This window comes from Anopheles coluzzii, chromosome 2 (assembly GCF_943734685.1).
Source record: "Anopheles coluzzii chromosome 2, AcolN3, whole genome shotgun sequence".
Classification (NCBI taxonomy): Eukaryota; Metazoa; Arthropoda; class Insecta; order Diptera; family Culicidae; genus Anopheles; species Anopheles coluzzii.
In genome coordinates, this window is record NC_064670.1 from 55053184 (window position 1) to 55184223 (window position 131040).

At 43.9% G+C, this 131040-nt stretch overlaps 30 protein-coding genes and 1 long non-coding RNA gene across 45 annotated transcripts in view; 12 read left to right on the forward strand and 19 right to left on the reverse strand.

Moving 5' to 3' along the window:
* Positions 1-3404: 3404 nt before the first annotated feature.
* LOC120961140 (keratin-associated protein 6-2-like) lies at positions 3405-3836 on the forward strand. The gene has a single exon (XM_040384819.1). The coding sequence runs from the start codon at positions 3405-3407 to the stop codon at positions 3834-3836; it is 432 nt and encodes a 143-aa protein (XP_040240753.1).
* A 3225-nt stretch (positions 3837-7061) lies between these two features.
* On the reverse strand, positions 7062-9055 carry LOC120951481 (beta-1,3-glucan-binding protein). The gene is made up of 3 exons (XM_040370241.2): positions 8633-9055; positions 8379-8533; positions 7062-8260 (listed from the first exon to the last, which is right to left on the reverse strand). The coding sequence occupies exons 1-3, from the start codon at positions 8888-8890 to the stop codon at positions 7486-7488; spliced, it is 1188 nt and encodes a 395-aa protein (XP_040226175.2). The 5' UTR covers positions 8891-9055; the 3' UTR covers positions 7062-7485.
* A 1808-nt stretch (positions 9056-10863) lies between these two features.
* On the reverse strand, positions 10864-13283 carry LOC120953309 (beta-1,3-glucan-binding protein-like). Its single transcript, XM_040373116.2, has 4 exons — positions 12165-13283; positions 11979-12073; positions 11737-11891; positions 10864-11669 (listed from the first exon to the last, which is right to left on the reverse strand). Exons 1-4 carry the CDS (start codon positions 12304-12306, stop codon positions 10874-10876), a joined length of 1188 nt encoding a protein of 395 aa, XP_040229050.1. The 5' UTR covers positions 12307-13283; the 3' UTR covers positions 10864-10873.
* Positions 13284-14914: 1631 nt separating this feature from the next.
* On the reverse strand, positions 14915-20712 carry LOC120949536 (facilitated trehalose transporter Tret1-like). 3 transcript variants are annotated; one of them, XM_040366901.2, is made up of 7 exons: positions 20333-20712; positions 19206-19337; positions 18537-18955; positions 18026-18467; positions 17786-17955; positions 17150-17716; positions 14915-17053 (listed from the first exon to the last, which is right to left on the reverse strand). In XM_040366901.2, the coding sequence occupies exons 3-7, from the start codon at positions 18741-18743 to the stop codon at positions 16793-16795; spliced, it is 1647 nt and encodes a 548-aa protein (XP_040222835.1). In that variant the 5' UTR covers positions 18744-18955; positions 19206-19337; positions 20333-20712; the 3' UTR covers positions 14915-16792. The 3 variants fall into 3 exon arrangements, with proteins under 3 accessions (XP_040222835.1, XP_040222834.1, XP_040222833.1); XM_040366900.2 differs by lacking the exon at positions 19206-19337; XM_040366899.2 differs by lacking the exon at positions 19206-19337 and having other exon boundaries at positions 18537-18969.
* A 1168-nt stretch (positions 20713-21880) lies between these two features.
* LOC120948861 (leucine-rich repeat-containing protein 58) lies at positions 21881-29049 on the reverse strand. 4 transcript variants are annotated; one of them, XM_040365653.2, is made up of 6 exons: positions 28873-29049; positions 24809-25495; positions 23757-23973; positions 22728-22917; positions 22534-22627; positions 21881-22439 (listed from the first exon to the last, which is right to left on the reverse strand). In XM_040365653.2, the coding sequence occupies exons 2-6, from the start codon at positions 25297-25299 to the stop codon at positions 22361-22363; spliced, it is 1071 nt and encodes a 356-aa protein (XP_040221587.2). In that variant the 5' UTR covers positions 25300-25495; positions 28873-29049; the 3' UTR covers positions 21881-22360. The 4 variants fall into 4 exon arrangements, with proteins under 4 accessions (XP_040221587.2, XP_040221589.2, XP_040221588.2 ...); XM_040365655.2 differs by lacking the exon at positions 28873-29049 and adding an exon at positions 27362-27491; XM_040365654.2 differs by lacking the exon at positions 28873-29049 and adding an exon at positions 26249-26655.
* A 4715-nt stretch (positions 29050-33764) lies between these two features.
* LOC120950611 (SUMO-activating enzyme subunit 1) lies at positions 33765-35172 on the forward strand. The gene is made up of 2 exons (XM_040368793.2): positions 33765-33973; positions 34051-35172. The coding sequence occupies exons 1-2, from the start codon at positions 33882-33884 to the stop codon at positions 34955-34957; spliced, it is 999 nt and encodes a 332-aa protein (XP_040224727.1). The 5' UTR covers positions 33765-33881; the 3' UTR covers positions 34958-35172.
* Positions 35173-35204: 32 nt separating this feature from the next.
* On the reverse strand, positions 35205-36423 carry LOC120950612 (sialic acid synthase). The gene is made up of 2 exons (XM_040368794.2): positions 36300-36423; positions 35205-36224 (listed from the first exon to the last, which is right to left on the reverse strand). The coding sequence occupies exons 1-2, from the start codon at positions 36408-36410 to the stop codon at positions 35208-35210; spliced, it is 1128 nt and encodes a 375-aa protein (XP_040224728.2). The 5' UTR covers positions 36411-36423; the 3' UTR covers positions 35205-35207.
* A 4-nt stretch (positions 36424-36427) lies between these two features.
* Positions 36428-37250, reverse strand: LOC120950613 (dynein light chain Tctex-type protein 2B). The gene is made up of 2 exons (XM_040368795.2): positions 36963-37250; positions 36428-36895 (listed from the first exon to the last, which is right to left on the reverse strand). The coding sequence occupies exons 1-2, from the start codon at positions 37099-37101 to the stop codon at positions 36639-36641; spliced, it is 396 nt and encodes a 131-aa protein (XP_040224729.2). The 5' UTR covers positions 37102-37250; the 3' UTR covers positions 36428-36638.
* A 385-nt stretch (positions 37251-37635) lies between these two features.
* Positions 37636-40526, reverse strand: LOC120948339 (zinc transporter 7). The gene is made up of 3 exons (XM_040364557.2): positions 40317-40526; positions 39470-39834; positions 37636-39388 (listed from the first exon to the last, which is right to left on the reverse strand). The coding sequence occupies exons 2-3, from the start codon at positions 39648-39650 to the stop codon at positions 38430-38432; spliced, it is 1140 nt and encodes a 379-aa protein (XP_040220491.1). The 5' UTR covers positions 39651-39834; positions 40317-40526; the 3' UTR covers positions 37636-38429.
* Positions 40527-40987: 461 nt separating this feature from the next.
* On the forward strand, positions 40988-41919 carry LOC120948347 (40S ribosomal protein S25). Its single transcript, XM_040364566.2, has 2 exons — positions 40988-41096; positions 41434-41919. The coding sequence occupies exons 1-2, from the start codon at positions 41094-41096 to the stop codon at positions 41788-41790; spliced, it is 360 nt and encodes a 119-aa protein (XP_040220500.1). The 5' UTR covers positions 40988-41093; the 3' UTR covers positions 41791-41919.
* LOC120948340 (nucleolar protein 12) lies at positions 41917-43017 on the reverse strand. Its single transcript, XM_040364558.2, has 2 exons — positions 42837-43017; positions 41917-42749 (listed from the first exon to the last, which is right to left on the reverse strand). Exons 1-2 carry the CDS (start codon positions 42917-42919, stop codon positions 42008-42010), a joined length of 825 nt encoding a protein of 274 aa, XP_040220492.2. The 5' UTR covers positions 42920-43017; the 3' UTR covers positions 41917-42007.
* Positions 43018-43314: 297 nt separating this feature from the next.
* LOC120948334 (protein FAM114A2) lies at positions 43315-45885 on the forward strand. The gene is made up of 2 exons (XM_040364550.2): positions 43315-45532; positions 45618-45885. Exons 1-2 carry the CDS (start codon positions 43412-43414, stop codon positions 45690-45692), a joined length of 2196 nt encoding a protein of 731 aa, XP_040220484.2. The 5' UTR covers positions 43315-43411; the 3' UTR covers positions 45693-45885.
* On the reverse strand, positions 45798-46993 carry LOC120948342 (probable dimethyladenosine transferase). Its single transcript, XM_040364560.2, has 2 exons — positions 46810-46993; positions 45798-46748 (listed from the first exon to the last, which is right to left on the reverse strand). The coding sequence occupies exons 1-2, from the start codon at positions 46865-46867 to the stop codon at positions 45886-45888; spliced, it is 921 nt and encodes a 306-aa protein (XP_040220494.1). The 5' UTR covers positions 46868-46993; the 3' UTR covers positions 45798-45885.
* A 139-nt stretch (positions 46994-47132) lies between these two features.
* LOC120948333 (uncharacterized) lies at positions 47133-50707 on the reverse strand. The gene is made up of 8 exons (XM_040364549.2): positions 50587-50707; positions 50362-50494; positions 50180-50278; positions 49847-50083; positions 49693-49787; positions 47965-49615; positions 47660-47889; positions 47133-47573 (listed from the first exon to the last, which is right to left on the reverse strand). Exons 1-8 carry the CDS (start codon positions 50592-50594, stop codon positions 47405-47407), a joined length of 2622 nt encoding a protein of 873 aa, XP_040220483.2. The 5' UTR covers positions 50595-50707; the 3' UTR covers positions 47133-47404.
* A 264-nt stretch (positions 50708-50971) lies between these two features.
* LOC120948336 (centromere/kinetochore protein zw10) lies at positions 50972-53420 on the forward strand. Its single transcript, XM_040364551.2, has 3 exons — positions 50972-52631; positions 52708-52973; positions 53038-53420. Exons 1-3 carry the CDS (start codon positions 51056-51058, stop codon positions 53251-53253), a joined length of 2058 nt encoding a protein of 685 aa, XP_040220485.2. The 5' UTR covers positions 50972-51055; the 3' UTR covers positions 53254-53420.
* Positions 53421-53425: 5 nt separating this feature from the next.
* On the reverse strand, positions 53426-54717 carry LOC120948343 (phosducin-like protein). Its single transcript, XM_040364561.2, has one exon. The coding sequence runs from the start codon at positions 54310-54312 to the stop codon at positions 53431-53433; it is 882 nt and encodes a 293-aa protein (XP_040220495.1). The 5' UTR covers positions 54313-54717; the 3' UTR covers positions 53426-53430.
* A 189-nt stretch (positions 54718-54906) lies between these two features.
* Positions 54907-55868, forward strand: LOC120948348 (uncharacterized). Of its 3 annotated transcripts, none has more exons than XR_007452073.1 (4): positions 54907-55093; positions 55174-55308; positions 55383-55640; positions 55734-55868. It is a non-coding gene; the product is annotated as an uncharacterized LOC120948348 (long non-coding RNA). The 3 variants fall into 3 exon arrangements; XR_005750951.2 differs by having other exon boundaries at positions 54909-55093; positions 55509-55640; XR_007452072.1 differs by having other exon boundaries at positions 55174-55640.
* LOC120948346 (cytoplasmic phosphatidylinositol transfer protein 1) lies at positions 55689-57612 on the reverse strand. The gene is made up of 7 exons (XM_040364565.2): positions 57325-57612; positions 57097-57245; positions 56944-57032; positions 56867-56874; positions 56735-56806; positions 56415-56669; positions 55689-56337 (listed from the first exon to the last, which is right to left on the reverse strand). Exons 1-7 carry the CDS (start codon positions 57373-57375, stop codon positions 56155-56157), a joined length of 807 nt encoding a protein of 268 aa, XP_040220499.1. The 5' UTR covers positions 57376-57612; the 3' UTR covers positions 55689-56154.
* Positions 57613-58154: 542 nt separating this feature from the next.
* On the forward strand, positions 58155-60436 carry LOC120948338 (CAAX prenyl protease 1 homolog). Its single transcript, XM_040364554.2, has 3 exons — positions 58155-58266; positions 58327-58437; positions 58907-60436. Exons 2-3 carry the CDS (start codon positions 58348-58350, stop codon positions 60179-60181), a joined length of 1365 nt encoding a protein of 454 aa, XP_040220488.2. The 5' UTR covers positions 58155-58266; positions 58327-58347; the 3' UTR covers positions 60182-60436.
* Positions 60437-60484: 48 nt separating this feature from the next.
* LOC120948344 (protein C1orf43 homolog) lies at positions 60485-62126 on the reverse strand. 3 transcript variants are annotated; one of them, XM_040364564.2, is made up of 5 exons: positions 61822-62126; positions 61448-61752; positions 61304-61390; positions 60946-61226; positions 60485-60612 (listed from the first exon to the last, which is right to left on the reverse strand). In XM_040364564.2, the coding sequence occupies exons 1-5, from the start codon at positions 61975-61977 to the stop codon at positions 60587-60589; spliced, it is 855 nt and encodes a 284-aa protein (XP_040220498.1). In that variant the 5' UTR covers positions 61978-62126; the 3' UTR covers positions 60485-60586. The 3 variants fall into 3 exon arrangements, with proteins under 3 accessions (XP_040220498.1, XP_040220496.1, XP_040220497.1); XM_040364562.2 differs by having other exon boundaries at positions 60485-60631; XM_040364563.2 differs by having other exon boundaries at positions 60485-60857.
* Positions 62127-62388: 262 nt separating this feature from the next.
* Positions 62389-68596, forward strand: LOC120948332 (uncharacterized). The gene is made up of 8 exons (XM_040364548.2): positions 62389-62758; positions 62823-62943; positions 62999-63692; positions 63761-63823; positions 63893-65039; positions 65121-65334; positions 65432-65572; positions 66036-68596. Exons 1-8 carry the CDS (start codon positions 62523-62525, stop codon positions 68478-68480), a joined length of 5061 nt encoding a protein of 1686 aa, XP_040220482.2. The 5' UTR covers positions 62389-62522; the 3' UTR covers positions 68481-68596.
* LOC120948341 (dynein regulatory complex protein 9) lies at positions 68579-69768 on the reverse strand. The gene is made up of 2 exons (XM_040364559.2): positions 69262-69768; positions 68579-69200 (listed from the first exon to the last, which is right to left on the reverse strand). The coding sequence occupies exons 1-2, from the start codon at positions 69664-69666 to the stop codon at positions 68661-68663; spliced, it is 945 nt and encodes a 314-aa protein (XP_040220493.1). The 5' UTR covers positions 69667-69768; the 3' UTR covers positions 68579-68660.
* Positions 69746-72963, reverse strand: LOC120948337 (uncharacterized). Of its 2 annotated transcripts, XM_040364553.2 has the most exons (4): positions 71708-72963; positions 70101-70192; positions 69924-70029; positions 69746-69860 (listed from the first exon to the last, which is right to left on the reverse strand). In XM_040364553.2, exons 1-4 carry the CDS (start codon positions 72765-72767, stop codon positions 69766-69768), a joined length of 1353 nt encoding a protein of 450 aa, XP_040220487.2. In that variant the 5' UTR covers positions 72768-72963; the 3' UTR covers positions 69746-69765. The 2 variants fall into 2 exon arrangements, with proteins under 2 accessions (XP_040220487.2, XP_040220486.2); XM_040364552.2 differs by having other exon boundaries at positions 69766-70029.
* A 6397-nt stretch (positions 72964-79360) lies between these two features.
* Positions 79361-82492, forward strand: LOC120953536 (uncharacterized). Its single transcript, XM_049605154.1, has 2 exons — positions 79361-81664; positions 81735-82492. The coding sequence occupies exons 1-2, from the start codon at positions 80939-80941 to the stop codon at positions 82359-82361; spliced, it is 1353 nt and encodes a 450-aa protein (XP_049461111.1). The 5' UTR covers positions 79361-80938; the 3' UTR covers positions 82362-82492.
* Positions 82493-86881: 4389 nt separating this feature from the next.
* On the forward strand, positions 86882-114288 carry LOC120949339 (synaptic vesicular amine transporter). Of its 3 annotated transcripts, none has more exons than XM_040366584.2 (10): positions 86882-86975; positions 87675-88006; positions 97752-97988; positions 107246-107389; positions 107494-107632; positions 107723-107781; positions 107850-108445; positions 108524-108720; positions 108878-108998; positions 109810-114288. In XM_040366584.2, the coding sequence occupies exons 3-10, from the start codon at positions 97775-97777 to the stop codon at positions 109876-109878; spliced, it is 1539 nt and encodes a 512-aa protein (XP_040222518.1). In that variant the 5' UTR covers positions 86882-86975; positions 87675-88006; positions 97752-97774; the 3' UTR covers positions 109879-114288. The 3 variants fall into 3 exon arrangements, with proteins under 3 accessions (XP_040222518.1, XP_040222516.1, XP_040222517.1); XM_040366582.2 differs by lacking the exon at positions 109810-114288 and having other exon boundaries at positions 87675-87764; positions 87874-88006; positions 108878-109514; XM_040366583.2 differs by lacking the exons at positions 86882-86975; positions 87675-88006; positions 109810-114288 and adding an exon at positions 93477-93964 and having other exon boundaries at positions 108878-109514.
* On the reverse strand, positions 114273-117552 carry LOC120949338 (polyphosphoinositide phosphatase). Of its 2 annotated transcripts, XM_040366581.2 has the most exons (5): positions 117440-117552; positions 117067-117150; positions 115394-116987; positions 114718-115318; positions 114273-114633 (listed from the first exon to the last, which is right to left on the reverse strand). In XM_040366581.2, exons 2-5 carry the CDS (start codon positions 117136-117138, stop codon positions 114327-114329), a joined length of 2574 nt encoding a protein of 857 aa, XP_040222515.2. In that variant the 5' UTR covers positions 117139-117150; positions 117440-117552; the 3' UTR covers positions 114273-114326. The 2 variants fall into 2 exon arrangements, with proteins under 2 accessions (XP_040222515.2, XP_040222514.2); XM_040366580.2 differs by lacking the exon at positions 117440-117552 and having other exon boundaries at positions 117067-117241.
* LOC120949337 (KAT8 regulatory NSL complex subunit 3) lies at positions 117466-121823 on the reverse strand. Its single transcript, XM_049610980.1, has 5 exons — positions 121298-121823; positions 120392-121228; positions 118536-120312; positions 118232-118423; positions 117466-118167 (listed from the first exon to the last, which is right to left on the reverse strand). Exons 1-5 carry the CDS (start codon positions 121567-121569, stop codon positions 117571-117573), a joined length of 3675 nt encoding a protein of 1224 aa, XP_049466937.1. The 5' UTR covers positions 121570-121823; the 3' UTR covers positions 117466-117570.
* Positions 121824-122682: 859 nt separating this feature from the next.
* LOC120949340 (DNA-directed RNA polymerase III subunit RPC4) lies at positions 122683-124213 on the forward strand. Its single transcript, XM_040366585.2, has 4 exons — positions 122683-123022; positions 123087-123247; positions 123353-123544; positions 123702-124213. Exons 1-4 carry the CDS (start codon positions 122787-122789, stop codon positions 124184-124186), a joined length of 1074 nt encoding a protein of 357 aa, XP_040222519.1. The 5' UTR covers positions 122683-122786; the 3' UTR covers positions 124187-124213.
* LOC120949341 (probable 28S ribosomal protein S26, mitochondrial) lies at positions 124113-124951 on the reverse strand. The gene has a single exon (XM_040366586.2). It carries the CDS (start codon positions 124856-124858, stop codon positions 124211-124213), a length of 648 nt encoding a protein of 215 aa, XP_040222520.2. The 5' UTR covers positions 124859-124951; the 3' UTR covers positions 124113-124210.
* A 572-nt stretch (positions 124952-125523) lies between these two features.
* LOC120956047 (uncharacterized) lies at positions 125524-130371 on the forward strand. 2 transcript variants are annotated; one of them, XM_040377427.2, is made up of 5 exons: positions 125524-125894; positions 125967-126385; positions 126736-126964; positions 127027-127118; positions 129597-130371. In XM_040377427.2, the coding sequence occupies exons 2-5, from the start codon at positions 125990-125992 to the stop codon at positions 130182-130184; spliced, it is 1305 nt and encodes a 434-aa protein (XP_040233361.2). In that variant the 5' UTR covers positions 125524-125894; positions 125967-125989; the 3' UTR covers positions 130185-130371. The 2 variants fall into 2 exon arrangements, with proteins under 2 accessions (XP_040233361.2, XP_049461985.1); XM_049606028.1 differs by having other exon boundaries at positions 125525-125894; positions 125964-126385; positions 129597-130370.
* The window catches only part of LOC120959799 (uncharacterized), a 3228-nt gene continuing 211 nt past the window's right edge, over positions 128024-131040 (reverse strand). The window contains exons 1-3 of the mRNA XM_040383445.2: positions 130634-131040; positions 130502-130579; positions 128024-129326 (exon numbers count right to left, since the gene is read on the reverse strand). The exon at positions 130634-131040 is cut by the window's right edge and continues 211 nt beyond it. Of these exons, the coding sequence (XP_040239379.2) occupies positions 128535-129326; positions 130502-130579; positions 130634-131008 (1245 nt within the window). The 5' untranslated portion in view covers positions 131009-131040 and the 3' untranslated portion in view covers positions 128024-128534. The remainder of the gene's footprint in view (positions 129327-130501; positions 130580-130633) is intronic.

Below are 131040 nucleotides of genomic sequence, written 5' to 3' on the forward strand. Positions count from 1 at the left end.
TCCATTACGGTTGATCACCTGAAAAATCCGTTTGGCATACTTTCGGTAAAATTTAGCAAAGACTGAACAGACGAGGTTCGCCAGGCATACCAAATCGCTACTTCCAGATGCTGTACGGTCTCATAATGTTTTCCATTTTCATATACTTTTCGAACTATTATGCTCCAGACGTTCTCAACGGTATTTAGATCTGAGGAAATGGCTGGTCAAGTAATAGTATTGATTTTCATTTTCTCCAGGATATCCTTTGTTTTCTTGTTGACATGTACGGAAGCGTTATCTTGTTGGAATATCAACTGGTTATTGTTGTATATGTTCAAGTGAGAATTCAAATGATTGCTTTATGATATGTGACTGATCACCGTCCATTTGTGTTGGAACAATCGCCAAATCATACTTTCCATGGCTGCTAAATGCACCCCATATCATTATAGAACCGCCTTCAAAATTGCGTATTACAAATTACCGTGGTTTGTATCGCGAATCTGGCCAACAGTGACCTACAATCAATTTATAGTTTAAAATATGTTCAATACCACATCACGAAAACTTACGTCATTCCATTCACGTGTCCACGTCATGTGTTCGGTAGCAAATTCTATTCTGGCGGATTTATGATGCTGTTTTAGATAGGGAGCCTTCTTCACTTTTTCTTTTGCAATATCAGGGGATTGATCGTGTGTCCACCATACTGTTGTTTTGCTTACATTGAGTCCAAGTGTTCGTTTGATTCTCAGACATCCTTTTGTTGAGTTCGAAGCTGCTTTAATTATTCTTCGTTCATCTCTCACGGATAGTTTTTATGGACGCCCCGTAGACATCCTTTGGCCTCAAGCACTTAGATAATTGAGGTAATTGTTCATAACTTTCGTATATCTTTGAATAAGTTCACTGATTTCGCGATTTGATTTGCCAAATGCATGACAAGCATCAATTTGGCCTATTTCGTACTCAGAGAGCTTGTAATGAGTTCGATTTTTGAATAGGGTCGTCATGTAATGAGTTCGGAAGATAGTCACGGTCGCTATGTAATGCGATGATCGGAAAAAAAGTACCTGGAGTAACGTCGCGGTAGGTCAGTTTTACTGATATGAGCCGAGGTAGGATAAAACTTGGGGACGAAGTGGGATAAAAGTGTTGGAGTGGACTTTTCAACACTTGATCGTCCAGGCGATCATAGAAACCTTTAGGAGGTTTCCCTTACTGGAAACGTAGGAGTTTAGAGGCTTTACCTTGGGAAGGGGGCATAACTAAACTCTTTAAATGAGAAGTCGATAGATGTTGGATGGGCATAGTCTTATCCTGACAGTCCGAACGAATCTGAGTTGCCACGGTCGGAATTGGTTTTATTTATACTCAAATGAAGTTAAGGGTTTCGCACATTTGGTTCCGGGTTTTATGTTGGAACGTTATTATTTTCACTCAGCTAGTTACGTATGTCTTTTGTTAACAAGAACGATGGTTCTTGTCACTAAGTTCCTGTTTTGGGTTTAATGCATATACTGTTCCTGCTTTGGGTTACATACTGTTCGTGCTTATGTTGTGCGTTTCGGTTGTTTTTGATAAGTATGTCCCATCTGTTATTTGTTTGAATGAACGGCCTGAACTCCTCCGGGTGTGTTGCTATGGTATGATCTGATTTACTGAATGTGTTATAATGAATGTATTACAAAGGTGTGATTTGCCTTTCCAAAGTGTGTTACAAAGTGTATATAGCTGATACTGTGTATTATAATAAGTTTTGTATAGCAGATATGCTACAAGCAGTTTTCCCCGACCGATACCTAAACTGGATGGAAAATTTAATGTAGGACAGTGGCAAATTCCAATGGCTGCCAGATTAAATTTGTATGCTCTTGGTTTAATGCAAGATAGTTGCACTATTAAAGGTGGGGCTATCATTTTTAAACGTCCCTTTTTCAAGTTTTTTTTTATTATCAAAAATATTTTCAACATTTTTTTAAATTTTTTCAGGCAAAAATTTGTTCAAAGGCATTGAAAAAAGTGACGATTTTTTCAAAACTATCCGATAATTTTTAATGGCCTTAAATCAACAAAAACTAGGTGAGGCCATCATTATGAAACGCAGTGTAGTACTGATAATGATTATATAAAACATAACATATAAATGTAAACTTTACTTACGTATGGTACAATAGCTTTAAAACAGATAATTTGCTGTAAATCATTTGCCACTCTATATGTTTCTATATTACTATCGAAATGCTGTACCGTAGCACATATATCACTTCGTATTGTTTCACAACGGTTATGATACTGTGAAGATACACTTGAAACAAATTATAAATTTGCCAGCCAAATTTAGAAGTAGAATTAGAAGTAAACCTTGTTGAGTGAGTGCGTTCGTGTACTATGTAATGGTAATTGGACGAGCTGTAAAACTAGTCACAGGCTATTAAATTCATCCTATTTGCTTGAAATAATGACACAAACTGTTTTGATGGACAAAAATATCAATTCTCTATCAGTTTTTAATTAACTATTAGGGATATTTGGAAAAGCATTCCTATAATCGCAGTTTTCTACAATTAGTGTTCGATTTTATTAAGGTTAGTTAAATTTCACATCATTTATTTATTTTTTTAGTTTAGAATACATCTTTCCCCACCTTCCTTAGGCCCCACAACACTCACATACTCGGTTGTATGCTCACTAGGACGTTGTTTACGCAAATAACTGCTCGAAATTCATTAGCGCCAATCATGAATATTCCATAGCAAACAACTCCGTTTGACCGAGACCGAGACTGGGGATTCCAACGGCATCTTCAATGCCACACACCAAACGGTTCCACCATCTGACGTTTTGAAGCATTGTTATCGTTCTCTCTATTCAAAACCGGTTCGAACGTTGAACAGTCGTTTGTGCTGGTACCGTACTCCTAAACCAGCTGGTGCTGTTAGCTTGAATCATCCACAGACGTATAGAAACCGGAACAGAATCCTTCCGCAAAACGCCTACGTTCGTTTGATATTGACCCTAGCAGTCAATGAACTCCCATCGGCTTTGCAAACCGGGAAGATGATCACACCGCAGATTCACGCTATAGATCGCACCACCACACCAAGGTTAACTAGTCCGGCACGGAACGGCACACCGTTTGGCGATTGTCACATCGTAAGTGGTTGGTGTGCAAAGAATGGAAGAAGTTCGCGAAAGAATCAAACCTCGCGAAACCAATATCAACAACACACTCGCCAAGGCTTTTAGCCTGAATGTTTGCCGTCTCAGCCCAAATTTCAAACGTATAAATAAGAGGTGACCGATCGCTAATTCGCGGAGATTCGCTAGACGCGAGCTGTGTTACAGTGCATAACGAAACGCAACGAAGCAATTGTACAGCAGTGATGTTGCGAGCGTTTGTGATAGTGATGATGGTCGGAATGGCCCTAACAGTGCCAATCCAAAACACGCGATCCACTGGTGTTTCGGTGCCAACAGCAAGCCTGGAATCTGTAGACAGCAAAGCAAATCAACAACCGGCGACTCGTCAGTTGGCGAATGATCCTGAAGCGGACCGCAACAAACGGCACCTCGGCTTCGGAGGCATCGGTATCGGTGTGGGTCTGATCGGTGGAGGATTCAGCCCGTACGACAACTATGGCTACGGTGGCTATTATGGAGGGCATGAAGGCTACTACGGCGGCTATGGCAACCAGTTCGGTGGCGGTTTTGGAGGACCGTATGGCTATGGAGCGCCACCTGGCTTTGGAAGTCCTTACGGCTTTGGTGGCTTCCCCGGGCCATACGGAGGATACGCTAGCGGGTACCAGTACGGCTACGGGTCCGGATACAGCAGTGGATTCTTCGGCTAGTAAACACCAAACTATCATCAGCTCTCGGTAGATCGTAAATCACTTCAGTCAGTATTAATTTATTCACAGCAAATAAATTATTTTACCTTCACGATGTACGCTGCATTGCACTGGTTCGCCTTATAGCAATCACAAAAATCGGTCACACTTTATCATTTACGGTGGTGGTGCTTTTCAACTTGAATTTCGTTTTCCACTGTAAACATGGACTGATGCTCTTAAGGGGTTTACTGCTCGAGCGAACGACCGGGCCGACCCGATCCTCGCACGAGCCTGTTCCTGGCGCGGTGCGGAATACACAATTAGCCGCAAAGCCTCCATAGCCCATCGCGTTAATTACGCGAAAGATTTATTGCTGTGCTTAACTGCTTTGCGATCTGATAAAAATCTCGAACACAAACCCAATCCCCCGCTTGTTTTGGACACATCAACAGAGTGGAGGGATTAGTTGGCAAGACGGAACATTGAAAGTGCCGTGATCGTCTCTCCTGTTACTGTGTCATCTTTCAAATTCTTTTTCTGAGGTTGATCTGCTCCCGTCCAATTAATTGGAACCATTTAAATCTTGCAAAACGCTATACTTTCCATTTTAAAGCGCAATTCTTGAGCTACAAACCAACGTCATTTATATTGTGGCTATGTGTCGTAACTCTAAAACGGCTTTTTCTTCATCGAAACCGTTCGCTCAAACTCTACGGGTACGGCAGAGTGTGGTTTGAAATGAAAATTTTATTTCACTACACTTAATGTTTGGCGCCATCTAACTGGTTTAGTCCAAAAGAATTCTTACACTCCCGAAACCCAATCAGTTCCCCAACCTGGGACGAAGCTGTTCAGATACTTTTTAGGGGTGTTTTAAAATTTTACGTCCCCCGTTAGGCGTGGCCACAAAAATCAAACCAAGATTTGATCAGAAAGTAATTCACCAACACACACACACTCTGTTTGCCTCCCGCACAAAACGGAAACCGTTAACTTTCACAAACAATTTCCTTCTGCCTAATTGAAACTTAAGCACTTCGCCCCCTTCCTTCCGGCCAAAATGCTCCACAACGCCCCCACCCAAAATCGGTGCCTGGTGCGTGGGAGGACACGCAGAATTTAGCTCTCGTCTCGCAACAGAAAAATCACAACAATTCCACTCTGCTGCCAGTTTGGTTGGTGGTCGAAGATGGTAAAACGTTGCCGCCACACCCCAACGGCCCGTCGTCGCGTACAAAGGGCACTGATGGTGGTGCTGCTTTTTCAAACATTTCCGCCTTCATTTCATGATGGCAATGAAAGGTAGAAAATTAAATAAATTTGTAATAAATAACACATTTCTATCTCTGACTTTGTGCTACAGTTCTTGCGCCGCACAAAGGCCCTCCAGCCCTACAGAAGCGCGGCGATTGATAGGGCTGCGGCTTGCGTTTGCGGAACATTGTGTGATTCGCTAAACCACCGCCACATTGTTCGGAAATGTTCTGCCTTCTTCCGAACGAGTTATTTATCTAAATTGCCCACAACAACCTTGGCCAGCACGTTGTTTGAAAGTTACTCCCTAACCACTCCACTGCTCTCCCCTCCCCAGTACAAATCGAATCGGTAACAAATTTTAGCGCAATAGAATTTTCGCAAAACTTTCCGCATCTGTGCGTGCCTTGACCGGGAGACGGGAGGGAGGGAAACTTCCACTTATTTTCCTCAAAAGAAGAAAATAAAAAAAAAACGCTCACACTATGCAACGAAATGGTCGATTTTTCTCGCGAGTGTCCCCGAAAACGAGCAGGCAAAACGCAGGCATCGCAACCAATTCATAAATCAAACCACAGCAGCGCGAGCGTTCCCAGTCCGTCGACTGGGAAAAACCAGGAAGCGACAGTGCACGTTGCTGCCCTTCCAGTCGCCCGTTCCCCTGAAACTGGAATCCACCACTCCGCCAAGTAAAGAGTTATACGCCACGGCAACACATTTTATTGCGTTGGAGTTCAGAGAGCAATCGGGGCGCTGGGCAACGATCGGGCACACCCGGAAGTATCGTTTAGCCTGGTGGTGCTGCGTCGAATCTCGATCCCTGGGACAGGAACGGCGAACGAGAGATTGCGATTTTTATTTGCAAAACTCACAGCCAAGAAACGAGAAAGAAAGTCAATACTTCGACAACAGCAACAACGGACAACCTCAAAGGTTCGCAAATCCTTCGGACGAACAGAGACAGCGACAAGGATAAAAAATACATTCGAAAAGCTGAAAAGTTTATGAGAAAACTTTTTCAATATAAGCGTATGGGGGGACACATTACGGAACGATTTCCATCAATTCGTGCCGCCGCTGCCTACGCCGTCTGATGGATGGCGCAATGTCACACACAGTAAGCACATTCCTTTTAACCCAAGAGAGACTCTGTGCACCGTTATGTGCCCTTCTGGGTGTAGGTGCGTGCAGCTTCACGCAAGGAATTGTGCATCAAAAACTTTGGCAGGTCAGAGACATGGCTTATTCGCGTATTCGGAAGCTCCCAAACACCGAACCACTCTTTCCGGCGTTTAATGCCGGTTCAATGGCACGGTCTGTGACGGTCTGGCTGTCTGTCTGTCTGTCTGGCGGGTCGGGACGTCCGAACTTCAATCGGTTTGGATCGGATATTGATGATGTGATTTCTTTTCTGCGGTAGATCAAACAATCATTTAGCGGTAATCCGGCACGCCCGCTTTTGCACTTTCGCTCGTCGTTCTGATCTGATGTGCTCGCTTCTTTTAACGCTGACGCACACAAGACAACGGACAAGAAAATATACTTTCAACATTCTACACACCAGCAGACACAACTGTTCAATTAAAATTGCGCTCTAATTAATACGTTTGCCTGCGGTGTGAATAATTTAGGAACAAACCCCCGTTTGTACTGTCATCCTAAACGGGAAGTAAACTGTTATTCCCTTGTGTCTATTGACTTCCTGCTGGAAGCAGCGATTGTGCAAAACGGGTTTAAGGGATTAATTATTAACGTTAGGCCGTCACAGCACACCTTTCCTACCCCTTTCGATCGTACCTGGCGTATCGATGACTTTGAATGACATTTTTCAAATGGATCAACGCAAGCGGCAGCATTGCCATTCATGTTCATTTATGCTTTGCAAATCAACACCGGCGGCTATTTAATTGCTATGCACATTCGCGATTGTTCGTTTGTTCGAGGATTGGTGGTGAGAGAGCAAACAAAAAAAGGCGACTTCAAAGCAACTCCCTCAACAGTTGCTGACGTGTTTCATAATTGGATATTTAATAGTCTTTCTAATTGATTGCTCTCTGGTATGAAAGCTTCACTTGCAAAACTGGAGCTTCTGTCTGAACTAATTTACAACTTAAAACAAAAACGAAAATATAATAAACGAAGCATACAGCGTGGCTAATTTGAATGTTGGCATGCCATTTAATGTTCATTTAGCGTTGCTTTTTTGTTTTTGCGACTCAACCACTATACGCAGTAGAGATGGAAACATCATGCAGAAGTTTCAGAACAATTTGTGGGATAATGGGATTGTTTACCTTTTTTTTTATTTATTAAAAAAAATCAAACTTCAGATTAATGCGCTTTCAGTGGTTTGTTTACTGCGTAGCTGGCCACCACACGAGTTAAAAGCGGGGGAAAAATGCCACAGCAACTTTTACAGCGCCCAAACTTTCACATAATCCACCAGCAACGAGGCAGACTTGCCCCCATCCCGCTCCAGGTTCCACGTCGGCAGCCACTGGGCGCGTCCGTTCCAAAAGTCTGTCGCCGCTTGGGGTGAGTTGTTTTTCCACGGCTTACCGCCCGGGTTTGTGGCCGCGTCTGGGAAAAAGGCAACTCCGCCGACCGCAAGATTAATGATGAAATGGAACTCCTGATCGAACGGTGCCATGCGCGTGCCGTGACGCCACGGGTTTTCCAGATTGTGCTTGTCGAAACCACCGCGCGTCCAGAAGTCGCCCCCGATCGTGGCCAGATCCTCCCCGTTGATGCTTACCGTGATGTTGTCCGGCGTCCACACGAACCCGAACGTGCTAAAGCTCTTGCTAAACTCCTGCTCCGGCAGGGCATTCTTCGTTAGCGTTGCCGTCGGGTACCCGTTGTACGAGGGATTTGGCCCAAAGTGTAGCGTTTGGCCGACTTGGCGCGTGCCGATCTGAACGCCGTCCAGGTACAGATTCTCGTTGCCGCGCGATTCCATCAGATCCATCTCGCCCGAAGCCGGCCAGGTGCCGTACGCGTTACGCTTCGGCAGCAACCAGATGGCGGGCCACAGCCAATCGCCCGTCGGCAGCTTGGCGCGCACCTCCGCCCGGCCGTACTTGAAATTGAACGAGCTGATCGTACGGATGCGGGCACTCTTCACCGGATTAACGATGTGCTGCCGATTGCCGACGCGGACGCAACCGTAAAAAGCATCGTTTGTGCAGCTGCAAAGAACACGAAACGGAAGTGCGATAAGAAAGTGTTCTATTTGGTCGGTCGATTAGGTGCACAATTCCCGATTCGAAGGTTATCATCATCAGCAACAACAACAAAAATACGTACTGGTCCGTGGGATAACTGCCCTGCAGGCTCAGCGTGCCGGATGTCATGAAATCTAGCCCAAACTGGTCCGCCGTCAGTGTTGGGCGTATGTTGAGTGCACCATCCTCGACGAATGAGTTCGACCGATTGTTGGTGTACCACTGGAACTCCCAGTTCTGTTTTTGGGGGTTTGAATGGGCATTACAAAGTTTAAAAAAAGCAAATTAAATTGCATCTAAATAAGCTTCAAATTAGACAAGATTTGTCGAACTTACACCACCGCCCGCTAGCGTATTCTCGTGTTCCCACTTTTCAAAGTCGAAGAAATCGAAAGTATCTTCAAAAATAAGCTCGCCACTGCAGAACGTGCGTCCCCGGTCGATCAAACTTCCGCTGGCCGTCGTAACGGACCGTACACACTCACTTTGCGCTGTACTAGCCGTGCTTGTTGATTCATCGACAGCTTCCACCCAGTCACCCACGGTTGCTAGTAGCAACGACCCGATCAACAATCGCACACGCACAAGCTGCATAATGAAAAGCCCCTTTTTTCTTCCCTCAACTTGATCACACACAGCCTCACACAGTGCTCAATAGCCGGTACCCGTTTTGGATGCTGCCCCGGTAATGAGCCGTAATCATTCGTCCCCTACCAAACACTGGGACGACTGCAGCGATACTGAGCTCATCATCGGCGGGAGAATTAAGTTTTATAACAACAACCCGGCTACAGCCGCAGCAGCAACAGCAGTCAATGTACCGAACCGGCGTCATCAAACTGGTTGCCTGATCGTGATCCCGCTTGGTCACACACCCCCGGCCACCATATGCGTGGTGCACACGTGCGTCCTACCGCGTGGCCATAGTTCTAAACGTTTTGACGAAACTTGAATCAGCCAGTGTGTTGTTTGGCTTATGTGTTTGGTGTTGAGTGAATGAGGAAGTTTTGTTTTCGTTCAAATTTAAATTTCGAAACAATTAATCTGTAAAAACATAGTATCAGTAGTTAGTCTATTGCATCACTTAAATCGTCTTTAATGTTATTTGAGGTAAGTAAGTTATCTTAGCTGGTAGTTGTAGTGGTAGATTAAATTTATTGGTTTTTTACATAAAAGTTTGATTACATTGTACATTTTTAAGCTAGTTCCGTATTGAAACTCTCCTGATAATTTTTTTTTTCTAATTCCTCGATTGGGCTAGCCAACTTGTATTTTTGAATATTTCCTTACCTTTTCTATTATCTAGAGCAGGGGTCTCCAAACTACGACATGCAGCCCCTTTGTCAAACTCGATCGTTGAGGGGCGGTAGTGGCAGTCTTCTATAAAAAAAAACTATTGCTTTAATTTATTTCAAGACTGTGCTGGTCAATAAACCATATACAATGCTCAAAATGTTTTAAAACCATCCAAGGAAACCACCATTTTATGTCATTTTTTGACAACCGCACCAAAATTTTAAAAGAAATACACAATAAAGCTTAATTAGTATAAACTTGATGCACAATTATTAAACTTTTTTGCTCGGTAAAATTAATTAAATGCAAAACATGATACACTCATTATAATTTTAATACCTTTATTGTCTTATTAAAATGAAACAAAAAAGGTCTTAAAATTAAAACCAAACACTTTCAAGACAACCCGAACCGGCCGAACTGGGAATCACTGATCGGTATCATCATCGTCATGCCACGACACGATTTCTACCCTCCCTCCAGGCTGGTGCTAGTACTGTCCCAATCCACTGTTTTATTTTTTTTTTATTTCTATTCTACGCCCATTCCATCCCCCATTACTCCGGCGTATAACGCGATTTTACGCTTTTGCATCCCACCAAATTCGATCCGCTGCCGTGCCGCTGCGCGCAAACTGTATTTGTTGTGTATGATGGATGGAAAATCACAACAATTGGTTAAAAATTCGGAATTCCCTGTGGGGAAAGAACAAAAGCCACACTGCATCGCTTTATGCAAAACAAGTATTTTTACGGTTCGTAAAAAGGTTCGTGGGTTCTATGCTACGGATGCGTATTGCATTGGGGCACACACACACACGCTTGAAACGGGTTGGTTGATGGCTTCTTTTAGTGGGGCGAAAACCAGTCGTTGTAAAGATTGTGTTCTCGAACCTGTCTCGAACCTCCTGCACACAATTCCTGTTTCGGCCTGCGTATGTGCACGATTGTTCGAACTGTCGTGACTGATCAGTGCAGTATTGACTGGCGGGGCAGATTAATGCGACTCACGAACAATTTGTTCACATCATTAATGGTAATAATGGGTCTCGGTTTGGGGGTTTTTACCATTTATTTTATTCACTTTGGTCAACTAGATCAACTCGATCAACTAGAGTTCGTTTTGCATAGGTCTAAGTAACAATCTGTCTGTATAATCTAAGTAACAATCCAATCACGCGGGGCTTCTATCACTGTTTTACCATGATAGGTAGGTCACTGGACATTGCTGCAATTCCCCCCCCCCTCTCCCCCCCCCCCTTATCTCTCCCTCCAACCTCCATCACAGAGCCCAAACACGCACGTAATCCACCTGCATCGATGCATCCTTCGAGTCGGCATCGTCCAGCTTCCACGTTGGCAACCAATCATTTTTGCCATTCCAGAACTCGGTCATCGCGTTCGGTGCCCCATTGTGCCAGGGTTTGTGCGTCGGATTAATGTCATCGTCGGAGAAGTACTCCGACCCGCCGACGGCCACCGATATCTTGAAGTAGAACTCCTGATCGAACGGGGCCATAATGCTGCCGTACCGCCACGGATTATCGATGCCGGGCGTACTGATGTTGAAGTTGCCCTTCTGCCAAAAGCCAGTACCGACCTTCACCGTGCCCGTCTCGATGTCGTTAATGCTGAACGTTACATGATCGGGCGTCCATTCCATCTGGTACCGATTGAACCCGGTATGGTACCCCTTGCCCGATTCCGAGTTGCGCGTGAAGGAAGTGCCGGGAGCACCGTACCCGCTACCGTACGCCGCGTTCGGACCGAACTTAAGCGTGGACGTGACCTGCTCGATGCCGACATTGATGCCATTCTTAATCAGATCCCGATTGCCCTTCGATTCGAGCAGATCGATCTCGCCGGACGCAGGCCAGCGGCCGTACGCGTTTACCTTCGGCAGGAACCAAATCGCCGGCCAAAGCCAATCACCGGCCGGCAGCTTGGCACTTACCTCTACCTTCCCGTACTTGAATGCGAACGAGTCGACCGTCCGAATGCTGGCGCTCTTCACCGGATTCAGCACCTGCCCGTGGGACCCAGTACGTTCGCAACCGTCCGGCGAATGTTTGGTGCATCTGCGCTGACGAAACGACTAATTAATAAACGTTTTCCCTCCAATTCCCCCCCCCCCTTCCCCCTTACTGTTCTGCCGGTGAGCCGCCGTGGACGTTCAGCACTCCAGAGCGCAAAAACGGCTCCCCGAACTCATCCACCGTCAGCGTCGGTCGAATGAAGAGGTTCCCTTCGCGAACGAACGAATTCGTACGGTTGTTGGTAAACCACTGGAACTCGGAATCCTGCAAGAAAGATACAACCACACACACACACGATTGCTTAATCTGACCGCATCTCCATCCGCATCCTTCCTCCTGACTCTTCCTTACCGTATTGCCAGCGAGCGTGTTCTCGTGCTGCCAGGTATCCAGATCGAATCCATCGAACGTGTCCTCGAAAATTAGATCCCCCGGACAGAACGGACCTACGGGAAGGGCATTGTTGTTGTAATCTCCCCCTCTAATCGAATGCGAATGCGTGCACCGTGTTGTCAAGCACAATTACAAATAACCTACCGGATGGTGCCTTCAGTCCGCTGGCCGTCGTTAGGGACTTTTCCTGACATTTGGAGCTGGAGCTGGTCTTTCCGCCCAGGACGGCACCGGCCATTGCGAGACCCACCAGCAGTGTGCTCAATTTACCCATCGATAAGTGCATCGGAGCGCAGCGAACTAATCTTGTCAGCTCCAAGAAATGTTACTCTCAACTTCCACCAACTCGGTCTGTCCTTCTGGGCCCCTGTCCACATCGGGCTTATATAGTAAGTTCACATCGAAGCTGCAAACGAACGCGTGGGAGCTGGCAGCATCAGTTAGATTTACAGCATAATTATGCTCGCCGGGCATTGATTTACCACCACCCGAACCCACCACGCGGGCCAGTCACCATCGATCATTCGCGGAAGGTCTCACGGCGCGCGAACACTAGGTACTGTGTCGGAAGTAGCGTGCCTCAAACGTGTGAAAGTTGGAGCATCCAGCATTACCAGCATTGCGACAATGCCCAACCGGCACCTGTAACCAGATTACTATCGAAAGTGTCATGTTGGACACGCCGCACCTAGGCTGACGCTGACGATGGGGAAGGAGGTGATGAGTCGCCGCACCTGTCACGAGTGCATCATTCGGAATGGAGTTGTCAGTTGCATACACACATCATTAGCATCGAACTGGAACGGGCGGAACGGGCGGAGCGGGCCGTTGCAGTGAGGGGGAAGGGGCGCTTGGATACGCGATAAGAATCGGAGCGGAGAATGAAATGCAACCAGCCGGCTTTTCGTCAGATGTGGTGTCAGTTTAATGGCATTGTTTGCAACACCACCGCCGCCAGAACAGCTGGACAAACGACTGTACAATCGAACATGCGCCCGACAACGAACAATCATTCGGTAAAATTATTACGAACAAGTTACGGAATTTGCAAACAGTCGCGTAATATGTTAAACAGTGTGGCAGATTCAAGAAACGGTATCTACCAGCTGAGACCACTCAAAAAACCACCCTAAACTTAATTGTTACCGAAACGCTCCAACTATAAAAATCCAATAAAACATTTACCAACGTTCGAGTCAGGCCACACAAGTGTCATCACTATTCGAAAATTGGTTATAAATAAAGCTTATTCGATCACTCGTGTTCTAGTGTTTCTCCCCATTAGCAGATTCCGCCGAACGAAGGCTCTAGTGGTGGGAGCTCGGAATCGGACCCACCCGATTCTGATTCCGTGTTCAGAATCAATTCCGGAGGCGATTCCGATGCTGGAATCGATTCCGATTCCGGAGCCGATTCCGGAGTCGATTCCGGTGCCGGTTCCGGAGCCGATTCCGGAGTTAAATCCAGAATCGATTCCAGAGTCGATTCCGGGATCGGCTCGGGAATCGATTCCAGAATCGGAATCGGCTCCGAAATCAGAATCATCTCGGGAATCGGAATCGACCTGGGAATCGCAATTTGCTCCGGTTACGGAATCAGGATTGACTTCAGAAATGGAATGGTTTGAATTGAATTAAGAAGTGTGGGAAGCGAAATAAGTCCGGGAATCTCCATGTGAATAGATCATTTACAAGTAAATTTTGATTCTTTGCCGCTATCAACACGTAGCATCGTTGGATCCAAACGCCTATTCCGATGCAGATGCCGAAACCGACTCCGTTTCGAAACCAATTCTGATTACGCAGTCAATTCCGATGTCGGAGCCGATTTTGATTTCTGAGCCAATTCCGAAACCGATTCTGATTCCGGAGCCAAATCCGATTCCGGAGCAGATTCTGATTCCGGAGCCGATTCCGATTCCGGAGCCAATTGCAATTCTGGAGCCGATTCCGGAACCAAATCCGCAGCCGATTCCGGAACCAAATCCGCAGCCGATTCCGAAATCGATTCCGCAAACTGATTCCGGACCTACTATCCGGAATCGATTCCAGAAAACTTCGGAGCTAGCCGGAATCGATTCCGATAAAATATTCATTTTTCCCATCACTAGAAGGCTCTGCCCTACTTGGTAACCACGTTTGGTTATCAAGCTATTCAATCGATTGACCGATCAGCAATAGCCCTTCTTCAACATAAGTGCAAGTTTGCACCTTTAACGGCTAATACTCCCGCGATGTTTTAGAGCCGTCTGGAATCGTACCCGTCGCGTAAAGTAAAGTTCCGTTGCTCTACTCGTCCGTTGCATAAGTGTAACTCGACTTTCTTTCTAACGTAGTGAGCGAATTATATGATTCGTGCGCAATTGACCTAACCTGCGATACGTTCTCGCCTCGATACTCCGCTTCGTTCTGTGGGGCTGGAGATGGGCGGGTCGACCCGAACCTATCGGGTTGGAGCCATCCATAAGCGACCCGAAGTTGTTCGGGTCGGCCCCAAAGGTACAAGTAGGTTCAGTAGGTGCAACGACTCCGACCCGTTGGTGCAACGAGTTCGAGTCGGGTCGGTAGGATTCATACCCGACCCGAACTCGCTGCACCTACGGGTCAGAGTCGCTTATGCTTTCTCACACCTATTCATCATTCGGGTCGGCTCGAACTCGCTACACCTGCGGGTCGGATTTGATTCCGACTTTGACCTAGCGCACCCGCTGCACCCACGGGTCGGAATCGATTCCAACTGGCTCGCACTCGACTCCGGGTCTAGTCGTGAAATGAATCTTATGTCCCACCACTATTCTGCACTCTTCAATAGTACCATTATTATAGGTTCCTTCTATCCGAAGCTAACCAATTGGTTGTTAACAAATGTAATACAATAAAAAAAAACAAACACAGTTAAGAGTTGTACAGGGTTTATTGTCCAAATCGATTGATCCCAGCCGGTTTCTTTTATTCTAAAAACAATATTCATACAACTCACATCTACCGTTAAACACTATACTTTTGCCGCCTTCTACCACACACACACACACACACAATCACACAAATCAATAAAGTAGATAAATTGCAGTTTTCTAAAACGCGTACTCAATCATAGCAGAAACATTGGAATATTTTTTCCACCTCATACTTTTATCTAGTAGATTCCGTCAAACGCTGCTCTGGATAGCTGAACACTTTCCACGCCGGGGGAGAGAAATTCAATGGCCATCAATCAATTCAATTAAACTATCAGCGCGCTGAAATTGTTCCCCATTCGAAGTTGCATACTTAGACGACATACACATACACCCGTAAAAGATAAACCATTTTATCAAGCAAGGACAGGTACAACGGTGGGTAAAAAAAATAAAGTTTTCCGGCTCTCGCTAAATCAAACAATCCCAGTTCATCTCCCGTGGAGGGAATTGATCACGGGAAAATGAAATCAACGTGAATTATTTCGCTCCAATCGAGCGGTATCGTATTTGCACGGCACACAAAAAGGCAGATAGAGAGAGAGAGAGAGAGAGAGAGAGAGAGAGAAACAGAAGAAAAACGCACGCAATTTCCCGTGCACTTTTGCAACCCCGGGGGGGTGGCAGCTGCGCAAGTACGCGGTTGCATAAAATATGCAAACGTTCCAAAGCGATGTCATTTGATAATGCAGAACGATTGATCAACTTTCCACAGAAGAGGTGGAGGATTTTGCTATTAGTTTTATCGCTACACCACATTCACCGTGTGCTTTTCATTCTTCATCTATCAACTTTACGCTTCGCCGCACTCGACAACACACGGCACTATGCAACGGAATGAAAATTGCAGCATCAACCAAATCTAACCGTGTGCTGATTATTATTATTAGTATTATTATTGTTTGCTCCACTATGTATGTGCAACAGCACAATAAACAATAGACAATCACAATCAGACTTTCCCCCATAAGCTTAGGTTCTTTCTTTCTTTTTCTAATTGCTTGATGAAATGCTTTGCGCACAAATCAGCTCCAATGGAAAACATATTCAAACAATAAAAGCTTTTAGTGATATGCAACATTTTGTACATTGTTGAATTGTCTCGCTCTCGGGGTACTCCCACGCAGTGCCGTACGGGACTGACTGATAAGATACGCTCAATCAAACACGGCTCGCTAAATAAACAGAACCAGCACCGGTTCAACCTACATCAAACGACGCGGTAAACAGTGTTGCTGGTATACAATATTTGTTCTACTTTTTTAATGTCTTCATTGTAAATATAGATATATTTTAGATAAAACGTTAAATTGGTGGTATGCTTGCATATATCAAAGTATGTATATCAAAATCAAACCCATCTTTTTTGGTTTAGTTTGTTCTTTAGCAATATTGCTCGTCCGGTTGTTTGCTAATCTAGACCACTTATTCCATATCATTAACCTTACAATCTTGCTGTATTACTTCAGCACTCACTTTTGGCTTCGACTCAAGGTACTTAAGTTCAGTATTGTATCGTGTTAATTTAAGCAAATTTGGAAGACTATCGTATTTGTGCCATCGCCACCTCCGGGCCCTATTCTCCCGGTGTGTGCGATGCCAAATGTTTGCCTTCATCACAATCACCGATGGGGTTCTATATGTTGTACGTAAGATTAATGTTCAGTTTAAATGTATTCCTGCCCTCTTCTGCTATTTTATATTGCCCAAACGTCCAAAACAGATGGACAACACGAGCTATCTTAATTGTAAGGCCAAACTAACACAAACCAAAACAAAAAAACACACACACACACACACTCGCTATTGTATAAGCTTAAGGACCAGCCGTTTGTGCGACCCCTCTTCGCCGATGGTGCTTGTCGGTAAAGAAACGTTCAATCTCGGCAAAGCTCTTGCCATACGTTTCCGGTACGTAGCAATAGATGTATGCCACTCCAGCAAAGCATGTGGCAGCGTACAGGTAGAAAATGCCGCGTATTGCCACCTGCTCGAGCAGATAAGGAAAGATCTTGACCACACCAAACATCAGCACGTACGCAATCGATACAGTCAGCCCTCCTAGCTTCCCTTTAACCTAGAATGGGGAGGAAAAATCATATGCAAATAAGTAAATAATTTTTCAAATCACTTAACGGCAGGGTAACACCACATTCGCGCGCTATCTACTTACATCGGTGGGCAACAGTTCCCCAATCATCGTCCAGGGTAGTACGAGATAACCGAGAGCGCTGAAACACACGTATCCGAGAACGCACGCAAGCAACAGGTAGCTGCCAACAACTGCACTGCCCAAACGGTCGTGCAATAAATCCAGATACAGTGCACCGATCGTCATGCAAGCGCCCATCGCCAGGCCCGAGATGCAGAGCAATGGCCGGCGGCCATACCTTCTCGAGCAGCCCGACGTGATGATCGACATGATGAAGCGAATCGCGCCCAACACAACCAGCGCAGTGTACTGATTGAAGCTGGCGCCCTGTTCGCCCTGTGCTAGCGTTGCTTCGTTGATCTGCTGGAATACGTTCAGGGCGTAAAAGATGAGCACGTACGCACCGGATAGCTGCTGAAACAGGAACACTAGCAGCAGAATCGTCATCGGCCGGTAAACGCGCGGCTGCAGGAACACTTTCAACGATAGCGAGTTTATGGCACACTTTGCTTTCCCGTTCGTAACGTGTGGCGGCTGACGGGTCGGCGTACTGTTGGCAGCAATTTGCTGAAACTGTTCCTCGGCCAGCTAAAACGAGTCGACGAAAAACCATTAAACAACCGTACAATTGCCACCTAATTCTTGACTTCCTCTTACCTTCTTGTTGCGATACAGCCAGCACAGAACAGCCCGAGCTTTGGTGGGATCTTTCTTGGTAAACGTCACCAGCCAGTGGGGAGACTCGGGAATAAGCAGGATGAGCAAAAATGTTACCACTGAGAATCCAGCGAAAATGTACGCTATTGCTCGCCAATCGAAGAACACCGCTGGGTGGAAAACAAGCATCAAGATTAGTTCATCCAAACACCACACAGCGTGAATAATTCACACGCGTACCTAGAACGCAGGTTAGCAAAATCCCGAACGAAACAAACACACTGTTGGCACACAGCAGCATCGGACGCAGGGATACGTGCGAGATTTCGCTCACGTACACCAGGGCCACCGTGGTGAGACCGCCGGACGTTCCCAGGATGATGCGAGCGATGTAGATCATGCCAACGTTCGACGCACCGGCAATCAAAATCCAGCCCACAGCAAACGGAACACACGTTGCGAGTGAGATCTTTTTCCGTCCGAACTGATCCATCAGCTGACCGACGACGAGCGATCCAAGTGGAAGAGCAATCGTCACCACGGACGCTATCCAGGACGCTTCGTTGCGCCCAATCAGTATTGGGCTGTCTGGCTCGGAGAGCTGAGGCAGCAGAATGGCCGAGTAGGTCATGTTGATACCTGCCTGGACAACTATCAAATTCACCAAACAGGTCGCTAGTATCTGCAAAAACAAAGCACACACTAATTATTACCACAATCGCTCAACTTAAAGACCTAGCTTTACACCTACCTGCTGATAGCCATCCTTCCAGCCAATGGACGTGGTTGTTGCTTTGTTCGTCTCGTTTGAGGCTGTCAGCTTTTCGCATCCATCGCCCCTCGAGAGCGGCTGAGCTTCGTTGTCATGGTGATCCTTTCGTTCTTCGTCCTCAACGCCCAACGCGGGCGTTCCGATTGCCTGCTCAACATCGGTCGTCCCGTTTTCGGTCGGTGCCATTCTGCAGTCCGTCACACACTGTGCGGATGTGCTAGCATTGGGACAGCTCGTCCCCGCCAGCAATCGGGAAAAGGAGGATGCGACGCTCGTTGAAGATAGCGATTCGCAATACTTCAACGGTGCGGTGCAATCAGAAGATAAATAACCCTCTCCCAGGGCTCATGAAGATAAGACTAGCTGTAGTCGTTAAGCTATTTGTTCACCGTCTACCACTGAAACGAGAACTCTACTCTATATTAGAACTCGAACCGTTTTGGCTCTGGTGTATGGGTATTTATATGGCTGGTCTGTCTATTAAAGGATCAACGAAAGCTGTCAGTTAGGAACACAAAGATAAGACGTGACAGATGACACTGAAATGTTACGTCTTATTATTTAAATACTTTTCGAGATGTATAACTTTTTTTTACTGCTGCTGACAATCACAAATGATATTACATACTAAAAATAAGTAAAATTCACCTAAGCGTTTATGTTACGGCAAACCCCTTCGCAATATTAATAATGGTGATTCTCATTGGTCAGATATCGAATGCCATTCCATTATACATTCGCCGGCCTAATAGATTTGTCCTCCAGTCTGTTGTTTGTCTTCTGCAATTTGTGTCCATATTTTAATTTACTTTTTTTTATTATCCCGTTTGATTACTTGAAAAAAATGCAACACTCTCAATTGTTTCAAACACTTTCAAGAAAATAAGATAGCTTTAAAGCGATTCGGTTTAATGTGGCTTGTCCTATCTGTTAGCCGCCAAACCCTTCAATGCGTTCCAAGTTCCTGCCGTGAGCGGTTTGAGCACGTGCTGCACGAATGATTTTGATAGCATTAATTATTTTCATAATAGTAGCGTCCGCATTGTAGATTTCTTCAACCTAACAAAAACACTCATACATTCACGTATGGACGGCTCCAACATACGGGCTAGCGTATGCTGACTGTTGGAACGGGAATGAAAGTGAAACGTAAACAAAACACCCTTCTTTTTTGTTTTATTCGAAGGCTACGCACATCGTTGGCGACGTAGCTAGAATTGGTCCAATACGTGAACAGCTGATTTCGTGCATGCGGCCAATCGAGAGAGTGAGAGAGAGAGTCCGCTGCTTCGATTCGCAGAGCGTGAGAGTGTAACGAGTGCGAGAGCGAGAGCGCGAGCGCGTTTTCGTGAAGATTGACAAGTCAATACTACAACAGGGTAGGAAAAGAAGCCTGGAGCTACATAGCAACCAAGGACAAAGAGCAACCGAACCTGAATGTGGAGGGTGCGTATTGAACGGCGTTTATCGCTTCAGCTGCTGGTACGCGTCTGCGGTATAGCATCACAACAAACCACACTGTTCTATTCCATTACTGTTCACCACACAACTACGCCCAAAGACGAATTCCCCTTCGTACGGCGCGAGGTCAACAAACTTTCGAATTCGATTAGATGGAGGGTGAATACGCAACTAGTACAACACGCCTACGAATGTTGACAAATAACTAGTTCACTCGCGCTCGTTGCATTGCCCGAACATACACGCATTACCCATACACGAACGTCCAGCCAAAAAGCAAAATCACACCGCAGCGTTGTAATTCATTGGCTTACCTGCTCAATAAAATCACACTAGCCGCGAGTCGGCGAGTCAATACGCGATGTAAAAAGTGCCTATCTAAACACTCGCACACTACCACAGCACATGTGTTATCGTCCAACTATCATGCGTCTCCATCGGAATCCGTCGCACGTACACTTCTACCCTTTCTCTCCAAGGTATGCACACACTTTGCCAACTATATTGTGCCGGTGGAGGTTCTTCAACGTATAGCCCGTACAGTTCGCGACTAGTGCCCGATTTTCGATCTTGTGGTGCATCAGCGAAAAATGACACCCCCTCCGGGCGGGTAGCAAACTAGAACGTAAACACACGGCGCGACGACGAGCTACACGAACAATGACAGTACGCGCGACGAGGCCTTGCGTTGTATTGAACTTACGCAGTCTATCTACCAAGCGCAGTAGTAGCCGGCGACACGCGCGTAGACTTTATTGCAATGCCTGTACCCAAGCAGCATTCGGTTGAACTGTTAGATAATTGTGTTTTTCGTTTCATTTCAATTACATTATTAGTTCAGTAAATAATTATGAAAATTTTGGTTATTTGAAAACAGAACAAATCATTAGCGCATATCATGTTTTGCTTATCAAAGCGTTGTTTAAATTCAGAAAATTGCATAAAAAAATATTGTAATTTTTTTTTCCTTCATGGGATGCACAAACTATTTGCAAAATTTTATAATTTTTTTTCTTATCACCTTCAGAACTATTTTACGGGTAAATTTTATTTGAATTCTCTTCACAAACTCTAATTTTAGGAGTTTTGTGAAAAAAATGATGCGAGTGCATGTCCGTCCCTGAATTATTTCAAACAACTCACCACACACCCTGTGTAGTGAAATACAGTGAAATATTTCAACCACAAAAGGGCCCCATCCGTTCAGACACAGGCGAAGAGCAGTGCGATTAAAATTTTAAAAAATAACTTCTCAATTTTGTTTTTACCCAAGGGGAAATGACAATAAAATCAACATTTTACAGCAGTAAAGAACATGAACAAAAAAATAAGATCATGAATGAAAAATCTTTAAAAGGCGACGTTTTCATCATTACTGGTATGTACTGGTTCATGTATCTACCCAACGATGGGGTTAAGACGACAAAAGTCACGAAAATGATAGACCACACATCGCATCATCGGCAAACATTCGCGGCTTCACAACTTCGCTACGAAAATAATGGCATTATGCAGTTTGTAAAACCCAGCGCCCCTCATTTGCCTGTCGAGAATGAGATAAACGTGAGTTTTCAATGTCCGTATTATCTTATCGCAGACACCTATCTGCCGACTAATGGTCAGGCATCGAATGGATGATTGCAGGCGTGAATTCACGAATACCGGAAGTAATTTCCCGACACGGCATTTGCACGAATTCGAAAATTCAATTTCAGTACTAACCAGTTATTTTATCACTGTTCGATTCGTGTCGTTCTATCCCTTCCAGACGAATCTCCGCCTCGCTTGATAAAGTTACGCTCATTGTCTTAACTAGCAGCTGTGATATTGACTATCAATATTCTCATCATGAACAGTGGCCATTCTTTTGTGTATATGATGTATATATTGTAAATATTAGTGCTTCCCATCTAGCTGCTCTTGGAGCAAATCACATAATCCTTCCAAGAGGTGTCGCGGTCGTCTGCTTTGCGATAAGAGAATGCTGTTACAGCTGCTACTATTGCGGTGACCCATCCTGTCCTTTCTTGCCACACACACACTCTAACGTTTGACGATATCCATCCACCTCTTTTGTATCGCAATGTGCACATTCTGTCATGCAATTTACAATCATAACCTTGCTTTGATATTCTCTTCTAGAAAGTGTAGCCAGTTGAACTAGAGTAGCACTTTAGGTATAGGGAAGGGGGCAACAATCGAACCGTTCCTTTTCTGGCGTGGGGATGTGAAACGCAGCTTCAAGGATGGATGTTGTACTATGACTGTCAACCCGTTTTATGGCGCGTTTTGGCGATAAGCTCTAACAATTTGTACCATTAACAAAGAAACACATCCTCCAACTAACCGAGTAGCACCTTACGCATCATGCTACTGTTTGGCTCGCTGCCCGGATCCGACGAGCTGGTATCTGCAACGCATCTGTCGTGGAGAAATGTGAGAAAAGAGAGATAGTGCATGAGATTAGCATGTACAATGCATGAAAATGCTCCCATTTTGCGCGTTGCTTTCTTACTTTGAGGAGCATAAATACTGCAACAAAGGAATACGGTATTTGCCACAGAAATCTACAAACTTGATATGCTCTACACGATTGTCGAAAAATACTCCTGAAACGAAGCAGAAAATAAGATCACCGTAAACAAAAATATTCTTTTTTTTTTTTTGAGCGATGCATGTATTACATCTGACGCGTGAATTGCTGCTCACCTTTGCAATTGGGGTTCACACAGCAGTTGGCCGTCTGAAGGTACTCGATCAAGGTCCGAGGTAGATCTTCCGCTGCGTAGCGAATGGCACAGGTTTTCACAGTTCGTCCGGCGAGCTCTAGCAAACTTGGTGGATTCAAGGTCATATCCTTAACGAAGCGCACAACCAATGGGTTATCACGCAAACTCAACTACAAAACAAAAACAAAACAAAAAAGCAAAAGAAGGTAAACATTGGTGCTGCTAAAAAGACACTGGAAAAATACATTTGCTTTCTTCACGTGACCCGGTAGTGTCGCCTTTCTTACAAACTCACTAATTGAGATGTTGTTTTCCCCCTCTACTAAAAAGTGCATGTCATGTGCGAACTACACTAGCTAATCGTACTGCATCATCGACGATCAGTGTTATCAGCCGTGCTGCTCTTTGTCAACTAGAGCCTTCTCTTAAAATCACCTCTTACTTTTAATCAAGATCAAATAGACTAAATTGTACAACCAATGACGTAGATCGCCGAACAAGAAGCTTAGCATTTTTTATGGTACATTTCCTTTGTTCTAATCATGTTTTGTATTGCGCGGAACAAATAAAGGTAGGGAACAATAAGCGCTAGCTAAGAAATGTTTGCTAGGTAATAAACAGACCACATTTTCCAGGTTAAAAACTGGCTTCTGGTTCCCATACTACAATTCATAGAACATTGATCCAATACTAGTATTACGTGCTGGATTATAGGTTTGAGATAGTGCAAACAACACTACATACACCGTTCTTAGTGCAGCGTTTTACAACCATCCCAAGTGCCCGTCGTGTGACAACGGAGCTACACAATTTATAATCACATTTCAAACAAAACCGCCCATTCAGGGAAGGGGCGGAGAAAATCTATATCGGATTTACTATATCTACATCGACCAATTTACTAAATGCTATTCGAGCGGTTGAAATGAGGTCAAGACGCCATAAGGGCCTCGGGCTCTCCCCCGGGCACTACTACCGTCACGCTCAGCATCATGGAACAGTACCGTACCTCAGTTAGGTTTCGCAACGTTATAATCTCCCGTGGCAGATGTCTTAGACGATTTTTGTGCAGCAACAGCGACTTCAGATTGACCAAACGGGCTATGGACGCAGGAAGCGCCTCGAGCAGATTATCACAGAGGACGAGCGCGTGCAGGTGGTTGAGCAGCCCGACGGTCTCCGGAATCTCGGTAATGAGGTTTCCACCCAGTGACAGGAGCTGTAGGCTATGTAAAGAAAAGAATATGTTCTGTATTATATGATTCATTATCGCAGAAAACAATTGGAAACATGGACGCTTTGGGGATCTCAGATACAGAGAGATGTCTCCTATTTTTTATGCCATCTTAAAATGTTCAAATAATTTGTGTTTTGATTTAGCCCCGGATGCCACAGTACAATGGCCAATGCATAGCATCTATATCGCTTTCATATTGCATTGATTTTGCGCTTATCAGTCGATTGATGTGCTGATGGGCTGCCTGAAGTGAAACATTAAAGAACAGAGCATTAAATATTCAGGTGCCACAGTAAATGGCCCCCGAGCTAAACAGCATTCGTTGGCCAAGATTTGCGCACGCACGCAAACACCTCACCACATACAAGGCAACAGGCACAAAAGGCTTTCAAGATAATGGCACTATCTCGTAGCTCCGAAGCAATATTGCTATCTCCGAACGAAGATAGTGCGCGAACGATAAACGAACTTTTGTGCGGCTTCGCAACTGCTTCTAATACTGTGCGAAACGCAACTAGGGAAGCGGAATGCGTTATCGCGGCTGGAAGCGGCCCGAGAAAGCCAGGTCAGCTGTTTCTAGAAGCTAAAAGAGTATCAGCGAATTGATTAGACTCAAACAATCCCCGATGCGAACTACGTACACTGTTCGTTCGCTTACTGAATTCTTCTAACTCTCACCACAGATTGCACTTGACGTGCTTTGTTTACAGCTCGTTTAAAACTGCAAATCATCTCATTCGCATGCGTTCGTGCTGATTCAATCTCACTTTTGTTCGTTTTCTTCACATGTGCACCTTCTGCATCCCCATCCTTGCTTTACTTACTTCTGCAGCTTCCAGATGTCCTTCGAAACGTTGGTGATCTGATTGCCGCCCAGGTAGAGATACTTGAGCGATCGCAGCTCGATCACCTGTTCGGGAAAGTGCGCGAAACGGTTGCCGCTCAGATTGAGCTCCTTCAGACCATGCCCGGCAGCGCCGAGCAATGATTTGGGCAGCGATTTATCCGTCAACAGGTTGTTCTTTACGATCAGCGTCGTCAGCTGGCATTGCGTGATCACCTCCGGCAGCTCCTCGAGGCGATTGTTGCTCAGATCCAGCACCTTCAGATTGGTAAAGTCGTTCAGGGACAGCGGCACCCTTATCAGCTTGTTGTGGTTCAGCAGCACCGTTTCAATATCCTCCGCCAGCTTCTTCGATTTCGAGACACGCAACAGATCGTCATCGAGATGCCGCTTGTTCGAGTGGCCCAAATCGACGGTTTTCTGCTCGCGCGAATCGCTATCGCAGCTGTCCGACGTGTAGACGACATCCATTTTGTGTGCTAGCTTCTCGTCGTTATCGAAGCGATGTGTGCCCTCGGTATTATCTATCGCCGGCGTGAACTAACCACCCGCACGAAAAACTGCTGCTCTGCCACACTGCGCTGCCACTGGAACACGTTCCACCGCTGATCGTGGCACATCGAAAGATAACCGACCAGGCGGATGATGTAGCCCCTATGGCCTCGCTCTGCAAGAGAGTTTTTGAAAGACGCAAAACATATAAATAAGCCGGTTGGGTCGGGGCGACGAAAAAAAAGAAAAAGCGGAAGCGCAAACGGTACGAGCACTACTCTTCCGCCACTAATAGACACTAACAGATCAAGCAAAAGTAAAAAAAAAAACAACTAAGATGAAAATAGAACAACCGATAAATAAAAATCACACACGTTCACACATTCACATTCGAGCACACACAACATATGCGGATGGGGTAAACGATCAACCATCATATAACAGCACTTTGCGAAAACAAAAATCCCATACACAGTGGGAACCAACACAGGGGAGAGATTCCAAAAGAAAGCAAGAAAAAACCCTAAATATAGATTTGTTTTCCTTGCGATTTTGTGTTCGTTCCCTGCACGCTAGTTTTTAACTTACTGGTTCACCCGCAAGGAATGGTCAATGCAGCGTCTCAAGCAACAACACTTAACCGAACGAATGGGCGTTCGCACGCATGCGACTCACTTCGCGCAATAGCGTAAAATGCTGTTTGCGCGATAACAGTGCCAGCAGCAACAACTGTCCACCCGCGGTCCGGCTGTGCTGTGCCGTCGAGAGACCAAATCAATGGCTTCGGATCGACCGACGAATGCTTCGTTTTATATAGGCTACAGAAGGTTGCGACTCGCGGACGGTGGGCGGGGGTTGATTTTGCGATGATAAAAATGAGCAAATCTGTCCAATGCCAGCACCGCGAACATCGCATCATCGTTATTACCTTTTTTTCGTTCTCTTTTCGAGAGGACACTTGTACAGATTTCCGCACACCGGGCAATTCACTACGGTCAAATCTCGCACGTATTAGCACGATCTTTTTGTAGGTGTGCGTGTATTCGTGGTCGGGCCGTCGTCGTCGTCGTCGTCGTCTGTTATCAGCTAGCACAAGTTGCCCGTTGCCCTCTTTTGTCCGTGGCGTTGAACGGCACTTGTACTGCTTTTGGTCGTTCGGCACTTGCCTGCGACACAACACGCTGGTGGCGCGCGCGCCAGACGAGCTAAGCCACTCTAACAACTCTACGTTCGAGAGCGAAAAAGCCTCCAGCAGCCAAATTGCCACAGCGCGAACGTCGCTTATTCCGGCGCACCGAAACCACGACCGTCTAACAGTTCGGACGACTTTCAACTGATAGGAACATCGTGCCAATGTATTTTATTAACCCGCCACAGTAAACTACGCGCACAAACGCATTTAACGAACTGGCGATGGGACGGGGCCCAATCACTCCACAGGGGCAGTTTGGCGCACTTCCCTTCCCTCGCTTACTCTATTTGCATGCCCCTCTCAGAATGGTTTCGACGGGAAAAAAAGAAAAAAAAAGTGAGATAACCGCTAGCAGCAACACAAGGGCTACGAGCATCACGAACACATCCCTATCGGGCAGAGTAAACTAGACATGCCGCTCGCAGTATTGTACAAATTTTGCCATTCGTTCAGCATAAGATGGTACATGGCAAAGCGTACATTTTAAGTGCTTGAATACCATAATTCTTCTTCTCGTCGACGCGCGCGACTTGCCGACTGACATCAATTGACTTAATCGGAATAAATTAACGGTCCCTCGGAATACGTGACCATGGAGCTGGAAGGCAACACAACATCGTGAATATTATCTGGAATCGAATATAGATTAGTGGACCGATATTATGGACATTATAAATAAATATAAAGGTATAAAGTGTGAAATAAAATACAAAAATTACTTTTAAAATGCAATCATTAAAGGCAACAAAAATAATAAACTAATGTGCAGGATGTAAGCAAATCAGAATCATACAACAATAGATAGTGAAAGAATGTAAAAGATTTCAAAACTACCACGCCTTCTCTCACCTCAAGTTGTTTCTATATGCCGACCATTGCATTCCGTACGCTGCATCGTGTGGCACCGTATACCTTACTAAAATATTCTTAATTATTATCGCAGAATTTTCCCATACCAAACTGTTCGATACGGGAGCTCACAGGCAAACCAATCACAGACAGAAACAATTTTCCGAAAACAAATCCAAATCTTTCACACATATGCGCAGACCATTCCGCGCCAACACTGATCGGATCGGCGCGTTGATCTCCTACAACGCACAGTACGAGCTTGACGATTCGGCGTCCTCACCACACAGCTGCTTCAGTGACTTTCCCTTCAGGCGAATGTACTCCTGGTACCATTTGTTAATTTTGGACGCCTGCCGCTCCTCGAAGTAAGTAATAGCGTCGTGTACGAAAATGTCGTTCTCCAGGCGCTCTGTACCGCTGGCAAGCGCAGCACGTGACAGCTCATCCGCGATTCGGTTTCCGCTCACCTCCACGTGCCCCGGTATCCATTGTATTGTTACTTGGTATGTGCGCGCCAATTCAAGTATCTCATGCGCCACCGCATTACGATAGCGCGAGTTGCGATTCTTCTTCAAGAACGTGCATGCCGCTTGGCTGTCGGTAAGCAACACCGCACGCTGTATGCCACGCTGGGCAATGTGCTGCATGGCTACCTTGATGGCAAGCGTTTCTGCCGTCATGATGCTGGTGTCCAGCTTCAGCTGAACGGCGATCCGTGCGTCGTTCGTTTCGTCGTACACACCTATGCCACACTGGCCGTCCGGGGATTTTGAGGCATCCGTGTAGATGTGTACGTAGCCACAGTACTCGCTCTCCAGCACATACTCGGTCAGCTGTCGCAGTGTTTCCGGTCGCAAGTTACCTTTTCCGACGTTTAGATGTTCCAGAACCGGATTGACCCGCACGTCCGTTAGCAGATCGGCGGTTCGAATGTGTTTCGCAATGGCCTCAAAGATGTAGCGATGTTCGAGAAATATGCGCTGCACGAACGACAGGGGCCGTCCGATGTCGGGCTCCAGCTGCCGTAGCTCGCTGTACATGCGATTATTGCTGCGACAGTGCTGAGCGATTTCACGGGCAGCAATCATTTCACGGACCAACTCTATCTGCTCCCGTTTGGCAAGGCGCTGGCGATGTCTGCGGTACTCCAGCAGTAGAGCATTGCGACACATATTCCAACCGTCGGCACCACTGTGCAATCCGCGTACCACCGATGGCGCCGAATGGGAGGACGGGCCGCTGCAACATTCTTTCAGCTGATGTAGGAAGCTCCTGCACAACCTAACCCACAATTCATAGCGACTGTACATTTTGAATAACTGACAAATTTGAATCAATCGTAATTTTTTTTTCTCTCTGTTGTCCACTTATTGCACCGAAATAAACAATCCCGTTGACGCCACCAGCGGCCTACTACGCATCAGCACAATTGTTTACGGCACTAAGTCAATCGTTCGAGGTACACCTTGCACACCAACTGCACCAACGATACACGAAGCTGAAATTACCTTTTCTTGCGTTCGAAACGAACAGCACGGAGCGCACTGCGAAGTCGATCAGATCGGTTGAGCGATGTGAATGTAGTACAGCATCCCGTTTCGATTACTATCGTGCCGCTTTTGCGCCGAGAGTCGCGAGAAAAATCGTCCGATTTCCTGCGTCTTTCGGCACCTGACACACGATCAAAACAACAACATCATTTGTCATCACGTTGCTCATTCCCGCTGAACAATGATGACAGGCTTCCGCCGTATGGATGTGTCAATTGAGCCACTTTGTGCGCATTTGTCATTTCGCTGACAAACCCGAAATTTCATTCAAGAATATCCTTTTCTACGTCTCCACTGGGATATTTTGCAGCACAATTTTATCCGCTAAATCTAAATTGGTTCCTAAATAAGTTCTCAGCATATTAATATGTTGTAATCTAGCAATCGTTGTAGATTGAACACAGTTCACAGTAGTCTATGAACGTAGTTAAGGATTAGTTAGTTGCAATAAAACCTTCAATCAGAACAGACGTCTTTAGGTTATGGGCGACAAGCACAAAGAAGTGGCGGTTCACGGAATACCGCAGTTTTCCGGAACAGGCTACGACACCTGGAAATTTCGAGTCGAAGTGTTTTTGAAAGCGTCGAAAGTATGGGACGCAGTGGTAAAGGACGTTCCATCAGTGGCCAGTGAAGTGACCAAGTTTGAGGAAATGGACGCGAAAGCAATGTCTCTACTGGTGAGCTTTATTTCTGACGAATACTTGGGATGTATTCGAGAAAAATCCACTACGAAGGAAATGTGGGAAGCACTAGAGAATACATTCGCCAAGAAATCCTCGGGAAGGCAAATGGTCTTAAGGAACCAGATCGCTCGTCTGAAGTTGAAGGAAGGGACATCGTTGCGCGCCCACCTTCAACAATTTGAGGATCTGGTTCGGCAGCTTCGGGTGGCCGGATCAAAACTTGAAGAAAGTGACGTCTGTTCGGCTTTGAGTTTAACGCTTCCGGAGTCCTATGATCCCCTGATGACGGCATTAGAAAACCTTCCTGAATCACAATTAACGTATGAATTAATGAAGACCCGGTTGCTAGGCGACGCATGCAAGCGCTTGGATAGAATCGAAAATTCTGAGGAGAAGCCTACTGCATTTGCTGGAAAAAATCGAAATAGGAACGGTTTTGAAAAATTCAACGGAAAATGTCACAACTGTGGAAAGAAAGGGCATATGAAAAAGGACTGTCGAATTAAAACGAAAGCCAACGTTGCCAGTGAATCAAGACAAGTTGTGTTCATGGCGGATGGAATCGGACGTAGGGTACAAACCGGTGATCAGCTTCAATTCCTGCTGGATTCAGGAGCTAGTGACCACATGGTAAATTCAAAAAAGTTTTTTACAACCGTGGAAAACTTGAAACAGCCAGTTTTCATCGATGTAGCGAAGAATGGGGAATCTCTCGTGGCCAAAGAAAGCGGCGTTATTAACGGAATGAGCAACCATGGCGTTCTGATGATCGCTGAAAACGTTCTGTATGTGCCGACTTTAAGAGAAAACCTCATGTCTGTGAAAAAGCTAACGAAGGCTGGTGTGGAGGTCATATTTCAAGAAACGCAAGTGATAATGAAAATCAATGGAAAAATAATTGCAACTGGAAAACAGCGAGGAAATCTGTACGCTATCGAAATGAAAATTGAACGGGCTAATGCAAGTATAGCAGAAGTGGAGTATGCTGATCTTTGGCACCGTCGTCTCGGTCACATCAGTGAAGGTGCCATGTCTACTATGATACGTGAAGACCTTGCTCTGGGTGTGCGCTTCAAACCAGAAAAGCTCAAGTTTTGTGACGTGTGTGTCTTGGGTAGACACTGTCGGGAGCCGTTCAATGGTGCCAGAGACAGGGCAACCCGACCGTTGGAACGTATCCACTCTGACGTATGTGGACCGATCGACACGCCATCGTGGGAAGGTCATCGCTACTTCGTCTCGTTCATAGACGATCAGTCCCATTTTGCTGTGGTGTATTTGCTTCGAAAGAAATCGGAGGTCTTTGAAAAATTCAAAGAATTTTCAGCAATGGCGACTGCGATGTTTGGTACGAAAATTTCAAAACTCACTGTAGACCAGGGACGTGAATATTTTTCGAATAATCAACAAAAGTACTACAAGGCGATGGGAATTCAGGTGGAGCCAACAGTAGCCTACTCACCGCAACAGAACGGGGTCGCGGAACGGTTCAACCGAACTCTTATCGAAAAGGTACGTACTATGTTAATTGGATCGAATGCGCCCAAGTCATTGTGGAGTGAAGCTGTGCTAGCAGCTGTGTTCATCTTAAATCGAAGTCCAACGTCTGCGATATCAAAGAACGTTACGCCTGCTGAACTATGGTATGGAAGAAAGCCAAGTCTGGAAAAGGCTCGTGTCTTTGGATGTCAAGCATTTGCATGGGTGCCGAATCAACAAAGAAAGAAGCTTGATGCAAAAAGTCGACAGTTATTCATGGTCGGATATGCACCAAACGGCTATCGGCTATGGGACAAGGATTCTAAACAAATCGTTATTGCTCGTGATGTGAAGTTTAACGAAACATATTTTCCATGGACGAATGATACACAAAATAACGGAAAATTAATTGTACCGCTAACCTACGAGCAAGAGGGGGAAGAAGTAATCGAGGAAGAAGTGATCGAGGATGCCGTTAATGTACATCCGGAAGAAGAAGATCCAGACGAGCAATATGGGGAAAACTCTTCAACTGAATCACTTGACTGCGATGGTGTCCAATCGTGTAATGATGATGAAGATGCAGCGGAAGCAGACGATACCGCGCTCCCTTCGCATCTAGATCTGGACTTGTCTTCCGGCCCTAGTGGCGAACAGTCTAGGAGGCGCAGCGAACGGGAGCGCCGATTTCCCGGTAAGTTCCTTGACTATATTACCGGATTCAGTGCTTGTGCTGTTGGCCCTCCGTTTTCTTCAGACGTTCCAGAAATGTATAACGACATTAATGCTCGTGAGGATCGTGTCCGATGGTACCAAGCGGTACAAGATGAACTAAACTCCATGAAGGTCAACGATGTGTGGAAGCTGACGGTGTGTCCAGCCGGTGTGAAACCGCTAAAAACAAAGTGGGTGTTCCGGCTGAAGGAGGATGAAACCGGACAACAGGTCCGGTACAAGGCACGACTTGTAGTCAAAGGGTTTCTACAACGGCCCGGGATTGACTTTGAAGACACATTTGCACCCGTTGCTAGGCTGTCGACAGTTAGAGTAGTACTAGCTGTTGCCGTCCATCATGGCTTACACGTACACCAAATGGACGTCAAAACGGCTTTCTTACACGGAGTGTTAAAGGAGGACCTGTACATGGAAGTGCCCCAAGGCGTGAGGGCTAGACCAGGCATCGTGTGCAAACTTAGAAAATCGCTTTATGGTCTAAAACAAGCTCCACGATGCTGGAATGACCGCTTCAACTCGTCATTATTGAAGTTTGGGTTCCGTAGATCAAACCGGGACTACTGTCTGTACGTTTCAACTGAAAAAGATGATGAAATTTATCTGGTGCTTTATGTCGACGATCTTCTGATTGTTGGACGAAATATTCGAACGATGGAGAGAATGAAACGGCGGCTCACAGATGAATTTGAAATGACCGATTGTGGGCAAACGAAGTTTTTCCTGGGAATGCGAATGGAGTACAACCGTAATCGTGGCGAACTGAAGCTGTCACAGGAGGCAGCTGCAAACAAAATTTTAGAAAAATTTGGAATGTCGGAATGTAATCCAGCGAAGACCCCGATGGAGAAAGGACTTCAGTTGAGTCGAAAAGGAAATCATACTGCACAGCCATATCGAGAGTCGCTAGGCAGTTTGATGTATCAAATGCTATGTGTGCGACCTGATTTGTGCTATCCCGTAGCTTACATGGGACGATTTCAACAATCACCAACGGAAGATCATTGGCAAACTCTTAAGCGTATCATGAGATACCTTAAAGGAACCGCTACTATGGGACTTCACTATAAGAAAAATCCAGGAAGTAGATCACTCGAAGGATATGTCGATGCTGACTGGGCGTCCGATGCAGAAGATCGCAAATCCGTAACTGGTTTCTTGTTTAAGGTATATGGTTCAACAGTATCTTGGGCAAGCCGGAAGCAGTCAACAGTCTCCTTGTCATCAAGTGAGTCTGAATATGTAGCGCTAAGTGCTGCTGTTTCCGAAGGAATCTGGTTGGCTGGTATTTTGGAAGATTTGCAATGCAAGACACCATCGGATCCAGTTATTATATACGAAGACAACCGTGGCTGTATTGGTCTGGCTAAGAATGCTGAATCCAAAAGGATAAAGCACTTGGATATTAAACATCATTTCATTAAAGACCATGTTGCTGCTGGTAATGTTAAGATTGAACCGATAAGTACTACTGAACAGCAAGCGGATATATTAACGAAAGCTTTGGATGCAAACCTATTTGAATATCTCAGAAGCAAAATTGGAGTCAGCGATTGAGAGGGGGTGTTGTAATCTAGCAATCGTTGTAGATTGAACACAGTTCACAGTAGTCTATGAACGTGGTTAAGGATTAGTTAGTTGCAATAAAACCTTCAATCAGAACAGACGTCTTTATAATATAACTATTTAATTCGATGAAAACTCAACTGTATGTGTAAAATATGTTTACCTACTTTATGTTTTTGCGTTGCTAATAATTGTGGTGGATTTTTTGTTGTTGCTTTTTGTAAAAAAAAGAGCCTCATAACTAAATTTAAATAAATTTACTAGCAATGAATCTTGCCACGAAAAATCACTTTTTTTATATCTTTTCGTCAAAATAAGACACATTGAATGTCAATCGACATAACAATATGGCTCCTAGCTATACAGCAACACGCACTACCCAACCTGGTAAAAGTCAATTTTCACCGGAATTCAGACGCCGCCAGCCATTCTATCCGGCATTCGCGAAAACTTGCAGCTTTTTGTATTGAGCTTGTTGAATTTCAACCCAAGAACAGGAACGAAATGGTTGAGTCCAACGGTGCCGAACTTACTGAACATGAGGCCGAACTGTATGATCGGCAAATTCGTTTGTGGGGTTTGGATTCGCAGAAACGGTAAGTATTCGTCGCGTCACATTCATCAATTGCGATTGTTCATGGGATTTTTTTCTTCCTCCCTACCTCATTTACAGTGTCCGTTTGGCACGGATTCTCATCGCTGGTATTAATGGACTGGGGGCAGAAATAGCGAAAAACGTCATACTAGCCGGAGTCAAATCCGTCACCCTGTTGGACGACCGGAAGGTTACGGAGGAAGACTTCTGCTCCCAATTTTTGGCCCCACAATCGTCTGTCGGCACCAACCGAGCGGAAGCATCCCTAACCCGTGCCCAGCATCTGAATCCAATGGTCGAACTGAAAGCCGACACCGAACCGATTGAATCGAAATCGGACGACTACTTTAAAGACTTTGATGTCGTCTGTCTGATTGGTGCGTCCACGGCACAGCATCTGCGCGTGAACAACGTTTGCCGCGAGGCCAACGTAAAGTTTTTCGCTACGGACGTTTGGGGTATGCACGGCTTCTGTTTCACCGATCTGCAGAAGCACGAGTTCGCCGAGGATGTAGCAAAGTATGTGGTGGTATCGAAACCCCACGAAAAACCCAAATCCGAAACAGTGTACAGTACGGTCAAATGTACGCTGGAATTCCCACCCTATCAGTCGTTGGTAGATTTCGACTGTAAAAGCACATCGTACGCCCGTCAGCTGAAGCGAAACGGACCAGCGCTGCCCGTACAGCGGGTGCTACAGAAATTCCGCGACGAAGAACAACGCGATCCGGCATACGGAAAGCGCGAGGAGGATTTGAAGAAGCTGCTCCAGCTGCGCGACTCTCTGGTTCCGGAGCTAATACCGGACAAGTCTTTCGATCACGTATTTGCCCAGATTTCGCCCGTCACTGCGATTGTTGGAGGCGTTGTAGCTCACGAAATCATCAAGGTCGTATCACAGAAGGAAAGGCCACACCGTAACGTGTTCCTGTTTAATCCGGACACTTGTTGCGGATTCGTTGATCTTATTGGGGCGGACAAATGAAGGAGTTTGGCGAATGGCCTGTAGCCTTCATGTTGCAACGAGTTGTGCGTGAGGCGCGAAAGGATTCCAGCGTGTGTGTGCACGAAAGTGAAAACATTATTCTTTAAGCAGGCAGTTTAAATTTATTTCTCTTATACTCTGTACGAAAGCGAACCCAGCAGACAGACTTTTTGAAATTTGTGGAAAAAAATAAACTCAGATTATTCTCTAACACACTCCTTCGTTCGATGCATGGCTTTTCTAAATGTGTTTAAAAATGTTGCATTAGAATGGGATCGTCCTTGAAGACAGCGCATTTTACTGTTGTTCCCACAACGGAATCGTACAATCGCGGAGAGAGGCCTTTTGGTTCGCTGACCTTCACCTGAACATTGGACTCGGTCAGAACCGTTCCACAGTTCAAATCACTAGCATACACCAACGATTTCCCCAGCTTATTGTAACACGGTCGTTCACATTCTAGCAGCTGTCGGTGATGTGGATCAATCTCCTTTAAAGCGGCCAGTAACTCCGGTTCATCCAGATCCTCCCCTTGCAGCACTTCTCGCAATCGATCAATCAATGCGCTTGCATCAATCGGAACATCGTTTTCTATCGCTCTAATACACCGTACCATGCGACCAAATTCGGCCGGATTCAATGACGCCTGATGATCGGTCCCTTTCCACGCCTTGTCTAGCGTAAAGTGTCGTTCGACTATTTTCGCACCTAAAGCCACACTCGCTACGGAGTGCTGTATACCAAGCTCATGTCCCGAATAACCTATCGTCAGTTCAGGAAAGTGGGCTCGAAGTAACGGAATCATACGCAACATTATGTCCCCTGGCGGGGTCGGATAGGAGGAAACACAATGAAGCAGGGCAACGTCTTTACGATGACGGAAATGGGTGTAAATGCTGCAAACTTGATCCCAATCTAGCATGCCCGTGGATATGATCAGTGGAATGGTGCGATTTGCGGCATACCGCAGCAGAGGCACGTTATCAGCATCCCCAGACCCTATTTTGATGAACGGGACTCGTAGCTGCTCCTCCAACTCTCGAAAGGATGCGGCATCCATTGCTGATGCGGTAAACACAATGTTGTGGTCAGTGGCAAAGCGCTGCAACTCCCGGTACTCGCCGCTGGAAAATTCAAGCCATGCTTTGTGCTCTCCGTACGTACGACCCCACGAGTTTGGTCCGGTGTAAGGGCGTGCCAAGGCGGAGACCGTGAACTTTTCCGCCAAATTTGATCGCTGGAACTTTACACAATCGGCTCCACATTCCTATAACGGGATCCATGGTTTCGCTTTACTGCGCTGCTGGATGCAGTTGAACATGCAGCCGATGTTGAATAATACCTTTGCAGCTTTTATCATCTGCTTTGCGGTGCTTAACGATCCCTGGTGGTTTTGTCCAATTTCAGCCACGACGAACGTTCGGCTGGACTCACTGCTCCAAAACGATGACATATCGAACTACAATTGACTTCAGTAGGTGTTACAACTATTGAACACACACGGGAGATTTATGTACATTTAAGCAACTTCACTCAACACAAGAAAGTGTAATATCACTACGAGCATCATCATCACCATCATCGCCAATCAGATGAAGTAGCCATTCGCGCTGATGACACAATGTTCCACCATCCTCCCTTGCTCGTGCAGCCCGTGTTCCAGCGCATTGCCAGTTTCCCGTCAATACAGATAGAGACCATAAACTGTCACCACGCAGAACATGGTTGAGTTCTTAAATTCGGCCGTTGCGTAGTTATCACACTCCGTGTCCCAACGGCAGCGGGCCACACATTTGCATCCGGCGCCGAGCTGTTGCCCCAGCCACACCTGAACCACATGCTTGTAATGGTGCATTTGCAGATCCTTCACTTGTAAGCTTATTTCGTCCGCCATCGATTTCGTCCAGCGAGATGCATCTGCCGCCGAGTATGTTTGCCCTAAAACCGTTCAAGGATAGTAAGATTTTTTTTCTACAGTTTCCATCGCTCCATCAGTTTCACCTACCAGTAAGAGTGTCGGTCAATACAGTGTTGATGATTTCACGTATCTTTTCCGATTTGAATGTTTCACTTAACTCGGGACGCATCTGATAACCGGCTGGCGATGGAGGCACATTCCCAGTTTGCGTTTCGTTTAGCGTCATTCTTAAAGCTTCTATTAACTTGTATGAATGTGTAAAAAGAAACTGTTTTCCAAACAGCGAAGCAGCTGCTGCAGCGAATTAGAAATACAATCCTGTCGCTTGGTTTGTTTTTGTTTCCTAGGCAACCGAATTGTAGTTCGCAGACGCCGGCTGCAGCTGAGCACAGGTAGGTTTCAACTATCGCTACGAGCAGTGTAAAATTAAAGAAAAAAAGTTATTACTCTATTGTTGATTGAGACCTTGAGTTAATCTCTAATTGACATTACTTTAAAATTTCTTTTCATAGTTTCTGCTAAATACTATAATTAGCTATATTCTATTTATAATTTTTTAAATTCAGCCTAACGCCATAACGTTTCTAAATCTTAGCAAAACCAAAGTTGGGTATCAACTGTACATGTGTGAGCATTCAATATGTCATCCACCCATATAAATGCACGCGTAACGTCGCGTGGAGGACACTAACTCTTTTTGAATTTCTACCGCATGTGATATTATCAATCAAAAAGTAAAAAAGTACTAACACTTTGATCATCATTCTTTTAACATTAACAGAAATGTGTTTTCTTCCAGCAGCGTTCCCGCCTTTCTACAAAGGTAGACAATGTAAAATGAAATGCAATACCATGCCATGCTTTACCATTTTCTGCTAGCTTCTGTTACATTCTATTTTTGCAAGTATGTCCCACTTAACTACGTATAGTCTATTATAGCATGAACTTTGCATTCACGATTCATTGGAAATAAATCTTACGATATCGATGCCCGCTGCCAGTCCTTCGGTTCTACCTTGAGCAAAGGGCGCGCATAATGGTACCCTGACGGCGTGTGTGTGTTAACAGTTTAAAGTTAATTTGCAGAACGGCCACGACAGATTCGCACAAGAGTAACATGTGGCAGTGACGCGAGAACCGAGCCACTGTTTGTAGATTTGGCTTCTTTAGATCCTGTCTCAACACCAAGTGTGCACACTATTTATCGCTTAGAAGAGGAAGAAACAATGCCCAACGAAGCAGTAAGTAGTTATTGTTTTGTAAAACAAGACTTAAGTTATATTCTACCTCGTACGAACGTCTGAAATGTTTGTTTGCAATACTTCTCCCACTAGGTGGCGGCCCTATGAAATAAAATCTAAACGAAAAACGTGGAAACTCCAGCCTACAGGGTAGTGGCGTAGAGGAAGAAAACAGTACCAAAACAGCACAGCGAATGCGGTGGTGTCCGGACAGGAATACAGGCTGGAACCGAACATTACAGACAACCGGAGATTTGCAGCGTCACGCATCTTGCAGCATTCAGTCCGATACGCGTTCTACACCGCGGGATTATCACATTGCAGTGTAGTCCAGCTGTATGTTTATCTGCCGCACGCCGATCGCTTCGAAGATCATGCGCGTATGCTGTACCACGTACTTGGGATCAACGTTTTTCGATACCTCCAGCTTGATCACACCGACGTACACGTCGGTGCAGAGGGTCCAAAAATGTGGCTCCTGTACGCTGTACACGCCTGCCAGCCCGGTCACCTTCTGATAGCAGGACGGCAGTAATCGATCAAGCGCCACCGGCTGGCGCTGCATCAGCACCATGACCGATTCTTTGATCAGCGAAAGCGTACTGAGACCGATCGTGAGCGCAATGAACATGCTGCAGATGGGATCGGCTCTCATCCATCCAAACACCTGCATCAGCACAGCCGATATAATAACGCCAACCGAACCGAGCGTATCGGCTAGAATGTGCAGGAAGACGCCGCGCATGATCTGCGAATTGGTGGACACGATCTCTCCCCCTCCGTGGCTGTGATGGTGATCACTGCCACCGTGCGAATGCCCATGGTGATCGTTGTGGTTGGACAGCAGGCTGTGAGTATCGTGACTGTGATGATTCATACCACCACCATGGGAATGTCCATGACTTCCACCACCTCCGCCGCCGTGCGAATGCCCGTGGCCACCACCGCCGCCATGCGAATGTCCGTGTGCTCCACCGTGCTGGAATGCATAGATACCGACCAAGTTTACCAACAGTCCGAGCACCGATACGACAAACAATCGTTCGTGTTTCACTTCCGGTGGCTCTATAGCGCGCTCTACTGCCTCGGACATAATGAAGAAGGCGATAAACAGCAAAAAGAGACTGTTGACAAACCCGGCGAGCACTTCAGCACGAACGTACCCGTAGGAATACTTTTCGTTTGCACGCCATTTGGTAATAACGGACGCAGCCAAACCGGCCAACAGCCCGGTACAGTCGAAGAACATGTGGAACGAATCGGAGATCAAACCTGGAAAGCAGGAAAACGGATTGATTTTATTTATTCAAACTGTTCTGCTCTCGATACGATCAATGAACACCAACAACTTACCTAAACTGTTCGTCCATATGCCATACATTAGTTCGACGAAGGCAAAGCTTAAATTAAGCAGCAGAAATAGAAATAAATTACGCGAATTGCGATCCGACAGAATGAGCCGGCTCCAACTGTTGAACTTTTCCCGTATCCGGTAGCCGCATCCACGTGAATCTTTATGCGTTAATGGTAGCATTGTAGTAAGCTTCTTTTTTTTTTCTTTTTACGAACCACACAACTGATAAGCCCGGTAGGGAAAACTTTTAAGGTACTGACGTAGACAATAGGGCGGGAATGAATTGGTCGATATCACCGCGATCCAGCAGCGCAAGGGCGATTGCGTATGGTACCTTCAACAGAAGTCTATGGGAAAATCAGTGCTGTAAAGATAAAAAAAAGATCATTAGCGATAACATCAGGAAACATGATCCGTCGACAAGTTGCTGTACAACGACTAAAGTTTTAAGAAAAGTAGGGAAATAAAATGTAGCAACCATGTTGCTCATTTTTCAATTAAGGTGTCTGACGCATAACGTATTATCCCGACCCTGACCAGGATTGTAAACAATGCTTTTCACCGACTGAGGAGCAAACCACCTTGTTTTGCTTACGTATGCACAATTGACTAAATAAAAGTTTATTTAAAGCTACTTCCGTGTTTTGTTTGAGGGCAAGCTATCGGGCTGCAAGTAAACGGTCTACAAAAAAGGCTTACATTCCTCATTTTATTTTTTCTATTTCCTCAAAATGTTGTGCATGTACGTAGTGGACGGTAGCCCGAACATAGCGGTATTACAGACCGACATCACGACACTGACCCAGTAAGGGCACTCAAACAAAACAGTAAAAAAAAACTACATACCCTATGTGGCGATTAAACGGTTCGATCCGTAGTGCGCACGGCTGTGGTGATATACTTCCACGATCAACATCGTTTGGAACACATTTCAGCTATTTATTTCACTCCTGCGAGTCTGTTGGACGGCTGGCCAAGAATCCGTAATTGCTGTCTGAGCGGTGTAGTTTTTTTTCATTCTTTCATTTGTACACGGTGTTGACACGACATCGGCGGTGATATGACAGTTGGTATTGGCCGTCTACAAACCGTTGCTGGATAACAAATCATTATTTCGCAATCATTTCTTCAAAGATCATAATTTTACACAGCTTGTCACATGGAAAGTTTACATGAGAAACTCAAGATATAATCCCGACACCATGTGATGGTATCGTTTGTGTTTAATGCTTCTAGGCAGAATAAAGTCAACCAAAATTTCAATTGATTTAATCAAGACTGTGTGTACATCCCCATTGACAGCTGGGTTCGACAGCTATCGAGAATGCGTTTCTCGGAACACCTTTCATTTACGACCAGAGAATTTAATAATCCATTTTTACGGTACATTAGCTTTATATTATTTTCATTTATTTTCCCTGCACTTTATGCGTATATTATAAAACGTTTATAACGTACATTTGCCCATTCGGAATAAATATTCAAAAAGGAAAAACGCATTTAGCGTGACATTTCATGCTTGACAGCTGCAGTACGCGTTTTCTAATTGAATGCGTTTCGGTACTTCCTTCTTTCTATCAATCGCCGCCGACGTTCTCTTTCTTTTCGAGTCCATACTTCAAAATGGTAGGTTGGATTCCGCGTAGTTTTGGCTGAAATTACTGCACTGTTTGCGTGAAATGGTTTGCTTTGTGGGCCCCAACACTCACCAAAGTGTTTAGTGAGCTGATGGTGTAAAAATTGCGTGTAAGCCGGCTGCGGCAAACCCTGAAGCCGGTGCCAAACGTGCAGTGCAAGTGGCTGAGGCCTAGTGTTGGGTTGTGTATAAACACTTCCCGTACTGCGATGTGCAACGCTCACGGGGCCGGCCTTACCGCAAAGCGACATTTCATGCAAACCAAACTGTGTTCCGGACGTGCAGCAGTGTGAACTAACGATATCTATGTATTGCGTTTCGTTGTAGCCTCCGAAGAAGGATACCAAGGGATCGGCGAAACAGCCGCAAAAGACCCAGAAGAAGAAGGAGGGAGGATCCGGAGGAAAGGCCAAGAAGAAGAAGTGGTCGAAGGGAAAGGTCCGCGACAAGCTCAACAACCAGGTCCTGTTCGACAAGGCCACGTACGACAAACTGTACAAGGAGGTCCCTGCCTACAAGCTGATCACCCCATCGGTTGTGTCGGAAAGGCTGAAGATTCGTGGATCGCTGGCCAAGCGAGGCCTGCGTGAGCTCTGCCAGAAGGGGCTGATCAAGCTGGTCGTGCAACACCATGCCCAGGTCATCTACACCCGCACCACGAAGGGAGACGATCCAGTGGCGTAAGCTGGAGATTCCGTTGTTTGTTTTGTGATTGCAGCACATCCCGCTAAAGCCAGCAGCAGCAGATTCCTTTGTGTGAATCCACATCATTAAACGCTTCGGAATGGAAGAAATATACTTCTTGTAAACTAAGTGAACAATAGCGATCGATCATTTATTAATCCTGATTCTTCATAGATCCCCCCTCCCCCCCTTCTCACTGCCCTGGACGCAGATGTTCTTAGTCGTCCTTTCGTTTTCGCTTAGTTTCGCCGCGATCGTTTCCGTTACGGTGTTTGTTGAAGCCTTTCTTTTGTTTCAGGTGTTTCTCCTTCTGGTGACGGATGCGTCGGGATTGTTTTAGCTGCTTTTGCTGTTGAAGGCGCGTCTTCTGTCGGAAGGCTTGACTTGTCTTCATGGATTTCAGCGCGTAGCGTTTTATCTTATGATTCAGATCCTTCTTTGACCGTATACCGTCCAAGTTGAGAACTGGTCCTTTCTTCGGTTTCGTCTTTTCCTTCACGGCGCTCTCCCCGTTTTCCGCCTCGTTCGATGAGCCTTCTTCGGCGGACAGTTTATGCTTGCGCTTGACCTTCTTCTCTCCCTCCAGCTCCATGCCGGGCACAACTCCCAGTTGCTGCTCATCATTTCCATCGTCGCTCGAGTTTTCCGCATCCGATTCATCGTCCTTCACCATGCCACGATTTTCGCCGATCCAATTGTTTTCCTTTGCCAGATCGCGAGTAGAGAGTTCCACCACTTTCACAGTAACATTCTCTGTATCGTACTCGTCTTCCTGCTCCTCCGCTTTATCCTCCTCCGTGAGCTCTGGGATAGGTTTGTACGAATGGTAGAGATTACGCATCTTTTCTTTCGCCTCTGCGCGTATCCGCTTCGTCTCCTCCTTAAGTTTACGTTGCATTTCCCCCTGCGCAATTTTTTTACGATGCTGCTTACGTTTGTGGAATCCAGTCAGAAACTCTCTGAAATCAGACGACAATGCATCAGTTAGTACCACTCCCCGGTGGAGGCAAGGCTGAGCAGCATGGTCGCGAATGGTAGCTACTTACACCCTTTTCTGTGGATCAAATACCAGCTCCGTCTTTTTCCGCTGGAAAGGTTGTTTATTGCCTCCTTCTGATTTCCGCTTCATTTTGCCAAATATATTAGAAATACGCCGGCGGACTGGAACAATGCACGAGCGACGGTCCCACAAGCCGTTGCAGAATGGAAGAATGTAAACAAATAACGCATGTAAGCACACTTTCGACGAAAACAAATCGATGAAAGTCATGACAGTCAGGGCTGCTTCTATGTTTGCTCAAAAAGACAATCGTTGCCACAGTTGATAAACATCGCTTATTTCTAGAAAAACTTCTCATCATATGTCGTTAGCAAATGGTTAAAAATTTGAGAAACAATATTTCTTACTTTTAGTACAGCAGACGATCAACAAACGATCGGTGGATTAAACTTTAATCATTTGCTAACGATCGCGAAGCTGTTTGTCAAATTTCCACCAAAGTTACATTTCCTCGAAACGTCATTCTTTGTTGTCTAGCAATTCGTGATTTTTTTTTTATCGCCAACAAGTTCGTCGTAGTAATAATATTACCTTGTACTCGTAGCAACTTACTTATCGACAATGTGTGACTCGGATAGTGAAGAATTTGCTAGTGCTGATGAAGATTTCGAGGAAATTGAGCCAGATGAGTTGGAAGAGGTGCTTCAAAGCACCAAACCGTCGGATGTCGGATCTTCCAAGAAAAAGGGAGCGCACCCACCCTCTACACAATCTGACGTGGAGCCTGTGGACACGACCAAAGCTGAACAGGTGGACAGCACAAAACCCGATGGAAGCAGTAGGCTCGATCCCTCATCACAATCCACCACAGTCGATTCGAGGGTTAACACTGACGAAAAGGCTTCGGATAAGACAAACATTGAAGGGGCCGTGCAGGATCAGCCAGCTTCTGACACCCAGGTCACTAAGCTAGACGAAGGCAGAAGCGATGAAGTTTCCAAAACTGGAAAAACAGTAGCGACAAATGAAGTTCGAAGCGAAAGTAATATACAAACATCCGTGCAGTCAAACCTGGGGCCTGAGGATTCCGATCAGCATGTTGTGCAAAATAACCCATTACCTCCACCGCAAATTTCATCCGAAACCAGGACCTCCCAAGCGAATGATCCCACGGAAACTTCAACAACGTCGAAGAAGCTTGTGTTAAAACCTGCTAAACCACAGTTGCTGGATGAAATGGTGAAAAGGGTAGAGGAGAAGGAAGGAGAACAAGTACAAGAGCCTAGCAGAACCGGCACTGATGAAGGATGGGATGACTTCGACGATGATTGGGGCGATTTTACTGTTGAAGGAGGTGCCAGTAATACAACGGCCAAACCCGACCCGGCAAAACAAATGAAAAGTTCGAACACTTCGACTGTCTCAGCCGGAAAGCCAACGACGGCGGTGCCTAGCACTGCTAAAGCAAGCTTCCGCGATGTCGACATCGATGAGGTCGAAGATAAGCTTAAAGATTTTATGAAACATAAAGACGACCCTCCGCTAACATCCGTACTCGACCGACTTTCGATGGCAGAGGATAGCAAGTCAGCTGACGGTGCCGGCCAGTCGTGGGGCAGTTGGAAACCATCCTGGGGTGGAGCAGCGGTTTCCTTCCTTTCAAGCGCATCGAAATCCGTTGCATCCATTACGACCAACATCACGCAGGTGATTGAGTCGGGCATCGGTGTGCCCAATCCGGAGGAATTGGCCCGCCGTCAGGCGGAAGAAGAAGCTAAGCTAAAAGCGGAAGGCTACATTCGAGAAGAAAGCGAACCAAACCAAGGCCCGCAGTCGAGCGAACGGCCGCTGGATGATAGATTTGGATTCGATCAGCTCGTTTCCGGTGTGACACAGATTAGCAGCAAGGTGATCAGCGGTGGGTTGGACACGCTCGAGGGCATCGGAAAGAAAACGATGACCATTTTGCAGGAGAACGATCCCGGATTGTTGAACAAGCGCAAATTGCTCGGTTTGCAGCCGAACGACGGCGTGGTGTTAAGCCAGGTACTGCGCGAGGCCAAAGCCAAGACCGAGGAGCGCGAACGGAACCTGAAGCAAATCCAGAAACATCAGTATAAAAAGAAACTTCACTTTGAAACGCTGTTCGACGATTACCACGGTTTAGTGCATCTGGAGGCACTGGAAATGCTGTCGAAGCAAGCGTCACTCAAGCTGGAATCACTGATGGCCCCGTTGACGGGGAAGGCTCTCGAGGAGCTGCAGGAAACGATGAGCGAGGTGAAGGAGCTGTGCGAACTGCCCGAAACGGACAACGACGATGCGGACGGGTTACATTCTGCGGACGAGCTGGAAGAAAGGCTGAAGGAAGCCATCGCTGACCTCAATCCGAACGTGAAGGTCGACTTCAGCGAAATCGTTAAGAGTTGGGTCGAGTATACCGGCTGGCTAGAGGACCGGAACGGCGAACGCACTGGCCAGGACGTGTTCGAAAAGGCCATGCATGCGTTAGCTCAAACGACAGCTCTGTGCGTGCTGCGAATGCATAAGCTAGCGGAGATTCTGCTCATCAGCGAGCACCACAGCACGGCCACGGAGGCCGACGTGGTGGTGCAGCTGACGACGGTTTTTGGCTGGCATCTGAGCGGCGTTGCGACCAGATTCTGCTCCGAGCTGACCAAGATGAAGGATGAGTCCGGCGACGATAGCGACAGTGCGCTTATAACCAACATTTTCTTAGAGGTAACTCTTGGCCCACACGTCTACGCCAAGTCGGTTTGTAGTGTATTGTTCATGTTGGATGTTTTTTTTTTCTCATTTTTTCCAGGGCTCGAACAGCACATCCTATGTTCAGAATGCGTTTCATCTCTTCGTGCCCATCTTGCAACTTGGCGCGGCTTAAAGCAAACAATGGCGTCATCTCGTGCGAGTTATTCTTCCTCCATCCAGTATCACTGGGCTATATGGATGGTGTATTTCCTTACTAATGACTGCTTCAAAGCCTCACTGTTATTTTAGTGTAATCAATTTTTATTGGATAAATATATATATGCAAAAAGAACAAATAATATAATGCTCATCTCGTTTCAACGCGACTAGCTGAAATGAAATCCTTCGGCGTTGAATGCCTGCAGCACTGCCATAAAGTCATCAATATCCATCGAGCGGGCACGTTTGTCACTAGCGTCGGCCTTTTCCAATATTTTCTCCACCATCTCCTTCACGTTCAGATCCGCCGGAACGTCGATGTTCTTGAGGGAACAGTGCAACTTAAAGTTGTCCTCCAGTGTAGTCAGTACGGTGGTTTGCTTGAATGCCGCGGCAAGCGTTTTGTTCTTGCGCAGAAAGGCAATCCGCGTCAAGCCGTCCCATTCGGTGTAGTTGATCGGTGGTGGCGGGTTTCGCGGCTCTATTCTTACCACGCTCGACTCCACCTTCGGCGGGGGTTTGAAGTTGTTCTTCCCTACCTTCATCAGCATATCGACGCGGGCGAGCAGCTGGGTGTTGATGCTTAGCCGACAGTACAGCTTATCGCCCGGTTTGGCCACCAAACGTTGGGCGAACTCACGCTGGAACATCAGCACAGCGCAGCGGAAAAAGGGCCGATGAAGCAGCAGCTTAAAGACGAACGGTGAACTGATCTGGTACGGCATGTTAGCGACGCAGATGTCAAAAAACGGTAGATCCGTTTTCAGCACATCACCAATCAGGATTTGCAGCTTCGGCTGCATATGCGTACCCTGCACGCGCTTCTGCAGCTCGGCCACGAGACGTGTATCAATTTCGCAGGCAACCACTTTCTTTACCTTTTCCAGTATCTTCACGGTCATGTTACCGGTACCGGGACCAATTTCGAGCACAACATCCGTGGGCCGCAATGCCGCCTTTTCCAGCATCGAGGTGATGACGAGTGGGTTTTTGAGGATGTGTTGACCGAAATCTTTGTTGAACACGATGCCTGCAGGAAGGAAGCTATGTGAGACATCTCGCATCTACTACCATCTGCACACCGATCTTACCCTGTTTTGCAACTCCATCATGTACACGGGATTTCTTTTCTGCACGCACTTTCGGCATTTTGTAGCAATGATACTTGGTTTGGCTGTGTGTAACTCGATGCACTGCAAATTACCCGCACCCAAGTAAAGCTAACCGACGACAATAAACAATACCATGTGCGAAAGGAAAACACAGCTTCAGAAATGTCATCCGCGCGATCACCTGTCAAATTTCATACCGTCCAGCACGGATGCTGCATTTAGACGGTTGGAGAAATTATGCCTTTCCTCATAATGTTGCGTAGTTTTAAAACAAATTGGACAATAACACAGCTTTGTTTCAGTGTACGCTTTGGCTTCCTACTTCAGAACATTTATTTACGCTTTCAAACGAACAACACAGAAGAAATGGAATGCTATGGAATAGGTTGTCTTGAAATGCGACGATTCGTGAGAGTAGTATTTTAGACGATTATTAAAATTTGGCCCCGTACGGAGAAGACCACACGTTTCGATCGACGAAACATGATCGTGATGTGATTGCGCAAGGGATACTATTCTCAGTACGCTAAACGGCGAAGATCGGAACATATTGACTGTGCACGCCGCGGTCCGTTTACAGCAGCAGCGCAAAATGGTCACGTTCGATGCGGCGCTTGGCACAGAGCGGCACTGACCCCATTACATCTTGGGGTGGAGGTAGACCCCCTTGGGCGTTTGCAGCTTGGGTATAGAAAAGTTCGCGCATGCCACACTGATACCCATACAGAACCGTTTCCTGCGATCTGAAATGCAGAAGAATGAAGAGAGTGTGTCACACATCATCGCGTGCCGTTAATTAGTTGTCGACCAGATGGTCCGGTGATCTTACTTTAGGGTGACTTCGGTTACAATGTTGCTCTTCTTGAAGTGTGTATGCAGAGATTCTGCAGTCTGCATCTCTAAAGCATTCCAAGGTCCATTCTTTTTCGCCACATCCCAATCCGAATCTAGTGCAATCAAGCTGTAGCCATCGGTCTTGTCGAACCCGTCCACGTTGATATTCATTGCAAGCTGAATATCGTTTTCAATCCTCAGAAACTTTGATACGCAAGATTCAAACTGCATAGATAGTGTAAAAAATAGAAAGAGAATTTGATAAAATACGGAACTGTTCTGAAATGTCTGAAATCTTACCAGAGTTTGCACAAGGCGTTGATTTTTACAGTTTTTCTCCTGCATGACTAGTATCAACGTCATGTTCTGTTGCACGCAAACGAACAAATCTACCTTGACTAGAGCATTTTCGTCCCCTGCTAGCACACCTAGCGGCGGTGCTACAGACAGTGATATGTCCTGCGATTTCCTACGTTGCGGAATATAATCCTGCGGCGAGATGGCCATATTGTAACTGCATCCCGGCGTTGTGTCCCAGCTGGATACACCGCTCGATTCGGTGTCATTCAGAGCCAGTACGGTTAGCTTAGTCATCAGCGGCGTCAATTCCAGTGTACTTTTGCGACGCGTAAACAGTTCCTGGCCACTGCTTGTGCCACCATTCGTGCCACCTGCTCGTGCGGTGGATGGGGCATCATCATTGAGATTAAACGATTTGATTGGCAAGCTGAGTGCACGCCGATCCTTCGGTGTTGTAGCGCCCTTGACTAGCTCGGGATTTTCCGATAGCGGTAGCTCAACTTTTCGAACTGTAGTAGAAACCGTACTAACAGTCGGCACTCGATCGTCTATCGCAGACGACTGCTGCTGTGTGACCTGATTGCACTTATCGTTGGCTTTCGGTTCTTGCTTCGCTTCCTGTTCGACTAGTTCGGCGATGCGCTCGTTGCGAGATCGCTCGAAATCTTGGAACAAACTATAGGACATTGCTCTTTTCCGCTGGTCGACGAGAGGGTAAAGCGGATCGCTGATAGTTTTTGCCGGGTCATAGTTGTTGGAAAACTTAAATTGACGCATATTCTTAATGTGTCTCTCAACACCACCAGTTCCTTCTGCTGGGGAGTTTTCTTCCGATTCGTTACTTTCTTGTTCGGTCAAGTTCGACATTGACGAACAACGAATGTGTTTCGGCATCATGAAGGGATTGTTAAGGATACTGTACTTTCGCGCGTTGAAATATTTTAAACCACTGCGACCATTCGCTTCCACGGCTATTGGCGGCTTTTCTTCTTCAACGCCGATATTGTCATTTTCATCCGCTGGAGGCGCAGAAGGCTGGTCCTGGGTAACGCATATCGACATCATGTTCCTGTTTGGCACAATCTTGTTCTCAGTCAGCGGCGTTGAACATACACTGGTTTTACCTATAAAGTTCGGAAAGCTATCCGATTCGTCGAAATTTATGGAATTCACTCCAGAGTCGATTATGTCTCTAGACGTTAGATTTTTAAACTTCAGCGGGAGAAATGTTGGCCGAGATACGGTGCTGAACGATTTTTTGCTTTGCGTTTGCTCACAGAGTCCGCCATCCGCACCGACCGTCTCTTCCTCGGGAATGTTTGAAAAGATGATCGATTTGTCCGACTTAAGCATCGGAAAGCCAGATACGGTGCCGCCGAGCTCTTTCGATGGAATGAGCTTCTTCTTGATGGCAAACGGTACCGGCCCGGTGGGTGGAGCCGCAGTGGCACAATTATTGAAATAAATCGGAATGTTTTTGGTAGCATCGATGAGTTGCGTGTAGTCACGTTTAGTTATGTACGCACTGATGAGGCTAACGCCGTTTGGCACGTGGAACGTTACGGCTATCATTTCAGCGAGTTTCATCCGATAAGGGTCGGAATACACGAACATTTTCGTCAAATTCGTCGGCAACTGTGAAGCCAATACTCTGTGGAGCATTTTTTGTTTAAATGACAAAACGTTATCGGTTCATTTGGTTTACTACAGATAAGAGAAATTACTTACTTGTTGTGGTAAAAGATGGACCCTCCCAGCACTCCCTTGTTTTGCAGGAAACTTTGAAGTATTTGGTTGGACTCCAGATACACATTACTCGCACACTATAAAATGGATCAAATTATCAGCAATCGTAGTATTTCACCTTGTGAACGTTGTATACCTTTGGTAGCCGGAGGAGAGGCATATTCTGCAAAATATTACCATTGAATTGCAGCAATGGCAAAGTGGACTCCATCAAACAAAACACTTTCTCGTTGAATCCGTTCTTCTGCTCCTTCTCCACGTAAACATTGTAGAGGGTATTTAAATCACCATGATAAAGCTCTATCAGTGAAGACAGCAGACTGGCTCTGTATTCTAAAATCGACTCCGCTATGTTACGATCAGATCCCACCGCCTAAAACCATACCAGGAATATATGAAATAGTAACATCTTCCGTGAACTTAGTAGTAGAGTGATGTACTAACAAAAAAAACATTAAAACAAGCTTACCAGCATGAAACGTCCATGCGACCGTAACGCAAATTTGCCATTCTGTAGTGAAATAAATCGAACTGTCGATAAGGTTTCACCAAGAAAATATGTTGATCCCTGTACAAATAAAAAGACACACAAAATTAACTAAGATTTCCTGTCGGTGGTGTTCTTTCTAGGAAGGAATTAAACTTTCATACCATCAGCTGGCCACAGAGCGACTTTTTCTGCAGTTCCGATACCCACATCGGGTGGAAGTAAATAATGGAGCCCGTCGGGTCGTCATTCTCCACCTTCTTAGTAAGGTCGTAAACAAAGATTATCATCGTTTCCCTGTGCAGCAAAAGTGGAATTATAACATAAACTGAGCGTTTGCACCAAAGTACTATAATTACACGATTGTTTGTAAAATAAATGTTTCTTACTTCGACATTTCGGCCAGTTGTTTTAATACACTTCATTTGCGACAACGTACAGCGAAAAAAATCGTGCCTACATCAATTGCCCGTACATTCTGAAGGATCAAGTTACATCTAGTGTGACGTCATTCAAAGGTAATGAAATAAAGGTGTCCGTATTTTTTTTTACATGTAACAGCATTTAATAAACAGAGTGAAGTACATAGCAGGAGTCAGAATCTTCTTATTTTCTCTTCTCACAAAAATTCTTGTTTTATCACATAAATAGAGCGAAAACAACGGTTTACAGAGTTAACAAAACAAAAAACTTACCTTTTGGAGATACCTTATGAAGGCTGGAGATACCTTGGCATGCCATCCCGCTATTTTTTGACAATCGCAACCGCTTCCCTGGCATTTGACAAGATTTACGTTAAATCAAAACAACAAGCCACAACGCATTCGTAGCAACAAATTTGTAAAGTGAATCAAGAAAATGGAAAAAATGGAACAAATTCAGCTAGAAAATGTAACCTTCAACGTGCCGGAAGTGTTGTCTTGCATTAGCAAATACCAGGAGCATGTGCGAGACATTGTAAATTCCAACTACGTAGACTTCCTGTCGATCAATCGCGATATGTTGGATGACCTGAAGTCGCTAGAGACGGATATAAAGGAACTCATCGCTTCGACCAGCCAACTAACGGTGGACAAGTCCAATGTAGCCTGGAACGATCTGCGAAACTACCAACGCGATCTCGAAGAGGGTATACGGGGCTACAAGATTGCCCGCAAGTTGCTTTCAATTCACGACCTGTTTGAGAGCTTGAATCTTTCTGGAAACGGATACGAGAAGACAGCCCACATCCTGACCAAGATCAAAACAATGCTGGATGAGCTGGACGATACTGTGTTGGAAGAGCTACATTTCTTCCAGGGTCTGATTCTACGTCATGAAACGGAATACGATAAGCTCCTTAACGATCTGGATGTCACTTTCAACAAGCTGGTTCAGTTGCAGCAACGTTCTTTCCAAAATACCAAATCGGTGACGATACGCATTCATAAGGATGAAAACTTACTGTATCAGGTGGTAGTAACGCAGCTGAAAACTGAACACAATTTCGAGTCGGTCTGTCAATTCCTATTGGAAAACGTTTTTGCTCCGGTTATTGTGAAACCTGTTTCACTGATTTGTGATGAAAAATCGAATGAGCAAAGCGTATTAATTCAACTCTCCTACCAGCTGTCGGTGGGAGAAGATCTACGCCCCGGCTACAAGACCGTTCTGTCGAATGTAATGCAAATCTTCTACAATCTTAGCAACATGAACATCGTAGTGTCGGACGACGAATGTTTGTTCAAGGTGCTCGCCCGGCAGATGAAAAAGAGGCTGTGTTCCTTGCTGATGGAGCAATGTCTGGATTGCGACATCCCCGACACTATTGAAGGAATGAAGGAATCTTCCATGGTGAAGGACGTATGCGAGTTCAATGCGTTCCTAAAAACGACCAACTTTGTAGACGGCGAAAATGACGATTTACTGGAGGAATATGCCAATTCGATCGAAACAATTCACCAGAAAAAGCTTTGCGACAATGTGCTGGACACGGCTGTACAAATAATGAAACATGAGAGCCATGAAATGGTGCTAATCGAGGATCACGAGTACCAGTTCGTCGGCAGTACTTCGGCCCGCCTCTCAAGCTGCATGGTAACGCGTACGGTGGTGGATCTGAAGAAATTTTTAGACAAGGTGCTTGCGGAAGCATTTGCTAACGGTGGAGCGGCGGACCGGTTCATTCAAACGATAGCCACCATTCTGGAACGCTATATGGTAGACGTACCAATGGCAAATGAAAAGTTGCTCTTCAAGATTCCTCAACAGTCGGCCCTGTTCCGAAATGATTGTACGTACTTGAATTATTGGCTCCAGAAAAATGACGACAAACTGAAGGATCACTCCTCATTTGCAACCATTTCGGAGGCTTTGAAGGCCTGCGGAGAAGATATATTCCAGCATCAGCTAAATACCCAACGCACACAAATGATGCAAGCATTGAACGGATTTAGTAAGTGAAGCATTGCAATGCTACGAACGAAGTTGGTACTGTAATACTAATGTTTCCCATTTCTTTCGTTACACAGAACTTTCCATACATTTGGTAGAGCTTGGCACCGAACAGCAACGAGCCGTCCGGCAGTGTGTTCGTCAATTCGAGCTGCTGAAAAATGTGTGGCAAACTGTGTTGCCCGAATCCGTGTACAAACAGAGCTTGTCGGGATTGGTGGACCAGTTCTTAAGAGAAATCATGAAAAGAATTCAAAACCTCGAAGACATTACAACCGCTATCGGTAATGGATTGGTGCTGCTTATCGACATCATAACAGAGACGTTACCGAACCTGTTTAAGGTAAGAGACGGAGTCAAACGGTGACAGTGGTCATGTTCACATTTTATTGTTCTTCTATTTTCAGGAACCTAGCGAGATTCACCAGCTCGTCAAACAGTGGACAAAGTTGCTGCAACTGCGACAAATATTGTGTGGCTCACTGGTAGAAATCACGGAGTTGTGGGCGGAAGGCAAAGGTCCCCTTACAATGTGTTTCAGCGCGGAAGAAATCAAACATATGGTTCGAGCCCTGTTTCAGAATACTAAACAGCGTCAGGCTTGCATTGCTTCCATCGTTTAGCCTAGCCATTAGCGTAAAAAGTACTAAGTTTTATAAAGCTTAACACTATTGTATCAGCTATCCGATTATGATTTACGACGGGTGAATAATGTGTGAATGCGTGGCGCAAAATCATTTCTTTTCATTTTTTTTCATAAAATATAGTTTGTTCTTGTAAGTAAAAATGAGATCCTTGTTCTACTTTTGCTCAAAGATGGTCGGTTTGCAGGATTTGTCATTGATGATTCCATTCTCCACCAGAAAGCTCTCAACGTCGGCAAAATCAAACTCATCGCTCAGATCGTCGACCAGCTTTACAAAATTACCGATCATCTGTCCTCCTTTGTAAATCAGCAGTGCAGGAACGCCGGATGTTTTGAACAAATTGCTCAACCCAGCATCGCTGCTAATGAATTTACAGAACTTTACGTTCGTGTACTCCTTCGCTAGTTTGCTCAGGGCTTCATTCATCTTGATGCATGGATCATACTTTTCACGGTAGATATGTATGACAACGGTCGCGTTTTTATCTTCCTTATCGACGGCCTGTAAGAATTCGCCACCATCCTTCAGGTGGATCAGTTCCCCGAAGCAACCCTTTTTGTCCATCATCGCAAGCATCTCGGCCATCCGCTTCCGCTGATACTCAAGCAGAAAATCCTCATCCATTAGCTCCTGGAACTCAGCGTCCAGCTCGTTCATCGCTTCGGCCGCCTTGTCCTCTTCCTTGGTGCGTGCGGTAATGCTGAGTTTCTTAAGCAAGCGCACCTTTTCCATTTCATCCTGCTCTCGCCGTTCGGCCTCTAATTGTTTGAACCTCTGCCAATCTTGTATCACACCCTTCGGACCAGTATTGCCCGCCGTACCTGTCCAGTGAGTCTTGTTCTGCGACAACGAGCTGGGCTCAATATCGGCTTCCCGACGAAATCCGGATTTCGATGATGTGCCCTGCTTACCGGAGCCCTTCCCCGTACCGGAAGCCTCGCTCGAATCACATTCATCGTCTCCGGCCTCATCTTCGCTGCTGCTGCAATAGTTGTGTATCTTTTCACCCAACAGCTTGTCGTCTAGCGTTGCCATGTTTTGAATCGAATTGTGGGTGTGTCTTGGCAATGAGTAGCCGTGAGTTTAATCTAATTACTACGGGCAATTAGCAATTAACACTCGCTGATTCGGAAACGTGCCTAAAACATCAGCTTTCGCACGCGTTGTTGCAATAATACTTGCGCTTATTCACTTGTTGCGTATTGCGATGGATAAATATCTGATGCAGTGTATTATTGGTTTACAGCGCAGGTACTTTCATTCAACATAAACAACGAAATATAATGTACACTTTTTACCGAAGCCCGAAGCGATGCTTGAGTGGCAGCAATTAAACAAACAAACAACATGCCACAAATTGACGCACAAGGTTGTTACATGCCGCATAGTCCGTACGGTAGATATGTGGAATTTACAGCTCCGTTGGCTCAATTTACACACAATCAGCCGTAAATAATTGTTCCTCAATGCTAACGATACATGTGGAATAAAACTAATCGTATAAGTTATTTGAGATATGGTTCGTTTTTCTTGTAAATGGTTTAAAATATTATTTTTAATAATAATGTTCGCCGAACTCGATATTATAAACGCATGCATTTGAAATCGCGTACCTCGTCAGTAGCGGTGTGCATCAATTCTATTTTCATTTTTCACGTATCGGCCGACCGAGTTGAACTACATTTCAACACCCTTCGAGGCTGATTTCTGTATCATCGGCTGATTTACCACACTGCATATCTGAGAATTGGCGCGTTGGCAAGTATTGTTGTGCAAATTAGCAATCTAATGGTTATATAAAGCATTATCTATGAATGTAAGTTATTTGTGGTGTAATTTACTTAGCATTAGAAAGTATTAGATCATCATTTACTTTTGGTGTCGTCTTCGTTTTAGATGAGACGTTCAGCACTGACGTAAACAGGCCAAGAATGGTGGCCAAGAATCGATGCTGTATGACAAACCGGTTCTATATCATATTTGATTGCCCAACGAGGACCACCACAGCACAGTTTTAGTCACAACAAACAGGTAATGTAGCATATTAAATGATAATCATGTTTCAGGTACCATTCTGTTATGTGTGTTTCAATATTATATGAAAGCGTACATTGGTGAGGTTCCGTGTAACGTCGTATGTGATGGCAAACAATATTTGAAGCAATCGACTTTTTGCATCGCTATTTATATTTACCATTATTTATCGCTGCTGTCCACCGAATGCTGAACAGGAGTTGCAAAACCAAGTTGACTTTCTGAGATCCGCACATCCTTCCGGATTGCTTACATTGGATCCATCACAACAAGAAAGCATTGACACGAAGCTTCCCTTTGCCGAGGAAGACTGCAAGAGCCCGGAACAGGTGTTTATTCTCATTCAGCTAGACTATGCAACAGATAGATTGAACGCGTTCTTTACTAACCATTTACTACCAACTGCTTTTATTCTCTTCTAGATGATGATTGACGAAACCCAGTCCGTATTTAAAGTATTTGACTACTGAGAAAGCTATTTCGTTTGCAACCTTAGTGCACGTATAGGACATCGATGATTTTAGGGCAATAAAATCTAGTGACATTATTCGAGAATAGATATAATTTGTACCACTTTGTCCCGGAGATTCTATCGTAGGACGTTTACGATCTTAGCTGAACTAGTTATTTGGTCGTCTCCTGATTAGTCGGCTGAGCGAGGATTGTTGAGCTATCGAAGGAAAATATCGATCCAAGATATATCATTCAACTACCAACCGCAGACACTAGTTCCGTTTTTTGTTTTCTAAGTTACTTTGCCTAGACTGGGCGAGAAACGGCAATGGACGAAGAGTCCATGCACCATCTAAAAGAATCTACGTTAGCTTAATTCGTGGTGATGAGCTAAGTGGTCTCCTGGGCCTTATCAGTTGCCAGTGCAGGAGGTAACGATTGTCGCAGCTTATCATTCGCTTCCGTCTGTTTATCTTTCTCATACATGCGTACGTCGTCAATGCTCATTCCATGCCACTCATCGATCCAAGCGAACGCTTGTCTGTGCCCCAGTAGAAGTACGTCCCGGATACACTTGATGGAAAATGTGTATATGATGAAAATGTTAATTGCACTCATATTAAGGAAAACATCGTGACAACTTTAAATACCTTTTGAATGAAGTCCTCAACCCTTGTCTGGAGTCCCCAAACTTCGAAGGAAGCTTCCACCAATTTGTAGGAACACATCATGGGCTCATCAGTTTGACGCCAGCCCTCTACGAGCGGTCCGCGTCCGGTGATGCGGGATTTGAAGAATTTGGGATCCTCCTCTTTTTTGTAGTGCTTTTCAGATGGCTCTTCAAACGCAATGTCTACATGATCAACTATCCGATTTGCCAAAGTTTCTTCTGGCAGATTCAAGCACTAGAAGTAGGTGGAAAAATATTAATCGAATGGAACAGAGAGAGCTTTGGCTATGTTTAACATACGTTTTCCGAAGTGCCAGCATTGTCTTCAAACCGCGTCAGGATACGAATATGTAATTTTGGTATAAACGAGCACTAATGAAACAAATGAGTTAGATTCACAATGCATATTTGTGGAATTCAAGAGTTACTTACTGTATATTCTAGAAAAAGAAAGAAAAAAAGAAAAAAACAATTATTATTGATTATTGCTGAATTCAAACTCTTCTTACCTGTCACCGTGTACGGATAGTAGTTCCAGCCCTTCTCAATAACATAAAATACCTTAGGGCAAACAGCCTGCAGCCAGTATGGGAGACGGCTAGTTTAAAACATACATAAACGAATAAACATGTTGCATACAATCGGAACCGGCGGTACCGTACCTGGACAAGTGTATCCGTTTCTCGGTGTACTGCCCTTTGCCGTGTTCGGGATCAAAACATTCCTTATTTTCAATCACCTCCACTCCTTCTCCATCATCCGATTGCTCGAGGCTGTGGCGCGCTATCATATAGAGCTGACCAATTTTATACTTAAATGAAGAAAGCCCCGTAGTAATTATGTTATTCATACACAACATTGAGTTAATAATGCAAGATAGTTCTACTCACTTCCTCCACGGTCAGTGGCATGCATATTCGATATTCTTTAATGAGCACCATGCTTTCCTACCCTTGATTACTTAATAAACCGATCTATTCTAATTAACTTTAGCAGGATATATTACACTAATTGTACTTCAATTACAATCTTCGGTGGGTATCAAAACAACGAATGTATTTCCAGCGATTCGTTTGATGTACAGGTAAGATGCGGCTTATATTTTGTAAAAGATTATTTCTTCACTTTTGATGGGGTTTTGAGGGGTTTGACATGGTTCAGATGTTCGCTATCGATTTCTCTGCATTCCCAAGGTGCGTACATCGAGATGACACAGAAATGAATGTCCGTATTTAGGCCCGTGTCTGTGCTCCATCGCATGCGATTTTATCGCACGTGCTGTCAAACGCCTTTTCGTATGATATTGCGATTATTTGGATGATATTAATAATATAACGATTATGAAAAATTAAGTTGAGATTGTTCCTACAAAACACCACACATTTAGTTTGACAGATAAAATCGGATGCGGCGTCCGACGAAATCAAAAAATTTTGATTCCGTCGTACGACGAAATCGCACGTCCGACGTTATCTGTCAAATCTCATATAAAATTTTGACAGGCCTTCCGATAAAATCGCATCCGATGGAGCACAGACACGGGCCTTATGCTTAATTAAGATGAATACCATAGTGAATGCAACTGCTTACGTATGAATAAAATTAATAAATTAAAAACAAAAACAAACATTCGTACATTCGTATCGTAAAAAACTGGAAAGTGTAGGTTTTGTTAAAAAAAATGATTCTCTTATATATGAACCTTGGTTTTCCTAGAATGACAACTACTGTCAAGTGGTGTTAGGGTGACAAAACGTTGATTTTTCATCAGAACAATCCGGCGTTTTTACAATTTACGCCAGGGCCTGGAAACGCTTTCTGTGTATAAAAAGGTATAAAAACTACTGTAAAAAAGGTAAAATTGCATGTTTTAAAATGTGTTTGCATTGCAGTTTGATACATCGAACTTCAACATGTGGGATCCTTCGGAGACTACCTTGTATTCCATGATGATGTTCTTGTTTATGGAAACGATCCTGGAGATGTATTTGACGAGGCGCCAGGTAGGATACAGTGATAACCACGTTCAGCACTACGTTGATATCGTTGACCATTATTGCCCTTTACCATCTTCCCGGTGTCGATTTGGTCGAACAGAATCAAGGATTATTGTTTAGGAAACTTTCATTCCGAATCAGCCTTCGGTCGACAGATGCTTAATCGTGTTCCCGGAAATATCCCAAGTCAGCTGAGTTGCATATTTTAGCCTTATTTTGGTCAAAATTATTTAATCCCCTCGGTGAATCTTCTTTAAAGCGTAGCAACTTTGTCCAACTTCTGAGACGTAAATATTGGCTAGTAAATTAAAGGAACCGTTATAGTTGCTACATATAATATCTAGATAAGCTAGACAAAAGGTCAAACGTGTCAGCTAAACGAAAAACAAAACGAAATCAGCGTAGCGCGCAACGTGTTCGGTAGTTAAATATGGCCTTGCATTTAAATTTATTATGATGATGCATTTCGTTTCAGATAAGTGTTTATAAACAATGTAAGACCGTCCCGAGAGAGCTTCAACATGTGATGAATAGCGATACATTCGAAAAGGCTCGTGTCTACGGATTGGATAAGGCTCACTACGGAATGTTCAAAATGATTGTATGCGATATCGTTATACTACAGCTAGAGCTGTACTTTGGTTTCATGGCCATGGTGTGGGCTCGATCAGTTGAAATAGCCGAAAATATAGGGCTAAATCCAAAAAGCGAGATTCAGGTGGGATGCCTTTTTGCTCTGATACTTAACATTATTGGCATATTTAAGGAAATGCCGTTCAAAATTTATGGTACCTTCGTGCTTGAGGAAAAGCACGGCTTCAACAAACAAACAGCCGGATTCTTCGTGAAAGATCAAATTAAAGCTTTCGTTGTTGCCCAAGCACTGACCATTCCCGTGGCCGCTGCTTTCATATACATTGTTCAAATCGGAGGACAGTACTTCTTCATTTGGTTATGGGCGTTTGTGGCGGTCGTATCGCTAGTACTCATTACCATCTATCCGGTGTACATTGCCCCAATATTTGACAAGTTCCGTCCCCTGGAAGACGGAGAGCTTAAAAAGAGCATTCACGATCTGGCAAGCAGTGTGAAATTTCCTTTGGGCCAACTTTTTGTCGTCGAAGGTTCAAAGCGTTCTGCGCATAGTAACGCTTACTTTACCGGATTGTTTGGAGTGAAACGTATCGTACTCTTTGATACGCTCCTGGTCAACAAAGGATTGCCTGCAGACGACCCTTCGCTTTCCGAGAGCGATAAGGGCAAGGGTTGCAAGAATGAGGAAGTATTAGCTGTACTGGCACATGAACTGGGCCACTGGAAGCTGGGACACGTTGCCAAAAATATTGTGATTATGCAGCTGCAGATGTTCCTGATTTTCCTCGCGTTTTCAAAACTGTTCACTTATGGTCCGCTGTATGAAGCAGTCGGATTACCTGCCGGCGAAAAACCCATACTGATAGGATTCATGGTAATTGTGATGTATGTCCTAGCCCCCTATAATACAATGATCTCGCTCGCCATGACCATCATGTCCAGAAGATTCGAATATCAAGCAGATGGTTTCGCCCAAGAGCTTGGATATGCTGATGAATTGGGCAATGCGCTTATCAAACTGCAACTGGACAACCTTGGGTTTCCGGTGTACGATTGGATGTACTCGGCATGGAATCATTCCCATCCAACTGTGCTTCAGCGCCTTGAACGGTTGAAAAGCTTGAACAAAGAAGGACACAAATCTAAAATCCAATAAGATGGCTGAAAGATCTTATTACCAAACACTTGGATATTGTAATTCCAAGATTTTTCAGTTAATCTTCGAGACGAACGTAAATTACACCATAATTCCGTACAAAATATTTTACCGCGTTTAATCATATAACTTTTGTACATCAACTTTCTGGACTAAAATATGCAGCTTAAATGTGTGTCAGTTTGCATTACATCGCAACCGTTTAGATACTTTGCGGAAAAATGTGAAATAAAATAAATAATAAATAGACGCCGACGTTTCTCAATCTTTTCCTTTGTCGATAAAATATGTTCATCATCATCATCATCATCAATAGCCACACATTTCTCGTGCGATTTTATTTAAACTAGCTTTGGAGAGCCCATCTCCTTGTACTTTCTTGTCGAGCACAAGACTATACGATGTTTATACCATTTCAATTTTTGAAAGACCTGCGTATAGTAAACGTTTCTTTAGAGAAATCATCACACATAAAGGGCAAATTGAAAGAGAAAGAAGAAAAGCGCAGAGGCAGTAAGAGAAGAAGAAAGCAGAAAGTTAGAGATAATTGTGTAAATGTGTCTGGTCAGTGCTTACGAACAAAATTAAAAGGTTGCTTTAAAGCCTTACATGGTTACACGATTAATCAACGCGAAAATGGAAACTTAACGGTCTGACAAAGAAAAAGAATGACGGCCTGAAGGAAAAGTAGATACACACATGTAAACAATAAAATCGACAACTACTGTTTGATACTACGATATGTAAACTAATTTCTTGCTAACCTGTTTCGCCGTGATACTGGGAAATGCTGAGAATTTCGTTTTCCTCAAGATCGGGCTGCTGGAATTGTTGCTCTTGCTGTTGTTGTAGTTGCACCGCCAGTGATAGGTTCATGCGGGTGTTTGAAATTATCGTGTCACCTGCGTTTCCAGGTGTCAGTGCTACTGGCGGAGGACGTAATCTGGCAGGATCGAGCAGTGATTGCATTTTGGAGTGTTTTTTCACCGGCGTTCGATTTGGTGAAGATTTTCGACTGCTTGAGTAAGATTTCAACATTTTTGTACTGAGAAAAAACAAAACAAATAAAAACGACATTGGAAAAATGTTCAGTGAAACATTACATTATTATGCATATCTTACGCTTCGGACAGTTTCTTGAGCAAGCGTTGGTATGATTGATACTCCTCCTCGCCAAATTCGTTTGGATCATGCCGAGCATGGTCATACCTGCAACGACATTAGGCTAGTTAGTGTCGACACTTGAGTTAGCCTAGCGTAACTCACATATCACAGAACTGATGAATCAGTCGTTGACCGGATCCATTCAGAGGAGCCGCAAGTGTAGTCAGAAGAAACGCCCTCATGCTATCTCTAGGATGCCTGGTAGCCCCGTCCTGTTTGGCGATTTCCCTTTCCAGCTCTTTCACATCATCCACTGCCTTCATGCGCCAGTAGTACGGCGGTAATGTGGTATCAGGTTTCAAAATGTATTTTTCATCGTCTTGCTGCTTATCATCCCAAATGAGTTTTGGTTCGTAGTAAATTTTTTGTATACAGTCGATTCTACGCTCAATTTCCTTTTTGATGGACTGCAACAACAAATGGAAACATAGTTACAGTCTGAATGCGCTCCATAGCCTTCGGTTTACTAAACTTACCTTTTTAGTATCATGTCCAACAGCGACGTGGGGCCCACGTCTTTGTCTGAGCGTAAATCGGACGATCTGGCGCTTTGCAAAAATGAAACACATTGTAACTCCTAAAACGCCACCACCTATAATCAACACGATCATAACTCCCGACAACTCCTCCATTTCGTTTTGTATATTTTGCGACGCTTGGCTTGAATTCTAGAGCATAATGCACAATGCAACTTATTTCACTGCGCCGATGAAAAATCGATAGGCAGTCTGTGTGAGGTAAACATTTTTTGCATTGTTTACTTCGACGGAGTACGATATGATACGATTGACAGTTGGCCAATGTACGTGAACGAACGGATAATATTGAAAAGTTATTGGAAAGCTAATTACAACTTTGTTTTTGAAAAATAATTTACTTTCATTTAAATTTAATGATAAATTACTTTACTTATTAAGGAAACTCGATAAATTTCAATAGTTTTCGTGATTTTAATGTGATCACGGTGACTACAGAAAAGCTACGATAAACGTCAATGTGCTTTGGTCCAGCCTGGTCATTTTGGCTGTCACGAGATTTGTCACAAAATCCATACAAACAACAAGCGGTGTAAACAAAGCGGGCTTATCCGTATGCCTGAACAAACTGTGCAATGCTAGAACAGAATCAAAAATACGTTGATTGCAATCGGTCTTGAAGCTGTGGTGTGCCTTAAAAAATGACGCCGGAAAAAAATCTTAGACGACCTAAATCTAAAACATGTGAAAAGCTTAAAAACAGTAAAACTATGGAAAATGAAAGTTCCAGTGCGGCATCTACCTCATCTCCTGAAAATGCATCAAGCAGGCACTTGGCTGATTTCGTGGACGGCATCAATTCTGCCAAACAATCCACACCCTTGGCACCGGCCTCGTTACAAGGCACTGCAAACAAACGACAGCTACGAAGAAAAAGGTAAATGTGTTTAATTCATTGTAGATGTAGTGGCATTTACAAAACAAATGTAAACCCATTTCAGGCGAAGAATTTCGTTATCCGAAGAGGATAAAGAACTGTTTGACAAAAACTTTGAAGAATCAATACAAACTGCAGCAGTTAAAAATAATCTTACTTCGATGTGTGTCAAAAAGCTGTTAAAGGTAAGGTTTTGTGACTAAGGCTAGCGACAGAAAATGAACACTTTAAATTTTGCAGAACATTGTTGCTAACGATCATGTGTTCGCTATGGTTTTGCTGAAGGAGGAAGAGGATACTCAGAAATTAAAAGAAGATGTCAGTAAAGCATCAAAATCGGTGAGTCATGAAGATGACGATGATGATGATGATGATGATGATGATGATGATGATGATGAGAAAGTGCAACCTGAGCCCAAACTGACACGCTTAAAGGCAAAGCAGCTGAAGCAAATACCTTTGCCGATTGCTTCGCTCAACGAACCAATCCCTGATGATGAGGTGGCGGCTTTGATCCGCGAAGAGTTAAATTCAGACGATGACGATGAGGAGTATAAGCCAACAGAGGACGAAATTGTCTCCGATGATGATCCAAATACCACTGTGTCGGATGTCGATTCGCAACCCAGAACGCCAGCATCAGTGGCTTCTGTTGTTGATCCGGATAATGAACCGTACGTTCGGTATACTAAAGATGGTCTGTTTAAGATTCCAAAACCTCGAAACGATAGCCAATGCTCGCAATCTGAGCAGGAGCAGGAGCAAGAAAATATTGCATTACGAACTCGGTCCAAGTTATGCTTAACAACGACTACAATTGAAACACTGGAATCTACATTTATACCACCGGATATTACGAAGGATATGTATGAATATGACGGGGAAATGGATCAAGCTTGGAAGGATTTTTTGGAGGAGTTCACCAAGCCATTACGTGAGTTAATTGAAGCAATGTTTGTAGATCCTTTTCCTAATATTTTTTTCCTGTCATTGACACTGCAGCGAATAATTTGGAAGATGATGATGATAACGATCCAGAGTATGTTGCGGCCGAAGGAATACCATGTATGCATTGCAAATACTAAAAAATTACTCTGAGTGTGGATAACTTTTTTAATTTAATTTTGTTTGTAGTGGATCCCGAGGAAATGAAAACATTGAAAGTTTCCAAAAAGGAACTGAATGAGTTGGTTCAAGAGTTAATGGAAATGGGTGCGACGGACGATCAATCTCTGTTAGAAGAAACTTTGACTAAAACTATCAACGAATCTTTAAATTCTCAAATGAATGATCGAGATGCTTTGTTAAGTACGCCTGTTCCAGCAGAAGATAGTAATTGTATCGATGATACGATACAGTCAACCATTGCTGAAAGTAATGTTTCAACCATGCCAGAACAGTTGTCGTCGACGGCTGTGTTACCACCGAAACCATCGGTCAATGAGTTTGTTCAAACTACGGAACAGTTGGATACTCCTGGCTCTGGTTCTGGATATAACCCAACTATGTACGCTACTGAATGCGTACAATTTCCAACTCATAACGATATGCCATCGATATCCAGTAGTGCGGATGATAGTGACATCAACGGAGCAGCTTCTTTACAGTCGACGGCAATATTTTCAACGATCTCAAATGAAACAAATAGTCAAAACGATTCCTATAATTACACCGTTCTGCAGAACTGTACGACACAACCGAAGTTTCTATTGAAATATAATAGCCTAGAGGAAACTCCGGGGGATGAGTTGTCGCCAAAGAGGTATCGCCTTAGCTCTACAACCGTGCCAGTCGAAGTGAACGTATCGGAAACGGCACCAGGAATGAATGATTATCAATTTAAATTACTGCACCAGCAGCTACGAATGCACGTTCAGCTGACCGCGCAGCATTTTCTGCAAACATATGGTCATCCCACGATGTGGCAGATGGCACCCAAGTTTAAAACGATGCTTACAGAACTAGTGCAGATTGGAAGAGCGAAGCCAAACATTGTTCCGTGGAATTTGCCATTGGCATTAGATTGTTGTCAAAGTTGGGAGAATCAGTTAGCCGTGGACGATGACAACACAAAGTCGCTGCTGAAATTCTGGAAAGATGAATTAGATAGAGAGGAAAAGGAGCGAAAGATACGTCGAATTTATCACAGTGATTTTCATTGGATGGTTAGAGAAAAGATCATAAATTGCAGGGCCTTCATATATCCGTCCCTGATACCGTACAAAGCTTTCCGCACTTGCCTTTCCTTGCAAGCAAGCGGCGCATACAACTGTGAAAAACAGTACGTTGAATTCTTCCTTTGCTAGTGGTTCGTGGTATTGTCACAAGCATTAATTAATTTTAATAACTACTCTCATTTCAGCTTGATTGCAACATGGTTAGAGCGAGCACAAGAAGCGCTTGAGAAAAATAGTAAATATTTAAAATCGAAAAATGCACTGCAGAAGGTCCCACTAGGAACAGTTTGTGAATATGTTGCTAAACACTATGTTCAGGGTATGTTCAGCACGGCTCGTTTGAAAAACTTAGTATATAAACGAAAATCAGATCCGGGTAAACCGTCCAATCCTATATCGGTAAGTTATTTGCTTTCTTTGCCATTTATCATTTGTTCGATGCGGTGCAATATTGCAAGATGTTATCTTCGTTTTGCTTTATTTTCTACTTCAACAGTTTTTCCTTCTCAACGGTTATGCGCCTCCGTATCAGCATGAGCTGGAGGTGTTTGACGCAAATAATGTTATTCCACTTTCACAGTACCACAAGGACACGCTCCATTATAATTGGGAACGGTATATACATGTTCAGAGAAAGGTAAGTGAAAGTGTGCAAAAATCTCGTAGGTACTTATTGAACATGTAATTCAAAAAACTAAACCGAAATAATATTTCTACCCCAAGCTTGGAAATTTGTCCGCAAGGTGGCATCGTGTAAATTGTTTGACAATTTCGGTTTATGTCAATACATTTTTGGTGTTTTGTGTCGTTGTGTTATTAAGTTTGCTAGCATCTTTTGTTTGGTAATTATTTGCCATAGATTGGCTTTTTTTTACTTTTTGTCTCCAATTGATCACACGCAAGCATGATGTGCGGAAAGTTGCGGCGGTAAATTCCCTCGCCTAATCCCAGTAATTTCGACCTTGTCGAAACGTCACAACAAAGCAAAAATGCCGTAAACTAGTTGGCTTGTGCTTTGTGCCTGTCCTTTTAAAGTACTACATTTTGTATGTTTTGTCGTTCGATTGGCTTACATTTTTGCTTGAATCTTTCATCCAAAGGCTTTCCTTGATATACTGCCGTGTAATAAGAGCGGGCCGCAACCAATCGTGTACAATGGAGCTCCTCAAATACCACCGCCGGGAGGCGCATCGAACGGACCGGATAGTGCATTCAGCGTAGGTGTGCTGCTTCCGGAAGGAGAATCGGAAACAACAATTCAAACGCAGAATCAGTGCATTCCGTTACAAAACAGTGACACGGAAAGAAGTCAGCCAGTGAACAATGATGCGGCGGATGCGCAAGTTGGTGCGGTTGTCCGTGTTGCTTACGATAAGTTTGTGGTGAGCTTTTTGGATAGCGTCCGAGAAAATGATGTGCCTGTGATTGTGGAGGGTCCAAGTGATGGCGAAAATACCGACATAAGCACCGCTGTGTCCAGTATCAGTGATGAGTCTGTTTTCCCTGCGAAACATTGTGTGTCTTTGTTGGGGGATGAAAATGCTAAGAATGGTAGTGGCCAACATGGTAATCTTTCACGCTCGGCAGCAGTCGCGACACTGTACGCTGCCATGAAAAAATATCTGCGGGTGCTGAAGAACGAAGTAAAACAGGAGCTGACAGGTTCATTGCTTGCGGATGCAACTCACCCGCTGTACCGTGTGTATGCTCACTTCAAAACTTTAGAAGTGTATTGTCGATTTCTAGATGAACTACGAAAAATGTGTGAAAACCTTGATGCATATCAATACAAACCTCTGCCACATTGTTCTTACCGGCAGGTACAGCAAGGTTTATTGCGACTATCATGCAGCCATCGTACTGATGGCAGTCTCGTCATAAACGCCGAATACATTACACACCAATTTGAGGATTACCGTAGCATGGAAGACAAGGATGCTACGTATGCGTTTAACTACTACGAAAAGGTGGAGGAAACGTTGCTTGCATCCGGTCGTGGTGATCTGCTGCAGCGCTTTGAGCAGATTTTGAGGAACTATGATGAGTCGGAGAACCGGGTGTCTGTGTTGTACTATCAAATCGAAGACTTGCTGGGAGAAAGCTTTCCACAGCTGGTGGACATGTTTCTTACCTTCCTGCTGCCGGGCCAGGCGGCCGAGGTGGGGAAATTTTTCGAGCACTTTATTCTGACAAACATGGGAGATTTTCTAGAGAAGCTAAATGTGTTCTTTGCCAAACAGCCATCCCAGATCAAAAAGATACATGCTTGCCTAAACGAACTGTCCAACGAACCGGACGTTACGATGGAACAAGTGAAAACGAAAGTATTACCACTGCTCAAGAGCAGTACGCTTCTTACCGAATGGTTCCTGCAACTATTTCCCGGCGAACGTCCTCCCGAATCGCCCGTATGTGACTACGAACACATTGGGCTGAAAAAACACGCCCTAAATGATAGCTTCGATGCTGGATCGGTTTACGAACATGTGTCCTACATTGAAACGCTTCCGGAAGTGTCAGAAGTACCTGGTTCTTCCAATGCAATTCGTTACATACAGGGAAGAATATTCCAAGGGGCTCAACCAGCACGATTGACATTTCTTGCGAATAATTTTCTCACGAAGGTGGCTGTCCCCGACCAGCCTTCATCTGAAGAGACAGTAACGAATGGCGAGAATCTCTGTGATGATGCGACGCTGATGGCACATGCCATTCGTCTGAACCCGTTGGTACACTGCCCGAAAGGTATCACGTATGCGGATGTTGCTCATCTGTTGGTAGAGAATAGTAAAGAAATGGACGTCCGACCCTTACCCGAAACTTCCGTTGCAAATGCTCATGCAAATGAGGAGGACAATAAACCAGGAACCACTTCCAAAAAGCTAACACCAAAGCTACCGTTGAAAAAACGATTCAATTCGCCGAGTCCACGTAAGACAGGAAACTCGCCGGGCGATGAGAAATCATCGCCAGTGAGTAATAAGGAATCAGCGACGTCAAAGAAGGCGGCTGCTGCTTCTACAGTGGCGATAACGATACCGCCAGAGTCCAAGGCTTTGGCAACGGCGCGGAAATTAAAATCGCTTGTTGACTCACCACAAACAAGCTCTCAGGAAGAGCGACAGTTAGACGGAACTAGCCCAGCTGATCCAGCATGCAGTGTGAAGAAAAAGCCAGAAACAACAGTACAACCAGCAAAACAATCCGCGCCTGTAATATCCAACAGCAGCAGTAGTAGTGGTAGTAGTAGTAGTAGTGGCGGAAATACTAGTGCTGGTGGTTGTAGTGTTAAAGTCAGTAATAATAGTACTAATGTTGAAACGCGCCAGGAACCAGAAGGACAGAAGCAAGCCAACAGTATAGATGCGCCAAGTTGGACGCGAGAGGAAGACAAAATAATTCTGCAGGATATAATAAAAGGATACTCATCGGTAGATACGTTCATTCAGCAGATCGAACAGAAAATACCATCTAGGACTAGTGAGCAGATACGAAATAGGTTTGAATTTTTGCTGCGAATGTTACGCCAGGTTAAACAGAAATGAACCGAGCTGGAATCAATCCGGTCATGGGTTGAAAGCCACTTTGTAAATAACATTTGTAGTATTGTGTTGTACAGCGATGTAAATATAAGACTTACGCGTTAACTTATGACATTTAATTTCCAAAGCGTTTAATTTGGTTTGTGTGCATCATATAGTGGCTCTGGACCCAGCCGTACAATTCTATTTCCTTGTCTTTTTAGCTTTTTTGTCTTTGCCCTTGCCTTTCTTTCCCCTGTTTCTTCCAGCTGTGCCAAACCTGCCAAAGCCTTTTCTGACCATCACGCCTCGCCACCAGGCTTGCAATTTAGTGGCCATTCTGTGACAAAACACTTTGAACTTTGCATCCTCCTCCCAACGCTCCAAGTCGACTTCTAAAAGGCCTATATCCCGCACTTGTTGTTCATGAATTTGCAACAACTCGTTCCAGTACTTTTCCGTAGCGCGCGCTTTCTGAAATCGGGCATCTTGCTCCTCCTTTTCGCGATCGAACCGGTTCATCCAATTTTCAATCTCACTTTCAATGCTGGCCAGCTTCCAATCGTAGTACTGGTCGATGATACCGGCAGCTTGTAGTGCATTGGTCCGTTCTCCCTCGATAAACGTTTGTTTCTTGCGTAGATTTTGTACGTCTAGCAAAATGGACTGCTTCAGTTGCTCTTTACGTGCTGATTCCCAAAACCCCACGAACCGCTGTTTCGCTATTTCGATTTGCGATGCTACCTAGGGAGGATAGCGGAGAGGAATTGTCTCACGAACAAACTTGGTTCTGCTTGATTCTTACGTGAAGCTGATGGTTTAGCTCGTGGCACTGAAATTTCAGAGCGTCGTGTTTTTTCGCTAAACTGAGCACTTTTTTACAGCGGTCCATGTATTCAAAACGATCGTAGTAGATTCGATCTTCTCCCGAAGCACTATCATCGCGGGGTATCACACTGCCAAGGGAGGTAGTAGCGTATGAGCTACAAGATTCGGATGCTAGATGTTTCGGATTTTCGGACAGCTCAATCACTATCGAATGCAATCCTTTGTTTCTGTGCTGTAGCAATTTAGCAATGGAATACGTGCGAGTAGAGTCATACAAGTGTGCATTCTTCTCACACCAGCTGAGAATTTCAAGCTTTCGTAAACATTCCGCTACAATTGCTCTTATGATGAGGATACTTTCTTCGAATCTTGCATCGGCCATCTTACCTTCTCTATAGAGATTGTGCTCTGGTTGCTACGATTGTTCAAATGTATGATGTACCACTCGGGGCGCACAGCATTAACTAACAGCACGTGGAGATTATTTAAATAGTCTCCAGGTGAGAAAGAACACGAACTCTGCAAATGTGATCAAACTGCACCCGAGAAAGAACCCTCCCAATCCACCAATGTACACTGAAAATGAATCGAATCGAAGAACAGATTGAAATGTATTGTGAAATTGTTGCAGCATCTTACCGAATACATCCGACAACCCGAATATAATGTCCCTGTTCAACTGCATTTTGGGATAATCCGTCAAACCCCACTGAAGATTGGCGCCAAGAAACCACTCACGCGATCGCTGCAACGAGAACAACACGAACAACAAGTGATGGAACGATCGCGCAAAACTGAAACCCTACAAATACGAACGTATGCTTGTATGAAGAAGTTGGAATCATCACAATTCGGTAGACAGTTACAATCGATTGGGTTCTTTTTAGAGCGCAGCGTTATCATCTCATCTGCAATGATTATCATCATCACCTTTGTTAATATATTGTTTGTCTATTTGTGGAATAAACTTTCGCTTAAGGCTAAAAATTTAATTTGCGAAAACAACGTTTACAATTTAGGTTTACGAGGATAAAAACAAATCTATTCTAAAATGGTAAGGGAATGATGCGTGTGAGGAATAGGAATGGTATAGATTTCTGTGATAACACATAAGGTAGTCTTTAATATTACTGTTCTTATAAAATGAGTCACCCCTTTACCTATCGGTGATAATTAAGAGATTAGTTTGGTCGTATGAGCATAAAGGGACATGGCAGTGATCTACACGATCGCGTTGTGCGCTTGGAAACAACATTCGAAATATAGTATTAATAGCATGCTTGCCTGCACAATTGAATATACAATCCTTGATATGAAAATACGTCGGTCCGGAGAGGATTCGAACTAAGTATGGCAGGCTAGGAATTCTTTAATAAATCTACTACTAACCCAGTACTACGCTCCATCGTATCGTACAGTATTTGGGGAGAGTGTTTTTCCTGTCTTCATGGTTTTATATTTATTTTATATCCCATATCCTTTCAAAATTTTAAACTTTTTGAAAAAAAAAAAAAACATATTTCGGGATGACTTCTGATAGTAACGTTTAAAATCCTAGTAAGAAATTATGTAGGACCAAAGTAAAAGTAGTTAACTATAAAAAAACAACAAGAAGTAATCATTGTTTGAGTTTTTTTTAAATCTATTTAATATAGTAGAGGAAACATTTATTTTCTCTACTGTTTATGTTCATGTACTGTTATGATACTTTCGGAAATTTTACCAAAAGTTTATTTCCAAATTTTTTTTTTACTACTCAAGAATTGAAAATAGCATGTTCATAATTTCTTCAACTTCTCTACAATCATTTTTGACAGTTTTAGAAACAGGAATTAACAACTTTTACGAAATTTCTATTCCTAAGCTTAATTTCTTTGGTGTATTTCTCCCTGATTTAGTGAAATCACTGCGGTACTTGGACCGGTATAAGATCGGTAGCAGTAGCAATGAGTAAATTACTTACTTTTTACTAAGTTAGATCGATCCGATTCCAAACTGATTTGAAGTGGAATATAAAAAAAATCGGATCCGTACACGATCGGACTTGCCCAAACTCGACCGAACTCTCCCGGACTCACCAGACTTGACGGACGGACTCGTTCGGTATTGAGGAGTCAAAACTGATCCAGAGTCAGAATCAGTTTTTTAGTGCCAAAGTCGGAATGGATACACTCTGGGTTACTCATCACTTCAGTTACCAGTCGATAAAGATTCGCAAAAATGATTATTTATACGAATATTAAGATTCGCGATGTAATACAGCACTGCTGCAGCTTGAGGAACTGGTATTGGCAACAAATTCGTTTCAGAATCGATATAAAGCAGAGATTTGTAGCCAGGACAGTTCGTTGAAACCTTACTTTAATTAAAGAATGAACAACTCATAAACCGAAGGTGTAAATAATCACCACGTGTGCCCTTACCTGCCCGCTGTCCTAGGCATCGTAAACCTTCAAAGTCACAGATACGGTAACGGAAGTTGCCCTTACCGACCGGTCGATAGAAATGGGGCACACAGCCGCACAGTTTGAAAGCGAACTTCATCCGGCACTCGATGCGGCACAAATTGTAGCTGTAAACCGGACTGAACAGGAGCATTTCGTCCTCGTGCGTAAACCGACACTGCCGCTGGGAGATGGATAGTTCGCGGGCGTTGCTGGAGGTAAGTATTTCTAGCGCCAGCAGCTCCACCGTCGTATAGTAAGACTCCTGGAAAGAGTACTGCCGTTTGGAGATTTCGGCCACCTCCATCGATCCGTGGAAGAACACTTCGTAGGAACTTTCGAGCTTGATCAGCTGCCCGTATACCTCCCCGTCCAGTGGATGCACCACCAGCGGGGCCGGCTCGTGGACGCGCTCCCAGCGCCGAGATTGCCAATACTCGTACGAATTGTACACGGCAATGCGCGAGTTCACTGCCAAACACAGCCCCAGCTCGGTAATGGTGGGCTGCACGGACAGCACACTAGCCGTGCCGCTGTTGACCTGGGGCTGAAAGCTCCAGGACAAGTTGTACAGCAGCTCCATGTACTCGTAGCCCGCAATGCCGAACGTTTTGTACATCGGGAGATCGAGAAACGTGGTGTACGTTACGTTGGCAAGCAGCACGATAAACTCCCGGAACTGCTCTGCATCGTCCTCGTCGAAGCCCCGCATCCGGATGTAATCGGCCAGCTTATCCTCATCGATGCGCCGGTGCGAACAGATGGTCAAACTCGGAAAGCTCGTGTTCCAGAAGTACATATTGCGATCCATCGATATGACGGTCGGCGAAGTTTGGAATCGGTTCCAGATGCGCTGCGACAGTGCCACCATACCGTAGACACCGATGAATATGCAGGAAAGCCATATTATACGCTCGATGAAGTGCAGCCCTTCCTGCACAATGTGTCCGATACCGTGGGCCGAGGTGGTGGTCAGTAGATTCACGACAAAGCGCTTCGAACGCTTCACCAAGCGTCGGAACAAGCTGTCCCGAATCATTGCTACCACTGGAATGGCTTGGTGTGGCGCTCTGTCCTGGGGTTTAACGTTGCTCCGGATTGCATTTTCATGGTCGTTAATTGTTGTTTAGTACTATCAAGCTCGGTCTACGGGAAGCATTTCTGTTGCTGTTATCCGATTGTTGCTTATCACGCCGATTTAATTCAATTAACGCATGACGAAATGTTCGAGCTCCCCGAAATCCCCCCGGAAACGAGCCGCTCCCTCGGCAGGCCGCTCTGATTAATCGACCACTTGTGGTAATGGTAAGAATTAATGATCCTTCTCGGGTGACGATAGCCTTCCAAAAACGGATCTCGGGTATCGGTTACAATCGTATCGCCGATTACGCTCCCGCAGACCGTTAAATAATTCATGTCATTAGGATCGATGTACGATTCTTCACAAGCTATTGATTTTTGTGTTTGATTGCTGTTTGTACGTGTTTGTGGTAGAACAATAGAACCGCGTGTGGAGTTGTCGCAAGCCATTTTAAAGAGATCTTTTTTAGGCGCCTCGGAGCTTGCTGGAGACGTACAAACGTACACACTTCAGCGTTATGTGCGAAGGGTAAGGGCCCTTTTAGCGCCCTTCCAGCGTGGGACAGAAATGAATTATCTCCTTGGGCATCGCAAGGGTGAATCGTATGAAGATGTCGTTAAAGCTCACCATCCAAAGCTCATACGTGCTGTTTTGAATTGAAAAGCAGTCTTTATTCCACTTGAAAGTGGTATGCGGTACTATCACGGCCTTGCTTGGCTGGTGTCTCGGTGAGTGGTCAGAAATGACGGAGCTGTTAAAATATTGTCACGTCAGCCGATTACTTTGCAATAAGGCAAATGTTAATGTTCCGTAACACGTGGACTGGAAGGAAATGGATGAGACCAAACCCCTGCGCCAACCATGTTGGGTTTGTTGTTTTATCTGTTGATTTCGTTTAGCTGAAGTTTTTTAACGTGTACTATGGTAAGACGTCCCGAATCCTACAGAGATGAGAATAGTTCTATTCCTATTCCTGGAACGATACTTTTGGACGCAGCTTGGTCGGGGCTGAGTGAGCATAAGTGACCGAATGATAGAAGGAGAAACTTCAGTTCTGAAAGGAGTTAGATAAGCAGTAAAACAGCATGTTATGAGAATGATGAAAACACGAAAATACATTTAGCGCCGTTTATCCGGGTACCTTTTATCCGGCTATCCGTTAATCCGTGCTGTTGAGAAATGACAGTTCAATACAAAGGTGACATTGCGTTATGAGGAGGATATTTGAAAAAAGCGGTTATAAGAACACATTTTCGTCACAAAAAACGCTTTAACTCATGGCAAATTTCAACTATTCTCATTGGAAAAACATAAAGGTATTAAGAACTGAGTTATTTTTATCAAAATTTTTCCAAACATTAATCAGGAATTGGTGATAAAATATATCATTTGACTCATTATCCGTGTTATTCGCATACCCGGGCGAGGTCAAGTCCCGAGAAGCCTGGATAAACGGCGCTGCACTGTAATACAATTCTCTACTGGCGCACACTTATGAAAGGGTTTACAAAGTAATATGGGGTACTGGGTGCTATTGGCAAGTTAGTATTTTCTACTATAGAAATACATGGCCCTACTACATGCCCTTACGATATATTATGTGCATATAAATCGTACCACATGCTATGTCCAACAAAGCTCCGTGCTTTCTACGTGCCCCTGCCGGAAAGAACAAATCGCTCAGGAAGGATGCGCTTAGCCCCTCCTGCTCGAAAGGGTGTCATTATTTTATTATTGAATTCCTTTGCTGATTATTAGAGGAATTCCTCACCGACGGAAGAAGTTCGTGAGAAAATTAAATATCTTAACTTCATCAGTACCGGCAGCAGCACCCAGCACCACCTCGTTCGTCTGTTCTATGCCCTTTTTCCTGTGCGGGTTGGCGACGCACAGATACGAGACGTAGAGACGAGACCGGCAGCAGTAGCAGAACGTTTTCGTGGTGGGTCAATGAGATTCAGGCTGCTCTGGCGGGGTTATAGTGCGTCAGGCAGGCAGGCAGGCAGGCAGGCAAGCAATGGGGTGAAAATGTAGGCTGAATAGAGATGAGATAAGATCCTGCTCAGCCCTTCATCCACATTCACTAGATCCCGTACGGACGGACTTTTAGCTTTTGTTAGTGATCGTATGACAAACAGAATTTTCCACTCTCTACCCTCTGGCTTTTCTTCCTTGGGGAACACGGAGCGGGGTACACGATACGGAGGTAAACTTAATCGTGGAAGCCCTATTTGCCTATTCCAGTTTCGCATTCGCTCGCATTTGCGAAAACGAACCGATGATTACACTTTCGGCCAAGGGGAGGGTTTGGTATTTTGAACTTATCGGCCCGTCCGCTATCACGGAATCGAAATCATCAGTTAAAAATAGCTTTCCATACGGAATGAATAAAACGACATTGGTATTCCATTTCATTCGGCTTTGTATCGGGAAAGCGGCCCTGGTTCGGATAAAGAGGTGCAATTGTCAATCACTCTTTTGAAATTTAGCATATCACTTAGAGAAAATAATGGTTCACTTTCTAGCGCGAATACTAACCATTAACCAGAACACTTGAAATATATCATGTTTATTATTATTTTTTGTTATTTTTACTTCATTTATTCATGTTAGGAGAAGAGATTTGATCACTTTATACTGTTTTCAATACAACACAATTAGTTCAGAATTCATTAAAGAAGTGTTTTATTATTATAAGTATTACAAACTGTAACGATCGAATTGGCCTTATCGGTGGTTATGCCTCTTAATCGTCATTAATTTGGTATCTAATTATTCACTACAGATAAGGCATTAAATAATAAAGAAATAAATCGTCTGTCTGAGCTATATCTGTGAACCGGACACGCGACAGCAACGAAGGACGTGTGTTCGTTGACTGAGCCGCAGTAATAGTGGGATAAGATGAGGAAAAAATGAGGTAAACGGTGTAGTTAAGGGTGGAAGGAGCCAGCCAGCACACGGCCAAAGGCCTTCAGATTTCATGGAAACAAAAATATTAGGAAACACGATTGCCCCTCTCTCATGTTGCGAATATTTCAGATATGTCGTTTGTCAGATTTTTGTTTTCATTCCTTTCTGTTATATAGTGCATGTGTTTTAATAATTGAGTAAGTCTCCTTATATTTTCACCCTTTTTCTGACTTTGAGGCTTTCTGGGCAGTTTGCAAATTAAATATACCTTCACTTGATTGATGAGGGCACTCTTTAGCTATGCTTCTACTAAAAATCAGGCCAGTATATTTAAAAATATCTAAAAAAAAAGAACTTCAAAAATGATGTGAATTTACCGTTGTTAAATGGCTGCATTTGCACTTGATTTGAAGACACAAATGATATAATTTTAGAAAATATATCGAATGATTATTTTTCGTTTTCCATGAGTTTGTTTTTTTTATGCTGGTCTTTTTTTGCATTCGCATGGCCAAGTAGTATCCTCATCGATGTGCGAAGATGGTATTTTGATACGTGGTTTTAAAGAACTGTTCGGGAAACCTTAAAATTGGCACATATCTTGTAAACGAAGTAGCCGCGTGTAATCGAAGTAGTCTTTAATAGATTTAGGAACGATCGTTTCATTACAAGTTAGTCGCAAATCAACCATTGACGAGAACGGTCGCATAAAAGAGAAACTTGTTAAAATAAAAAAAAAACTTCCAAAGTATTTCAAAGAACAGAGTTCCTTTAGGTTATGGGCTCCTCTGTAAAGGAAGGTGTTGGCATTCCCCAGCTGAATGGAACGAACTACGGAAAATGGCGTTTTCGAGTTCGTTTGTTCTTGGAAGCTTCGGAAGTTTGGGAGGCGCTCGAAGAAGACGTGCCTGAGGCGGTCGGAGAACCGCGGAACAAGTTTTTGCGAATGGACCGGAAGGCAAAATCCTTGCTGGTTGGATTTGTTGGAGACGATTGTCTAGCCATAGTCGAAGAAAAGGGAACAGCCAAGGAAATGTGGAAAGCCCTTGAAGACACTTTTGCGAAGAAGTCGGGGGCAAGCCAGACGATCTTGCGCAAACGACTGGCCACGTTACGCATGAAGGAAGGGTGTTCTATGCGAAGTCATTTTGCCGAATTCGACGAGCTAGTGCGACAGTTGAAAAATGCAGGTGCGAAAATGGAAGAGAACGATTTGGTATCGCAACTTTTTTTAACGTTGCCGGATAGCTACGATCCTCTTGTGACAGCCCTTGAAAATATCCAAGATAAAGACCTCTCATTAGAAATGGTGAAACATCGGTTACTAGGAGAAGAGTCTAAGCGAGTCGACAGGGTGGACTACTATGTCGAAGAAAATTCAACCGCTTTTATCGGTGGAAGTAATCAGATGAAGAAATTCAAAGGAAGATGTTACCGGTGTGGAAAATTAGGCCACATGCAAAAGGATTGCCGATCCAAGATGGAAAACAGAAATGCTAACTCTGTTGTGGCAGGCAAAACTGTGAGTTTCATGGTGAAACCTCAGTGTGAAGTGGAAGAAAAAGAGCAAGCAATACATTCATTTGTAATCGATTCCGGATGCAGTGACCACTTCATCAACAACATCAAATACCTTCAAAACATTCGAAAATTGAAAGAACCGTTTATCGTTGATGTTGCCAAAGACGGTGTAACTTTAGTCGGAGAATACGAAGGTACCGTGCGTGGAAAAACGAAAGAAGGCGTTATTTTAGAAATGAAGAATGTTATTTATTTACCTGAGTTGAGAAGTAACTTAGTTTCAGTAAAGAAAATGTCGCATGCTGGAATCGATGTGCTTTTCACTCGTGAAGATGGCTTTGAAAAAGCCCTAATGAAGCTAGAGAAGGATGTAATTGGCGTTGCTCACATGAAACAAAATCTTTATGAGCTAGAGTTGCAGTTAGAAACGAGACGATCTGCAAATATGTGTATGACAGCGGTGAGTACACTAAAGCCTCGTAATGAATATTTTCGATTTCAAGCTACAGGCATGGTGATGCAAAACTGTATGGTAGACGGTCGCGATCGAAAATCAACACATTTTTGCGACGCATGCCGAGAACCATATAAAAAAAATCAAGAATTGGCCTTTATCTCATTGGATAACGACACTTGTGGTTCTGAAAATCGAGATGTAAAATTCCCTTTTCATGAACAGCGGGACAATGACCGTTTTCAGCAAGAGGGGGAAATGGTCGGAAAAGATAATGCTGCCAACGGTTTGCAAGTGCATCAAAAGTTAGTCGATATTGAAGAGAATAATGAGGAATATTTTGAAATATTAAGCGATAAAGGAATACGTGAAAAAGAAAATGGCGAAAGGGAAGAACCGATAACTTCAAAACTCAGCGCAAACGTAAGTCATTATAATTGTGAAATTAGGAAGAAAGCTATCAAAGGTGAATCGTTAACATCAAGGCCTGATTTTAAAGTAGCATTTCTTCATGGAAAACTGCCTGAAGCTCCTCCTGGTTTGTTGAGGCAATTCTTGGGCTTGTTACAGGATGTTGAATTGAAAGTAATGACATTGATTCGAACCCTTCCGAAGCTACATACCAATAAGGCATTAGAAGCTGGCTGATTGAAAGTCTTGAGGAAGAAACTTGGGATGAACGATCGAGAGGGGGTGTAAACGAAGTAGCCGCGTGTAATCGAAGTAGTCTTTAATAGATTTAGGAACGATCGTTTCATTACAAGTTAGTCGCAAATCAACCATTGACGAGAACGGTCGCATAAAACAGAAACTTGTTAAAAATAAAAAAAACTTCCAAAGTATTTCAAAGAACAGAGTTCCTTTATATCTGGAGTAATGCATTCGAATTATTAAATTTCCGAGCTAGCGCGACGGCCACTATGAAGGTATGAGTAATTATCATAAACTGCTTTTTCCATCTTCTTTTATTTCTACATAATCATGAGCTGAGACTTTATGCAACAGGTGATCATACGCAACAGAGGTTTCAATCCATAGGCGATTTTATGCTTCCAACCTTCCTTCTCTAAACACAGACGCAGACGTAGCGATATCTCTTATATCGCTATTATCTATTCTTATATATTAAATTTATCTTATATTATCAGTTTTTTATTGCTCTTTCTCACTTTATTTCCTTTGTTTTGTTAGTGCCCTATCTGTTCGGTTGTGACCTGGTAAATAAGTTATTTTTTTCTCTGTATTTTTCTGAGTAACAACGTCAGTCTTTCAAGTAGTTCGGTCCCTGCAAGGTCCGTTTGAGTTCATGAAGGACATGTTGTTACGATGGTCGATACGTTTTGACGATTGCGCCAAGAGCCTTTTATATTACATTAACAAATAGAAAATACAATATGAAAAAGTAATAGCCTAACTGTACAAAAAATTGAATGTAAAACACGTTTTAAATGCACTAAAATCAAAATTCGCCTTAAAAACGTAATTTTAAATAATTTTTAATTCTCAGACATTAAACTGTAAATGGAGCTCTAAAGTAGCTACTAAAAGTAATATATTTTACTTATGTATGTATTTATGAAGTTTATTATTATGACCCTGCCGTATTGTCATACTTTTTCGTCGAATGTACATTATTTCAAATGAGTGGCATGTGGTCCGCCAGTGGTAAAAAATAGTCAAACTCTTATAAAAATACTGAGATAGTCATTATTTAAAAGGGGAAAATATATTTGATTCTTCAAAACGCATTTCTATATCTTAATTTATGTATTTTACTGATGATAAAACTGTTTTTCCTCTTGCCTAGGACCAAAAACCTCAGTCGAGTTGGGCCTGTCTTAGCCTTTTGTTGAGTGTCTAGCTATCTGCAGCTGATTAGGAATCTTCAATGACATAAGTCACTTCCGCGTATGAGGTGATTCGGGCATAACGGTGCTTGAACTTATAACGAGCATGTTGATAAGACATACTTAAATATCACGACTGTTGCACCTAACCGTTTACTGGCTATAAAAATGAATACCCTTTGCGATCGTTTTCATGGTACGTAACAAACAAAGTTATATACAGTAGGATAAAAAACAGTGTCCTTATTGTGCTGTGCCGAAAATCATACCTAGGGGCTTTGGCTACACTATGCAATCGACACACGAAGCACTTCAGCAATATTCCTAATCACGCATAATTCATGGATTATTTATTCTACACCTAATGAGAAACAATCAGTCCACGTCCACTTTGGAACAACCGCAGTAACAACAGCACGCTCGGCATAACCATTCATCAATGCGCGGTCCTGGAGGGAACTGAAAATGCGTGTCAATCAAAAGGAATCAGTTCATTTGATGTTGGGTTAGCGTACGGTTTTGTCTGTCCTTCGATACCGTAAACAAGCGTGCACTACGCTACCTTCAAAGGATGTTTACTAAAGGCTTCATTGTTGCGATAACGCTAGTACACATGTGGTTAGGCACGTCGTGCAGTTTGGAGCGTATGCTCCCCGAGGATACACTCATAGGACCGTTGGTTGAACAAGTGATGCGTTCGCTGCTGTTGCGCTACTTTCGAAGTGCACGTTTGCTTCTGCTTGGTTGCTATAGTGAGCTTGGTGAACCATCTGACGAATGTACAAGAAGACGATCGACCTGGGCCTGGTTCGCATTTCTAAGCCTACTTTGTAACACTTGCAGGGTTCTCCCTTCTTGAAATTCCCCTACTGACATTCACACACGAACTGGCGGATGACGGATTCATGGATTGGATTCAACCGACGGTAGAAGATAATGATCAGCCCATCCAACGCATGAACAGTACTGGTTTCCTAAGTGCTCGAGACAATCTGTTTGTAATGCCGGACCATGCCGAAGTAGGAGTGGTGCTCTTGTTCACTACAGTGCGCCACTTTGCACGTTACTGTCAAGATCGCCACCCATTGCATGAGCGTGAGCGTTATGTGCATTCAAACTATTTGGTGTTCATACAGCAGTCAAGCTATTCGCTAGAGGAACTACGCCCAACCGTTTACTGACTATGGCGCTACAGCTCTATTCTAAATCTCGCCATATCTATTGGGCCACTTACCGACCCAACGGCAGATGGTATAGTATGTTTGGGGACCGGGACGGGCAACTAATTTCAAATTCTAACTCCTTCTTTCGTTTAGAAGCTACACTTCTTCAATCCCTTTCATGCAGAGGAAACGGAACAGCTGTTGACGTTCTATGTTGGGGAGGACTTTGCGATGAGTCCTACCGCTGACAATAAGCTAAACATCTTTAATGGCATACCGATACGCTGTACGGTATTTCCACGGAATCCAACACTCTTACCATGGGACAGTCTGCCCGCGTCATTCCGTGAGGTGCATTACGTACAGCAGTCCGTCCGAGCCTCCAATGGGTCGGGTGGGCTGGACGGGATGTTGTTGGGCAATTTGGCAGTGGCGCTGAATTTTACTGCCGAAACGATGGACGCCTCGGATGGGCAGGAATATGGCTATCGGTTGAAGAATCATACCTTTGTTGGATCATTAGGCGATCTGCTGCAGTACCGGACGGATGTATCATTTAACGTTCGCTTCATGAAGTACTACGATACTCACGGAATCGAGTTTTTGCACCCAATATACTCTGACCAGCTGTGCATCCTGTCTCCAAAATCGTTGGAAATTCCGCAATGGTTGGCCATTTTTCTCTGTTTTCATCCGTACGTTTGGACGTCGTTTGTAGTGGTTGGATTTGCCGGCGGTTACTGTTGGTACCTGCTGAAGCGCTGGACCTTGCGCAAAGTGAGTCGCTATAGACAGCATTTGCTGAAAGGGGATCGGGCCCAATACACTGTACTATCGATCGAGATGTGGCTGGTACTGCTCGGTGCAAGCTCTACCTATTTGCCAGTGCGGATGATCGAAAGGACACTTCTAGTCGCATTCCTGATAGCCAACGTTATTATCTCCGGAACATTCCAGGTACGTTTGTTGCGCCGATAATGAATGCCTGCCAATGGTTATATGTCCGTTGCGTCGTATCGCTTCACAGGGCACCTTAACTACAGCGTTCAGCACGAAATCGTACTACAAAGATCTGAACACGCTGGCAGCACTGGACAAGTCGGAATTGCCAATCGCCACCTCCTCCCGCTCGCTGCTCGACATATTCGGTAACGATTCGCTCAGCCCATTGTACCAGTCGCTGAAGGGGAAGCTTCAAATCTTGAACGAATCCGCCCGACATCGGGCTGCGTTTCAGCGGGATGTGTGCTGCATCGAGCGTCATTCGGACGTGCATCTGATCATTAACACGGAATACATTCGACCAAACGGACAGCCGATGCTGCACGTCGTTGATGAATGTCCACGAGTGTACTCGCTGGCGTACATTGTTCGAAAAGGGTGGCCATTCGCACCACTGTTCAATGCCGCCATATATCGGTTCGTGGAGTCGGGTCTGTGCATGAAATGGTACGAAGACACCGAGACGGCACTGATCCTGCAGAAGCGCATCAGACAGCTGAGGGAGCAGGAGGAAGAACCGGCACTTCGAAAGCTCACCATGATCGATATGCAAACATCCTTCTACATCATGGGTCTGGGAATGTTGCTCAGCTTTAGCGTATTTATCGTGGAAACGTTTGTCGGAAGAGGCCTTAATTGTAGCCAACTCTAGAATGGAAAGAAGCTTATCATACGTTCCTTTGTGTTTAGGGCAAATTGTTTTCTAGTGTATGCATTGAAAAGCAATTTTTGTAAATAAAGCACTTAAGGCACAATACAGGGATTTCAGGGGTTCTCATGTTAACAGATCACGGAAAGTGAACTTAGTATGATGGGAAGTGGACTTTCCCGGCCAAGCTACACGTACTGGACGACATCGGACGATGCCATAAAACGTAGGACCGCAGACAAGAGATTCGCGTCGGGCCGGGCCGTGTCGGATCACAGCGGGCCGATTTTGTATGGGATTTGACAGTTGGCATTAACGGATTTATGGCATCGTCCGATGTCGTCCGGTACGTGTAGCTTGGCCGTCCGATATTCTTGTTAGACAGGCTCATTTTGAATCCAGTAGGCTTCTCCAATTCCAATGGCCCTGTCTAAGTAGGCTTCCGTTGAGTCCAATTCCCAACACATAAAGTTCACTTCTTGTACAAAAAAAGAGTCAAGAAAGTGTTCTTAAATTATGAAAAATCCTGTATCGGCATGGTGTTAAGGTATTCTGCTGCACTTCCTGTTCGAAGCATAAAATAACAGAGAAAAGTTAAACACCCCGTAAAATCGTATTTTACTAAATTTCCATATTGTCAGCACTGGATGGACTGAATTCCTTTTTTTTAATTTGAAAATCCACCACTGTTGATGACGTTTGAATAGGCGTCTAATTCGCTTGAGGATGTGAAGAACACGACGGGATTAACGGTGCTTTTGAATCACTTGCAAAAATATTATCATTTTTGCTATCGATCGATAGGGGAACCTTCGTCGGATCCCAATGTCAATGAATGGATGTGTCGGGAACACATTTTTCAAGGTGATTAGGAAGCAGAATGATTGTAAAAAGCAGGAAGTGATCAATGAACTGAAAGGATCGGTTAAATTAAATTATATGCTCACATTCGTTGAAGAATTTAGGGATAATACAAACACACACAACGCAAGGGAGGAACAGGCTGATGCAGTTGAGAACGTTGTGCGTCATTCGTACCAACATCCGGAGAGGGATGCTTTGGCCACCATATTGTCAATTCGCGCGTCTTCATTTGACGGTTTTTTTTGCAACATTTTCAGCTAACAGGGCACTATCCCTTGCAGAGGAAAAGAACTGCTTACGTTCCGTTTTTCCACGTCCTAAATATCAGAAGAAATTCCGCACAGAGTGTCTGTTGGTCAGGCAATGTTCTTCAGGTGCGGTGAAGGAAAAGAAGATGAAGAAGGAAAAAAAGGACATCCTCATGTTGCCTGTGGTGTCAAAACACTGCTGACAAAATGATGGGTCTCACGGTCCTTTGATTGCCCTGATTGATGGTACATCACGCGGTGTAAACGTGCGCAAGATGATGAGGCCCGCCACGGATCGGACGTGACGTGGTGCGGAAACGTTGCGATGGAAGGCATGGAAAGTTGAACTCGTTTCTCTTCGACATTTGGCAGGTCCGCTTGTGCAGGTAGCTAAAGTTTAGAGCGTTTTTTTTTTTGTTACACGGTAAAGTAATTCCTTGAATATAATATACCGGAGGGTTGCTGAGAAAGGATACCGAGGAAAAAAAGAAAATTCATTACTTCGGTTCAAGAAAGTTGGTGAATGCAAGCGAATTTTTCTAAATGCTCCCAAATGCCATGGTCAGAGGCTTTGGAGGTTTGCCACAGCTCGTTTTAATGCGCACAAAGTTATAAAATGTGCACAGTATCGGTATTTAACAGCCATGGATAGCTTGCCCAGACAATTTGCTAGTACAAATAGTGAAAATTTAATTAATTAAATCATTACTTTGCTTCTGGTTAGCAAATGATAGAAGCGTTTAATTACACTTTCTGTTACGATACACGTGCAATACTTTCCGGGCAGTGGGCCCGCTCCCTCGCAGCGTCTTAACTAATGGATAAATCTGTTAACCTGCTAATCAATTGAGCAAAACCACAACAACACATCCGATAATTTCAGCAGGGGCAGCGGTGGCGCAAATCATCCGGAACTGATAAATCTTCCCAGTGCGTGCTTCGGTTCCACCATTGGGCAAATGGAGGCCAATCGGAGGTGGGGCGCACGGCAATAATTGCTCGGTACCGTATTGCCAAGAGTCAATTAAAATGGTATTGATTGAATTTGCACCACACCCCGTCTGCCCGAAAACCCCACGGCCATGTGTTTGGTGTTGGCTGTGACGTAGTAAGCTTCCTCCCGGGGCTGCTTTAGCAGAGTGGCTGCCATAAGAATGCTTCTGACAGCTCCAAGTGGGACTTGTGAGTGGCGCCAGGATCTGAATTCAAATATCCCGTCCACGGGCATTCTACTGCCGCTGTCCTTCCGCCCTTTTCCTCCCTCGTGAAGCTTCGCGTTATCATCGATCTCTGTATGGTTGAGTGAAACGTTTTCTGGTTGAGCTACTGCTGGCAGTTGTGTGCGGAATGTGGGATATGTGGGATGTGGGTGAGTGTCTTTTTTTACATCTTTGGGACATATTTAGAGCTAAAATAGTCTACGAACACAATCAGCACATGTTCGGCACATATACAAGTTAATATTCCGTACAGATGATGTCATGACGTTCGAAATCAACTATTCATAGTGTATGCAGAAACATGCCATTAAATGGAGCGTTGTATAACTTTTATTTAACGTACGACAGGAAAGAGCTTTATAACAAAATATTTTCCAATTATTTTCTTATTAAATCTTTTTAAAAATTATTCAATCAATTCAACGGTTCGCAAAATTTCTTTTAATTTAGTTAAATTTGATTTTTGCACAGACTCACGCATTTTGCAAAAAATGTACATTTTTAACCGTACTTTTGCACATTTTTCTTTACATTTTATTTAACGCAAAAGGAGCTGCAATGCACTTGTGCTTTAATATTATTATAACCCACGGGCAGCAACATTCTCGCACTTGTTGATTAACAAACAGTGTAGCAGTGGAGTAAAAGACCCAGCCCCAGCTTAACCGAAAGCCATCGCCAAGTAAGTGTCACGAACGGAACGATAAATCTGTTATGCAAATTGCGGTAAGTGAGTAACTGATATCATATTGTTGTAATTTGAATTTCATGGGCACTAGCTCGCCCGCATGTCCGGGCATGCAACAGTTGCCCATACGAGGCCCCTTGAGTGGGAGGGGGGGGGGGGGGGGCAGGCGGTCGGTTTTGCTACCGAATCTTCCTAAAAGGATCGACCTCCTCTCCTCTAAGCCCCTTTTGCGCGCCCTATCAATGCCATTGGTGATGTATAGCGCAGCTTTTGTTGATGCCGAATGGTGCTGGATGGTGGATAAGCAACCGACAGCACCACAACACAATATGTGGGTCCAGTGGGTTCCTGTATTCTTTTTTTTGTTTTATCCCCGTTAAACACCCCGACGATAGATTCCGGTGCAAATGTACGCACATAAATTTTCATCGCATTTCTCCAATTTCGGATAAACGGTCCGGAAGACGATAACGACGACGACGACAACACGGGTGCCAGTCGGAATTGGTCAGCATCGACGGAATCTGCCTCAGACAATCCTTAGTTCCAATGGAACTGCTCTGATGGCGATGATGTCCTTGCAGTTTTATAGTCGAAAGAGCTCGAAGCTCGATAAAAAAAAAAACTGGTGCTGGTGCTATGGTTTGGGGAGGGGGGGGGGGTGCTGGGCTGGGTAAGTATGAGGAAACCGTACGGAGCTGCCACTTGTTGAAATTGTTCTGCAACGATGTTTTTTTGTCTTCCTTTTCAGTTTCCTAGTGTATGTTTGGCTCTATCGCACAGATGTACTATTTACCCTGTTGCGCTCATCTCAAACTGGTTCGCAGGGACCCGTTTCTGTGGGGTTGGCTTCTGATGCAGATTGAAGTGAAAATGGGGAAATCGACGAGGGGAACTTTCAAAGGATAAGCTCAAGAAGCAGTAAAAAAGGAAGATACTGTTGGAACGCTAAACCGTTCCTGTGTGCGTCTATCTAGCTCGGGAAATACGACCGTCAAATCCGAAGACATTCTAACGAAACCCTGCCGCCAGAAGAAGCTAGAATGATGATGATGCTGATGATGATGATGATGGCTGCGTATATCGTACTTTTTTGTTTTACACCCATTTAATTGAGCTCGTGCGAATCAACCAAGGACCGAGAACCGAGCGAAGCAAAGTGACGAAGTGAACGAGAACCTTCCTCCGGTGTGAGGAAAGGATGATGGGGACCGATAGGAGCAGCCGGGAGATTTGGCTTTGGAAGTGCAATAAAAAGTGTGAAAGAATAGTATCCTGCCACCGAAGAAGGTGGACGCCGAAGCGCACGATTGGGAAAACTGTTGCTATTGCTATAGCTTTTCCGGGCGCAGCTTTCCGGTGAAGGTGAAAACGGGACAACTAGTGACAACGCACCGAGCGCACAACCGTTTCGGAACGGTTCGTAACGGTTCGGATAAGGAGGGGGGGGGGGGGCGGAAGAGGGGACTTCTTGCCAGCATCCATTGCCAGCTAGCCTAACGTTCGGAAAGAAAACGACCATTCGTTGGACAGCTGCAAGCGTGTCGCTCAGTACGAGACTGGATCTCGTCACAGCAGGCCGCGGTTCTCTTTTCCGGTAAGATATCAGCCAAGGGTTATGTGTTTCGAAAACGGACGACATTCAAGTGACACTTGATATAGGGTTTTTCATGTTGCATCTGGCAATCACTTGGCAATCTTAGCTTTTTCCTATACTTTGCGTCATAACTTCTGCAATACAGTGCTGCCGTGCGTTCGTGCCAATATTGGTACAAAAGTGTTAAAAGTGATAAGTCTTAACCCGCCGTTTTTAGTGGCAAAAGCGATGGAAAGAACGGATTGTGCGCTGGTTTCTAATGAATTACACTGATTAATGTTCGCTTGACAAACAAAAACTGTGTACTGTGTAGTGTAATATAGACTAGCCGGGTTTACTAAACAGCATAACCATTCAATATACTCATACTGGTCGATAATATCTCGGAAAGACTAAAGTGATTACATACCCGCAGCTCAGCAGCGCAGTTTTACGTTTGATTTCAATATTGTTTTTCTTCAATTTACCGCTTGAACCCACTCGCCATGGTTGTTTTTCGCAATATTTTCGCATTACTCCCCGGTACAGAACCTAATCGAACGTTAATGCAAACGAACCGAATCGAATGCTCGAGCCGCTTCCCAGACCAGTCCGTCGGAAAATGGGAATCCAAACAGAAGCCGGAAAAATATTTGGTTCTGTTTCGATTCGAGTCCATTTGGAAAAGTGTTGTTTTTTACCCGTTTATACATCCTGCAGGTTGCGGTCGCCTTGTATAAGTTTACAGGATAGCAGAAACACTCGTGAGAACACGTGGTTTAGCTGGTGTCCAGTGAGGCAGGCTCCTGGGTGAGTGCCGTTTCCGGTAGTGACGAATTTGCTGACTTCCATTTCAAGGAAGTAAACCACATACAGGCGACCTAATAAAACAGCGAACATTCGACGAAAAATTCCACAGAACCGCAGCCGTCGGGTATTCGAGCGGTACGGTACTGTCGCTAAGCTTCCGTTGCAAGATGAAGTGACATTGCTCCGCAGACTTCCGGTTCATTTGCGATCCCTCCCGTAGACCCACAACGCAACCGAATCATGTAAGTAACCAGCACTATGGGGTTGAGGAGGGGTTGTTACGCAGTAGAAGAGCTTACTTTGCGGCACGTTGTCGTGATGGTTCTAATCCTGCTGTGAAATAAACTTCTCTTAATGTTATTTTTGTGATTTTGTTTTGGAAAGATGTGAATCTTCCACAAATTAAAGTCAATCCAACCATTTAAATCCAATTAACAACGCCGAAAACTCAATTCTGTACGGTTGCCTGGCAACCAAAGGTGACGCTCTTTTCCGTTCGGCAAGCTTTCGCCGTACTAAAGCCAAAAAAATGTTGTGTATCATCCACTGCACACGATGCGAAACATCGTGGAGTATCTATTTATATTTCAGCTGAACTTGAAATGCTGGGATGAAAAGAGAGTGAACCATATACCAAACCCGTGCCAACATTCGCGGCAGCATGAGCAAGCGTCTCGGCCGGGACTGCCGTGCCACGTGCGAAAAATGCCATAGCTGTGGCACAATATTTCCCTATATCCTGGCACAACCATGCGGCTGTGGCCCATCCATTTCGCCCAAACCACCCGTCGTGCACAACCGTTGCTTTGAAAATGGCTTCCTGTAGTGTTTCATGTTTGTCGTTTTGCTTTTCGTGCTACACTTTTCTTGCTGCCTTTCCCTTATCCTGTTCGCACCTGGCAACGCGTGCACAAAAAGAACGGAATGAAGACTAGCTTTAAAAAAAATCGAGCTCTTTTACAGTCGGTTAGCAGCCGGGACCCGTTTACAGGTCGTTATCATCGCTGATTGTTGCTATAAAAGCGGTCGTACCAGAAAGCGGTCGTTCCGGATGAAACAAGACGAGACGAATGCGGAGGAACTACCGGAAGGAAGCAAGGACTTGAGGGCGATAGAAGCAGCAAATCACGCCGACAATTGGGAAAGCGTGGCTGCCATCGCATAAAAGAAGCAAAACTCTATATGTTGATTCGCAAAGCCTCCCCAATCGCGGTACTTTCCAACTACCGGCGGTTATTGGGTTCAGGGTGTAGCTTAACAGTTTTCCTTTATTGAACCTGATCGTTCTATTGGATGCCCGATTTCCGTTCCGTTCCATTCAGTGAAAACAGGGTGAAATAATTATGCCCAAACGCACAAAAGTTGACAGATGTGGTACAAGGGTCGAGCTGATGTCAGAATTGGTCCGTGCGGCCCACAACCAGGAAACGGTAGAGCAACTTTTTACATTAAAATTTCATCATATTTTCACGGTCTAGCGCACGGCCGGCAAAAGTTTACTTGTATCTCAATTAATCCGTGAAGAAGCAAAAAGGTGCAAAACCATCGGCACACAGTCGTGATTTTACTACAGAAAACAACGACACGAAAACTAGTCGGATAGATTCTCAGAACCGCTTCAAACCCACCTGTTCACAGTGGTGTTTATCTTTTAGAGTGCTTTTCAAACCTTTTCCGTCGCTGCAGCGAACCATACCTGTGAAACACTATAGAAAGGTGAAATTGCTAATATTTACTTAAAATACTAAATATAGCTAATGGACCTCTCGGAAAAGATGTAGGACTGTTTAACTGCCTCGATATAGGCTTCTTTTCTCTTGATAATCACATTGAAGCATGTAAGATGAATGTGTGTTAAATAATCTAAAAATGATCAAAGCTAAATGAATTAAGAACCAAACCTTGTGTTAAAAATGATTTTGTCGATGAAAAATCTATTCGTTTGATGTTTCGGGTTAATTAATAATATATCTAATTATATCAGTGCGGGAGGATAAAAATTGGCTCATATTTGAGAACGATTTTCCCTTAATCGAGTGCGATAATCCACTTTTTTATTCATATTTAACAATAAATACTCCTTTGGACATTTTTTTATTTTTTTTTAAATTGATTTTCTTTATAAAACTTCATTACATTCGTTCGGGTTCGCTAGCACCGTTCAACTATCACACCTTAATGGAATGCGTGTTTAAAATGTTCTTGTATTATGCCGTGTTACACCAAATAATGTGAGTTTATTATGGAAGCCAATCAAAGCGAAAGCTAGAAGAATGCACAACTTTCCAGGAACTAGTTTACAAAACTTCAAAATGTTTATTTGCGTCACACATCATACCATTGTATAAACTCGCAACTCCTTTTTTTCTCTCTTGTTTTTTTATCTATTTTGTGTATTTAACAATTTGGTTTAATCAGTTGTGTTAATTATTACTACATAACTATGCGCATTAAAAAACTGGTCCAGGTACAGGTATATACTACAGTAAAATATTTTCGCGAATATTGATCAACATCAACATCATTAGAGTTGTTAAAATTAGAGAAGACAATGTTTTTTTTGTTGTAACTAATAGGTAAAAATAACTAATTTCTGTGTTAGTGCCTTATTACACCGCGGTACTGTGGATTAGTACCTAGTTACTTCGCGCTCTGACACCAATCGAACAAACGTATAAGAAACTTATAAAGAAGTGCACTGTCAGACATCTCAAGCAAACAAGACAAACATCGTCTCAAACCTGGTCAAATTCCCTACATTTTTCATGTCTGATGTCTTGTTTGATTGGTGTCAGTTTTAGTTTTTACTCTTGTCACTTATTTTAGCTAACAAATCTTCATTACAACGTCCTAGTTACTTGATACTATTTTTTAAGGAGTTTCTTTCAACAATTTCAGCCATTCCATTCAGACAACTAATGCACTTAACGTATAATTATTAAGTCTTTAGTAGTTATTTGTTCTAGTTACTTTTACACTACCAATTTATTTAAACTAAACGATACACTATTTGTAACTAGTAACTATTACTATGTATTCTTGTCAGATAGTGAAAATTCGATATTTTTGTTACTTACTTATCCGGCGCTACAACCGCTTTGAGGTCTTGACCTTCTTCAGGAGTGGCCATAACCGCCACGGTATCTCGCCTTCGTCTGCCAGACAGTTATCCGTTTTCGATATTTTTGCTAGTTACATTTAATCTTGTAGCTCATTCCACTCAGATCATGAGTTAGTGCTTACTCAGATCAACTAGTTGCTCTTGCCAGTTAGTGCTTACTAGTTATTTTGCTAAGTTATTTCAATAATTCACTTTTGTTTTAATCTGACGACCAGTTACTAGTAACTATTCACTTTAACTAGTTACTCATGGAAAAGTAACTGGTAAGCTTTTATTACTTATATTGTTTTAATTCCCATCTTTAATTGAAATGTGTATTCCCTTTTTCTGGACTGATTTATATGTTGTTGAGCTTTCTTGGCCGACGGTTCGAATAAAAATCCAACCCCGCATTTGTTTGTAGTATTTGATATAATTTGACTACGTGTCTAGTGATATTATTCTTTAACATTGCGTGGAACAAATTTCTAGCAATATACTAACTAACGTTGTAAGCAAAAAAAATCATAGATTAGTATAGATAACTTAAGTTTTGTTTTCAATTTAATTGCTTCTTCTTCTTCTTCTTTGGCTCTACAACCATTGTCGGTCAAGGCCTGCCTGTACCACTTGTGGGCTTGGCTTTCAGTGACTAATTGATTTCCCCCCATAGCAGGATAGTCAGTCCTACGTATGGCGGCACGGTCCATTTGGGGATTGAACCCATGACGGGCATGTTGTTAAGTCGTACGAGTTGACGACTGTACTACGAGACCGTGTTAACAATTGTAATTTGACAATTTAATTGCTACATTTGTAAAATATGTACCATTTATAACCATTGGTTATAAATGCTGGTAAAACACGTCTGATTTGTGAGGCGATCGAGATAATTCGGTCTTTTCATCTCTGGTATCGCTATACAATGCAATAGCTGAGTAAAACGAACATGTTCTTTCCTTGACATTATGCACGAGCAACGATTTGCTACTTGTTGCATACACCGGAGAACGTTTATCGTATGTGACTGTATAGAACATATTTAACTAACACAGTCATGAATTTGGGATGATAAGGCAAATGACTATTGGTATACAATAGTATTGTTTATTACGTTCCATTGTAAATAAAACGGCATCAATAAAAAAACGAATTAAACGCAAGTTACTTTTTATATAAACACTCCCTAATGCGGCGATAGAATGGAATAAAATTATAGAAAACAAGCTTAATGTCTTGTAATCCTAGCAATATCAAAAACACACAAAACCTGTTCCGGATACACATGTGTTCCACGTGCTTTTTTTTCGTTTTGGCAAGCACAAAAACATCCACCAGTCCAAGCTTTTTTCGGTCGATAAATGCTACCGTTCTAAACGCATTAGGATACCCCAAAAACAATCTAAAGATTTGCTTTCTTTACTGTTTACGGCCCTAACATAAGACCGTCGCGTGGTTCTCCGTGCTCATATCCGGGGAAGATGGAAGAAGTTAGCCTTGCCAAATATTTTAAACTTAAAAATAAAAAAAAAATACACACATCCAGGAAGATGGCAAAACACATCACAAAGCATCGCATCAAGACAAACAGAGAAAAAAATGAAGTAAAAGATCTTCCAAAAACAGGTTCTCTGTCCTGTCGGCGTTTGGGAGCTCGTTATCTTTCCAAGCTTCGCTTTGGTTTATTCGGCACTAGGAGAGCAAGTTCTGGGGCGCGATAGAGTTTGCAGTTTGTTGGTAGTTTGAAAGAATGTTTGGAAAATATTTTAAACAGTAGTGGACAGCTCGTTAACAAATAGGACCGCTAACAATGAGCCGAATTTTGTTCGCTTTTTTATAAGTGTAATAAAAGGTATTACATTAAAAAAGGAAAACTAATGAGCACAAAAAAGAACTGCGCTTTATGACCAACTTTTCCGTTTTATTATTATAACTGTATAGCGAAATCATCTTACAAATTGTCAATGTCATCAATAGGCAACTCATTTGTATCACACTGTAGCAGTTCTCGTGCTAGCGATGCTGCTGTTCATCTGGATCGTTCAATAAACGCAAGAGATGAAAGTCATTCCATGCGGGGAATGGAGCTGTGGCAAGTTGTGTATAGAAGCGCGTGTGAAGCGTTTGAAGACGCGCCCACTGATACCTGTGGAGCCGCGCCGGTCGTGTGTTGTCCAACGTGGATTATAACCGTCAAATGTGTGTGAAGCTAAGGAGGTTTGACCGGTCGTGCCTCATTCGAGGATGGCTTGACCGAAGCTCCAAAAACTGTGGCTTTTAAACCGCACGATGATGAGGAGGAAGATGTATTCCCCAATACAAATGAGGATGGGTCGAGATAAGTGTAGCTTTCCGATGCTGGACAACAGCTCGTTCTGTGCGTACATATACCTAAGCTTTATCACGCCTGAGTGTGAGTGTGTTTATGATCGACATCAGAAAAATGAAAAGAAGAAAGAGAGTAAGAGTACAGAACGACCCACACAAGGAGAGAGAGAAAGAGAAAGAGAGAGAGAGAAAGAGAGAGAGAGAGAGAGAGAGAGAGAGAGAGAGAGAGAGAAAGAAATGAAAGAGAAGGGCACACAGCGAAACTCATCTTAGAAGGGGTAACGCAGGTAATCGCTCAAAGGAGGTAGCGACTAAGATAACAGCGACGCATCGAGGGAGAAATGTTTTGTTAGTTTTTCTTAGCGATCCGCGCGGCTAGCATCGTGGCAGACGAGTGCCGATCAGACTGATCGATTTCGCGATACGTTTCTGTTGGGTTTGAAATTTTCAAATCCCAAGGAACGCTTTTAAGAACCCATACTCGTGGCTGCTATAACGCGACCTCGCTACCTCGTTTGCTTAAGTGTAGAATAAAATAGTGCTGTACGTTTCGTTGCCAAACGCGTGTTGCGGTGTACCATCTAGGGAAAGTTTACGATCATCTTCCGTCGCTGTTGCAGATACAAGGCATTTAATTTGTGTTTTACGTGATTGATATGGTTAGACGCTATTTTGCAGTCGTATGTTAGTACGGTCGTGGCAGTAGTTGGTGGTGTGCAAGGTTTTCACAACCTGGTGTGTCTCGCGTTCGTTCTTTCTATAGTTCAAAAAGGTAATTTAATGAGAGATGGAAATGTAATCTGTTTACGTGCTGGCGTGTGTGATGACATTTCATTCATAACGATCTTGAAGCTCACTGAACCATGAACGACCTTTCACAGCATAAATTCACACCGGTGTGCTAAAAATTGTGATGCAGCTGATCTCTTGAACAGGAGTTCGCATTTTTTGTTGTACCGTCATTTGTTTCTAGTGCTTGGTAAAGAACATGACAACAATTTTTACTCGTTCATAATCAAACAGGTTAAAATTTGTTGTCCAAACAAAGTATCTAATAAGAACATGCATCTAGCGACTGTTTGATTGATTGTCCACGTGTTTTCTCCTGTTTTGCCTTTGGCTGATGTGCGCGTTGGGCAATTAATGCCTTGTTGTTTACTGACAGCTAAACCATAATCCCTATTTAAACTTGAACGTGACGAATTAAGAATGTTGCTTGTTGTGCTGTTATTTGAATTACCTTTTATTAACTTTTTTTTTTAAAGTGAGCGATTGTTTATGAGCGCCGTCGTTTGGTTAAACACATTTGGGTCGTAGATGAAGGGCCCTTGCTAGGCCCTTAATACGCCGAGATGCATCGTCACACGCCTTGCTTAATTGTCAGAAATAAGGAAGTTGGCAAAATAGAATCAAGCATCACACACACACCGAGGACATGCGCTGTGAAACAATTCGCGCACACATTTAGCAACTCATAAGCGTCCAGCAATCTAATAGCTGCATTTCACCTCACTGTACCATACAAGCCGGTGACATTCATTGACCACGGTCGAGTGATTAGCACGTGACGACCCGTTAGCTCCATTTTGGCTACCGCTACCGGGTACGGCGGCCGCCCAGCAAGACCCACTATGGCGCAGTTACCTTTTGTCTTCTCTTGGCAGCGGCGGAGAACCACAACCAGCGCAACGAGTCGTTCATGTGCTCAATCATCTCTTACCACGCATAGTTCACATTAGATAGGAATCTCTCCATTCCGCCCCATTCTGGTCGGGCCACGTTTAGTGCACGGGTTACAATCCACATAGCTTCACATACCGGCACCTGTCACGAATGCTACCAATCATCCATTCATCTCGCAAAGGTGGTCAAACGTGGATGAGTTGCAAGCGGAGCTAATTCATCGGCACCGTAGTAGCAGGAGTACGGGGATGGGGGCAAACCGAGTCATTTGGCACTGCGTTGTTTGAGGCGCTAATCGGTACATCGCCTTGCATCCGGACTGGTAGTGAAAAACTTGCTGCACTATGAACATTGCAACCCACGCAGTGGTTTGCACGAATTGAAGAGCGCGTGATAGTGAACTTGAACGTGGACCCGACGCATTGTTGCCGATGGCATTGGATGTTCTAATTTGGAACGTGTGTACTTTTCTACCATTACAGTGCGGCACTGCAACGGCTGCTGGTGGTAGCACGTATAAATGGATATTGTTGTTAATGAGAACACTGCGCTGATGCCGGGGATTTTGGGGAAACATTTCAATGATAACACGGCATAATTCCAACGTACAGCAAAGTCGGTCGAGGTGGTTACGTTTCGATAGTAGCATTATTTTGATTGCATATATCACTTCCCACACTCCGCTCAAACTAAACATGCATGCAAGTGAAATTTATATATAAAAAACAAGATACCTTTTTGCGCTTTTTAGGAAGTTATTTTCGGGTAGTGGGAGTTCAAATTATCGTAAATAAAATTAACTAATGATAATCAGAAAAGTTTCAGATACTAAAAAAATAGTTTTTTTTCGCTATTTTTTGTAAAAAGAGCGTAGCTTTATAAAAAAACATACTTTGAGATTGCCAAAGTATTCATCAAATTATCTTATTATCCTTAATAGTAATAGTAATAGTAAATAGTAAATCTACACTTCTAATATTAATATTCAGATTGCTTCATTACCTTCCTACGATCAAAATAACCTTAACACCTGAATGCTTTTTACCAATTTCCATTTTGCCTGTGTGTAATTTATTTACACATGCTGTTTATGTTCTGAATGTCTTATTTATACAGATGATTATAAATAACAATCATCGTGTTCGAGGCTTAGGATGTAAACTTATGAGTTTTGTAGACAGTGTTATTTTATTGTGTCATTAATATTTCTGAATCCCTAAAGGAAGCTTTTGTTCTAACAATTTCTAATACCTTGTTTAGTAACTGATTGTATACCGCCAATGGTCGATTGAATTAGTTTTTATTATATATAACATATACTCTAATAGTCGAGTGTTCTCGTGTTATTAAAGTATAATACGTCTTTTTTGTGTAAATTTAACGCGATTACTGCATGCTTAAGCAAGTTTGATCGTTAACAGTTGAAATGCTCTCCAATTTTGTGTTAAAACATATTTCAACTTCCTTTCAACACAAGATCTACAATCTGCACGGTTATTCAAAAGTTCAACATTAAAAAAACGAAAAATGAACAGTTCAACATGTAAACTGAACATCCTGAAAGAAGAATAGTGACATTACCTATGACAAAAGATGGCAAACAGAAAGGAGTTGCGAGCTTAATTCACTTGTTAATTAAGTTAAATTATGTATCGTTTTCTGTTTTCATACAATTCAGAAAACTTATTAAAAACAGCATGAGAAATCTGTGTTTGGAATTATCATTTTAGAAGATTAGTCAATACGATTGTGAATCGTTTTGAGTCAATGTTGACCGTCAATGAACCGTTTTCGTTAATGTTGTATATTTATTCGTACATCTTTACATGTGTTACTAATTTTCGCATTAGTAGCAATGGAAGCTAAGCGACCGAAACAACTTGTTTGTAGGACGAAACTAACAAAGCAATCGATTAGGTACAATAAAGCATTTAAAATAATGCACAAAGAACAAATAGTCTTAGTAAAATTGATTTTACGTGTCACTTCGTCTACAAGCGGGTCAGATGATAAAGTGTCCAAACTCCTATCGTCCCAACATTAGCCCATAACTTATCGTATCATTTCATGTCGGTTGAGTTCGACCAGCATCCCCAGGAAGGACAGATATAATGCAGTGCGACATAACTGATTCGTGGTAGCGGAAATAAAAACGTCACCTTGGGAAATCATGAAATATGATACGGACTACTTTTCAATTGTCGTAAGACAGTACGGTCGGCTGTCGTTCGCAACCGTGCTACAACCATCCTAATCACCATTAGATCCTTCCGCAATCGTTGCGTGCAGAGTGTGGGTCCCCGCAGAAATCGTCCCTTCCTCTACCCCAACCTTCTCCCTCGCCTCCTACGACAATACAATCGTTTTCCATTGCTTCTACGTTTCCTGTATCTCATCCTATCCCGCGTTCCTCCAGCAGGAACCCACGCATTGCCACCCAGACGTCTACCGAGCGTCTTGGGCGGTATTTTACTTTAATCTCGCCAGCAATGCTTCCGCAGGAACCGACCCATGCCAGAACCAGTCGGTCTTTGATCCCACCTCTGTGTCCCTTCCCGTGCGGACCCAACCACCACATCGTGTACCTTCCGTTACCTCCCCCATTGCATCGGCACGTTCGCAATGGCGAAAGAAAATAATCCGCTTTTCATTTCAATCTCTACTTTCCTGTTCCGCTTTTTGGCGATGGACGCCCAACCACCCACCAACCAACCAACCAACCAACCTGGACCATCGATGTAAATGCGGGCCCGACAACTGACGACACCTCCACCGACCACCGCGTCCCAACACCAACCGTGTGCAAAAATGTCTGGAATGGGTTGTTTTGGGTCGCTCCCTTGCTCACACTTCCACCTCCCCTGCCGCCCCGGCAGCCGCTGGTGTCGAGTAAGCTGAAATGCAAGCAACGGTCTCGGAGGGAAACGGTCAGGGACCCAACAGCAGTAGCAGCAGCACCGGCCACAATCACAGCTCTTCTCCGAAACTGCCGCCACCCGGCTCGTGGGCATCGCTGAAGGCAAACGTGATAAGATGGCGCGGCTCACGGAAACTGGTACTCGTCATCGTCGCCATCGCACTCCTGCTCGACAATATGCTGCTGACCGTCGTTGGTAAGTTTGGGTGATTGGCAATTGTGGCGAAGAACAAGGCATATCCAGTTTAATTATCCACTGCACTAAAATTATCTTTAGCTTAAATCACCCATGCACTTTAGCATCTTTTGCCAAATCTATCAAAAGAGTCCTTTGTCAAAATAATCAACACTTCGACTCATTCGTGCAGTCATATTTGCAGCTTAATTTAAAATAGCTCACCGAAGCTATAGTCAGTTGCGGTGTAATATGGTGCAAAAAATTCCTATTTGCATAATATCTCTGAGCTCTCAGAGCCGCTCTAAGTGCTCATTTTGAGTTCAACTGTTAAATCAAATGGAGTTATGGTCACAATAAAGAGCCGAGCTATACTGCCGTTCGAAACGCTGCGTTTCTTTTCGAGAAAAGCTTTTCGTTAATTACACAACAGCTGCACGACACAGCAGGATAAATGTATTGAATATAACGCAAAGCAGTGTGGTTCCGACGTTGTAAAATGGTTTTCACTCCATCATCGACGAATAAACTTCACACCACCCTTACACTTTCTTTGCTTCCCTTGTACACGTACAAGGAGCTAACAGGGAAAAAAACACCATCGTTGTCTAATAGACTAATAAGGGTAGTCCCGACCACGCCAATGAAGGACGATGAATCACTTACCCTTCCCAAACCCTACCGACAGCTACCGGCAGCCTCCGCTTTTACTTCCAGTGATGGAAAATTACAATCTTCCCGATGCACGCCACTGCTGATGAATGCTATTTTTACCAACACTCACTGCCACAAGTGCTAAGTAAGTCGGAGATAGGTTGAAGGTTCGCCACTTTCTTCGCCATCGCTTACTTGCCAGTGGCAGCATCTTTCCACACCGCGATCAAAACAAGAAATCGTTTTCCCAATGGCAGCGAAGTAAAATCATTTCCTTCGCACAGGATTACGGATCACTGTGGAGCGGGATTCGTACGATTGCGAACAGAGCCGTCTTCCTCCCTCCAACAAAGGATGGCCGCTTACTGCCCTGGTCCAAAAAGCGCGTCAACAGGCAGCATAATAGAATGAAAATTGTTTCTTTAAAGCCACTTATTCGGCAGCAGATCCTAATCAGCTAGCGGGAACGTAGCTGATACTGAGGCAATTGCCGCTTTTGCCTCACTCCCAGTGCTGCGGAAATGGAACGGAAAATGGTCGCACCGGAACTCTTGGTAGTGCCGGAAAAGGCGCACACAATCCGGAGACGATGGTGGAAATCGCTTCCTCGTCTTTGGTCTTTTGCTCATTTCGCTTACTTTGTGGCATGTGGCTTTGTTATATTTTCCCACTCAACTGTTGCATGCGGTTGAGTTCGTTTGGAATGGATTCTACTGGATTGTGGAAAGCCACCAAGCATCCCGCAACGTTTAAAATATACTGTTGAAATTTCTGATTGAGCAAACACTGTTCTTGTGAAGCTGTAAAGCATATATTAACATATAACATATTCCAAATAACAATTCGATCCACAAAAAAGTGGTGTATATTTCGAAAACCGCCTGTTACAACATGTTTAAGAACTTACGACATTCCAATCGCTTTCCGGCCATGCCTTTGAACATCGCGTATGAAACAATGAAAACGGTGGAATATAAGACCGTTGCTAAATAAAGTGCACTACATTATGACCCCTGAAGTGCTTCAACACGTTCTGCACAGGCATTCCGCTCGTCTGAGTCGAAAAGGCTAAAACATGGTCCTTTGAATTTATGCCAAACGGAGAATCTATTTCAGCTTCACCGGCAACGTTGAGTGTCTTGCACAAAAAATAGACTATTTCATTGAAGGAATGGTAAACGGTTGAAGGACCAAGCCTTGTTCACAAGTACCAGTGAAAGAGAGAGCGAGAGCTAGAAAGAGGGAGAGAAAGCGAGAAAACAAGAAAACGGCATAAAAGCCGTTCGTACCCTTACATACCTCCCAGTCCATTATTCTGCATGCAACTTGTTGCATTTTCCGGCATACGGTGCGCCAATAGAACAACGAAAAAAGAAAACACACAATGTGAATAGTAAACGGTGTCGAATGAAAGTGGTGCATTAAAATGTCGCTGCGATTAGGTGCATTCTTTCATTTGTAAGAAATTGCTGAGAAAAAAAGGTACAATGCAAAGAGATGCAGTCCAATAATTAAGTTTCGTAATAACTGGCTTTAAATGCATATAATTTCCGTTTACTGCTTTGTATTATGTTATAATTATTCACATTGTCTTAATTAACTGCGTGCTTAGCTAAAAGTTTATAGTAACATTTGAAGATTGTTTGAGGTTGAGTAGTAGTTTTACTAAGTTGCAAGAGTCATGGTCTGTTCACTAACACGCAAAATAGTAACAATAGTTTGCTATTTTGTTGTACAATAAACATCGAAGAAGACTTTTTTAAATATTGTTTACACTTCTAACTTAAAGAAATGTTTGAATTAATAAGTTATCTGTTGAAGTTCTTACAACCACTCAAAGTTGAAACTATCTAAAAAATGATTAAATTAAATAATCCCCGCATGGGTTTGAAACCATTAAAACGATATTACAAGACATCAATTTGGTTGGCTAGTCATTCGTTTAAGGAGCATTCTTTAATGGATACTGATACGATTCTAGCGCACTGTACACTGCCATTCTGCTCAGCACAATTATTCATCCAGCTGGGGATAATGAAAAATGGTCCCGTTGGCGATTTATCCCCGGCCGTAATGGTAAGAAGTATGCAGTGTAAATGTAACGTAGAAGTGTTTCTCACATTCATGATAAACGGAACGCTATATGGGTTAGAGGCGCTATATGGGCACAGCATCATAACAACCCTTTTGATTACACTCATACACACACACACACAAACACTTACCACGGTTTACGATTCGCATTGCGGCCATCGATCGATCCGTGCTAGATCGGCTCTAGAGAGTCGTATTTCAGGTGTCCAGTAGTGGTTTCAGCTCTGCACAGGCAAAAAGTAATTCGTGGGAAGTGCGTCCTTTTTCACGTGAATGGCCTGGCATTCCGGCACCTACCTCAATGTTGGCGTGAATGGGTAACTTTGTGTGTGTGTGTGTGTGTTGATTTTTCAAACCCCACTTTGTACCGAAACCAAAACGGAGAACCGAAGTGGGAGTATATGCGAGGATTAAATTAAAAAGGGCATTATTTGTCGATATTATGCGGAAACGTTTAAGTGACGCAAGTGGGTATCGGTTGACGGTGCTGTAAAACTCGCAAACGGGTGTAATACATGTTTACCCTTCGAACGGGCTGTGGTTGTCGTTGGTGAGCGGTGACCTCTGGGAACTCGATTTTGACGCATTCAAAATTCGGTTGGCAGTCTTCGTTTTTTTATGCAATGGTGAAACAGAGATGAAAAGCCTGCTTCCTGCTTTTGACAAACGAACCACATAGATGTCTCGTGATCGATGAAAATGTGAACGGCTTCGAAATACGATAAATCATTCACGGACTCGGTCACACTTGTGTTCGCTGAACTTTAAGCTGTCAATGGCAGCGATGGTCTAAGTGGTTTAATCCGTGATGTAGTATCGCGTAACTGACAAACGTACAGTAATATGTAGCTGTAAGTGATACTTTTTCATGGTTGATCCACACGCATATTGGTAAAACAATGGTAGCGAATCTGACAGCCAGAAGGCAAGTGCGTCAACGCAACGTATTTTCTCTCTTATTATTAATATAACTGCTTATTTGGTTAATATTCTGAAAAAAAATCAATAGCACTAAAACATTTCAAGCAAATTATTATAGGAAGCGAACAAAATTTCAGTTTTCAAGCGGTCACGTTGAAATTGTAATGATTGAATTCTGTGGTTAGCCAGTAAACACGTAGCATACAAACACACACTCACACGCAGAACATATATTTGGTATTATTCACAGCCGCACGTCCTTACACTTTCATTGTGTACCGTTGACGTCCAGCAGCAGGACCAGACGAAAAGAACATAATTTTCCGATTAGCAGCCATTACGAATCGGTTCGCAAGAAAAAAAAATGACAATGAATTACACACACGCCGTCCATACTCTTCCTGTACTGCTCTCGTACCTTACTGCTTACGAACATTCATATTCAACACGTTGGAGCTTAAGGGGATTGCTTGGTCCATGCTCGCTGCGATGGACTGCGGAAATGGACTGTGGCCGAGGGAACAAAGTCAACGAGCTGGAAATTCGGTTTACTTTAGGTGGCCGTCCTTTCCGAGGTATGTGGAGAATGTGAATGCCCAATGCTTCCTGAGTGTCCATTGGGGGGTTTTTTTCGCTCTTCCTTCTTTGTCTGTCAAGCGCGTTCTCACGGATGGAGGCGCCTGGTAGGATAACGACGGACACCGAAACGGAAGCTTCAAACGGCAGTGTGAGGCGTGAAAAATCGTTCGACTAGTGGATTAGGAATCTGTTAATGAGGGTAGCCATCCACCCTTTCCGTTTGCCTATGATCTCACATTGGAATTGGAGATGAGAACTGATCCTACCATCAACACTAGACACTAGCACTTTGAGGCATATGTGACAGCGTACCGCTTTCAAAAGGTTGACAACGTTGCACGCGTTCTCAGGGGCAAAAGAAAAATAAAGTCTTACACGAAAGGAGCCAAATAAACCACAAACTCCCAGCACCAATACGTCCGTACGAGCGTTGTCTTTTCGCGCCAGATTTGCTACGTGCCTTGCTGGAGTAACCCATACGCTATAGTTTAGTGACACTTTCTTACTCCCCTTCTGGTCGACGAAGTAAGCGAAAGCAACAGACAACACCATTAGTCGTAAGCCGCACCAAATGGCACAAAGCAGAAGACGGGCAGCAGCGAATATGCTTCCAGTGCTTGGGGCGAATGGAAAAGCTATGTCCTATGGATGGTTTATAATGTCTTAATCACCATATAACTCGTAGGAATGTGATAATATTTCCCATTGTACTTTTATCGTCTTGAAAGCATACGTATGTTTGCTGGCTGCCTGCACGCTATGCGCGGCTATGCGAGACAATGGTGGGCGAAGATACGACCGACGGTCCCATGACTAATCGTAGTGTATCTGTCAAAGTCGGGCCAGGGTGCCGGATTTAGTTCTGCTGAGTAGGGTATGAAATGATCGTACGGTGTAATGCGGGTATTATCATCTATTTTTCACTCTCGTATTTGCGAGTAATTCAGTAATGAAAGAATTTCATAAATACATTTCTAGGGCCGTTTGATGTGGCCCCAGTAATTTTAGTTTTCCATTCTTTTGGTGATGTATGGCATGGGGCTGGCTTTTAATTAACGTGTCATTCAAGCCTTTTTTATCTTTACATTACGATCAATAGACTGATTGAAACAGATGAATGTTTCGTTTCGATTGTTTATCGCTTGACAAAATCACCACAAGAATTGGGCAGACAGGGAGTTTTGATTTAACTGAATCGTTAAAAAACAAATTTTCCTTTGCTTGATTCGTGGTTATGAACGAACAACTTTTACCACAACCACCGATACCGCCCAGTTTACCGCCCATAAAGTGACAAATGAAACGGTACCCTTTCTTGTCGCTTTCTGTGGTTATGGCGGTTCTAGCTTGCATGCCATCATTCTCACCACGATTCATTTGTGCTTTGCTTCTGTCACTAAGTATCTAGCATTGAACTAGAAGAGCTATACTATCGAATGCACTGTACACAGTGGAGCACTCTCTGCACCAAAGACCACAGTTGAGGCGGGTTTGTTTGTCCATGCGTCAAAGAATTTGTGGCGATAATGAGCAAGTCAGTCATCAGACGCACTCACCGTGTGCTAAAATAAAAGGGTAAAGCTCATAAGAAGCCAAACAGAAGGTCGCCCCATACCTCGTCGGGGGAAAAATGAGCTACCGTCAGATGTGGTAAACGACAATTCGCGGTTCCGGGGGCCATGGTTCTATAGTTGATGGGGGCAAAGGGAAGAAAATCATTTATAATTTACCGCACAGTCGTTAGCCAACATCATTGGTTCAATTTGGCATTGTTGGGAGAACACTTCCTGCTGCTGTTAAACTACCACCCATGGCCGTCGTCGTCTGTCGTCGGTATGCAGGGTTGCGATCGTTTAGCAATGTGGGTGTTCGTACGAGGAAGCATTCTCTACCTCATACCATTGTCCACATTCCGGACGCTCCGATGTCGATTTCAATGTACCCGTAGCCCGGCTGCACAGGACGAGATAATGGTCCAATTGATAAAGTATTTTCCACAGCATTCCGATGCTCACTTTTCCGACGGTTGCAATGCCAATGGGATCGGTTAGACGCTTGCTATAACGGCGACGATGATGAAGTAAGACACACTTGTTGGGGATATATATTTGAACAATGTGAAAGTAAAGGTGTGAACCATTGAACGCTGTAGTGAGCGGTAGCGGTAAAAAGCGGTATGGAAGCTACATTATATTGCCTATTAAATTATTAAACTATTTTTCACTACTGAAACACAAATTTAAAAAATAAGAAGAGAAAAGTTTGAGATTTTTTTATTTTAAGTTAAATTTTATGGTAAAATTTTCTTAAATCTTTTTAAAAGATTTTAAAATTCCCAAAAATATTTTCTTTGTACTACAAATCCACATAAAACCCGTGTTGTGTTTCGTATAAAAATAGACTACATAATATTGTAAGAACTTAAGTTGCACTATCCAATTGCTACACTGCAGTAAATTGCTCTCACCTAACTTAAGTGTCTTTTCCACTTTTATTCTATTAGAAAAGTATATAATTAATGAACACCGAAGCACTCAAACTCTCGCTGCCAGCCGAGCGAAATTACAGATTTACTAGCATTTTAAAACAAATAACAATAACAAAAAAAAACAAACTCAAACGCCATTGCCTGAGATCACCATCAAACCTGAGAGGATGAGGACGATGGCGTGAAACAAGCTGTTAATTTCTTGTTTATTAACGGCTAAACGAGTTAAAGGGTAATTTAATTGGCGGACTGTAAGCTTTTCCAAGCAGCAGTGCCCGCTGGCAGTGATGATAACGATAATAACACGGCAAGCGACGTCAGGTGGTGTAGGGGAGGGGAAAATTATTCTACGAAACAAACTGTAACTAATCCCTTTCTCCTCCGGGCGGTAGCGCATTCGATGGGACCAGAATCGTACCTACCGCTTCCACAGAGTTTGTACTGCCACTTTCCAAACGCTGATAGATGAAGTTACGCTTCCTGACTAATTACCGTACAGGCAGCTTCGATTGACTTCGATCGGTATGGAAAACCGGACGCACCACTCGTTCCAAAACCTCCAAATGTGTTGTGGAAGTTCGTTCCTTTGCCGGATGAGTCAAAGTGTTGCAAACGTACACACTGGTGCAGGCAAGCAACGTCTCTGTTCCGCATCGATCAGGGCTTACTTACTACCGACCGGGGATGTAAATATACTTCTTCAACACTTAGCACGCATGCAGTGCTTTAAAAGATGAACGATAAGGTTATGCGATAAATGTATGTGCCTCACCTTCTTCGAGCGTTGTACGGTGTAAGAACGCCGCAGCCACAGCACCTAGCATCGCCATCAGCATCAAGGCCGATGTGCCAATGATCACACCGCCTGTAACGAAAGTGTCGAAGAGTGCCCTGAAAGCACGGCTCTCTGTATCATAATTGAATCATCCAAATTTATTCGATTACAAAATGGTTCGCTTTCATGTGCTGCATCATGTGGCGCGCCTCCGAGCACTTCATTTTAGTCTGATTGTCTTTGATACGGAGCGCAGGATACGATGGTAAGGGAAGGAATTGGCCAACCATGGTGATGAAGCAAAGGGCAAAAAGGGGAAAGCTAGGAGCCATGGGAGGAATAGATCAATACATCGCACAAATCGATTGGTGTCGGATGGTACGCAAAACGGAAACGGTGCTATTAGGTGTAATTGCGCTTCGTACAATTCCCGCTACATAGCAAGCAAACGGATATGCTGATGAACCTTCCCGTTCCAGTTGAACATGTCTTTTGGGAGAGTTTTCTCAAATTGCAAATTCGGAGTATTCCGTTTCAATATTGTAGAATGGATGTTATTCCATTGGAAACAGTTTTTCTAAACTATAATACTTACTCAAAGTCTGTCTGTGCGTTGGAGCGCGGTTACACAGAACCACACCTCGTCTCGTAAGAAATTAGTAGATAATTAAAACCTTGCTCTCCGGCAAAAGGTGGGTTCGAGCTAAAGTGAAATCTCAATTAAACACACAATCAAAAACTAACAAACCAAACTCAGTTAGCTGCCTTTCCGTTCCCGCATGACAAACCAGGCGGAAACACGACAAACAAGGGTGCTGATGTTTCAAGCCGTGTTTCCACCCCCCATTTACCTTAAAGCAGAGGGAAAATACTGGGAAATCACCCCCCCCCCCTTCCTCCCACCCATTTCCGGGGCGTTGAGGTTCGCCGATGCAAATTCTACACTGCCGGGCGGGGTGTGGTGGCTCGGAATCTCGGAAGGAAATGGGAGAGAATTGACAGTTTAATTTCAACTTTCATTTAAAACTAAGATAATTCAATTACTCCACAGTAGTGGTGGCGGGCGTGGACGTGCACTATGCTGCGTTTCCTATCTAGCCATCTGCTGTGAGCATCACTTTCACCGTGATCGTCATCATCGTTGCGATGGATGGAAAAGTCTCCGTCCCTGTAGGTGTACGTTGTAGGGAGGGACGTAAGCACCGTTGATTGTGTTATTATGCACGGGCGAACCCGATGAAACTGACATCGATATTCGTCTTGAGGATACAGGATACAGATACAGGACACAGTGTGTGCTGTGCTGTGGTTCCACACTTTGTTTCGTAAAGTTTCTACTTTTCCCCATAGCCACAACGGTCGGGAGATCTTGTCTCAAACGGGGTCGAACCCTGGGGCAGAACCATACTTGTTGAATGTGTTGCAGCGAGGAGAAACCGATGGTACCGATAAGAAATCATCAATCCACCCCACCCTGTACCGTATACTCGAGCAAACCCATTAAACGATGTCATCGGTATGGACCGTAAAAGCAACACCTTTTCGTTAAAGCAACCTACTACTCCTAGGACACCCCGGTAATCACAAGTAGCAAAACGGATTGCTCTGTGTCCAGCATCATTCCATTACAGATTATTAGGCGTTAGTTTTATGAGTCGGTTTGGAACACGGTTGCACATCATCTACCTTTAGTGCGCTCGCCACTGCCCTCTGTACTGTACCGTTCCTCTGTTTCCCATTTCCCAACCCACCCTGTTTCCCCCACAGTGCCAATCATTCCGGAGTTTCTTTACGACATCAGACACCCGGATGCACCGCTGGCCAGCTTTCCCAAGACTCCGCCGACCACACCGTGCGAGAAGGAGGTGACGACACCGTACAATGGCATCGACGTTACAACGCAAGGTTACGGTAGGTTCTGCTCCTCGAATTCCGGCGAGCACTTTTGGCAAGAGTAACAACGCCTTGGACCCCCCCCTGCGCCCTGTTTTCTTGCGCTTCCTTTTACGTCACAGATAATGCTAGCTGGTACGCGGAACGGGAGGAACGGCACAAGGAGCTGGTGGAGGAAACGGTCGAGGTTGGGCTTATGTTTGCCTCGAAAGCATTCGTCCAGTTGCTGGCCAATCCCATCGTGGGACCGTTGACACACAAGTAAGTATCGCGGTACTAGGCCCTACCGAACTGGTGCGGTGTACTTATTCCCTTTCTACTTCCAATGCCGCGTTTATTGTCCCCTCACAGAATAGGCTACAGCATTCCGATGTTTGCCGGGTTCGTCATTATGTTTATCTCCACCCTGAGTAAGTAATTGTCGCCCACTCGCCCCTAAAGGGTCTTACACTCATGCTGGCCGTTTGGTTTCGTGCAGTTTTCGCATTCGGAAGAACGTACTCGGTACTGTTCCTGGCTCGCGCACTGCAGGGTATCGGATCGTCCTGTTCGTCGGTGTCCGGCATGGGCATGCTGGCCGATCGCTACACGGACGACAAGGAGCGGGGGAACGCGATGGGCATCGCGCTCGGTGGACTGGCGCTCGGTGTACTGATCGGGCCACCGTTCGGTGGCATCATGTACGAGTTTGTGGGTAAATCGGCACCGTTTCTGGTCCTGTCGGCGCTGGCACTGGGCGATGGGCTGCTGCAGCTGATCATGCTTCAGCCGTCCGTCGTGATCGAGGAGTCGGACCCGCCGTCGCTGAAGGCGCTCGTCACCGATCCGTACATCATCATTGCGGCCGGTGCGATCACGTTTGCGAACATGGGCATTGCGATGCTGGAACCGTCGCTGCCGATCTGGATGATGGACAACATGGGTGCGAGCCGATGGGAGCAGGGCGTCACCTTTCTGCCCGCCTCGATCAGCTACCTGATCGGGACGAATCTGTTCGGTCCGCTGGGGCACCGTATTGGCCGGTGGCTGGCGGCACTGCTGGGGCTGGTTATTATCGGGCTGTGCTTGCTGTGTGTAAGTATTTGACCACCAACAGAGAACGGAAGCGAGAGCGTGCCGCTTTAATCAAACGATGGTAACCCTCCCGTACAGATTCCGATGGCTACCTCCATCAACCATCTGATTTTGCCGAATGCGGGGCTCGGATTCGCTATCGGCATGGTCGATTCTTGCATGATGCCCGAACTCGGCTACCTGGTGGACATTCGACATTCGGCTGTGTACGGCAGTGTGTACGCCATCGGAGACGTTGCGTTCTGTTTGGGTTTCGCCATCGGTCCAGCCCTAAGGTACGTTCACATCACCTCCGGTTGTGTGTGTGTGTGTGTGGGAGGGGGTTTTGGAAATTAAAACTCAAGCAGCGCCACGTACGGCACACTTGACGGGAGCTGCTTTATTTATCTAACGTCGACCCTTTTCGCTCTCTTTGCGCAATTCATTCCAAAGTGGCACCTTGGTAAACACCATCGGCTTCGAGTGGATGCTGGTTGGAATTTCGATCCTTTGCTTCGCTTACGCACCGCTGCTGACGTTCCTGCGAGCACCGCCGACCAAGGAGGAGAAGAAGGTAAGCATCAACGGCATCGACAATGCTGGACTGTCGCTCGAAAGTGGACCGTGCAGTTCGTCCCAAACCATTGATCCGTCCTCGATCGAAAAAACTCCATCGAATGGAAAATTGACAAACGGAACAGGGTACACGAACGGGGCCGCCGAAACGGCCGTCCATTGTCCATCTCCGAACGGGGGTGAACATTTTGTCACGAAGCTCTAGGTGTTCCTTTTTCGTGTAAAATCGTGTACTCAGGGCTTTGCCAGGTTTTATTGCCCCACCCCTCCCTACCCGGAAGCTCTCTTTCTGCTGGATCTGTATCCCCTGCTAAGGTCGTTGTAATTTAAGCTCCATACTAGCGTGCGTACGTGATTATCTTCAGTAGCTCGTGGTGGTTTAGTTATTAATACTTTTGGTTTCCTCCTAGATTATGTACATTAATGTGTAGTTCAATATCGTTTGAATTTACGGCTGCGATGTGTGTTTAGTTGTAAGAGCCAATGGTGTCCTCTGGTTGGAACCAAATAAAACTTTTTATTTTTAAAAAAACTTTTTTGTTTGTTTGATGCTTACGTTTTGTATATTTTCTCTATTTCTATTGTATGGGTTTGTATGTTTTATGGTAATTATTGCACATTATTTTCATCGTTTATTTCATATAATTTGTATAATTTATTTTAATCTTTTTCTGGCTTCGTTTAAGAATCAATGTCTACTCCAGCACAACTCTAAGTATACCCCACAAGTTATTACAATGCCTCATTTTTATGCGCCATATGAGCCGAAAACACATTCATTTCATCATGCTTAATATTTGTTTTTACAGTCCCTCATCGTCGGAGAGCGCTCGTCGGTACGTTACGTCACGTACCAAAATGAGGAAGAGGACGAATAAAACAGTTCCATTCAACATACCACCAACGGTTTCCCCATGTTACGACACTTTGCCCACAAATTGAATCAAACTGAACGATAGCAACTGAAGCAACAAAACCAAGAGATCAGGTACATTTTTAAGACTGTAATCACGCCAAAACTGCATCGCCACAATCAATCAATGGATCAAACGCGAACTTTTCCCCAGCCTTCACTATTGTAGAGGCATGCCTAAGAAGAAGAAGGAAAAAAAACAGCAAAACATGATAGAATGAATGTGCAACTTTGAAGGAACAATAATTTGGCCCAACATGGGGTATCCGTACCCTCACTTGTTATGCGAAGCACACGGAACAGCAATGTTTCCCACGATGATACTAGTTTATGCATGTTGAAAAAAGTCTTAACACACAAATCATCCGTAGCAGCTCCTCTAAGCGGCTGCTACGTTTTACTAAACAATCGACCTACACACGCATGTCCCTAGAACACAGCACCGATCACGGCACACTCTATATCGCATCTATGCTCATAGCCTTGACTATGAGCCACACCGTCGGAATAGAGAAGATGGAAAGATAAACTATTACTATTAGCTTAAAAAAAATCTATAATTACTCCCTGCAAAATACTAAGTCAATCGGTTTCGTCCATGCTTTTGGGTGACACTACGCCAGTACAGAGGATCGTTTCCTTTGAATCCCATTGCACGCGTGACAGCGACAGTGTTGAGCGCAAATTCGGTGATTGAAAGGGTGACATTCAAAAGCAGGGATCGAAATCGACCTGGCCTACTGCGACCAGACGAGCGTGCAGTTAAGCAAAGCCGCGGAGTAGGATCTTCGTATCCTAGTCCGGTTGTAATATACAGTACTGTCTGTGCCACTTTCAAGGTGAGTTTTCGCTGACCGCTGCAAGCGTAAACACGGTGCCAGAGGTCACTTTGCTGCCAAAGCGTTTAACGTTTGTTCGATCAATTGAATCGCTAGCAACCGAATGGTACAGATATGGGACAGTGTTTTTTCTTTGCTTTGGAAACGTACTTCGGCTAAAACTGCCATTTACTGCTACGAACTGCAAAACAACACTCCACAGCTCCTGGTAGGCGGTGTGGCTGTATCAATGCTGGAAAAATACTATTTAATAAAAACCAAACACACACACACAAACAAAATCCAAAAAAACATGTTATCCACTTGATCGCTTCATGTAATCTTGTTCGTTAACTATTAAACAACTCCTATCTTGACAATGTCCTAGCCGTGTCCTTAGCCGTGTAGGATGTTGTGAGATACAAAAATCTGACCAAGATATGGGAAAACAAATACGATACTAATACTGCACGCATGTTTTTACCATGCAAAACCACACTACTCTTAACTAACTGCTCTTCACAACTAAAAATGCGTTCCGTAGTTAACATAACGCGCTACCAGTATTTCCTTATAAATGAGAAATAGAGTATTACTACACACTGCTGCTAATCACGTGATCGCTGTCTATAGCTTGTACTTACAAGCACTAGCACATAATCAATGTAAACAAAAGCAACGTATATCAGGTGTACTCCAAAAAATCACATCTTATAGAGTTAAACATACGAACGAAAGTCTCATTCTTGCAGTTACACTTGCTCCCACAGTGCAGCCACAACAGAAGGGGATGCACAACATCACAACCCCGGTAGGTGGTGGTGATAGTCTCTTTGCAAAGCTTGAATGGCTGCAAGTTTCGCTAGACACTATCGCTCACCGTGCTGACATTGTGGGTTCTCAGAATCATTATCAGAATCACTAGCTATCTACTATCTAGACACTATTATTATTATAATTATCATCATTGTTATTATTATTAAAATATAAGATTTGAGTTGTTTCAACAACATCTCTAGGTATACAGCATACTTAACCCTATTGACAGGTATCTCAAGGCAATAAAAAGGAAACTACTAACTAACTAAACTAAGCTTCTCATTTCGATGCGAGCAATGACTAATACAGGTGTGTGTGTATCTGTATGAGATTAATCTTTCTAAATTTATGCAACAAAAACAAAACTCAAATCTTGTGAGTATTTAAATTAGTAAACCAATGCACACATCTGTAAGTCTATAGTTTATTCCCCGTTTAGTAATCATTATCATGACGGTACTACTAAAATTAAAGAAAAACGAATACCAAAAAAAACATTTACAAGGAAAACCAAACAAAAACTCATTGATGATGATGATGATGAATTGCTGACTCAATCAAAAACTAACATCAATCGAACATCGATAATGCGTTGTACAGGGTTTGTGGTATGATGTCAGGCATTGGTAATTTCTCGTTTCCACGCAGTAATCTATTGGCTCTCGCTTCCCTGTAACTTAAAATATACAACTCCTGTCAAAACCGACAAAAATAGCTAATCGTTTAAACCGATACTAGAAGAAGAAAACCCCTGCCCAAAAAGGCAAATTACTTTCCAGCTTTCGTTACCATCGATACAGTCTGTCAGAATGTACTAATGCAACTAACGTTTGTGTTCGTCGTGTGTGTGTGTGCGTGCGCGTGTACATGTGTTTTTTGGATTATCTCTCTGTTGTCTGTCGTCGCATCGTTGTGCACATCACTGTTACAATAGGACGGGTGAACACAACTGTAGAAAAGAAAATTCGGTCCACCGTGAGCCGTGTTATTGTGAGTTAGACAATAACTTTTGCTGATGTATCTTTGAACGGGGAAAGCGTTTAAATGAATCGTATCAACACTGGGTGAAAATACACTCAAAACAATCACAGCACCCATAGGCATCCAACTGGCCAACTAACTGGCCCGATAGGCTTTTATGGTGCTTGTGGTGTGAACTAAACATCTATCCATAGTATTATATCGTTGTCATCATTGTATTTGTGCATTTTTTTTTAATCTAACTCCCCTAAACGGAGGTTTCTCGAATCTCGAATGTAAAGAATTGACCTTTTGCTAGTGTGTGACATCAGTTCCACAAACCACCATGGTGCAAAATGAATAAGTTTGCATTTATTCGGCCAGTTTTGTATTTTACCGTGTTTTTGTTTTCCCAGTTATTTGTTGGCACTTACCGAAAAGTGGTGGTGCACGAACGGTGTATGTATCTAATTAAACTATCTAATACAAGGCTGGTATGGGGTCACAGATTCACAAAACAACGTATCAATAGGTAGTTGATCGAATAAACTAACAAACAAACTAAACTACTAAACACTACTACATGTTAATAGCTGCGAATTAATTATCCTTATATATTCCATTACCCTTACATTACGGGGTTTATTGTTGTAATTCACAGGTGATATATGTTCTAATCCATTCTATAACAATTTATTGCAACTAATCTAATTTGGTGCACAGCCCATTCATCACCTTCATTGTGTGTTAGAAAGTCTTTTGATAAAATAATTAATTAATTCTTTCAGAAACTTCCATACAAATATTAAGCTCGAATTCTCTAGTCCAGATCATGTTTTTTACCCTATTAAGCACAGATTCATAGCCATACGATCAAATGGTCGGAAACGATATTCAGATTCTACGGGAAAAATCTCCTTGTAACCATTTTAACTATGCAACGTATTACATGAATACAACAAAGAATAGTATAAAACGTACTACTAATCCTTCACGAATAGGAAATAAGAATAAGTTATAAAAGCGTAGCAAAGCCACACATTGTTGTTATAGTGCATAGGAGTAATGCTAATCTTCATATATTAGTGCTTTAATAAAGGGAAGAATTTGTGAAGAAGAGATGGCGGAGAAGATGTAGTAGAAGAAGTAATAACAATATTTACAAGCTATGCTGAAAAGCAAGATATTCCAATTGTTGTACCATTTGATATTCAAATACGGACTAGGAATATCGGTAGGCGTATACAAACGATCCCTACCGAGATACTCCGATAAGCGATGGGAAGAAGGTAAAATAACGAATGAAAACAGTATCATGCTAACCTAATTGGTAATAAAGATATACACACAAACACACACACACACACAATTTATAATAGCAGAACCATGTGTAATAGATACTCCTAATACTTATATACAAAACCATAACCTAAATATATATATACACACACCGATAACATATAGGTATGGAATATAATGGATGTGTGTGGTGATAGTAATCTATGGGAGCGATGTTATAAAATGCATTTGCAGGATGTGTTGAGCAGAGTGGTCCTAGCTGGTCCGTTTTTTAACACGTTTATGAGTGTAATCCATTTGCTGTGACTCAGCCGAGACGGGCAAACGTAACATTAAACTAGTAAAACAAAAACCGGGCGAACCGGGGCAAAATAATGCCTGCCAAGCGAAACCTGCTATAATAATGCTGATACTAAAAATATGTACAATCAAGACGAACAAAAATGGGGAACACAGAATAAAGTTGTTGGTGACATCTATTGGCATTGCGTTTGGTTTATTGACTTCTCGCCGTTACTTATGCAAACATATTCACGTACTCCAGTATCTTTGGGTCGCAGCGAAAGTCGTACATGATGGTGTGCTTCAGCATGCAGTACTTCTCGTAGATTGCTATACTCTCATCACTTACGGTCGGAATCGCAATATCGTTCTGAATGTCCTTCTCCGGCGTCACGCTAGCGATGATGATTTCGTTGTTGTATATCGATAGTCCGCCACTCTCGTTCATCTGGGCATGGCGGTTGTACTGATGCGGAGAGGACGGTCTTGCCGGCTCTCCGGTTGAGTTACAGATGCGGTTGATTTCGGCATACTTTTCGTACCTAGATCGAAAGAAAATATTACATTATGAAATAGCGTCCTTTAATACGAATTTTAACATGGTGGCGAGGCCTGCCACAACCTACTTTAGCATGTCCGCCTTTTTTGGCATTCGTATTTCAAACCCGTATATGTCGTTCGTCATCGGAAACATGGAACTGAGCGTGACGGGATCCTCTGCACGGCTACTGTTGGTGCTGCTGCTCGGTGCTGTGTTGCGGTTGTTGCTGCTTTTTTCCTCCTCGTCCGATTCTGACTCATCGTCCGATCGATCGGAAGACGAACTGTTGGCCGAGCTAGTGGACGATTGGCCCGTCAGTGAAGGATTCTTCAGTGCCGTGCTTTGCTGTCGGCGGATCGGCTCAAAGGGGCTGAAGTGGGACCGGAAGGCAGGCGCAAGGTTTCGCGACAAATGGCTCAGCTGATAGTCGATATGCTCTTCGAAGGAGGTCAGCTTATAGTCGTAGTGGAAGTTTGAGTAGTAGTCTATAATTTCCGCATCATTCGAGTGTATCTTGATCAGCTCCTTCACGACACGATTCTCGTCGCTCACTGCGGCGGGCAGGCAGTTCATCACAAACGGACTGACCCACTGGGTGAGCGGAATGGACGATATCTGCCGTATCTCATCGAAACGAGAGTTATGTATGTAGAAATCGGTTTCCAGATCCCAAATGTGAAGCGTTTCTGCAACGAAAATATGAAACACCACGCTGTAGCAAACGCTTAAGCAAACCCCGCACCCGCCTCTGTGGTACTCACTGTTCACCTCCGCCTTCGAAGGAATGTAGTAACCCAGGAACAGATTGATGCTGTGCTGTTTCTCCGTATCGCTGAAAGTGTTGCTGTAATAGCGACTGAGCGTTTGCATGATATCATTACCCTGCGACGCCCATACGGCCGTTTTGCGGTATGTTTTGATCCGGTGAACCAGCTGCGACCCGCCGTACTGCAAGGCCAGCGTATCACCATGGTCTTCGTACAGATTCTCGAGCATCGTGATACAGTCCGACTCGAACTCTAGTTTGCGCTCCTTCAAGAACCCCAAATCGTACAGCTGATGGGCAAGGACGCACTTGCCAATCGCAAACTGTGCCGTATTGGTGCGATCCAGACAGTCGACGCAGTTGACCCGCACTATGCCAGTCTGCTTTTGGCTTCGCTCGTCGTCCGAATAAAACATTCCCGCCTGCTGGATCACCGTTTCCGCGATCTTGGCCAGCTTCTCCATGACGTTCCCCGTGCCGCGGCTTTTGCGTGCCATATCGAAATCGATGTACCGTATGCGAAGATGCGGAGGCAGAAACTGGTTCAAGTAGCTAACGGTCGAGTACATTTCCTCACTCAGTAGGCTTTCGTGCCGACGCTTTTCCCTCGTTTTCACCAAGTTCAGTATAATGACGGGCGCGCCGTAATGAAACATCAATCGCTGATAGTGCTTGCCCGCCGTTTCGCCGAACGGATCCGACAGATCGATCGCAATCTGTGGCTTCGGCACCATTTTGCTAACGTCTTGCGACCAGTGCGACGGAACCGATCCGCGCAGCTGCGTAAAGCTGCACATGCGATTGCCGTCCAGCACGATCTGCTCCGTTTCCACCTCGTTCGCTACGTCGCCGTGAAAGTTGGCACCGCGCTTCAGGAATCGTGTTCCGGCGTAGCGTGTGCTGCGTCTCGCTATCAAGCACACGTACACCTGCCGACCAAAGATACTGATGCTGGACTGACTGATAAAGCCGTGTATGATCTCCAGCATCCAGTCTTTGTGCACGACGTCTCGCATCGGCTTCAGGTGAAACGCATTCCAGACGAACCGTTCGCGAGACACTCCGCGGAAGGCGTACGTCATTTTTTCGCCCGTTCGATTCTGCCAAACCAGCGGCTCGTCCTTTACAATGTCGCACCGGCTACCGACAAACTTGGGAGCGGAAAGATTGTACTGCAAGCTGTGGGTAAGATCGTAACTGTAGCTGAAATAGAAATTGCTGTTCAGATCCACATTGTTGAACATCTTCACGTAACGCTGCTCCAGCGGGTGCATCTGTTTGCTCGATGCTTCGTTCACGCGAATCATGGCCGTATCCTTGATGGTGTAGATAATATGCTTTCCAATGAAGGCACATCGCGTGCGCTTCGTCACCAGTATCAGATAGTATCCTTCGAGGAACTTCACAAACCCCAGAACGCCGTACGCACTGATTGATCGGATGAACGAACGGGATTGCACGAACTTGCGTATGTCTCCCTTTTCGAGCTCGTTTGGATTTTCATAAATCGAAAGTTCCGGCGCACGCCTATCAATCTCTAGCACGCGGAATCGCGTCTCCTTGCTGTTGCTCCCGATAAGGTAGAGTTTCTGGAAAGGGGTTAAAAAAGGGTTCACATTATTAGTCATCAAACTTCTGCCCACCGCCAGTGAATGGAGCCACTCTTACCGCCTTCGTCTCGAATAGGGCCACCTTCTGTATCGAACTAATCAATGGTTGAAAGCGTACGTTTGGATCCATGTTTACGGCAAGCTGCTCCCCAATTAATTGCACCAAACGAAACAATAATAAACTGGCTCTACTCTGCTGTACGCCCCCTGTGCAAAGCGACGGAAGAAATCATTCCCTTTCGCGCATTTTCTCATGCCTTCTTTTTCCCTCCTACGGCAAAAATATGTCAATTGAAATATGTTGAGCCGTAGGAGGGAAAAAGAAGGCATGAGAAAATGCGCGAAAGGGAATGATTTCTTCCGTCGCTTTGCACAGGGGGGCGATTCTCTCGACGAAACATTTGTTTATGTTTGCAGATGGTTCTTTTTACCTTTCCTAAATACAACAAAACAAGTATTGCACTGGGTCACCACATCTCTGTGCTATTTTTATTAAGTTAGACCCTGTATGCGGCGATTGCGCTAGATGGTACCAATTCTACGTACAATCTCGACGTTTTTTCTATGGCTTCATATCGAATTTGCAGTTGGGAAGTGCTTGTTTGAGCGTTTTTTCCACTTCCTGTATATTTTTCACATCAGGCAATTCGAACGTTTTCACCTGTTGTAGCTGAGGGAGCTGTTTGAGCTGTAGCAATCCGGCATCGGTGACATTGCCACACTTGGAAATTTGCAACTCCTCCAGCGTATTGGCAACGTATCGCAGCTTCCACAGAGCTTGATTGTCGATGTAGACACAGTTATGGAGGACAACTTTCCTGAGCCGACTCAAACCCTCCAGATGATCGAACCCAATGTGCATTATGCCCGAATCCGTCCCATCGAGTTCTTCCATTAGCACCGGCAAGGACTCGTCCGGAAGTGCGTTAAAATGCACATGCACACGGGCGTCCTTCACAAACTTTGCTTTCGCTCCATTCTTTAGCAACCATTCGGCACAAAGTCGGTCGGGGCCAACCTTCTTCAGTCTAGCGCGATCGACCCGGTTGAACATCATGTTCACCCAGCCCCAAAATGGTCTGTTTATTGGGGTTTTATGCAGAGCCAGCGGTTGCATCTGCGCTAGTATCTTCATTGACGGTCTTACGGCAAGCATTTTCTACAAGTACACAAACATCAGTTTCACATTCAGCATTCACAGTCGCAAACCATTTACTACTCACCGTTAAGTTGTCTTTCCCGTGCCAAAGATTACATCTTCCGGTGTAGTTGAACCGGCAGTCAATTGTGTATCGATGAATTAGTCTATTTGACAGTAGCGTAAACAAACATTGCGCAACCGGCACGCGAAGCAGCAAACACACAGTGCGCAAAATCATGAATCGTAACGTCAGATCTAATAAACATCCGACAGTTTAAAATTATTTCAGTTTTATTTTACTTCTGAATCGTATTTACGTCTATGCTTAAATGTATAACCTTAGCCATGTTTTACCATGCATTTAGTAAAATGTGTAGGTACGCCTAATTTTGCTTTTTCGTGCCCTCTGGACTCGTTACGTTCCCTGTTGCACCCTGCTTCACACCCGTTGAAGTGGAAACGATGTTTATTTTTTTCAACATTACATTGCGTCCCACTATCGACGGTGAAGCGCTCGCAGCAGACAATGCAGAGGCTGTTGTTTTGATAAAAATCTTACTTCCTGCGGTCGTCGAGCTTCCACTTGTTGAAGTGTTCTGCACAGTGGCGCTGCCTGGTGCTTTATTCGCTCCAAACGGATTGATGATGATGGACTGGAACTTGCCTTGCGGTACAGACAACGGGGTTCCAGTGACGCCCGTTTGGCGCATGCCAGCACTGTTGACAATCTCGATCTTGCCACCGGATAACAATTCGCTCAAGTTTTTCACCACGCTGGTGTTAGTTGCACCGCTGTTCATTGGTTTGGTCAACACTACCTTGGTAAACTTCGGTCCCGTTGTACCACTGCTCATTACCGTACCAACGGAGGTTGCCGGCGACGCACTTGACGCAACAGCTATGGGGAGATTGATTTTTGTTCCTACAGGAACGATCATACCGCCGGGATCGACAGTTTTGAGTGTACCCTTATTGAGCACCAAGTTGATCACTTGTTTCGGCTTTCCAATCGACAGCGGCATACTTCCAGCGGGCTGTTGCAGTGTGACGAATCGCGTGCCTGATGCCTGTGCCGAGCTAGCATTGTTTTCAGCAATACCTACAGACGCTGGCGCTGTTACTGCTGGTCGAGTATCTTGTACTTGCTTCGGTTTTTCAGGCGAGCCCTCCTGAATTACACCATCGTTATCGGCAAATACGATCGGAAGATCGAAAATATTAGTCTCCGACAGAGCTTTCGTAACTTTCCCAGCAGCCACATTAGATTCGTTCACATTGCTAAACACAGTAGGCGTGGATCCTGTGTTGCGCACGATTGTGTACTTCGGTGGACTGCTAATTTCCTCCGACGTTACCGCACCATCGTTCACTCCGGGACTGCTGTTTGCTATCACGGACATGACTGGTTTGGAGGTTGATGTTATGGAGTAAAACTTTTGCGTCGTTCCGGTAGACGGTTTCAGATGAATAAGTTGATTCGATTCAATCAATTTCACATTCACATTGCCCTGCTGATGCAACGCGCTAGCCGATAGTGTTGTCTGCGCAGTGTCTCGTTTCAGTGCAGGAAGCAGCATAGGCGTGCTACCCCGGCCAGAAATAATCTGCGTGTTGCCTGATTCGCGAACTTCATACTTCACCACTTCATCGGCCTTTGCGAGTGGTAAAATTATTTTCTCGCTTTTTATTTGCTTCTCAGGCGTCGTCGGCGTGTTGCTCTGCGCTTCAATATCTGGCGCGTCTTGGGTAGACTGAGTCAGGGATTGGGCCACCTCAGCTGATTGTGTTGTTTTTGGCAAGCGACGGTTGTAAGGCTTTTTCTGCTGTTTGGTCTCAGCTTTGAGATCTGGTGCGTGTTTACGCTTGCGCTGTGCAGCAAGGTCACAATCACTTCGTGGTGCCGATGGCACGCTTTGTTCCATTGGGCTGTCCGATTGGAACGACCCTGCCAAGGCGGATTGTTTTGGTCGCGGGGGACTTACGAGACAGTTGGTTGCAAATTCTGCTATCTCGTCTGCGACCATGTTGTCCACCATCGACTGGGTGACTCCTTCAATTTTACGCTTTGTTTTTGACACACGCAAACATTCATCGGCTGCTCCAACGACTACCAGTGATGTTTGAGTGGACATGCGGTCACGCAGCATTTCGATTTCTTCGTGACTAAAAAGGATACAAAAAAGACGTGTAAAATTGTATACAGCTACAATTGATATAAAACAGCCATTTCACAGCTTCTTACCTGGCACGGGCGGAGTTTTGGCCGATGACGAAAAGCACAGGGCACGTAATGTCAACGATATGATCATCGGGTGCTCCACGAACTCCGTTGTATGTGTTGTACGAGAATCCCAAACAAATCACGCAACTAATTGACTCTACTAAACCAACCTGAATGGCAAGAGCGGAACCGGCATCGAAGCCAACCAAAATAATCGGTCGATTTGGCGCCGAGCTGCGCACTTGTTGTATTTTGGCTCGTGTCATTGCTAGCATATGTTCTGCCAGTTGCTGTAGCGATTGTTTGTCGATGTTCGGCTTTTCAACAGTTGATTTTTCTTGTGGTGGTTGTATTACTACCACCGGTGACATGGTGCTGAATAATGTAAACCATTTCTGATGCCGGGGCGATGGCAATAGAGTGGGAACCGATGGCACTACAACAATAAACGGCTGTCCAGGCAGCTTGCGATTTTTGGGAGTCACTATTGGCTCCCAAGGCTTTTTCAACACCGGTCCGAGGAGCTCCTGGCCAATGTTGAGCGTACTGCCAAAGATCATTTTATCTACCAACAGCGGCAGCTTGGCATGTAATGTTTGCAGCATGTCGATATAAATTGCCAGATACGAGGGTGGCAGATTTTCCATCAATAACACATGCAACCACTGGGTTAATCGCGTTTCCCACGAAACACTCGCCAGTGCTTGTCTGAGCCGGCTAACCGATTTGTCGATGACCGTGCGCCGGTGAACTGGCTCATGCTGCTTCTCAGTGTTGGTCAAACGAGCCAAACGGTCCATGTCCAGCAGCCGTGCTACCCGATCGAACAGCTTAAACTGTTGAACGGTCCATCCAAACCTGATAGTCGAAGTCAAACCATTAGAAAAACCAAACGCAAGAAAGTTAACTAACTCACACAACACTTACTTGTTTACTCTTTCCTCCCAGTCTTCTTCGTCTGACACGGAGTTTCGGGCCGAAACCCCGATATTCTCACTCTCTTGCATGGCCCTTCGCGCACTTTCCTCATTGTATGACGGAATGGGTGGATTGTACGACTCCTCCAGATCAATACGCTCATCGTGGGAATGCGTGTGGCACGACGGGCACTGAGGCGGCCGATGTATCATTAGTGTGCGGGTCATTGCAGTCTGACTACTTTCTAGCAGCCGAAATTCCCGTGTATAACTATGTTCCATAATAGGCGTCGTCCTGGTGTTTGCTTCTAGCTTCTCTGCCTAGAAGCACTCTGCCGGAACGGGAAATATGTTATTTCCCCAGCACCTCCGCCGCGAACTACTGTTGTAACCCTTCACAGAGCTCTTTTACAGATGACACAGGCACGGCAGTAGAAGAAATAGTTTATTACGTACTACTATTCACGCTTCTTCTCCACAGCTCGTCTGCACAACAAAACAGCGTTTTTCATCATGCGATTCGCACTCTACCAACACACGGACATGAATAAATGACATTGGACATTTTCATAATTATTTTAAAAAAATAAAATCAACAAAAACATGTAAGTAAACAAAAGAATGGAAATGGAGAGTATAACAACCTTCGCATTAAGACAATTAGGTTTTAATTAATTAAAAACAAATTAAAACACAACATTTCGAACACGAGCAACCACTGTGCCCAGCGTGGCGTCATTCAATAGCAGTGTTGCCAGATGTTTTCTATTTATCGATTTTTTATCTGAATGAAATCCTGTTCTATTTTCCACATAATAATAATTTTCAAACAAATGGTCCATCTTGATAATATAAATCCTCCTCGAATTACATATCTAGCATTACCAATTCTGGAACTCATATAATTAGGGGAAAAAATTGTGCGATTAAGGCACTGGTCTAATCTTGTTGCGCGCAACATTGTTGCTGCCAAAATGTATGGATTTTGACAGCTCGCGCAACTTTGTTGCCAGCCAAATTCAAACCAATTTGATTTTTGTCTGGCAACATTTTCTATTTACCTTGGTCATGGTAATCGGGTGTATGAAATGACACAGCAGCAGTGTGCGTTTTGTTGACATCCGCTAAATTTGGATTTTAAGCATTTATAATACATTTTTTGGTGGATATTTCATTTTTTCAACACTTTAGTCAACAAGTGAATGATAAAAAATAATCTCTGAGCTGTTAATTGGCAATTTTTTTACGCTAAACAATGTCAAAGCGAAATGTTGCCAGCAACATTCATAGACCACCTCAGCGATATGTTGCCGAGCAACAATGTTGCGCGCAACAAGATTAGACCGCTGCCTAACACAAGATAATTAAAAAAAATCCTACCTTTATATAAGTACCTTGTTTGCAATTGTTTTGGTTTTGCTCTACGGTGAAAGGAAAACGCATGCTGCTGCACCTCACAACTCCAATCCATTCGATTGTTCAACGCTAATCAAGTCAAGATGGACCATAGTCCGCGTATTAAGCAAGAGCCAGGAATCGATACGCAATACTTAACAAAAGGAAACAATATAATCGGCAATGTTGCAGTTCCGATGGAAGCAACGGTAAAACCAGAGCGCCTACAGTCTTTTCGTGTACCCCGCGATCTTACCCTTGCCAATGGTCGCACGACGAAGCCACCCAACAACAAAAAAGTCTACACCCCGAACTTAAATGCAGTGAGGAACAAAAATACGTAAGTGTAAAGGAGAACCGGCCACAGTATGTAGTAATCATGCCACATCTTATTCGGTTTACAGCGATGTAAAAACTGCATCAACCGGTCCCAAAGGCCGAGCTAAGACTGATCGCAACAGAAATGATAAAGATGGAAGGAATAAAAAGAACACCTTGATCCAGACGTCTGGTATCTTTTCGGATGGTTTAGCTCAACGTGCTTTGCTCCGTACGTCCAGATCAGGTACGTGGCTGAACTTACTGTGCTGTTGCTCCATCTCCATCTCCTGCCACGTAGAAGGTGCTATGGGAAAATTTGGCTTGATTTATTCATCTTCTTTTTTTTTAGACAAATCTAGTTCCTCGAAAGAACCTGGGGACTCAATTCAGAAACCCGTATTCGCTAGAGGGAGCTCAAAAATAGATTTGGAAGATGAACGAAAGCGAATTCAAAATCTTTGCGAAGACATGGATGAGGAAATGGCGGAACTGGATCAAAAAATGGCAAATGGGTTAAAACTACCAGTCGTGCTGGAAAACTGTAAGTGTTGTAAAGCGTTGTTCGTGAATCTTTTATACCCCGTTACCCCTGATCTGATTTTCTGGCTGTCCGGGAAACCCAGAATAGATCGTAGTGTCTAGAAGACGAACACGAGAATGTTAGTGGTGTTGATTAATGTTTGTTCTGTTCAATTTAGCTGACTACAAAATCAAACCACCGGAGGTAAAGATGGAAAATTTGCCTGAAACAAAGCTGGATTCGTTTAATTCGGTGGAAAACGTGTTATCCGGTGAGCAAACAAACAAAATCTTCCTTCTACAACTTCCGGATGCTTTACCTGGAAAATCCGACGATGGAAACAAACGCCCAACCAACGGCGACGACAGCAAACCGGAAGCAACGGCAAATGGTGAAGAAACGCCAAAATATTGTACGGTACGCGATTTGGCAGAAGGTTACATTGGTAAAATAATCAGGTACCGCTCGGGAAAGGTAAAATTAAAGCTCGGAGAAATCATGTTTGACATCAGCGTCGGTATGGACACTGGATTCTTACAGGAGCTAGTTTCTATAAATACTAATTCAGTAGAACGGAATGGTAACATAATTAACATCAGCACTATCAACACAAAGTTGAACGCATCCCCGGACTGGGAATATTTATTCAAGAATTCTACATGAAATACACGATCCTAGATGGCAACCCTAGTGCTCTTGACCTTTTTCTTTTGCAGAAGAGTCTGTAGAACGATGAAGGTTTCCTTCGCGATCCAAAGCAAAGTTATACGACGTTGGTTGTACCAGGGCAAGCTCGATCGCTTTGTCGATGTTGTCACGCGTGATAAATGTTTTCGATTGCTCCTTTTCTATGCGTACTTTCGCTTCGATTTGCTCCTTTTTGTCAATTTCTCTTTGCTCTTTCAGCAAAAGCCTTTCAAGAATGTACTCCTTACGAGCTGATCGTTCTGCAGCTAACATCTCTTCGCGTTTGGCAGCAGTTTGCCGGTTCCATTCTTCGTTCCTGCGCAATGCTTCCTGCCATTCTGCTTCCTCTTCCTCCGGGGTTTGGAGAACTAAACCGGCACGTGAAACTAGCTTGTATGCCTCTACTTCATCGCGCAAGAAGTTTCGTACCGCTTTCATCTGCGTGCGATAGTTATTGTGCAATCTTTTTAGCTCTTCAATCTCTTCCTCAATCTGTTTCTTGCGCTCCGGCACACGGAACAGTTTGCTTTTGGCTGTACCGAGCCAACGTGGTTTTCGTCGAAAGCGAACTGTGGTGTATTGAAGCAGAGCCAGTGCTCTTGGTTTTGTGAACACACCGGACAAAGTTGCCGCTATATTAGCCATCATAATTATATTTCCTCTGTCGGCAGAGCAGAGACACGTTTGTTGATACGGTTATGGTATTAAATAACACTACTTCAGTAGCAGCAGACATCTGAGCAAATGACAATTGGAAAAATAAATCCCGATGGACAAAACATAACGCTCACCCAAGGTGGGTAGAAAGGAGGTGTCATCATGTAGAACAATTGGGCATCGAGGCTTTAGAAAAAACACAAAACCAGGATCAACGGCAGTAGTCAAACGCGACAAATGTTGCTGGTATTTGGATATGATACATGAATTGTTTAATAAACATTTCGTATATTTCGTCGTTTAATAAACATTTGTTTAGCACTAAAAATTTGTATTTTGCATCCACACTACATAAATCGGCAGTTTACACGTTATAATGCAGCTGCTGCCTGTAAACAAATATCGACAACTGTTGTCAAACTGAATCTCAAAATGGCCATATGCCAAACGCTAAGAAGTTACCTCCTCTATATTCCACCTTGGCTCTCACCAAGGTTTATACCAAAGTGGGTTAATTATACAGGTGGGCTTATCCCGAACAATTTGACAGCCGTGCTGTAGAAAATTGAAAACGAAATGACAGGAGGGGATTCGATCATTTGTTGATGTATGCGCAAAGTGGGTATAGGGACTAGGTGGGCTTATAGGTTTGGCGGGAAGGCCATATTGGACCAAGGTGTCTTTATTAAGGAGGTGAATTGTTAGCGCGTTTTCCGGGCGCCATCATTGAGTATTGTTATGTCAAATCGCATACAATTTTCTATACCCCCCTACAGCCCTCACCGATTTTAAAGGCCTCGCTACATGAATCGAAATTTCAAAAAGTTTTCGGTCAAAAGGGGGGGCCAGGCGAAAACTTTACGTCAAAAAGATTTCAGCTCCGAGAGCTGAAATCTCATCCGAAATCTTTTTGACAGCAACCCGAAAACTCAAAATGACAGCATTGTAGGTGTCAACAGGAAAAGGAAGAGCATTATCACAACAAAACAAAATAAAACAAAACAAGCATAAAGCCGGCATTGTAAAAGTACGGTATTAATTATCACTTATTTTCCGTGTTAATATTAAATAAACATACATGTGTATATTATTTTAGCAGAACCAAACAAAACATTTAACAAAATGAATGTAAATCAGAGCGGATCAGGACCGGGAACGGCGTCAGGACAGCGATCGAAATCGGTACAGCAATCGGGACCTGGACCAGCAACGATATCAGTAATGGCACCGATATCAGGACGGGTACCGGTATCAGTACTGGCACCGGTATCAGGACGGGCACTGGCATCAGGACAGGCACCGGTATCAGGACGAGCTTCGGGAATAGGGCTGGCATCGGGATCAGGCCTGGCATCGGGAGCAGGACTGGCACCGGTATCAAGACTGGCACCGATTTCAGGACGGGCACCGGTATCAGGACGCGCTTCGGGATCAGGCCTGGCATCGGGATCAGGACTGGCTTCGGGAGCAGGACTGGCTTCGGGATCAGGACGGGAACCGCGTAAATATATGCGAGAGGTGAGTATGGGTGTACTTAATTAACAACGGCTGAGAGACTATGTTGGATGAGGTTAAAACTAGATCGCTGCAACTGCCGTTTGCTCGTAGTAGTGGTAATTACATGGTTTAAGAATTTACCCCAGGGTATCGCCACACTTGCCTCTTGCCAACTTGCCTCTCGTAAACTCATTACTAAACCGGGTTTTTTTAATTTTTCCTTTGTTCCTGCACCTGTGTCTATTGGATCGTGTTCCTCCAAAAATCCAACCATCTCATTTTCTATGCCGGTTTTCTTTAGTTATTATCCTTATTATGTTTTACAATAAAAACAACGTACGTTTTATTAATTTTTTTAACTACTATTCCAGGACGTGGAGCTCTGCTTGCGGATGGCTAATGCGGTAGAAAAACAAAACATAATCTACAATAAAAAATCTCCGCATTATAAAAACCGAGACCGTCAGAATGATGCATGGATGTGTGTCGCAGAAGAGGTCGGGTTGACCATGGCAGAGGCCAAAAAAATGTGGCACAACATGCTGGCCAAATATCGGTCATACCGATCCAAAGTGCGCCAGAGCATGCAGACCGGGTCAGGTAAATTGTTTTTTTTTTTTATTCAAGCTAAAAGACTACAACTAACCTGTTGACTATTTTAGCCTACGCCGAAGTTTATCGCCCGCGATGGCCAGCCTGGGAGGCTTTGTCGTTTATGAACGATGCGTCGGAGGACGCTGAACATGCAGACACGGTAAGAATAATCTGTTTTTTTGTTTCTGTTAATCGATCTACCGCACACTTTGTTATTAAATGTATTAGTTGCACACTTTAAAATATGAAATGTATTAGGTCTTTCTTTTTTTGAAAAGTGGTTTTATTATGTTGCATTATCGATAATAATGTAAAAAAAACATTTAGCCATTGGCTAAATATTGTAAATTATAAATTATTTTCCTAACTACCACGTAGTGCGCAAATAATGCGCAAAACCGTCACAGCCTTGAAATTCTATAGTTTCATATTTCGAAATCGAAGGAAATTAGTCGGTAGCTTGATACCATTTTCATTAAATAGTATCAAACCGGCATAGTTTTTGCTGTGGTGCAATTATGAGCAATAATTTGGTCGTGTGCAACAATTGGCGAATGACCCTGCTTATGGTTTTAAGGTGACCATACAAAATAATAACTAAAATGCAAACAGGGGTGCAATAAGTTCATCCATTGATTTAATAACCATGTGACACAGGATAATATGTTCACAAAATTATTTACCGTTGAAATTATCCCTAGAATTACATACTTTCAACGTGCTACTGTACCAACGTGTACCATTTCTGTTACTTCAATAACTTTTGCCCTATGTGTTATATTAAAAAAGTTAGCTTTTTGCATGCGTTGCAAAATCAACTGAGTTTGTTACAATTCATGCGTGGTTTTATACATTGTTGTTGTTCTTATATGATATATCTTTGAAAGCTCTATGTTTTTTCGTGTTATCTTGCTACATGATATCACTTCAAATAGTTTTCGGAAGCAGCGTTGTCACAAATGGTATATTTATAACATACTAATACCTTGTTACGTGCAACTTGCCCACTTTGGCCAAGACCATGGTTTCATATCGCCCGGCATCATAGCGAGATTTGTACTAGCATTCCAACTCTACAAATGTTGTTTTTATTAAATACTTTATTTTCCCCTCCGAACCCTAAGTTTACCAGAGTAAAGCCTCTCAATATTATATTACTAATATATTTCATCCATGTTAAAATATTATATTTGTTTTTACTAGTTAAGGAATATAATTATTTGTTTTCATTGATCTGTAAATCAACTGTTGCCAATAAACCGTTTATAATCGATTAATGTAGTTATATTTCATTTTATTTCATATTTCTGTTGATTTTATTGATGTTAGTCTTCATGTTTTGAGAGTCCAACAATCACAATGAGTTTCATCGTAAAAGTAGCTGTTTCAGCGTGTTGGTCAATTTGTATGGTTACTGTTAAATATATAGATAATATCACATCAATATCATAATATGTTATTAGCGAAGGTTAAGGACGATGACGTTGATAAATCAATTCAAACAAATTCGTTGTATTTCAATGGCTTATTCTTATTTGACATGTTGTGCAACGACCTGACTATTATGGTTAATAGTTCAACCATAATGATTATAATTATGTTTGAAGTCTAGTGCCATATGCGTTCGAATATTCAACAATCGATCAGGTGCTCTTGACGAAACACCTTGCAGACCTGCTAACCCTTCATTGGCTCTCCAATCGCCAGGTACCAAGTTTCCGTTAACGACTCTGTCGAATGAAGATGGTGGCGAGTAGATATGCCTTGAAGCACTTTTACGCAAGAAATTGTGTAAATATAATGGCGTTAAAACAACGTGTTTTGCTACATCCGGTGGAAGACGTATTGGTCCACTTAATACTTCGAATTTGTTTGTCACAATTCCCAGCGCATTTTCAACGGGCATTCGAGCTCGGGAATGTCTATAGTTGAAAATGCGCTGATAACTTCCAGGTGAATGGATTCCACCAAATGGACGGATGCAGTAATCGGTATATGCGAAAGCCTTGTCTCCTAGCAAGAAGTACGGTACTGGAACTCTATATGGTACTCGCAAAGGCTCTGGATCAGGTATATTCAACAACTTGTTTTCCAGTTTTTGAAACAATCGACTGTTTCGAAGTATTCCTCCATCCGAAATGCCTCCTTTTCCTCCCGCATCCGCGAACAGAAAATTGTAGTCAGCGTCCACTATTACTAGAAGCACAATACTAAAAAAGTTTTTGTAATTGTAGTAATCGGATCCACTGTGTGCAGGAGCGCGGATTTTGACATGCTTTCCGTCCATCGCACCAATGGCATGGGGGAAGTTCCAACGCTGCTCAAACCTTTGTGATACCTCCAGCCATTGTTGTTTAGTGGACGGTAGCTGAAAATAAAAAGGAACATTGAATTAGCGTGCATTTAAATTAAGACGAAAGCCTTTGTAAAGTAAACATAATGAACCTTAGACTATTTATTAGTAATAATAAATTTTAAATTTAAAAAAGACGCGAGATTATCCCATAATTTTCACTGTGTATAAAGTATTTTTAGGTAGATGAAAGGATTATTAATATAACCATACATTTTCTATATTGCAAACAAGATTTTTTTCCATTATTATTTCTATTAATTTTGTACCCATTTTTCATTTCAGCTTGACGAGGAAGATGAGGGCCTCGCTCTGAACTCCCTCGTCACAACGGGTTCGGCCGTTGCACGATCCCGAATCCTTGCCGATCACTCATACATTGAGTATGATCCACCTTGTTCCCTTAGTCCCGACCTTACAAACACTTTTTCCACCCAATCCTTCAGTCCAAGCGAACCTCTTCAGTCCCAGCCAACCTCCAACCTCCATCAACCAATCCGTCATCCTACACCCTCCCGAAATTCTCCCCTTCCCTCCCCTTCTCAGGTATCCTTTCCTCATCAAGTCTCCCGTCCTTCCCAAGCCTCTCCCATCCAAAACCTGTCCCATCCTCGGCAAGGACGGCGTCGTCGACGAACCCCTAGCGACGAGGGGCTTCGTATGAGCGAGGCCCTCACACGTGTGGCGGAAGCCACGATGGCCAATGCAAACTCCTCGGCGAATGTGTTTGGCCGCTGGGTCGCTGAATTCCTGACGAGGTTCACGCCAGAGGAACAGCGTGTTGTGACCTCAAGGATTCAGCGAACCATGCTAGATGCCGAGGAGTTTGTGTTGGCCAACCGGGCCAACCGTCGCGATGGTGATCAGCCATAAGTTATGTAAATAGTTGTATATAATTAGTTAATAGTTAGTTAGATAGTAGATAGTCTTGTAAATAGTTAGCATATAGTATAGAATTAGGATACGATAGGGTTTATTTAGAATTTTGTTTTAGTTACTACTTTGAATTTTTATTGTAGCTTTAAGGTAGTGTTTATGTTTTGTACCGTTTTGAATGAAAATGAAAAATGAATTAAAAATAATTGAATAATTAGTTTAACTTGAGTTGTATGATGACATGAATCACACATGAATCACAATATAAGAAAACATGAACTTTTTAATATATCAAACACTATTCAAACGCATACCTTCAAATAGGAACGTAACACTTTATTTAGGCAAAGACTCGTCTCTTTCACAATTCTGCTAATCGAAGAACGAGACACCTGAAATAAAAAAAAAATTATTTTCCGTTTTTAAGCCGTGCTAATCATACCAACCCGAAATAAAAATTGCAAGCTACTGAAGGTATGGCCTGTAGCTAAGTAGTGAAGCAATATTAGCAATCTTTCTTGAGTGGTGATGGCATCGCGCATATTCGTATTCATACGAGCTATTTCCGGCGCAATGCTTCGCAGTAAAAATTCTAAATCTTCTGGTTTTACACGAATGAAGGTATTAATTGTTTCGTTGGTCCGTTCTGCTACAATATCATCCAACAAACGGTTGCCGTCTTGACGTCGCTGAAAAAACATTGGTCGCATCCACCAGCTGCGCACAATTCGCTGGTTGCGACCCCTTAGCTGTTCCACGTTTAGTTCTACCGCCCACGATAGCGAAGCCAACCATTCTTCACTCATTAAAAGAGTATCCATTTTTATCCGGATAAATTTATACACAATCGATA

What these genes read in the sequence shown, in the direction of transcription:
- LOC120949339 (XM_040366582.2), top strand. Translation starts at nt 97,775, where the DNA reads ATGCAAGCAACGGTCTCGGAGGGAAACGGTCAGGGACCCAACAGCAGT. An exon ending in TCGGGCTGTGCTTGCTGTGT is followed by an intron (nt 108,446 to 108,523) that starts GTAAGTATTTGA and finishes CCTCCCGTACAG; the next exon opens with ATTCCGATGGCTACCTCCAT. An exon ending in GCCATCGGTCCAGCCCTAAG is followed by an intron (nt 108,721 to 108,877) that starts GTACGTTCACAT and finishes TTCATTCCAAAG; the next exon opens with TGGCACCTTGGTAAACACCA.
- LOC120953309 (XM_040373116.2), bottom strand. Translation starts at nt 12,306, where the DNA reads ATGCACTTATCGATGGGTAAATTGAGCACACTGCTGGTGGGTCTCGCA. An exon ending in ACACGCTCGCTGGCAATACG is followed by an intron (nt 11,892 to 11,978) that starts GTAAGGAAGAGT and finishes TCTTTCTTGCAG; the next exon opens with GATTCCGAGTTCCAGTGGTT. An exon ending in GGCGGCTCACCGGCAGAACA is followed by an intron (nt 11,670 to 11,736) that starts GTAAGGGGGAAG and finishes TCGTCAGCGCAG; the next exon opens with ATGCACCAAACATTCGCCGG.
- LOC120961140 (XM_040384819.1), top strand. Translation starts at nt 3,405, where the DNA reads ATGGCCCTAACAGTGCCAATCCAAAACACGCGATCCACTGGTGTTTCG.
- LOC120948343 (XM_040364561.2), bottom strand. Translation starts at nt 54,312, where the DNA reads ATGGCAACGCTAGACGACAAGCTGTTGGGTGAAAAGATACACAACTAT.
- LOC120948333 (XM_040364549.2), bottom strand. An exon ending in CGCTCTGTGGCCAGCTGATG is followed by an intron (nt 50,279 to 50,361) that starts GTATGAAAGTTT and finishes TTATTTGTACAG; the next exon opens with GGATCAACATATTTTCTTGG. An exon ending in TCCATCTTTTACCACAACAA is followed by an intron (nt 49,616 to 49,692) that starts GTAAGTAATTTC and finishes AATGCTCCACAG; the next exon opens with AGTATTGGCTTCACAGTTGC.
- LOC120948337 (XM_040364552.2), bottom strand. Translation starts at nt 72,767, where the DNA reads ATGATTCGGGACAGCTTGTTCCGACGCTTGGTGAAGCGTTCGAAGCGC. An exon ending in ATGCCTAGGACAGCGGGCAG is followed by an intron (nt 70,193 to 71,707) that starts GTAAGGGCACAC and finishes TAATCATTGCAG; the next exon opens with ATGAGATGATAACGCTGCGC. An exon ending in ACTTCTTCATACAAGCATAC is followed by an intron (nt 70,030 to 70,100) that starts GTTCGTATTTGT and finishes TTCTCGTTGCAG; the next exon opens with CGATCGCGTGAGTGGTTTCT.
- LOC120950611 (XM_040368793.2), top strand. Translation starts at nt 33,882, where the DNA reads ATGGTTGAGTCCAACGGTGCCGAACTTACTGAACATGAGGCCGAACTG. An exon ending in GGTTTGGATTCGCAGAAACG is followed by an intron (nt 33,974 to 34,050) that starts GTAAGTATTCGT and finishes CCTCATTTACAG; the next exon opens with TGTCCGTTTGGCACGGATTC.
- LOC120949338 (XM_040366581.2), bottom strand. Translation starts at nt 117,138, where the DNA reads ATGGATCCAAACGTACGCTTTCAACCATTGATTAGTTCGATACAGAAG. An exon ending in CCCTATTCGAGACGAAGGCG is followed by an intron (nt 116,988 to 117,066) that starts GTAAGAGTGGCT and finishes ACCCCTTTCCAG; the next exon opens with AAACTCTACCTTATCGGGAG. An exon ending in AAAAAGGCGGACATGCTAAA is followed by an intron (nt 114,634 to 114,717) that starts GTAGGTTGTGGC and finishes CTTTCGATCTAG; the next exon opens with GTACGAAAAGTATGCCGAAA.
- LOC120948336 (XM_040364551.2), top strand. Translation starts at nt 51,056, where the DNA reads ATGGAAAAAATGGAACAAATTCAGCTAGAAAATGTAACCTTCAACGTG. An exon ending in GCAAGCATTGAACGGATTTA is followed by an intron (nt 52,632 to 52,707) that starts GTAAGTGAAGCA and finishes TTCGTTACACAG; the next exon opens with AACTTTCCATACATTTGGTA. An exon ending in CGTTACCGAACCTGTTTAAG is followed by an intron (nt 52,974 to 53,037) that starts GTAAGAGACGGA and finishes TTCTATTTTCAG; the next exon opens with GAACCTAGCGAGATTCACCA.
- LOC120950612 (XM_040368794.2), bottom strand. Translation starts at nt 36,410, where the DNA reads ATGTCATCGTTTTGGAGCAGTGAGTCCAGCCGAACGTTCGTCGTGGCT. An exon ending in AGATGATAAAAGCTGCAAAG is followed by an intron (nt 36,225 to 36,299) that starts GTATTATTCAAC and finishes ATCCCGTTATAG; the next exon opens with GAATGTGGAGCCGATTGTGT.
- LOC120948340 (XM_040364558.2), bottom strand. Translation starts at nt 42,919, where the DNA reads ATGAAGCGGAAATCAGAAGGAGGCAATAAACAACCTTTCCAGCGGAAA. An exon ending in TTTGATCCACAGAAAAGGGT is followed by an intron (nt 42,750 to 42,836) that starts GTAAGTAGCTAC and finishes GTCTGATTTCAG; the next exon opens with AGAGTTTCTGACTGGATTCC.
- LOC120956047 (XM_040377427.2), top strand. Translation starts at nt 125,990, where the DNA reads ATGAATGTAAATCAGAGCGGATCAGGACCGGGAACGGCGTCAGGACAG. An exon ending in GAGCATGCAGACCGGGTCAG is followed by an intron (nt 126,965 to 127,026) that starts GTAAATTGTTTT and finishes TGACTATTTTAG; the next exon opens with CCTACGCCGAAGTTTATCGC. An exon ending in ACGCTGAACATGCAGACACG is followed by an intron (nt 127,119 to 129,596) that starts GTAAGAATAATC and finishes TTTTCATTTCAG; the next exon opens with CTTGACGAGGAAGATGAGGG.
- LOC120949341 (XM_040366586.2), bottom strand. Translation starts at nt 124,858, where the DNA reads ATGATGGCTAATATAGCGGCAACTTTGTCCGGTGTGTTCACAAAACCA.
- LOC120949337 (XM_049610980.1), bottom strand. Translation starts at nt 121,569, where the DNA reads ATGGAACATAGTTATACACGGGAATTTCGGCTGCTAGAAAGTAGTCAG. An exon ending in CAAAACTCCGCCCGTGCCAG is followed by an intron (nt 120,313 to 120,391) that starts GTAAGAAGCTGT and finishes TATCCTTTTTAG; the next exon opens with TCACGAAGAAATCGAAATGC. An exon ending in ACGGGAAAGACAACTTAACG is followed by an intron (nt 118,168 to 118,231) that starts GTGAGTAGTAAA and finishes GTGTACTTGTAG; the next exon opens with AAAATGCTTGCCGTAAGACC.
- LOC120949340 (XM_040366585.2), top strand. Translation starts at nt 122,787, where the DNA reads ATGGACCATAGTCCGCGTATTAAGCAAGAGCCAGGAATCGATACGCAA. An exon ending in GCAGTGAGGAACAAAAATAC is followed by an intron (nt 123,023 to 123,086) that starts GTAAGTGTAAAG and finishes TTCGGTTTACAG; the next exon opens with CGATGTAAAAACTGCATCAA. An exon ending in ACCAGTCGTGCTGGAAAACT is followed by an intron (nt 123,545 to 123,701) that starts GTAAGTGTTGTA and finishes TGTTCAATTTAG; the next exon opens with CTGACTACAAAATCAAACCA.
- LOC120948338 (XM_040364554.2), top strand. Translation starts at nt 58,348, where the DNA reads ATGTGGGATCCTTCGGAGACTACCTTGTATTCCATGATGATGTTCTTG. An exon ending in TGTATTTGACGAGGCGCCAG is followed by an intron (nt 58,438 to 58,906) that starts GTAGGATACAGT and finishes ATTTCGTTTCAG; the next exon opens with ATAAGTGTTTATAAACAATG.
- LOC120948861 (XM_040365653.2), bottom strand. Translation starts at nt 25,299, where the DNA reads ATGGATGTCGTCTACACGTCGGACAGCTGCGATAGCGATTCGCGCGAG. An exon ending in GACATCTGGAAGCTGCAGAA is followed by an intron (nt 23,974 to 24,808) that starts GTAAGTAAAGCA and finishes TTCTTTACATAG; the next exon opens with CCTACAGCTCCTGTCACTGG. An exon ending in CAGTATTTATGCTCCTCAAA is followed by an intron (nt 22,440 to 22,533) that starts GTAAGAAAGCAA and finishes TCTCCACGACAG; the next exon opens with ATGCGTTGCAGATACCAGCT.
- LOC120948344 (XM_040364562.2), bottom strand. Translation starts at nt 61,977, where the DNA reads ATGGAGGAGTTGTCGGGAGTTATGATCGTGTTGATTATAGGTGGTGGC. An exon ending in TTGGACATGATACTAAAAAG is followed by an intron (nt 61,753 to 61,821) that starts GTAAGTTTAGTA and finishes TTGTTGTTGCAG; the next exon opens with TCCATCAAAAAGGAAATTGA. An exon ending in CCAGTATCACGGCGAAACAG is followed by an intron (nt 60,632 to 60,945) that starts GTTAGCAAGAAA and finishes ATTTCTCTAAAG; the next exon opens with AAACGTTTACTATACGCAGG.
- LOC120948346 (XM_040364565.2), bottom strand. Translation starts at nt 57,375, where the DNA reads ATGGTGCTCATTAAAGAATATCGAATATGCATGCCACTGACCGTGGAG. An exon ending in TGCCACTGACCGTGGAGGAA is followed by an intron (nt 57,246 to 57,324) that starts GTGAGTAGAACT and finishes TCTTCATTTAAG; the next exon opens with TATAAAATTGGTCAGCTCTA. An exon ending in ATGCTGGCACTTCGGAAAAC is followed by an intron (nt 56,670 to 56,734) that starts GTATGTTAAACA and finishes ACCTACTTCTAG; the next exon opens with TGCTTGAATCTGCCAGAAGA.
- LOC120948342 (XM_040364560.2), bottom strand. Translation starts at nt 46,867, where the DNA reads ATGCCGAAAGTGCGTGCAGAAAAGAAATCCCGTGTACATGATGGAGTT. An exon ending in TGATGGAGTTGCAAAACAGG is followed by an intron (nt 46,749 to 46,809) that starts GTAAGATCGGTG and finishes TCCTTCCTGCAG; the next exon opens with GCATCGTGTTCAACAAAGAT.
- LOC120948334 (XM_040364550.2), top strand. Translation starts at nt 43,412, where the DNA reads ATGTGTGACTCGGATAGTGAAGAATTTGCTAGTGCTGATGAAGATTTC. An exon ending in TAACCAACATTTTCTTAGAG is followed by an intron (nt 45,533 to 45,617) that starts GTAACTCTTGGC and finishes CATTTTTTCCAG; the next exon opens with GGCTCGAACAGCACATCCTA.
- LOC120948341 (XM_040364559.2), bottom strand. Translation starts at nt 69,666, where the DNA reads ATGGCCGATGCAAGATTCGAAGAAAGTATCCTCATCATAAGAGCAATT. An exon ending in AGCTAAACCATCAGCTTCAC is followed by an intron (nt 69,201 to 69,261) that starts GTAAGAATCAAG and finishes TATCCTCCCTAG; the next exon opens with GTAGCATCGCAAATCGAAAT.
- LOC120953536 (XM_049605154.1), top strand. Translation starts at nt 80,939, where the DNA reads ATGAGTCCTACCGCTGACAATAAGCTAAACATCTTTAATGGCATACCG. An exon ending in TTATCTCCGGAACATTCCAG is followed by an intron (nt 81,665 to 81,734) that starts GTACGTTTGTTG and finishes ATCGCTTCACAG; the next exon opens with GGCACCTTAACTACAGCGTT.
- LOC120948339 (XM_040364557.2), bottom strand. Translation starts at nt 39,650, where the DNA reads ATGCTACCATTAACGCATAAAGATTCACGTGGATGCGGCTACCGGATA. An exon ending in CATATGGACGAACAGTTTAG is followed by an intron (nt 39,389 to 39,469) that starts GTAAGTTGTTGG and finishes CCTGCTTTCCAG; the next exon opens with GTTTGATCTCCGATTCGTTC.
- LOC120950613 (XM_040368795.2), bottom strand. Translation starts at nt 37,101, where the DNA reads ATGACGCTAAACGAAACGCAAACTGGGAATGTGCCTCCATCGCCAGCC. An exon ending in ATTGACCGACACTCTTACTG is followed by an intron (nt 36,896 to 36,962) that starts GTAGGTGAAACT and finishes GAACGGTTTTAG; the next exon opens with GGCAAACATACTCGGCGGCA.
- LOC120948332 (XM_040364548.2), top strand. Translation starts at nt 62,523, where the DNA reads ATGACGCCGGAAAAAAATCTTAGACGACCTAAATCTAAAACATGTGAA. An exon ending in CGACAGCTACGAAGAAAAAG is followed by an intron (nt 62,759 to 62,822) that starts GTAAATGTGTTT and finishes AACCCATTTCAG; the next exon opens with GCGAAGAATTTCGTTATCCG. An exon ending in ATATACATGTTCAGAGAAAG is followed by an intron (nt 65,573 to 66,035) that starts GTAAGTGAAAGT and finishes TTTCATCCAAAG; the next exon opens with GCTTTCCTTGATATACTGCC.
- LOC120951481 (XM_040370241.2), bottom strand. Translation starts at nt 8,890, where the DNA reads ATGCAGCTTGTGCGTGTGCGATTGTTGATCGGGTCGTTGCTACTAGCA. An exon ending in ATACGCTAGCGGGCGGTGGT is followed by an intron (nt 8,534 to 8,632) that starts GTAAGTTCGACA and finishes CCCCAAAAACAG; the next exon opens with AACTGGGAGTTCCAGTGGTA. An exon ending in GGCAGTTATCCCACGGACCA is followed by an intron (nt 8,261 to 8,378) that starts GTACGTATTTTT and finishes TGTTCTTTGCAG; the next exon opens with CTGCACAAACGATGCTTTTT.
- LOC120949536 (XM_040366900.2), bottom strand. Translation starts at nt 18,743, where the DNA reads ATGGCACCGACCGAAAACGGGACGACCGATGTTGAGCAGGCAATCGGA. An exon ending in GGCTGTATCGCAACAAGAAG is followed by an intron (nt 17,717 to 17,785) that starts GTAAGAGGAAGT and finishes GACTCGTTTTAG; the next exon opens with CTGGCCGAGGAACAGTTTCA. An exon ending in GGGAACTGTTGCCCACCGAT is followed by an intron (nt 17,054 to 17,149) that starts GTAAGTAGATAG and finishes TCCCCATTCTAG; the next exon opens with GTTAAAGGGAAGCTAGGAGG.